Source organism: Elaeis guineensis, chromosome 5 (genome assembly GCF_000442705.2).
Source record: "Elaeis guineensis isolate ETL-2024a chromosome 5, EG11, whole genome shotgun sequence".
NCBI classification, from domain to species: Eukaryota; Viridiplantae; Streptophyta; class Magnoliopsida; order Arecales; family Arecaceae; genus Elaeis; species Elaeis guineensis.
Window position 1 is genome coordinate 116,522,000 of NC_025997.2, and position 144,179 is coordinate 116,666,178.

The 144,179-nt window shown below is 39.0% G+C and overlaps 5 protein-coding genes and 1 long non-coding RNA gene across 16 annotated transcripts; all 6 read right to left on the reverse strand.

Moving 5' to 3' along the window:
• Positions 1–1,226: 1,226 nt before the first annotated feature.
• LOC140850774 (uncharacterized) lies at positions 1,227–1,970 on the reverse strand. Its single transcript, XM_073258280.1, has one exon. It carries the CDS (start codon positions 1,961–1,963, stop codon positions 1,346–1,348), a length of 618 nt encoding a protein of 205 aa, XP_073114381.1. The 5' UTR covers positions 1,964–1,970; the 3' UTR covers positions 1,227–1,345.
• Positions 1,971–2,142: 172 nt separating this feature from the next.
• On the reverse strand, positions 2,143–55,147 carry LOC105033358 (probable auxin efflux carrier component 9). Of its 4 annotated transcripts, XR_012141602.1 has the most exons (7): positions 54,292–55,147; positions 54,086–54,171; positions 18,578–18,735; positions 4,281–4,357; positions 4,083–4,197; positions 2,373–2,494; positions 2,143–2,231 (listed from the first exon to the last, which is right to left on the reverse strand). XR_012141602.1 is itself a non-coding variant. In XM_073258279.1 (5 exons), the coding sequence occupies exons 1-5, from the start codon at positions 55,032–55,034 to the stop codon at positions 4,125–4,127; spliced, it is 1,137 nt and encodes a 378-aa protein (XP_073114380.1). In that variant the 5' UTR covers positions 55,035–55,147; the 3' UTR covers positions 3,913–4,124. The 4 variants fall into 4 exon arrangements, 2 of the variants coding, with proteins under 2 accessions (XP_073114380.1, XP_073114379.1); XR_012141601.1 differs by having other exon boundaries at positions 4,083–4,357; XM_073258279.1 differs by lacking the exons at positions 2,143–2,231; positions 2,373–2,494 and having other exon boundaries at positions 3,913–4,197.
• A 9,815-nt stretch (positions 55,148–64,962) lies between these two features.
• LOC105033356 (probable auxin efflux carrier component 9) lies at positions 64,963–73,218 on the reverse strand. 4 transcript variants are annotated; one of them, XM_073258281.1, is made up of 7 exons: positions 72,110–73,218; positions 71,431–71,516; positions 69,270–69,427; positions 66,927–66,996; positions 66,756–66,838; positions 65,373–65,498; positions 64,963–65,270 (listed from the first exon to the last, which is right to left on the reverse strand). In XM_073258281.1, exons 1-6 carry the CDS (start codon positions 72,757–72,759, stop codon positions 65,388–65,390), a joined length of 1,158 nt encoding a protein of 385 aa, XP_073114382.1. In that variant the 5' UTR covers positions 72,760–73,218; the 3' UTR covers positions 64,963–65,270; positions 65,373–65,387. The 4 variants fall into 4 exon arrangements, with proteins under 4 accessions (XP_073114382.1, XP_010906421.1, XP_073114383.1 ...); XM_073258282.1 differs by having other exon boundaries at positions 65,257–65,270; positions 66,920–66,996; positions 72,110–73,217; XM_010908119.4 differs by having other exon boundaries at positions 65,373–66,838; positions 66,920–66,996; positions 72,110–73,217.
• A 9,517-nt stretch (positions 73,219–82,735) lies between these two features.
• Positions 82,736–111,877, reverse strand: LOC105033355 (uncharacterized). 5 transcript variants are annotated; one of them, XM_073258285.1, is made up of 11 exons: positions 111,680–111,877; positions 111,247–111,301; positions 111,083–111,118; positions 110,959–111,003; positions 90,105–90,188; positions 85,782–85,847; positions 85,484–85,522; positions 84,219–84,318; positions 83,596–83,774; positions 83,344–83,453; positions 82,736–83,273 (listed from the first exon to the last, which is right to left on the reverse strand). In XM_073258285.1, the coding sequence occupies exons 1-9, from the start codon at positions 111,838–111,840 to the stop codon at positions 83,620–83,622; spliced, it is 741 nt and encodes a 246-aa protein (XP_073114386.1). In that variant the 5' UTR covers positions 111,841–111,877; the 3' UTR covers positions 82,736–83,273; positions 83,344–83,453; positions 83,596–83,619. The 5 variants fall into 5 exon arrangements, with proteins under 5 accessions (XP_073114386.1, XP_073114385.1, XP_073114387.1 ...); XM_073258284.1 differs by having other exon boundaries at positions 82,736–83,276; XM_073258286.1 differs by having other exon boundaries at positions 82,736–83,276; positions 83,344–83,457; positions 83,593–83,774.
• Positions 95,193–96,421, reverse strand: LOC140857853 (uncharacterized). Its single transcript, XR_012141252.1, has 3 exons — positions 96,204–96,421; positions 96,068–96,121; positions 95,193–95,957 (listed from the first exon to the last, which is right to left on the reverse strand). It is a non-coding gene; the product is annotated as an uncharacterized lncRNA (long non-coding RNA).
• Positions 111,878–129,968: 18,091 nt separating the features above from the next.
• On the reverse strand, positions 129,969–131,794 carry LOC105033353 (probable sugar phosphate/phosphate translocator At5g25400). Its single transcript, XM_010908113.3, has one exon. The coding sequence runs from the start codon at positions 131,578–131,580 to the stop codon at positions 130,501–130,503; it is 1,080 nt and encodes a 359-aa protein (XP_010906415.1). The 5' UTR covers positions 131,581–131,794; the 3' UTR covers positions 129,969–130,500.
• Between the last annotated feature and the right edge of the window lie 12,385 nt (positions 131,795–144,179).

The window sequence follows — 144,179 nt, forward strand, 5'->3', positions numbered from 1 at the left end:
CACCCACACCATGCAAAAAAGGTCAAAAATAATAAATACCCCCACGTTGGAGCATATGAAGGCTAAAATCTCTCTATACTCTCAGCTCTTGATTGATGGCCCATGCAATTAATAGGTGGGATTCTCATATACCATGAGGTGACACCACTCACCCGATTTAAGAAGACCAACAGGTCAATCACGATCTTCGAAAATATTCAAATTCCTACTCAATATATTGCCAGTAACGTCTTTCTCACTCCATGGGAGCGAATGAGGGCTATAATACTACAATAGGGTGATTAATGGCCTGAGATCTTCGGAGTTGTCCATTTTCTCAGCCTTTTTTTTCTTTAAATACCAAAATCCCGAGGATCCAGATAAGCTAGTCAATCTCTTTCAGAGAATTCGTTGATACTTCTTTGTTTTCTGAATCTGACTTGAGCATCGGAGAATTTTTGTCGGAGCGAAAATCTTTGATTTGGATTTGTTTTACAGGTCACTCCAGTGTCAGCATTCCTATGTGAGGCTCAATTATCCTTTCTCCGACCTCGATCGAATCGAACGATAATAATATCTATAATATTTTTTATAATAAATTATTATAAAAAAATATCGTAGTAAAATTTTTAATTGTGACATCCACAAAAGTGGATCCAAACTTAAGTTGCAACATACCCAGCAACTGGAATATAACCCCATGATGCACAGGCACCGGAACCCTAAAAAACTTATGCACCAGATCACGTACTACTTGCAATTACAAGGTAATCAATTAAACATAGGGTAGCTCAGCATTCCAAAAGAAACCCATATACCGAGAATAATCAATTAAACATAGGGAAGAATCAGAGAAACCACAAGGAAACCATGAGTAGCCCAAGCGAGCACGTACAAACAAAAGCAAAAGGCGTGGATCAACGTAAAAATACCCCTTCTTTCGAAAACGAAAAAAAAAAAAAGAAAACGCATAAAATACCCCAAGCCACTAATAAGTTTCCAGTAGTGCCCGCTGACGCAAGACAAACCAAGTATACGGCAGCGTTCGTCATTCTTCCCACGCCATGGGCATCTGAATGAATAGATTTTCTCCGATACTTGAATCCACCATCATGGACAGGTGCTCAACCACGACTGGTCTCAGGGACACCGAACTGGGACCACTCAGCCATGCTCTTGAGGTGGACCCAGAAACAAACAAAGAAGAACATATAAAAACAAAGGAAAGAAAAAAGAAAATCCGGACGTTGATCCACAAGCGGTCATCATGAATCACTCTTATTTTCTTACATAGGCTTACACTCACCAGAAATTACAAAAGAGGAAACACATAAAAGTGGCCAAGAAGCCTGAAATAAGAAAAATCTCAAATTCCGATTTTGCCCTCGCCGCTGCCTTCCGCCCCACCCTCCCCCGCCTCCGCCTTTCCCGACCCCAGATCCGCCGCTGCGCACCGCAAAGACCCGAACTTGGGGGCCGCCTCGACCGTTCCCACGCTCCTGCCCTCGAAGGAGAACGAGAACCCTCCTCCCGCCGACCCGCCTGATTCCCCGACGTTCTCCTCCTCCGCCTCCGGCCCCGCCGGGGAAGACCGTGTCTCCAGCGCCGGCGGGGACGTTCTCCGTCTCTTCCGCTCTCCCTTCTGGTCCTCCTCTATTTCCTTCTTCTCGATCAGAGCAGACTCCTCCGCCCCCAGATCCAAAGCCGAGCAGTTGAAAGATCCGAACTTGGGGGTCGTCTCGATCGGCGCCACGCTCCTCGCGTCGAAGGAGAAGGAGAACCCCTTTCGCCCCGATTCCCCTAATTCCTCGCCCACCGCGGCTGGAGAAGATAGCGTCTCCAGAGTCGCCGGGAAAGTCCGCCGTCGCTTCGCCAGCCGAGCTCCTTCTCTATTCTCCGCTTCCTCTAGAGGGGGCTCCTGGGAGGAGGCGCCGCCTGCCACGGCGGCGGGGGGTGGCGGGATTTCTTCCGCCTTCGCCGCCATCTCGGGGAATGGGAGCAGGGGAAAGGTGGAGTTGGTGGGGATTAGACAAAGTTCCGCTCGTGGGGGTGCCGAGGTGGGGTTTGATATTAATCTGGGCCGCGTTTACTTCCAGGTCCTTGAGATTTTACCGGTTAACGGTCACGTCCACGAGCTTTATGGGCGAAAAATATATATAACCTCTATTTGTACTTTTGTATGTGAAAAAATTTTGCTCTCACTGTGATCTATGTAACGTCACTTCAACGGTTAAAAAAAGGCTTCTAGTTCCCTGTAATATATGAGAATTGACAGCAGTACAATTATGCATAAGAACACATCGAACAATTATGATGATTATATTACATCGAACAATTATGTAATATATGAGAATTGACATCGAACGGTTAAAAAAGGTGTAATAAATTGACACCTTGACCTTGGTACCGTGGGAATGCATGCCCCGTGGAGAAGGAGAAGGAGAGGAAAAGGAGAAGGATGGTGGTCTACTCTTTGCAAGCTAGACTTTGGATTCTCTATAACCAGACAATCATCCTGAAAATATTTAATTCATATACACAAAGGTTATGATGAGTTTTGAGAAAAAAAAAAAATCTATATGTAATAAATTGCAAAATATCTGGCGGAGATTTTGCTACAATAAAAACATATCAAGATGTCTTATTTATTTATTTATTTAGAATAATATTTTGATTTTGAATCCTAGACATCTAAAGACAAGTGGAGTGAAGTGAGAGGCAGTTGGATTGAAAACTGTTGGCTAGGGTGAATCCGAACATAAGGGACATTAGATTACCCGTTTGATGAAAAACACATAATTCTTGCACTTGTTAACCAGTCCAAGTAAATTTGCAAAGGAAATAATATGAAAATCCAAATAATATGAAAATCCAAATTTATTACCCATGTAAATTCGCAATTATGGAGTTCTTGACACTGGAATAACATAGAAGATTTAATTCAAAGTCCCCTAGAATAATTGTTGCTTTTTGAAATATACGAGTGACATAGATTCATTCAAACCAAAATTCAAAATTGTTCAATCTCCCATGATTTTCCATTCACAACTGTGATCCTTGAATTCATACAACATGTTGAGCTGCCTATGATAATGATCATCAAGAATATAATTGGTGCTTAATCAGCCAACATGTCATTGAGCCACCAAAAATGAAGTAAGAACCTGCATTAAAAGCTATACAAAATCTTTTACCCCATGGATATAAAATAAAAGTAAGATGTTATTTGAGGCTGCCAATTGCAATCTAGATTTGATTTGAGAAACTGATATCTGCAATTGCAAGTGCTTGAACTGATTGAAATTAAAGTTTTAAAAACTCAATTTTTCGCCATTGTATGGACAATTCACAAACTAAAGGAGGTATATAGAATTTTAAGGCGTGACCAAGATCGAGCTCTGGTATGATAAGTAACACATGCAGTAACATTACTGAGTTCTTGAATAAACCACTCATATAAATTCCTAGCCAACATCACAATAACATTACCGTATTTGGTTGTTAATTGATGAGTAAGATGAGAGAAAAAAAACAGAATAACATAAAAGGAGCGTTTGAAATGAGAACTGAACTGATAGATAGCCTGAATACCACACCATCACACTTCCTTCATCCATGAAAGATGGTTGGGGGGGGGGGGGGGGGGGTGGTGGGGGGGTGTGTTGGGGGAGGGGATCTATGCTGTTCTTCATATAAGATATTATCCCGGGGGGTGGGTGGGGGGGGCGATGATTGTGGGGGGAGGGGATCTATGCTGTTCTTCATATAAGATATTATCAGGGAACCATGATTAAGACACTTTGGGACTTCACATACTACTCAAAATTAAATTTAAAAAAAAATACATAAAAAAGTATATATGTGTATGTTGCAATAATACAATAGATTTACAAAATAACAAAAGAAAGATAAAACTAACTATAAGTTCAATGTTCATGTTTATAATTTTCCCTAGACTATCATCTAAACCTTTTATTTTTCTTTATGTATGTTTAACAACCAGTATAACCCTGATAATAATATCTCAAAACGAAATAAGAGTTTTAAATAAGAGAAATGTAATGGATCATTTCTTCTCAACTCTAATAAACACCAAAAATAACCTCAGGATTGCCGCAAGGTGGTGAGTATGATTTTCTCTGTCTTCACTTCCATTGCCCTAATATCATGTAATAGAGGATTGTGATAGGAACAGATGAAAATATCCCAAGAATAACCCTGCATTTAAGAAATAGTTAGAAATTGGAAATATCTGAGAATGATAACAATGAAGCATGAAGCAAAGGGTTTCAAGCTCCAACCCAGTACTCATGATCTCTGGATGCACATTGTACTCCTTTGCATAAACAAATGAAAGAACTGCAAGGGGAAGAGCAGCCTGTAATTTTAAGCACACAAAATCAGAAAAAGACCATATCTTAAGAATGCACAATACACATACAAGTCATGCAAGAACATCAAAACATGCAGTCAATCATTCAGTCATTGAGTTCTTATAACACCAAACTGTGGAATCCGATAGCTTTCCATTAGAAGTTGCCTAAAAATTTTTGATCATGCTTTAGTAGTTTTGGAATACATGATGATAGTCCAGAGGTGGCTGAAGGGCAAGGCCACCAAAGCCCTTGCCTTAGGCCCCCACCCCTAGGCCCCCTGCTCCCCCCTCCCCCCCGGCCTGTTATATGTATGTCATAGAAGCCAATAGTTGGCTGACGTATTTTTTTTTATGACATAAATTTATACTTAAACTATTGATTTAATCAATAAAGGGCAAGTTTACTTTTTTCATTCAAGTGTTATGTGTCTTTGAATCGTTCTTAGAATTGATGTTACGATATATATTCTCAAATGTTGAGAATTAGAGATATGTATGATCGATTCCTAAATTGCTCCTGATTATAGGATAGTCATAGGGACGGTAATCTATCCAGATAGATCAGTGCGTGGTTCACTTTCTTTACGATAGATGAGTCTCTAATCTATAGTGCAGAGATACTGAGCAAAAAGTGTGGATAGTTATTAGAGAACAACTAGTACTGAGCGTGATTATACGAGAGATCATATGAATTTTTATTCGATCGTCAGTGATCATCTCGATGCTGTAGTTGTGTGACTGGTTCTTTGACCTGCAATGTCACAGTTGCTCATAGTAAAACTGCTAAAGTTTGACTACACATAAACATTAACTTGATTATGAGTTTTTGTAGTAGATGTTGGCTTCAGTTGGTTGAGCTGTGCGAGCGACATGTGCATCTAGATGGGATCTATCGACCTTGATAGAGAGCAATAGTCCTATGAGATTTGAGAAGCTGAGTCCACAAGTCTATGGCCATAACAGTATGATTGATGAAACAGAGTTTTCATTTGAAATCACTATGGACTTGAATTGACCGCATCTATCATATGACTGATGATGAGGTTTGATGATTTATCCATAACCTGCCATCTAGTCGAAACTTACGATAGAGGGACTGTATCATACATTAACTACATTTAAAGGTTCTATTTCGGTTATGTTGGATTGCCACTATATATTGCTAGATGTCACTGGTGGATTGTGAGAGCTCAATAGGATCATTTTAGATCAATGATCCTTATCGAATTAGAGTGAAACTGTTTCGATCCACTGAAAGAGATTTCAGTGATACCGATGATAGAGATCATGGTATTTCTCACTATCAGATATAATTGAATCTATAAGGTCATACATAAAGGAAGAAGATTTGAATTAATTATAATTGGGCTTATGAAGCACCAAATTATATGGATTTAGAGAAATCTAATTGGGTTTATGTTAATCTTGCTAGCACTTGGATGAACCCGACTTCTCTTATGGTTGGTTTACTTATACGATGAGTTTTAACCAATTCCTACACTTGATTTGAATCTAGTTGAATTTGATTCAATGAGATCCAATTGTTGGATAATTAATTTATGGCTTGGATTAAATCAAGAAAGAATTTCTTGGTTAAGAATTCTTGAAGAGAATTTATGAAACCATGTAGGCTAATTTGTACATCTAATTGGATCCCATATGATGGGATGCCTAGAGTAAAGTGTGGCTTTAGATGTGTAATGGGTGGTGCTTCGTTTATTTGATCCAACTATATTATGACTAGGAATTCTAATATGATTAAAATGAGAGATCCTAATTTGATTAGGATATCCTTAAGTTGTCTATATTAGGATATCCTCTTTTGGCATCCTCCCTTGGAGTCAAAAAGAGGGTGGGCGGCACATAGGGAGTGGTGTCAATTATTTGGCATCATTTGTTTGATTCTTGTTCCTTTTGCTCTCAAGTTTGTTGAGAGTTAGTTACAACCAGTTCTTGATTGTTATTCTTCTTGATTAGTTGAAGGATAAAAAAAGTTCAAAATTAAAAATCTCTCCAGATTTGGTTCAAGCCTATTTAGGTTTTGGTTCCGACAAGCAGGATCCAAGATAAAATAATTGAGGTCGGTCCTATGGATACCCATAGAGGTAGGATGTTTGTGCTACTGATTCAGAGTCTGTCCAGGTCTAGATCCAGGGATCGAATCGGATTCAACTCCAGTTAAAGATTTGAAGCAAAAGGAAAGCAATTCAGGTATGTGAATTGATTTCAGACTTTTGTTTGTTCTTCCTAAAATCAGTTTATGTTAATTTTAGCATATGAATTAGATCCATAGGTGCTTTCATATGATGAATGCATGCTTAGATTAAAAATATTTTAATCTAATTTTTTTGCTGTGTTTTAGATTTAGAAAAATTTTGAAATCCACATGTACTAGTACCTATAGAAAATCCAACAGTGGTATCAGAGCCACATGTTCATATGCATGAAAGTAGAATAAAAGTTTTAAAAATTATTTTTAAAATTTTAATTTTAGATTATACATGAGATGTATAAGTTTATATTTAGATCTAAAAAGTATTTTAGATATGATTTTTATTCATATATGAGATATATGAAAGCATGCATAGACTAAAAATTAAATTTTTGTGATTTGAATTTTTCATATATGCAATATATGATGGTATGTTTAGATCTGAAATTGATTTTTAAAAATTTTAAAATTTTTTAAGTATATGATATATGATTGCATGTATATTCTGAGAGTATTTCGAGAATAAAAAATTTACTTTTTATGCAAGTAATTTAGATCTGAAATCTATTTCAATGATCTGAAACTAATATATGCATGAATCGTTGGATATGGATAGTTTTGCATTAAGTCAATAAATTACATCTTATGTTATAGTTAGATCATATTGGATTGAAATTGATGTAGTTATTGATCAAATCAAGTCAAATATTGATTTGAATTAGATCAATTAAGCTTATGATTTTACAAGTATTATAGCTTGAGTTGATTAAACCCCATATGTAGAATCATGTCAACCTAAGGATCTAATCTGACTTTATGGCTTGAATCCGATTCACCTAAGCTGATTAATTGAAATCAATAAGTCATTTGGTATCTAAGGCAAGTCTCGATCGGTGATTTTTAATTGGAAGGCTTTTCATTTAGATAATTTTGCCTACGGTAAGTTAATGGCATACTTTCTCACCGATCTCACTTACCTAATCAATTAGATGATTGGGTTCATTAATAGCTACAGAGTTTTGGTTTAGTCCATGTTAATTAGATCGATCATGTGATGACTGATTAGATGAGACATAATCTAAATCTTTCTAATTAATATTAAGCCTTATAGTCTTCTACTGTTGTAGAAGTGCGAGCGTGCTACTGACATCGATTGTTCTCGACTAGTTATAGTGGTTCAGTTACATCGAAAATATGCAACTATTCTACTAGCAAAGAATTGCTCTAGAATAAAGATGGGGTTGGACCCAATATGTGTTATCTGAGGGACTCAATGACAGCTTCACACTTGCTTGTGAATGGTGGATCAGACTTAACTAAGGAGTGGAGCAATATGTGTTATCTGAACTCTCATGACTTAGAGATCAAGTCACTGCAATATGCTTAGAGAAGCATCTGAGCAAAGAGTTGCTTATGCATCGATGTGCGTGTCATTAATAACTGTTAGGTGAGGTGCAGACATCGGTAGAATTGCAGCACCCACTAAAAACCTTACATTGATCGCATCAGATTTTTATTTTTCATTCGGAGAGTATCAAAATTCGAAAAAATAATGAGAATCTATTTGCATCTAAAAGTTCCTAGAGTAAATATAATTTTAAATATAAATATCTAACTAGAATCTTTACTCTCATAGATAAACGATGTCAGCCTCTAACCCCTGCATTCTTGAAACCAATCGACTAATCGGTACAAATTATAAGGACTGACTCAAAAACTTTAGGATAGTTCTGACATCTGAAAAGATTGGGTATGTATTTGACTAGGATGTCCTAGTCTTATCAACCCATCTTACGGTAGAATAAAGAGCTGCTCTGGACAAGTGGATGGATGATGACCTTAGGATGAAGTGCTATGTGCTAGTTTCAATATTAAATGAGTTGCAAAGTCAGCATGAGCACATGCCCACTGCCTGTGCCATGATCACTTACCTGCAAGAGTTATATGATAAGCAAAGTCGGACCGCACACTTTGAATTGTTCAAGCGATTGTTCAATATGAAGATGTGCGAGAGACAGTCAGTCCACAGTCATTGTATGACTATAATCAAAGACCTAGAGGAGTTTGAGAAGCTCGGACTTAATATGCAGAGGAAGTTAAAGGAGATTTAATCCTCCAATCTTTGACCAGTTCATTTGGATAGTCTATTATAAACTACCATATGAACAAATTGGACTGCAACTTATCCAAATTGATCAATATGCTGATCACTACTGAGGGTACTTTGAAAAGTTTAAGGGACTCTATTCTTGCTGTTGAACGGATATCTTCCAAGAGAAAGTTTTTTTTAAAAAAAAAGAGTAAGCCTGCAAAGAAGTAAAAGAAGGAGAGCAAATCCAAGAAGAATACTTCAAAGAAAGATGTGGAGAAAGGAAAGTGTTTCCACTACAACTCCGATCGCTACTGGAAAGAAACTGTCCTGCTTACTTGGAGAGCCCGAAGATAAAAAAGGATGATCAATCTTCTGAAGGTATGCTTATAATAGAATCTAATCTAACGATTTCTTCTACTTCTAGTTAGATATTGGACTCTGATTCTAGTGCTCATATATATATTTCAATGTAGGGTCTAATAGAAAGTAGGAGATTGAGGTAAGGTGACATGATTCTTCAGATCGACAATAGAACAAAAGTTACTGCAAAAGCCGTTGGAACCTACCTTCTTCGATTACTGTCTGGCTTTAGATTAGATTTAAAAGACTATTATTTTATTCCTGTAGCTAGTCAAAATTTGATTTCGATCTCTGTACTAGCACAGGATGGATTTATTTTTTAATTTAATAAAGATCTTTATTTTATTTATTTATAAAATAAATTGATTGCATCTGATCTTTTGATTGACAGTCTTTATCACTTGCATGTTGATGCTAATGTGAACCTAAATGAGCAAGTAGTGAATGCCGTAGATCAAAAGAGATCCAAAAATGAATTTAACCATAAGTACTTGTGGCACCATAGACTTGGCCATATTGGAGAGGACATAATAAACAGATTGAAAAAGGATGGGATCCTTGACTTTGTTAAATCTGAGTCAATTCCTGCTTGTGAATCATGCCTTCGAGGAAAATGGCTAGGTTACTCTTTATGGGATAAGAAAAAAGGGCTATTGAGTTACTAGCCCTGGTACACACTGATGTGTATAGCCCATTTGATGTGCAGGTTAGAGATGGTTATAGCTACTTTATTATCTTTACTGATGATCTGTCATGATACAGATATGTATTTCTCATAAGACACAAGTCTGAAGTCTTTGAAAGATTTAGAGAATTTAAGTATGAGGTAGAAAAGTAAACAGATAAACCCATAAAAGTCCTACGATCCGATCGAGGAGAGAAATATCTGAGTGCTGAATTTTTGAAATATCTTAAAGAGAATGGCATAGTCTCTCAATGGACTCCTCCCGACATGCCTCAATTTAACAGGATATTTGAAAGGAGAAATAGGATCCTATTACATATGGTTCGATCCATGATGCGCTTCACTGATTTATCTTTATTTCTTTGGGGACATGCCTTACTTACCACGATACATATTTTAAATAAGGTTCCTTCTAAGTCTGTTCCTAACACACCATATGAGATATAGCATGATAAGAAGCTGAGTCTGAGTTACCTTAAGACTTGAGGATGTCCAGTCTATGTTAAGAAATAGAAAACTGATAAGTTAGAGGATATTGTAGTTTGATTTATAAGATATCCTAAGGAATCCATTGGGTACTACTTTTACTTTTCATGTGACCATAAGTGATTGTGAGTCGCAATGCTATGTTCCTAAAAAAATAGTTTATCCAGGATGGTGGTAGTAGGAGGTTAATTGAGCTTAATGAGAATGTCTCTTAAGAGCAACGAGCTATGGATTCTCAAGAACCCATCTATGATGAGCCAATAGTTAATATTCCACCTCCACCTCGTAGATCAAGTAGAATCTCCCATCCTCCTGAAAGATATATGGGTATGCTGAAAGAGGATGTAGAAGAAGCATTTCTTGTGGGAGATGGGGGTTATGGTGATAATTCTAGTACTTTTGACGAAGCAATGTCTGACATCGATTTCAAAAAATGGTTAGATGCAATGAAGTCAGAAATTGACTCAATGCATTTGAACCAAGTATGGATCTTAGTGGATCCATTGGAGAGAATTATTTTTATTGGGTGTAAATGGATCTACAAAAGAAAAATAGATACCGATAGTAAGGTAGAGACCTATAAGGCAAGACTGGTGGTGAAGGATTATACTCAATGTGAAGGCATTGACTATTATGATATTTTTTCGTCTGTAGTCATACTGAAATCCATCTGCACATTGCTTGCTATTGCAGCCTACCATAATTTTAAAATCTGACAGATGGATGTGAAAATTACTTTCCTGAATGGATATCTTGAGGAAGATATCTATATAGAGCAGCCTCTGAATTTCACATCCGATGATAGTGATCACCGATTCTGCAAGCTGCAAAGGACTATCTATGGACTAAAGCAGACTTCTCGAAGCTAGAATCTTCATTTCAATGATGCGATCAAATCATTTGATTTCATAAGAAACAAAGAAAAATTTTATTTTTACAAAAAGATCAGTGGGAGTGCACTTATCTTCCTCGTACTGTACATCGATGACATCTTCTTTATTAAAAATGATATTTCCATATTAACTTCGGTTAAAACTTGATTATCTAAGAAATTCTTCATGAAAGATCTAGGAGAAGCGTCCTATATTCTTGAGATAAAAGTTTATAGAGATAGATTTAAAAGGATATTTAGCTTGTCACAGAAACTGTATATAAAAAAAGTGCTGAAGTAGTTCAATATAGAAAATTCCAAAAGGGGTTTGCTACCCCTTAGGTATAGTGTTCGACTCTCCAAGACGATATATCTTAACATTTCTGAGGAGATCGAGTGCATGAGTAAGATTCTTTATGTTTCGATGATTGAGAGCCTCATATACGTCATGCTATGTACTCAACCTGATATTATCCTTGTCGTGGGTGTCACGAGCAGATATCAGTCGAATCCAGATAAAGAGCACTGGATAGCTATGAAGAACATCCTTAAGTACTTGCGAAGAATTAAGAATTTATTCTTAATGTTTGGAGGAGCACCTGAATTACGGATTGAGGGTTATACAGATTCAGACTTTATATCAGATCCAGATGATAGAAAGTCTACATTGGGATATGTGTTCATATGCAATGGTGGTGCAATCAGCTGGAAGTGTTCTAAGCAGAGCATCATCGTAGATTCGACAACAGAGGTTGAGTATGTCGCTACTTCGGATACTGCAAAAGGTGGCTTCTGATTTAAAAAATTTATCGTGAAACTTGATGAAATGATATTGATTGCCATACCACTGTACTGCGATAACAATGGAGTCATAGCACTTGTTAAGGAGCCCCGATCTCATCAAAAATCAAAGCATATTGAACGATGATTCCATATCATACACGACTACCTTAAGAAGCAATATGTCGAGGTGCGAAGAGTAGACTCCATGGATAATGTGGCAGATCCGTTGACAATGCAGTTGAGCCAGCCCAAAATGAAAGCTTATTTTGAGAAGATGAGGCTTAGATTAATGGCCAATTAACTTTATTCCAAGTGGGAGATTGTTAGATGTATGTTCTAAAAATCAATTGTTGGCTGACATATTTTTTTTTTATGACATAAATTTATATTTAAGCTATTAAATTAATCAATAAAGGGAAAGTTTATTTTTTTCATTTAAGTATCATGTGTCCTTGAATCATCTTTAGAATTGATGTTACGATACATATTCTCAAATATTGAGAATTAGAGATATGTATGATCGATTCTTAAATTACTTTCAGTTATAGGATAGTCATGGGGATGGTGATCTATCCAGATAGATTCACGCGCAATTCACTTCCTTCGAGATAGATGAGTCTCTAATCTATGATGTAGAGATACTGAGTGAAAAGTGAGGATAGTTGTTAGAGAATAATTAGGACTGAGCGTGACCATACGAGAGATCACATGAATTTCTATTCGATCATCAGTGATCATCTCGATGTTGTAGTTGTGTGACTAATTTTTTGACTTACGGTGTCACAGTTGCTCATAATAAGACTGCTAAAATTTGACTATACATAAATATTAACTCGATTATGAATTTTTGTAGTGGATGTTGGCTTCAGTTGATTGAGTTGTGCGAGCGATGTGTGCATCTAGATGGGATCTATCGACTTTGATAGAGAGTAATAATCTTATGAGATTTGAAAAGTTGAGTCCATAGGTCTATAGCCATAGCAGTGTGATTGATAGAAAAGAGTTTTCATTTGAAATCATTATTGGACTTGAGCTGACCACATCTATCATATGACTGATGATGAGGTTTGACGATTTATCCATGACCTGTCATCTAGTCGGAACTTATGATAGAGGGACCGTATCATACATTAACTACATCTAGAAGTTCTATTTCGGTTATGCTGGGTTGCCACTACATATTACTAGATATTACTGATAGATTGTGAGAGCTCAATAGGATCGTTTTGGATTAATGATCCTTTTCGAGTTAGAGTGGAACTGTTCCAACTTATTGAAAAGAATTTTAGTAATACCTATGATAGAGATCATGATATTTCTCACTACCAGACAGAATTGAATCTATGGGGTCACACATAGAGGGAGAAGATCTGAATTGATTATAATTGGGCTATGAAGTATCAATTTATATAGATTTAGAGAAATCCAATTGGGTTCGTATTAACCTTGCTAGCACCTGGGTGAACCCAACTTCTCTTGTGGTTGGTTTACTTATATGATGAGTTTTAACCAATTTCTATACTTGATTTGAACCTAATTGAATTTGATTCAATGAGATCCAACTATTGGATAATTAATTTATGACTTGGATTAAATCAAGAAAGAATTTTTCGGTTAAGAATCTTTGAAGAGAATTTATAAAATCATGTGGGCTGATTTGTGCATCTAATTAGGTCCTATTTGATGGGATGCCTAGAGTGGGGTGTGGCTTTGGGTGTATAATAGATGGTGTCCCATTTATTTGGTCTAACATATTATAGCTAAAAATTCTAACATGATTAGAACGAGGGATCCTAATTTGATTAGGACATCCTTAAGTTGTCTATATAAATGATCCTAGCCCTTTAGTTCTCAAATAATCTCTCCTCCTCTCACCTTGCTGCCACCTTTCACTGGGCCCATGCCTCTCCTTCTCTTCCTCTCTCTAGTCCATGCCTCTTCTCTCTCTTGGCGTCCTCCTTAGGAGCCAAAAAGAGGGTGGGTGGCACATAGGGAGTGGTGTCAATTAGTTGGCACTACTTGTTTGGTTCTTGTTCCCTTTGCTCTCAAGTTTGTTGAGAGTTAGTTATAACCACTTTTTGATTGTTGTTCTTCTTGATTAGTTGAAGGATCAAGAAAGAGTTCTTGATTTCTTTAAGAATCAAGAAAAAAAGATTAAAAAGGTTCAAAATTAAAAGCCTCTCCAGATTTGGTTCAAGCCTATTTAGGCTTTGATTCAGACAAGCAGGATCCAAGAGAAAATAATTGAGGTCGATCCTGTAGATATCCATAGAGGCAGGATGCTTGTGCTGCTAATTCAAAATCTGTCCAGACCCAGATCCAGGGATTGAATCGGATTCAACCCCAGTAACAGATTTGAAGCAAAGGAAAAGCAATTCAGGTATATGAATTGATTTTAGACTTTCGTTTGTTCTTTCTAAAATTAGTTTATATTAATTTTAGTATATGAACTACATCTATAGATGCTTTTATATGATGAATGCATGTTTAGATTAAAAATTTTTTAATCTAATTTTTTCACTGCATTTTGAATTTAGAAAAATTTTGAAATCCATATGCACTTGCACCTATAGAAAATCTACACTGCCTCCATCCCGACAAGGTCTCCCTCCACCCCTAGGCCCCTTGCTCAGCCTGCGAGAAGACGAACGATAGGACACCTCCACCCTAGAAAGCCCCCACCCCCAGCCCCCAGGCGGCCCCACTCGGCTCGTGAGAAGATGAACTGTGCCAGGGCAAGGAAGAACGACTGAGTGCGTGGTCAATCAGTCATCGGTGGCAAGGAAGACGGGTCACAGAAGGATCGAAGGTCTCTGTGAGCGGTGCGACTGCTGATGGTCCCTTTTTTTTTTCATTTTTCGGAAAGCCCCTACCCCTAGGCCTCCCATCCTCCGCTCGGCTCGTGAGAAGATGAACGGTGCTCGTGCGTCAAACTCTTTAAGGAAGGACCGAAGGTCTCCACGAGCGATGCGATGACAAATGGCCCCTTTTTTTTTTCATTTTTCGGAAGGCCCCCACCCCCAGGCACCCCCCCTCACCGCTCGGTCTGTGAGAAGATGAACGGCACTGGCGCATCGATGCTGGCTAGGAAGAATGACTGAGGCCTGAGGCCCTGAATGGCTGAGCGATCACCGACGGTCGATCGATCGATCACCAGTGGCAAGGAAGAGTGGAAGACGGTAGGTCTCCACTCCCTGCATGAGTGATCGGATGGTCCATTGATCCTTTTTTTTGTGTTTTCCAAGCGAAAACACGTGGCAGACTGCAGACGGTGACTGTGCATGGCAGCATGGGAGAAAATAAAGGGAGTCGGGTGGTGGGCGGCCTGTTTCATTAATGTTTGCCAATTACCGATCCAATCCACCAATAATTTTTTTTTAATAAAAATAGATTCTTTTCTTATATTTTGACAGAAACACTGTTAATGATCCATATTTTATACCGTACATACAGCTCCACAGAAATATAGAATCTTGTTCAATTTTTGAATTTTTTTTTGTTATCTACTTTTGTACTCCTTCAAAAAGATTTGTAAATTCTCAAAACTATTTGGGATTGGAAAGTGTTTGGTATTTTTTAGTTTGGATTACTCTGTGTTTGTAAATTCAACAGGATTATTCATTTTTTCTCTAGATTAATATAGTTCTCCTTTTCTATAAAAAAAAGGTAAGATTTTTTTTTATTTATAGTATCTATTTCTTAATTCTTCTTTCATTATTCTCTTTACTTTTCTTCTTGATAATAACTCTAACTCATATTTTCTACAGTTTGCACTCTCGTACAACAGTATTCAATAATTAGATACTATAAATTAGTTAATTATTCATCTCATTTACAATCAGAATTCAATAATCAGATACTATTATTCTAATCTTTACATATTTTTTTATTTAATTTAAAATTTATATTATATTATTATATTATCTCTATTTTATTTAATACTTAATTCACTAAATTAAAAATTTTAATTGTTGATCATGTATTAGCCATTTAAAAAATATAAGATAATTATAATAGCTAAATTTTTTTGATAATTCATAATAAGAATTTAAATATGTTAATTTAAAAATATGAATCTGATTATTCAAAGCTTCAAAAAAAATTGAAAGTTTCATACAATCTCAAAAAGGAGCTCTTGATAAATTTTTTACTAGCAATAAAAATAATAAATCAAAAAATATTGATGATAGTTCTTTAAATGAATAAGTTAATAATCTTTTAGAGTTACATGATAATGAAATATTAAAATAAAAAGAAGTCAATGAAGAGATTCAAAATGATCCTCAAAGTCATGATGAAGAAAATTAATATGTTAATTTAAATAATTATATTCCTAAAAATATTTATGATTCAATTTAATGGATAAATATTGATATAAATTTTGAGAAATTTATTAGTAGAAAAATATCCAATTAGAATTGATGATATAGATTTTTCTAAAGATGAATTTTCAAGATATTTTTCTACTATATGCTATATTCAAAAGCTGGCAAATGGAGAGAAGCATAAAAGAAGATATTCAAAAGACTTAGACAGAATATTTTAGTTTTATTATAAATTATTTAATTTTACTTCTAGTATAAGTAAACTAGCTAATATTGGCACTAGAGATTGGAGAAATCTTAGTGGTAAGCTTAAGAGTCATGAGATGAGTAATGAGCATATTATTAATATAAGTTTATGGATTGATTTAGAAATGAGATTATTGAAAAATAAAATAATTGATAAAAGTATTCAAGAATAAATAAATAGAGATAAAGAATATTGAAAAAAGTATTATTAAAAATTTTTGCTGTAATAAAAACTTTTGGTAACAATAATTTAATTTTTCATGAAAAAAATGAAAAGATACATCAAAAAAATAATAAAAATTTTTTAAGTCTAATTGAAATGATTGCAGAATTCGATCCGATGATGCAAGAACATATTCGACATATTAATGATAATAAAATTCATACTCATTACCTCGGATATAATATACAAAATGAATTGATAAATTTGTTAGCAAGTAAAATTAAAAATAAAATTATTAAAAAATTATAGAAGTTAAATATTTTTTAATAATAATTGATTGCATTCTAGATGCAAGTCATAAGAGCAAATATCTTTTATATTATGATGTATAGATATTTTATCAAGTCTAATCAAAATTATAGAATACTTTTTTGAATCCTTTAAAGTAGATTATACAATCAAAAAAGATCTTTTTGATGTCATTATGGATGAAATAAAATATATTGGACTTGATATTAATAATTTAAGAAAATAGAGATATGATAATGGATCTAATATGAAGAACAAATAGCAAAGAGTGCAAAAAAAATTTTAAGATATAAATCCTAGATCCTTTTATACACCATGTGATTGTCACATTCTAAATTTAGTACTTTGTGATATGGCTAGTTCTTATACTAAAGTTATATCATTTTTTAGAGTGGTACCACGTATATATTCACTATTTTTTTTCTACTAAATGATGAAAAATTTTATAAGATAATATTTTCGATCTAAATCTTAAATCATTGTCACAAACATATTGAAAAAGTCATATTGAAAGTGTTAAAGTAATAAGATTTCAAGCTCCATAAATAAGAGATGCTTTATTAAAATTAGCAGAAGTTAGTGAAGATCCTAAAACTAAAAATGAAGCTAATTGCTCAGCAATATATAAGCTTAAAAATTTTGAATTTTTATTCGATATGACTATTTGGTATGATATATTATTTTCTGTTAACTTAATTAGTAAAAATTTATAATCAAAAAATATGCATATTGATGTTGCTATAGAGCAACTAAAAGGTCTTCTTTTTTTTTTTGAAAAATATAAAGAAGATAGATTTACATCCGCTATGATTTCTTCTAAAAAAATTACATCTGAAATAAAAATAGAATCTAAATTTCATGATAAGTGTATCATTTATAGAAAGAAATAATTTGATAAGAATGTTAATAATGAAACAACAAAATCTCTTGAAGAATCATTTAAAATTGATTATTTTTTATATATAGTAGATCAAGCAATTTTTTCACTCCAAATTAGATTTGAATAGTTTAAAATATATGAAAATATTTTTGATTTTCTATTTAGTAGTAAAAAATTGAAGTCATTAGATAATGATAATTTGAAAGAATATTATCTTAATTTTGAATGTTCTTTAAAATATAATAACTACTCTAGTATTGATGGTTTAGATTTATTTTCAGAGCTAAAAATTTTTAAAATTATACAAGTGGAAGATAACAGTCCAATGGACATACTCAATCATACAAGACAATTCAACTCTTTTTCAAATATATATATTGCTTTTAGAATAATGTTAACAATTTCAGTATGTATTGCTTCGACAAAAAGAAATTTTTTAAAATTAAAATTAATAAAATCTTACTTAAGATCAATAATGTCTTAAAAAAGATTAAATAGATTGACTATATTATTAATTGAAAAAAAAATATTTGGAGAACTTGATTATAAAAATTTTACATCTCAAAAAATTAAAAACATAAAATTTTAGTAAAAAAATTATATAAATTTTAATAAAAAAATATATTTTAATTTTTAATTTTAGACCTCTAAATATGTTGAGCGGCCTGTGATAGACTGCTCAAGCCAAAATGGTATGCCTAAAGGATCTTATACCATTAAATTATATAATTTTTGGCCAGAGAAAGCTATCAAAGCAAAAATATTGGGTGTTAAAAGGCAGAGTTGTCAACAAAGTACTTAATCTAATTACCTGGATAATAGCTACTCGTAGAAGCAGATCTTGTAGTCCAAAAGCAAGTGAAGTTACAATCATGATGGAAGGGCCAACAAAGAATTTGATAACCATGGCAAAGGCTGCAACAGAATAGCCACATGATATAAGTCTTGTCTGTTTAGCCATAAATGTACCTGTATGTCCACATGAAAAAAATGTTAAATTTAGAAATGATTCTCATGTAAATGATAATGACCATTGTACTGTAAGCGCATTTAGCCAACCCTATGGAAGAAATTAAAGTTAGTGAGAATCATAACATTCAGTTACAAGGATGGAGCGATCCCCATTCTGTAGTTATCATGCAGCAGCAATTCATGCTGCTAGCTGATTTGAACTTTTCTTTCGTATGAGTGGTAAATTAAATAATTATTAATATGGGACCCATACCATATGTACGGGAGTTGTATAAAATGCAAAAAAATAATATAAATATTATAAAATTTATTTTATCAACTAAAGAACATATGGTACATAATTTTGTTCAAAAAATTTACATAAATATTAATTTTTCTCAAGATTTTTTTCTATTTGTGCTAAAAAAATAGAAAGAAATGTTACATTAGCATGCTATATAATCATTTATATATTATAGTGGGATTTTGTTAAAGTTAAATTATTTGGTATAGAGATTAATTTTTTTGTTGGCTGTATTGGTGGCGATTCTCTGGATAGGAAATGTAAAATTATTTTTTTTATAAAAAATAATAAGTAGATATTAAAATATTTATAATAAAAGTTTAGTACCAAATTATGCTAAATGATATCTTCGTAGGAGAAGTACACTAAGAAGTTCTGAATAAATTTGTTACTTGGGAGTCGCAATCAACTAAAAACTCATGATAAAGAGAATATGGCACCAAAAATTTGATGTAGATTTTTTATTTGAGATTTATCTTTTTGAAAAATATTTGTTACTTCAAAATTATGGTTGTCTGTATTGAATTTTTGTGGACCGAATATAATCTGAAAAATATATGCAATTGAGAATCTTTCCAGTAATATTTAGAAAAATAATCTATCTAATCTTCGATCTGTAGCAAAATTGAATGCTGGTATATCAATTAATTATCGAATTATCTTTTTAAATATAATAAAAATTATAATATCAAAATCATTTTCAATTATTATACTCAATTTATTTTTTTAAAATTTAAAATATGAAATCATATGGAAGCAATGATGCTATAAAATTAAAATTTTAAATCAGGATCATCTAATAGCGCACAAATCTAACCCTATGAAGTATGAATATCATAAAAATTTTTATCTTTATCTTTTTTAAAAACGTTATACTCTGCCAATCTATCTGACACCATATAATTATTTCATCAGAAAAAGTACAATAAAATATTAATCTTTATATGATCATATAATTATTAAAAAAAATAATCATATAATTTATCAAAAAAATGACCACATAAATTTTTTAAAAATTTATTTGAAAACAAAAATAAATATAAAAATAATTGATTAAAAAAATTAATAAATAATTTCATCTCTATTTTTTTTTTTTTGTTAGATTTAACAACGTCATCATGCAAATACTGTCTATTATACACCTCTCACACTCTCTCAAGCCCCCCCCCACAAAATCTTGCATCCTCGTACACTTTATCGTTTGCAGTTTCTCTCTCCATCCTTGCTAACACGTGATATTTGATAATGGCTATCCATTTATGATTTATTACGTTCCATTCTATTCCTTTAGGGATGATCTCCGCATCTTAATGGGATGTGATGCATGATTGTTTTTTGTGTAAAAAGTGATGGAGATGGGACATGACGAGGAATGGAGTGGTTTTTTTTTTCCTGATAAAGGGGAATTCAGACGGAACATGATGAGTAAAAGCGATGGAGACGGGATGTGATGGATGGTGGAGTGTTTTTTTTTTTTTTTTGTACAAGTGGTATTCAGATGGGATGTGATGCCATGTAATGGTGCTTTAAATCTCCCTATTTATCGCAAAAAATAGTCCCATGGATTTCCCAAATCAATTCAATTAAAAGTTTGGAAACATTTATATATTGGTTTTTTATTTTCCCCTCTTTTGTTCTTTGGAAAATGCATCGCTTAGCAACACGTTTCCAGAGAAGAACAAATAAAATGGATATGAAATGCATCTCTAGCTAATTATTCGAAAATTTTTTGCCATACTCTAAAATCTGCATGAATGGTATATTAAAAATTCTTATAAGATGAATTTTTATTAATATTAGATCAATTTTTTATTCTGATTTATAATAAAAATATGGACTAAATGATCACTTGAATGAATGATTAAGGAGGTCATGATTATCTATGATCTTATTATTATTTTACATCCCATTATTTTAGTCACATAATGTAGTAGATATTGGTATAGACATGACTCGGTTAATGAGTTTTATGATGGGTGGATCTATTAATATTATTAACTAGACTAGATTCCCACTCTATTTATATCCATCTATAAAAAAATACTAGGATATCAAGATCTCTATGTTCTTAAGATAGATCTATCTGATTGAGGAGATAGGCATAAAGATGAGATAGCATGAAAGATCTACCTTACTATTGTTGATTTCTTCTTCTGTAGGACATTCCGATAATAATCATCAATGACTGCTCAGAGATTTTAAAATATGATTAATTGATTGGATTTTATTTTGATTTTTTAGATTATTTTTGTATTCTAATCTTCTGCATGAGATTCATGGAAAAATTTTCAACAATTAATATCAGAACCTGAATTTTTTAGAAGGTTAAGATCAAAATAAAAAATTAAAATAAATAAATAAATAAATCAATAAGAAGAGGGATGGATCTCCTGTGGCCGTCCTCTGTTCTAACCTTCTTCTCACCGGTATGAGGGACCATGGTCTAGCGGTGATTGGGTTGAGTCGATAGTGAGGGGCTGGCGATGCCTGTCTAGATCCAAAGATCCAAACAAAAAAAAGGCCAAGCAAAAAAGGAGGGGTGGCGATTTCCGCCACTATGACCTCCTCCTCCTTTGCAGTAACCGCAAGTGGCTGTCTAGGCAAGCGGTGGTGATCCCGACGAACGGTGGTGCCAGGGAACAGTTCTCCTCCTTCCTCCTATCCTCTCTTGAAAGATCAAACAAAAAAATTTGAGAACCATCGGCTCTTATCTCTACCGATGGTGGGTGGTGGAGAGAAGCCGACGATTAGAGGAGCTGGGTGGAGAGAGGTCGGTGGTCTACCTATGGAGGCTTCTCGTCGATCGTTGGATTGGAAGAAGGAGAGGGGCATCGATTTTGGCCCCCTTCTCCACCGCATAACCATGAGGAGGAAGAAGGAGACCACTAACGGGTTTCAAATTCAGGTTTTGTGTTCAATTTTAAATTTGAACCCGATTTGCTTAGGTAGCTATATGGAAATTTTGCATTTTAGTCCCTATTGAAGTACATATCTTGTTATTAATGCTGAGAAGAATTATATTTTGGTCCCTATGATGAAATTTATTATATAAAATCCTCATATTATTGTTAGTCTCTGATTCTGATTACACTTCTTAGAAAATTAACGTTTAGTCCCTAAGATGAATTTGATTATTATTTAGTCCCTATGCTAAAGTTTATTACATATATGGTCTGATAATTATATTATGATCCCTATAATATAGTTTAATTGTATGAAGATTCTTAAATATACTATTACAAATTTTGTGCTACATTTAGTTTGAATAATGATATATTTTTGTATTGATCTCCGATTTAGAGAATTGTGGATTTCAATAAATGGTGACCACCAAAATGGCTAATTCATTAAGATTTACATGATTCCTCTATTTGGTATTTAAGAGAAGTAAACATATTAAATTTTGATAGATTGCTTAATATTGGTGTATTAAGATAAATGAATATATGTATGGATATGGTTCGTTGATCCATGATTTAGAGGATTGTAGACTTCAATGGATGATGACCACCAAGATAGCTCATTTGTTGAGATTTGCATGATCTATCTATCTAATGTTTCATAGAATTAAATATGTTAATTTTTTATTAATTGCTTGCTATTAGCATATTAAGTGGAATAAATGGATTCATCGGTATACTAGTTAATCCCTATTTTGAAGATTTGTAGATTTCATTGGATGGTAACCACCAAAATTGTCCATTCATCGATGTTTACAAGATTCTTCTATATGATATTTTAAAGGAATTTAGAAGTGTTATGAAATTATTGCATATAATCATCTCCCCAAAGGAAGCTTATTGTGTGTTATAATTTTGAAGTAAAATGTTTTGTGCCTGGTGAGTGTGCATGGTCTAAAAATTCATTATACTAAAGTAGTTGAACCTCTGAAAGCTGATGCTATCTTGTTAAGTTGATTTCACTAGATGTTAGAGAGATCTTTATGTGGATCATTTTTTTTTCAAAGAAAGTCTGCGACATTACACCAAGGGCTCTTATTGAAATAACGCTTATAAAGATTTTTAAGCATATGTAATATCCATATTTTTTTATTGATTAACTACATAAAAGTTGTTTAACAGTTAGCACCTTTGCATTGAATAACATTATATATTGCAAAGAGACACATTATGTGGGTTACTTTCTTTTCAAAGAAAGTTTGTGGCATTGCACCAAAATTTTTTATTAAAATAATACTTATAAAAGTTTTTAAGCATATATATATTGCTCATATTTACTTATTGATTAACTACATAAATATTGTTTAACAGTTAGCATTCTACGTTAAGTAACATTAATACTCCTATTAAAATTCTGATTGAAATAAACTATAAAAATATAAAAATATAAAATTGATCTAGTACTATATTTGATGGAATTTGGATATTGCATTGAGTGATGATCCTCCATCTCAAGTCATTAGTGAGAATTGTTGAATTTTGGCACCTTAAATTTAATCCACAACAGAGAAGTCCACGATAGAAAAATCCAAGATGGAGAAGCCCAGTAGACCAAGCCCGCAGATGCAGGCACGCAAGTCTATAGGCGTGGCCCACAGGCTTGGCCTACGGGTATCCAAGCCCACAGCAGGGTGTAGCCCAGCACGTGGGGATGCACAGATCACCATGCACCCACAAGAGAAAATGCGGTCCATGCACGAGGCATGGATCGTCGCGGTCCAGAAGCAATTTTATGCAGCCCACATGTGCGTGAATGAGCGCACGATATGCGGCACGCATGTAGAGGCTCTGATTCACCATGCGGGAGAGTATTGTGCTGTCCACGAGCGGTACAGGAAGGTTTTCATGTGATCTGGAGTTGTTTTGCATGATCCAATAGCCAGAAAGGCATAAGGGCCCGATCCAATGGTCTGGGGTGTTCTAAGTTTTAATAGGAATTGGTTTTAGGATTTTTTAAGGCCTAATGGCTGTGGAACAGTAAAAATGTCGAGAGAATGGTGCTTAGAGCAGTAGGTGGTGGCTAGGGAGTCCTTTTAGGGGTTCTTTGAGAGATTTATTAGGAGGGATCGAATGCTTCTTATTGAGAGAGAGATTGATGTATGCGAATTGAGAGGATGTGATCTCCTCTTGTATTTGTTCTTTCTTTCATAGTGAAGCTTGCATACCTCATGGAGGTAAGCCTTAGACTAATTCATATATTTGATTATATCTTTTTTTATTTTTCTTCTTTCTTTCTATTATGGTATCGACATTATCATCTGGATTAGCGATCTTGGGTGGAGGATCCATATTCTGCACTCATGAGAGATCCTCCCCAACAAATGGTATCAGAGCACGTAGTTGTCTAGGTTATGATGGTGTTGATTGAGATTGAAGAAGATAGAGAAGAATTGAAGGTGGCTCCAGATACAGATGGTGAGTACAATCCGTTTGTACTTGATAGATAATGTGGTGATCCATGTGCTTAGCGAGACTTCTCCGATATTGATATAAACGAAACTCGAAGAGATGTACATGATCAAGTCACTCATCAATGCTCTCTTTTTTTGGAAGTAGTTCTATCAACTTCAGATAAGTGAGGGACAAAGCGTGCAGGAGCATCTCAGCAACTTACAGAAGATCCTCACTGATCTCCTCAGTATTGGTGAGAAAGATGAGGAGAAGACCAGAGCATTGATCTTGCTTTCATCGCTTCTTCCTTCTTTTGAGTCTTTAGTGATTGCCCTTTTTATGGAGAAGAGCACCATCAATATAGATGAGGTCACTTCTGTACTTCTCCAAAATAAGATTCTCAGACAGGAGAATCGAGCTTCGAGTTCAGGTGGTGACTCGGTTATGGCGGCGACTGGAGATAGTGGTGGCAGAGGATGAAGGAACAGATGATTGCAAGGTGGGTGGTCCAAAACTAAGTCAAGGGACTACAACAAGATTAGATATTATAGATATAATGAGTTGGGGCATCAAGTTAGATTATCCACAACTCAAAGATCGGTCGAAAGCTACTGCGGTGGTGGTCGTCCAAGATAGTGATACAAAAGAAAGTGATGATGTTCTTCTAGTGATTGATGAGGTATATACTTCTTTCCCATAATAAATTTTAGATTCTACATCTTCGCATCATATTTGTTGTAAAAAGGAGCTATTTGACTTTTTAGAGTGCAGTGAGGGTACTGTTCATCTGTCAGATGGATCGAGCTGTGCGATCAAGGACATTGAGATTGTAAGCTTACAGACTCTTGATGGAGCAATAAAAAAATTGGACAATGTCTGATACATACCCAATTTCAGGAGAAATTTGATTTCACTGAGCAGACTGGATTCAAGTAGCTACAGATAGAGAGGTAAAGATGGAATCCTGAAGGTTCTGCATGGCAATAGGGTTGTGATGAAGAGAAAGAGGTAAAGAGGATATTACATCATAGTAGAAAGCTCAGCGTGAGATAGAGCTTTAATATTCAGTGGGAGTTCAAAGCATGGTGGAGTTTTAGGTCAGGTGGATTGGGCATGAGATGAAAAACTCAAGAGGATGACAGACGACGTCGTAAGATGAAGTTTCTATTATCGCAAGAGACTATTCTGAGCAAGTCTCAGATCAGACAGATCATAGTAAATAATGGAGATGAGATCGAGCAGCTTGTCTTGACTCCCATATTTATCCATCCATAAGCAACAGGCATATACCTTACGGCATAAGGACGAGATTATCTAAAAGCTCTCAAAGTTAAGTGAAGGTCAAATGTCAAGTCAAGATAGAGATTGTTGAGTTTTGACATCTCAAATTCAACCCGTAGTAGAGAAGCCCACAATAGCAAGGCCCAAGATAGAAGCCCATGGCATGCAGGCTTGGAAACACAGTTTGGAGGTGCAGCCACAGGCTCGCCCAGTGTGCGAGGCACATGGTGCACGTGCGATCCACCATGCGGGAGGCACAGGAGTTGCGGTCCACACACGAGGCATGGACCACCATAGACTAGGGGGTATTTCACATGGTCCACATATGCGATCGCACGATCCGATGATTGAGGGGCATGATCTGAGGCTTTGGATGATCAAAAAGTTAGAATTTGATGTAGGCTTGATCTAATGGCCAGAACGATATTTTGAGCTCAAATAGGAGTCAGATTTTGATTAGGACTCAATTTTATGTCTTTAAAAGAGGCATGATGGCTTGTGGAGTAGTAAGCGAGTCAAAGGATCCGTATAGCGATTGTGAGCGATTTGGAGCAGCAGGAGGCAGCCAGGGAGTCCTTTTAGGGATTCTTTGAAAGCTTTGTAAGGAAGGATTGAGTGCTTCTTATTGAGAAAGAGACTGATGAATGAGAGTTGAGAGGGTGTGATCTTCTCTTATATTTATTCTTTTTTTCATAGTGAAGCTTGCATATCCCGTAGAAATAAGTCTTGAGCTGATCTATGTATTTAATTATGTTATTTTTATTTCTCTTCTTTCTTTCTGTTGCGGTATCGACATCGTCACCTGGATTAGCGATCTTGGACGAGGGATCCATATTCTGCCTCATGAGGGATCCTCCCCAATAAGAATACTATAGAATATAAACTTCCTACGAAAGGTGAAAGAGAGTAAATCATCTTTGCCTAGAGATTATGAAGAAGTCCATTTTTGATACCATTCTAGATGTTATACTAAAGAATGATGATTATAAGTAATTCTTTAACCTCACTAGTAAGAAATATATAGAATGTGATAAAAGAGGCTGGATAGCTAATAGATAAATTAATTAATATTAAGTAGGATAGCATGATGGTGTTAGGGCTTTCATTATGAAACTAGAGAGTATTGTACCTAAGCTTAATATTTTGAGATCCCTATCTTTAATGCTTTTCTTAGTTATTAAGCTCTTAGTTTTCTTTCTATGCAATATAGTCAACTTAAAATCATATATAATGCATAGAGGGATAAATGGAATGTGAATAAATTTATTTCTATTTTTGTTCAAGAGTTTTAATATTTTAGAGAAAAGAATAAGAGTTCTAATATAATATACTGATCACATGCTAAAGATTCCATACATAATAAGAAAATGATAGTGATTTCAAAAGGGATAGTTATACTCACAGTCCTAGGAAAAGAAATCAAAATCCTGGCAAGCCCATAAGTTGCTAATTAAGAAAGTTTTCAAGTGCTTCTTTTCCAAGAGAAAAGTTCATAAGAGATTTCAATATTTCAATGTAAGAGCTAGATACCAAAGAATAAATCCTCGATGTTGTGACATAAGCATTCAGGTCATGTTTCTAAAAAATGGATTTAAAGTTCAGTTGATGATGAAATTCTATCTTCACTTGGTCTTAGTACATTTACCTTATGTTGACTATCTTAAGGGCAAATTAAAAAAAATCCAAAATACTTGAGTACTAAGATTATGACACGACATGGAAAGATGGTTGAGGTGGTAAGATCTAATCGTGATGGTGAATATTATGATCCATATGATGAATCCGCCCAACATATGGGACTATTTACCAAATACTTATACGAGTGCGGGATAGTTGCTTAATACATCATACCTAAAACTTTTGAATAACATGGTGTGGCTAAAAGGCATAATTGTACTACTCATAAGAATATCATTAAAAACATGATGAATGAGTACAATTTATCATGATATCTCTAGGATATCATGATATCTCTAGGATGAGGCCCAAAAGATCACCATCTATATCTTGAATAAAGTTCTTAGTAAGACAGTTCTCAAGACACCTTTTGAGTTATGGGTTAGTAGGAAGTCCAGTACTATTCTTTTCATATTTAGGGCTATCCTACAAAGGTTAAGATACATAATCTGTCAGTAAAAATTAGGACTAGAACTACTTGTTATCATTTAATTGACTATTCAGATAATACAAAAGAATATAGATTCTATTACTCTGACAGAGGTATAAAAATTGTTGAGTTTAATCATGCCAGATCTTTAGAGTCTGATATAGATAATTACAAATACTTTCATATTGGAGATATGATATTAAAAAAAAAATAAATCATTATTCTTATTCCAGTTGTCTATGAGAGGTCAGTAAGAGTGCAACATTGGACATATAAACGGATTATAGTACTTCCATAGCCAGTTAATGAAGCACCAGCAAAAAAATCATATAAAAAAAGAGAAACTTGTCATTCATAATGACTATTTGGTTTATTTAGTTGAGAATAACTATGGCATTGTTCATATGGTTAATGCAATCTCATATGATCAGACTATTGTATCATCGCTAAATAGCTTAAAGCTATATGTGATGCAATGCAGTATATGGTTAAAATAAAGTATCAAGTCTGATAGAATTATTTAAAAGATCTAAGTCTATAAGATATAAGTGGATATTTAAAATTAAAAATAATTTTAAAAATAATATTAAATACTTCAATGTCAGATTGGTTGCATAAGGGTACATATATAGTTAAAAGATAATGAGGTATTTATAGAAAACCAAAACAAAATGTATGATGACTTATTGAAAGTCTAATCGCCTTGAGGTGCTTAGATATTGTGATTCTAAATTTTTGCTAATTGCATGGATGATATGAAATTTGATTTTATTATATTTTAATAATAATCGAAAGAGCTATTTCTTAAAAAGATTCAAAATAGACTCTTTGTGGAATCTTATACTGTGTTGGTAGAGTTTGTGGCATGGTAGAAGCTGCAACTCATGCTGTTTAGTCGAGGGACTTCATACCAGTACTTATAATTATTGATTCTATCTCGAAATCTCTTTAAATTTATTATGATAATAATACAGATATGTTCTTTTCAAAAAATACTAGAAGTTTCTAGCACCTCTATCCATATAGAGATAAAATATTTGATAGTCAGAGATTTGATTAAAAGGAAGTCATTATATATTGAACATATAGAAATTGATGCAATGCTCAGAGACCCATTGAATAGAAGACTTAGATTCATGGTATCTACTAAACATGTAAAAAACATAGGTTTATTGGAATTTTTTGATATGTTTGGTTAGTGAAAGTATTATTTTAAAAAATCTTTTTTACTATTTTCATGTTGGAATATTTTGTATTTATATTTGCGCATATATAATTGATTGTAAACGCTGTTTAAATAAAAGTCTTAAGCATAAAGGTGTTATTTAAGCATAAATGTATTATTTGAATGAAAGTCTTAAGCATAAAAATATAACTTAAGCATAAAGATATTGCTTATATGGTTATGGATATTATTGTGGCTTATTTCTGGTTGATGTCGAAAAATTGAGAAGCACAGCACTGGAGCAACCTGCAAAAAAATCTAGATCGAAGGATTGTGCTCCGATGAGGACCCTTCGACGTTCAAGTCAGAATGCACAAATAGAGAAATGGAGTTTTAGCTCTCTGAGATGGATTACTTATCTGGATGCTTGGGGTTTTAGTATTTATAGAGGAGACGGCTATGTAACCATTTTTGGTATATAGGCTGGCCAAATCTGATGCGGTTATTTGGTTATGATTCTCAAGATCAGACGGTTACATCTGAAAGATTCTCAGGATCAGATGGTTACACCCATATAGCATTTGATAGCTATGGCTAGTTGGCCCCGGCCTTTTGGATTTATGCCCGATCAATCTGCTTTTGAGGAGAGATCAGAGAGTATAGCATACCGACTAGGAGTTGGGACTAATCATTTTTCAATTAAAAATTTGGATAAAGAAATATCGATGAGAGATCGGACAAAATAGTCTCTGACCATAGATCGGGATAGATATTTGCCGACCAGAGGTCAGACAAACTGCAACAATTAGACTGCTTGAAAGATGTTGATATGGATCCGATGGATCATAATGAGCTTGAATCTTCATACATCACTGATCTATTCCAAATTACTCCTAACAGATACCTCCTACTCTCTAGTTCGAGCTCTGATCGGGCTATGGGAGTATTTATCTTAGCATTCTGAATATCCGGAGAGGTGAAGATCTCTTTTTAAACTAAATGTCTGCGCGCGACTGTTCAGACGAAAAAGTTGCCAAACTAATAATGAAATTTTCAAAATATGTACAGACATCACTCTTTTTTATTGAGATGCATTAAATGTGAAGACCATCGGCCAGTTTGAGCTAATGAAGGCTTGATGTGTGGTCCATTTCAAAAATTCATACCGACTTAGCATCCTCTGAGAGACATGCATCCCTCTGTTTAAAGAGGCGGCTTTCTTTGTTTTATTTTTTCTTCTACTGATTTTGATAAAATCTTTTCTCCTTTTGCCATTTTTCTTGCTTCAAAGCTCCTACAGATAGATTTTCTTCTTTCTTCATCTTACGAAGAGCCCTTGGAAGATAGTTACTTCTTTTTGATTTCTTACTCGAAGGTAAGTCCCTCTTACCTTCTTGATTTTTTCTTCCTTTCACTTTCCTTTAGGTTTTTGCTTCCATGATGGGTTCCGCAAACTCTGAGAGTGGGAGCCCCGTGCGAAAGAAAGTAAAGGGTCTGAAAAGTTCTAGGTCTAAAATCAATTCTTTGGTTGGATCTGAAAAGATCCAAACTGAGCTGACCTTGGGTGACTTGAAGTTGATTCGAACCCAATAATACATTCTGGATGAGTTCCATCTTGAACTTTCTGATTTCAATGCTCAAGTCCACAGTCCACCTCCAAGTCAATTAGCGATGTATGAGAAAAATCTTCGGGTAGATCTTAGATTTCTTATTTTTTTCTTCATCTTTGAGCTTTTTAGGTTCTGTGGGATTGCTTTTTGTGCCGTATCCCCAAACTTCTTTAGATACATCATAGGATTTCTTGTATTTTGCTGTCGGATGGGTGTCCAGCCTTCCTCTTTTTTGAACTCTCTTCATATTAAAGAAACACCCATATGCCAACTGACTGTATATTTCCTCCTAGAGGGGTGTCTCTCCTCTAGTCTCTGGTGCTCCTTCATCCATTCATAGATGGAAGAGCCGTTTCTTTTTTATTTATTATGTTTTGATGGATGACTGGGGCTTCCATACTGGGGTCGGATCAAGCTTTATCCTTAAAGCTTGTAGAGTTGAGTGCCGAGAAAAAAAAAGATTTAAGGATCTCCTGGATCACAATACTCTTCATCTGGATGAGCTTTTATCCGAAGAATCCCTTTTTTTAGCAGGGCTCTCCTCTAGCAACCCCAGGAGTGAGTGGGGTCATTCATGCTTTCTTTCTTTTTTTCTCTTTATATATATAGCTCTCTAACCTAACATTTGTTGAATAATTATAGAAATGAAACCCTCAGAAAAGGATATTGCAAATTGAAGGCCTCTCTTCTGCAGAAGAGGAAGACTCAGGCTGTCGGGATTAAGAAAAAGAAAAAGTCAAAATCTGTTGAACTCAGCTAAGAGCCTTCCACTATCAACAAAGCAGTTTCTTTCGAGGTCGGAGTAATTTTGACGACATCTGCACTTACTCTGACCCTGATCGTTAACTCCCGAGAAGAAATCATCGAGCGGCCTTAGCCTTCCAAGACCTCTGCTCGGGTCGAGTCTTCTAAGGAGGTCGATGATGAGGCTCTTTCCAATGATATTTCAGAGGGTCTATTTTTTCAAAACTGAAAGACTGTTTGAAAAACTGTTGAGAACTCTATAATTTCAGTAGAGTTGGAGCAGATGGATAGGATGAGCATTTTCAATTTGAAAAAACTATCTTTGACTATGGATCATCGGGTATAGCATTTATCCAGTCACCTCTCGTCCCTTTTAATCATTATACTTCCTCTAACTCAGTCGATTTGAGATGCAGCTGCTCCATGTTCTCATCAATTTGTCAGACTGCTCGGTCAGAGAGGCACAAATGCAAGAGGCTGAGAAGAAAGTTGAGATGGATGCCCAAAAATCTCCAAGGGACCCTCAGGCAGGTGGAGGCCAATCTCATCCTCGCCTTGGAGAGGGAGAAAGAGGCGGAGAGAAGGACTAAGGAGCGCATTCAAGATGCCAAGCGCTTTTCAGTCAAAGAATTCAAGGCATCTCCTATCTTTGCTGAAGAGATGGCTCAAGCATTAGAGGTATTTAAAGCATCTGAAGAATACCACAACAGTCATGTGACCTTCAGTGAAAAGATTTTTCATTAGGCTCATAAAGAAAGTTGGATCTACTATCGAAAGTCAAAAGCGAAGGAGCATCCGGAGCTTGATCTCACCTTCTTGGACTATAAAAATGAAGATGAAGATGACGAAAAAGTTCACACTGCCTCCGAGCTCTCCATCTCTGAGAAGGAGAACGTTGCTGAGCTGCCCTCCTCTTCAACTGCTGATGCAGGTCTCTCCAAGTCTCTTTTGGATACAACTCCCCAAGAGAAGGTCGGAGATTGAATACTTATACTTTGTTCCCCCTTTTCCTTTTTTATCTCTATAAAAAAAATTTATTCAATGAAATGAAATAACGAGCTTTTTGAATTTACCACTTTCAATTATTTGTATAGTCGGTAGATGATGCTTGCAATATCGGTTCGATAGCTGCTGTTCCTTTACTGACCACTCCTCTTCCTCTGATGACAGCGATTAATATTAAAGCTCATATCAAGAGTTTGGAGGAAAAACTTAAATTCTTCAAAGGAGAGGCCACCGATGAGGAAGAGAGACTTCAAAAGGCTCAAAAGAAACTTGATGAGGTCGAGAAAGAAGTTAATAGACTTCAACAAGAAGTTTAGTGAGGAGTTGTAGCACACAACGTCGAGAAGGCACAATTGAATGAAAAAATATAAAGGATATTCGATGCAACGAAAAAGAAATCCTGGGGCGTGGTGGTGAAATTGACTATATATCGCCGTCAGCTTATCTCTGCCCATGAAGAAATCCGCACCTTGGAGTCCTTGATCAAGTATAGAAAATTTGGATGGATGTGGTCTGTGCAGATATTATAACTTCAAGATGAACTCCACAATGTCAGAGAGAAAATTTCGAAGTTACAAAGGGTGTTGAATGGCAAGAAGACCGTCGTCGCTTCCAAAGATGTACAACAGCGAGGCACCCAAGTGACTGCTCCTATTGCCGACGTTGGCTCGAAAGAGCTTCTTTTGGTCTCCCATGATGGAAGATCTTGTTCAGGAAAGCGAGAATCAGAAGGCCGATCTCTGACAGGAGGAGATGGAGCTTCTTCTTCTCGATCTCATGAGCAGCTGATAGATAGTTCTCGATCAATGATCCACACAACATTTGCTGTCGGGCGTCATTCCAGCTACAGCTTCTGTCGGAATGCACTTCGAATTTTGTACCCACAACTTGATCTGTCCGAGCTATCCAACCCCGAGATGGACATTAAAGATGCTTTGATGCAACTATGAGAAAAGCAAGAGAATATTTATATATTTCTTGAATTCATGATTTTCTGCAGAGCGCGGTCGTCAAAGAGGTGCAGCCAGCTGACGATGCCCCACCAGCTGAATAGCTAATGTTTTCTTTTCTTCATTGTCTTTTTTTCATCTTGTAATGTCAGACAGAGCTGACCAAACATATAAATGCTTCTTGTTGAAATAAAGTAACAACTTTTCTAACCATGTGTTCATGTATATATTTTTTATTATATATATTTTTTATGTCATCATTTTTTGAGTCATTTTTTGAATCATACTGACTCCATATGGTCATCATAAAACGTAAAAGCTTTAACATCTAAAGGCCGAGTTCAAATATAAGCCGGTCAAAAGCTTTTAACATCTCGAGACCGATCAAAGGCCGAGTTCAAATATAAGTTGATAAAAAAATTTTAACATCTCAAGACCGATCAAAGGTTGAGTTCAAATATAAGCCATTCAAAAATTTTTAACATCTCAAGGCTAATCAAAGATCGAGTTCAAATATAAATCGATCAGATTCTTTTAACATCTCAAGGCTGATCAAAGGTCGAGTTCAGATATAAGTCGATCAAAGATTTTTAACATCTCGAGGTCACTTAAAGACTGAATTTAGATATAAATCGATCAAAAATTTTTAACATCTCGAGGTCGATCAAAGATCGAGTTCAAATATAAGCCAATTAGAGGCTTTTAACATCTTGAGGTCGATCAAAAGTTGAATTCAGATATAAGCCGATTAGAGGCTTTTAATATCTCGAGATTGATCAAAGGTCAAGTTCAGATATAAGTCAATCAGAGACTTTTAACATCTCGAGGTCGATCAAAGATCGAGTTCAGATGTAAGTCGATCAAAGATTTTTAATATCTCGAGATCGATCAAAGATCGAGTTCAAATATAAGTCGATCAGAGGCTTATAACATCTCGAGGCTGATCAAAGGTCGAGTTCAAATATAAGCCAATCAAAAATTTTTAACATCTCGAGGTCAATCAAAGATCGAGTTTAAATATAAGTCGATCAGAGACTTTTAATATCTCGAGGCCAATCAAAGGCCGAGTTCAGATATAAGCTGATCAGAGATTTTTAATATCTCGAGGCTGATCAAAGCTTGAGTTTTAGCTGATTAGAGGCTTTTAACATCTCGAGGCCAATCAAAGGTCGAGTTCAAATATAAGCTGATCAGAGGCTTTTAACATCTCAAGACTGATTAAAGGTCGAGTTTAGATATAAGCCAATCAGAAGTTTTTAACATCTCCAGATCAATCAAAAGTCAAGTTCAAATATAAGCCGACTAAAGGCTTTTAATATCTCGAGGCTGATCAAAGGCCGAGTTCAAATATAAGCCGATCGGAGATTTTTAACATCTCAAGGCTGATCAAAGATCGAGTTCAAATATAACTCGCACTTATATATGGAAGGACCGACGTTGACAAATTAGAGTGTTTATTCATATATATACTTCAGTAAAATTACAATATCACTGATAATACATGCGGAGGTTAGTCGAGTTTCATAGTCTTTGGAGTTGAGTTCCATCAAGCTGTTTCAGTTTATAAATTTTGAGACATACTATCTCATCCACCTGATAAGGACTTTTCCAATTAGGTTATAACTTTTCTCACTTCGTAGACTGTGAGACTTCCGCACGTCGTAGCACCAGATCACCAATTCGAAATTCCTTAGACTTGACTTGGGAATTATAGTGCTTGGCCACCTTTTATCGGTAGGATGCCATTCGCACAGCAACTTGTTTCTTACTCTCCTCAATTAGATCAAAGTTGGTTCGTAACCATTCAGAATTGATATCCTCGTTGTACTCCTTGACTCTGAAGGAAGAAAGTCTGATCTCAATTGGTACAACTGCCTCGATTTCGAATGCAAAGTTAAATGAAGTTTCTCCAATCGAAATTTTCTGAGTTGTTCGGTATGCCCACAACACATGATACAGCTCATCTATCCAGAACCCTCCAGCCTGATTAAGTCTAGCCTTCAGGCCTTGCAAAAGAGTCCTGTTCGTTACTTTGGCCTCCCCATTTGCCTGTGGGTGTCCGACTAAGGTGAAGCATTGTTCAATTCCAAGATCTTCATAGAATTTTTGGAGCCAGGAGCCATTGAATTGCCTACCATTGTCAGTTACCAGTGCTCTCGGGAGACCATAGCGACAAATGATGGACTTTCAGATGAAGTCTTTAACACTAGCCTCTGTTATTCAAGCTAGGGGCTCGACCTCCATCCACTTTGTGAAATAATCAATAGCCACTAGGAGAAATTTGCACTGATCTGAGGCTTGAAGAAAGGGACCCAGGATATCCATTCTCCACTGAACGAAAGGCCATGGAGTAATGATAGAAGGGGCACCACTGGTTGATGCTGAATATTGAAAATCTTCTGGCAACGATCACACCTTCTGACAAAGTCGAAGGCATCTTTTTATATCGAAGGCCAATAATAACCTTGTCGGAGGATTTTATAAGAAAGAGTTTTTGCACCCAAATGATTTCCATAAATCTTTTCATGGACCTGTCTTAGTGCATAGTCTGTTTCGGACGATCGTAGACACCTCAGAAGTGGGAGAGAGAAGGATCGCTTAAACAATTTGTCACCATAAAGCACATGGCGGACAGTCTGCTTATGGATTTTTTGAGCTTCTTGACTGTCAGATAGTAATTCGTTCGATCTGAGATACTTCAGTAAGGGGTCAATCCGGCAAAGCTCTTCTTCAATCTGTTGAACAGCAAGAGGTTCTTCCAAGCTTGAGTTTTCCAATACCTCATTATAATTTTTTTTTGAAATTCGAACGGTAGAGAGGCTAATAGCCTTGACAGCACATCCGTCTGTGTATTTTGTATCTGAGGTACCTGTTGGATATCAAAGCTTAAAAAGATGTAATTAGTTCTTTTATGTTTTTGAAGTATCTCTTCGTGTTTTTCTCTCGAGCTTCATATTCGTCCTTGACTTACCCCATCACCAGTTGAGAGTCACTGAAGACCTTCAAGTATTTAGCTCTCACATCCTTTGCAAGTCTAAGTCCGACAATTAAAGTATCATACTCTGCCTCATTATTGATGATTGAAAATTCAAACCACTGAGCATACTCCACCACATCACCTTCCGACCCGATTAAGATGACCCCGGCTTCTGATTTCGATGAATTGAAAGATCCATCCACATGAAGAATCCATTGGTCTTCAGGATCGGATCCATATTTATTTGTTCCTTTAGCACCATTGAACTACTCTCCGTAGTCTCTGAGCCCTCCTCATGGAGGATGGTGCACTCAAGGATGAAGTCCGCCAAGACTTGGGCTTTGATTGAAAGCCTTGGGTGAAACTTAATATCGAACTCAGAGAGTTGTAAGGTCCATTTTGCGATATGTCCCAACATGTCCGGATGGCGGAGGACTGCCTTGATCGGCTGATCCATGAGCAGCACTGTTGTATGAGCTTGAAAGTAGAGCCAAAAATTCTTGCCATGATGATCGGAGCAAATATTAATTTTTTCAACTTTATGTACCTGATTTCAGCATCTTGAAGGACCTTACTTGAGTAATACATTAATTTTTGGATTCATCCTTCTTTTCGAATAAGAATCGGACTAATTACTGATGGAGATACGGCAAGATAGACTAACAATTCTTCTCCAAGTTTGGGCTTTGGAAGCAAGGGTGTCGAGCTAAGGTATTGCTTCAACTTCTGAAATACTTTCTGATACTCAATTGTTCATTGAAAGTCCCTCGACTGCTTGAGAGTTTGAAAAAAAAGCAAACATCTCTCAGTCAATCTGGAGACGAAACGATTGAGTGAGGTGATCCTTTCAGTGAGGCTCTAGACTTTCTTTACATTTCTTGATGGAGACATCTCCAGAATCGCCTTAATCTTCTCTGAATTTGTCTCAATTCCTCATCGAGAGATCATAAATTCGAGGAACTTTCTAGAGATAACTCCGTAGGTATATTTTGTGAGATTCAACCGCATCTGAAATCGGCGTAGGGTGTCGAAGATTTCTTGAAGGTCGGCTATGTGATCTGAGATGACTCAATTTTTTACCAACATGTCATCCACATAGACTTTCAGTTACGATCAATTTGATCTTTGAATATCTTATTCACCAATTGCTGATACGTTGTCCTGACATTTTTTAGCCCAAAGGGCATCACCCTATAACAATAGAGCCTAGAGTCAGTAATAAAGGCTGCTTTCTCCTCATCCTCAGATGCCATCCGAATTTTGTTATAACCGGAGAAGACATCCATGAAGGTGAGGAGCTCGTGCCCAGAAGTAGCATCCACCAATTGATCTATTCGAGAAAGAGGATAGCTGTCTTTGGGGTAGACTTTATTCAGATCAGTAAAGTCAATGCACATGCATCATTTTTCATTTGCCTTCTTGACTAGCACCACGTTAGCAAGCCAGTCAGGATACATTGCTTCTCGGATAATGCCAATCTTGACCAGCTTGTCCACCTCCTTAGCAATTGCTTTCTGACACTCTGGGGCAAAGCTTCTCTTCTTCTATTTTATAGGGTGCAAGATCGGATCCGCTCTCAAGTGATAAGTCATCACCTCTGGATCTATACCAAGCATATCTACTGCCATCCAAGCAAATAAGTCCGTATTTTTCTACAAAAGAGTAGTTAGTTGAGCTTTGGTTACCTGATCTATGGATAACCTGATTTTTATAGTTTGATGGAGATTTTTCTTCCTTAGGGGGATCTCCACTAGATCTTTGGACGGCCGAGCATGCTCCTCGGCCAAATCATCACGAGCATCCAAACCTATTAGGAGTTCAGGTTGGGCCGCTGTCTATTGTTCCTCCATCTGCAACTTAGTACGAAACATTGTCGGGCCATGGCCTGATTGCCTCGGACTTGCCCCACTCCAGTTTTCGTCGAAAACTTCATCATCAAGTGGTAGCTCGATACCACTGCCTTCAGCGCTCCTAGATTTGGTCGGTCAAATATTGCATTGTAGACTGATGGCAGGTTAAGTACAAAGAAATCAATATGAACAGTTGTCTGCCTGGGTTTGGCTCCCAAGATAAGAGGCAATCTGATAGTCTCCTTCAGAATTATCGAACTTTCGAAGAAATCCTGGATCGGAGTACTGAATTTATTCAACTGTTCGAGAACAAACCTCATTCAGTGAAAGCAGCAAAGTACAAAATATCAACAGAACTTTCATTATCGATGAAAATATGATGTATATTGTAGTCAGCTATATCAGCAGTAATAACCACCGCATCATTGTATGGGGTTTGTATACTTTCAGCATCTTGTTATGTGAAGATCATTGGCTCCTTGAGCCGAGGCCTCTTCACCACATGCGGCTCCATCGGCCCAGACGACCCCCTCAGTTATGATATGAATTCATCCTGTAGAGGTCGATCTTCTACTGCTGCCTGCCCCTCCTCCTATGGTTGTGCTGGTGTCAGCTGAGATTGAGGCAGAGGGGGTTGGCGCTGTTGCTGCTGAAACGCAGAATATCTCTGCTACTGCTATCCGACTCTTGGAGGATATCAGCATGGAAGATCTTATCGTTGGATGAATCGATCCAGTCTCCCCTCTCGGATAAAATGCTCAATTTCCTCCTTGAGCTAGTAACAATCTTCAGTATCGTGATCTTGGTCATGATGATAGAGGCAATACTTGTCTGGATCGCGGTGCCCCAGATTTGTCCACATCTTTGAAGGTGGAGGTAGCTCAGCTCGCACCTCCATTAGGATCTTTCTCCTAAAAGTATTTAGAGGAGTGAGATCATCCAATCGCCTCAGAGGTGAATGATTCCTCTTTGATGAAATATGCCTTCTCCTCGATGGGGATCTTGAACAACAGCGATTTTCACCATTTCACTTGGGCGAGCGAGCCTCACTTTGCTCTTGATTCTCCACAATTGGGGTTATTCGAGTGGTTTTTTCTGTCAGAGAGTCTTTTAATCGGACGTATTTCTCTGTCCGAGCCAACATTTTTGAAAAATTTTGAGGAAATATCTTCAACTGTGACTTTTTGAAGTCGTCTATCAACAATCCACCCTTTAGGATGGACATTGCGATCGAGTGATCTAGATCACAAACTTCCAATATAGCCCTATTGAATTGAGCTACATAAGATCGAATAGACTCGCCCTCTTTCTGCTTGATGATCTGGAGGTAATCCGTGTGCTTCTGTTGTCGTCGGCTGGTGATGAAGGGGGCAGTAAAGGCTTGGCTCAGCTACCAAAAAGAGTGAATAGAAGCCGGCTTCAAACTGGAGTACTAATGTCAGGCTGCTCCCTTCAAAGTGAAGGAAAAGGCTCGGCACAGGATAGCATCGGAAGCTTCTTGAAGGAGCATGACTGCTCGAAAGCTATTGACATGATCGATGGATTCTATGGTCCTATCATAGCTCTCCAGCTAAGGAACCTTAAAGTTTGGAGGGATATGTTCCTAGAGGATGCTCGCCACAAAAGGCAATTCAGAATCGAACCTATTCGGATGGGGTTGATGAGTTGTTGCAAATCTGCTGGATCTTCTGATCTATTTTTTGATGTCTTGCTCGACTTTCACATCCCGATTGGTATGCGCTTCAGAGTGTGGAGGAGATCGCCAGTCAAGGGTTGAAACATGCCCTGACCAAAGACTCGAAGACCGCCATCTCCTCGGCTCTTGAGTATGATCCGCTACCAATCGTTGGGTTTGATTCATTGATTGTGGTGCCAATGGAGGCTGGATCGTCGCTTGAACGATAGCTATTAGTTGCTGCACCTGTTGGAAAAGCAGGTTGAATTGCTCTACGGTCACCGTCGCAGGTTGCTGCACCGGTGCAGGAATTTCCACCATTGTCGGAGGTGCAGGAGCAGAGTGATTTATTTCCTTCGACACCTGTCGGGAGGTTGAGGTGTTGGTTCACCGGGAGGAAGTCCTACGTGGAGCCATCTTTGAGAGTTTCTGACTTATCTACTTCTTTCTATAGGACCTGAGATTCAGCCCTTCCTCTATATGTTGCAGCTTATTTTTGATTGACATCAGAAAATTGAGAAGCACAATGTTGAAGCAACCTGCAAAAAAGTTTGGACCGAAGGATTATGCTCTGATGAAGATCTTTCGATACTCAAGTCAAAATGCACAAATAGAGAAGTAAAGTTTTAGTTCTCTGAGATGGATTACTTACTTGAATCCTCGAGGTTGGAGTATTTATAGAGAAGACGGCTGTATAACTATTTTTAATAGACAGGTTGACTAAATCTGGTGTGGTTATTTGGTTGTGATTCTCAGGATCAGATGGTTACACCTGAAAGATTCTCGGATCAAGTGGTTATGCCCATATAGCATTGACAGCTATGGCTAGTTGGCACCTGCCTTTTGGATCTATGCTCGATCAATCTTCTTATGAGGAGAGATCAGAGAGTGTAATATGCTGACAAAGAATTGGGACTGATAGTTTTTCGATCAAGAGTTCAATCAAAAATGAATCGATTGGAGATTGGACAGAATAGCCTCCGATCAGGGGTCGAGACAGATATTTGCCAATCAGAGATCGGGCAAACCATAATAATTTGGCCACTTGTAAGGCGCTGAGATAGATCCAACGGATCATACTGGGCTTGAATCTTCATATATCATCGATCCATTCTAAATTACTCCTAACAGATATTATTGATATCATAATTCATCTTAAGACATAAAAGATTTATCTTAAGATATATGATGAAATAATGACACAAGTTTAAAATCGTTGTAGCTTTCATTAGAAAGCATAAAGAGATTTTATTTTAAACCATAAAGTGGATTGATAACGAGCTTTATATATTTTAATCACAAGATACAAAGTTTACACTGCATACACTACATCACTAGAATCCATATCGATAAGATTACTAATATTTGTAATCATAGAGGAGTCTAATATCAATAAATGATAAGAATACTGCAGTGATTCAATATTTATCATTTTAGCAAACCAAATTTTTTGACTAAAGATGTTATTTATTTAAGCCATTTACATGTTTAGCCATATGAGGTGTACGTAGCCTGAGAGTCATTTTCAAACTATATATATAATAAATCTATTTTTTAAATTAAAAAAAAAAGATCTTAATCAATGTTGTCTAAATGGGAGAATGTTAGAAATTCTCATAAAATGAGCTTCCATTAATTATAGACTATTTTCTTATTTTGATGCATTACAAAAATATTAGCTAAGTTGTCATTTGAATGAATGGTTAAGGAGCCCATGATTACCAATGATCTTATTATTATTTTAGGTCCTATTATCTTAGTCACGTGATGTAGCAGATATCGGTATAGGTTTAACTCGGTTAATAGGCTCTGTGATAGATGGACCCATTGACATTACTAATTGGACTAGATTTCTACTCCACTGATATCTATCCGTAAAAAAATCCTAGGACATCAAGATCTCTACATTCTTAGGACGGACCTATCTCATTGAGGAGACAGATATTGTTGGTGCAAAAATCTGCTTGCGCCGGAGAAGCTGGAGTCGAGGGAGTCACGGTCGCCGTCGGGACCTGCAAAAGAAGTCTAAATCGGAGGTGGGGTTGCTCCGGCAAGACCCTCCGACGCTCAAGTCAGTTCTCTGCCTCAACAAGAATGGAGCGCTCGAACGGAAATTTTAGCAGAGTTTTTAGGTAAAAACAAGAGCTTATGGAATAACGTATCTGAGGTTCTCCTTTTATAGGCGGAGGGGGCAACAAACTGATGCTGACGTCTGTAACTGTCTGGCAGTGGACCGCCCATAGTCAGGAAAAGTTTATTGCGGAGAGTAGTGGGGTGGATCCGTGGCTATTACCGGGGCGTGCCACGTGGAGTTTGCCACGAGAAGCGGAGCGGCGTCCGTTGTCACGACCTGCCAGAGGATAGAAGAATCATGCGGTATCCGTCGCAGGAAGTGGAGCAGGACCGTGGCCATTATTACGGCCTGCCAAGGAGTGATGGAGCCACGTGGAATCCGTCGCAGGAGGTGGAGCAGGGTCGTGGAGTGATGGAGCCGCGTGAAATCTGCCGCAAGGAATGGAGCAGAATCGTGGCTGTTACTGCAGTGCGCCAGGGGGCGAAGGTCTGTCGGCTGAAGTCCGGCTGGAGTGTCTGGCGGAGAGAGGTAGTTAGCCATCTGTCCAAGAGGAGCTCGGAATCTAGCTTTCACAGGAGTTCGGATGGAGTCTTCCTTCAGTCACAGCCGGGGGCGGAGCCCGGCTCCCGTAGGAGCCCGGGCGGAGCTTACCAGCAGTTGAAGTTGGTGACGGAGCCCGACTCCCGTAGGAGTCTGGGCGGAGTCTTTCTGCAGTTAAAGTCAGGTGCGGAGCCCGGCTAACGTAGGAGTCCGGGCGGAGTCCTCCTTGCGGTCGAAGTCATGGACGGAGCCCGGCTCCCGTAGGAGTCCGGGCGGTTGAAGCTGGTGACGGAGCCCGGCTCCCGTGGGAGTCCGGGCGGAGTCCTCCTCACGGTCGAAGTCGTGGACGGAGCCCGGCTCCCGTAGGAGTCCGGGCGGTTGAAGTTGGTGACGGAGCCCGGCTCCCGTGGGAGTCCGGGCGGAGTCCTCCTTGCAGTCGAAGTCGTGGACGGAGTCCAGCTCCCGTAGGAGTCCGGGCGGTTGAAGTTGGTGACAGAGCCCGTCTCCCGTGAGAATCCGGGCGGAGTCCTCCTCGTGGTCGAAGTCATGGACGGAGCCCGGCTCCCGTAGGAGTCCGGGCGGAGTCTTCCTGTAGTTAAAGTCAGGTGCGGAGCCCGGCTCCCGTAGGAGTCCGGACGGAGCTTACCAGCGGTTGAAGTTGGTGACGGAGCCCGGCTCCCGTAGGAGTCCGGGCGGTGTCCTCCTTACGGTCGAAGTCGTGGATGGAGCTCGGCTCCCGTAGGAGTTTGGGCGGTTGAAGTTGGTGACTGAGCCCGGCTCTCGTGGGAGTCCGGGCGGAGTCCTCCTTATGGTCGAAGTCGTGGACGGAGACCGGCTCCCGTAGGAGTCTGGGCGGTTGAAGTTGGTGATGGAGCCCGGCTCCCATGGGAGTCCGGGCGGAATCCTCCTCGCGATCGAAGTCGTGGATGGAGCCCGGCTTCCGTAGGAGTCCGGGCGGAGCCCGGCTCCCGTAGGAGCCTGGGCGGAGCTTACCAGCAGTTGAAGTTGGTGACAGAGCCCAGCTCCCGTAGGAGTCCGGGCGGAGTCTTCCTGCAGTTAATGTCAGGTGCGGAGCCCGGCTCCCGTAGGAGTCCGGACGGAGCTTACCAGCGGTTGAAGTTGGTGATGGAGCCCGGCTCCCGTAGGAGTCCGGGCGGTTGAAGTTGGTGACGGAGCCCGGCTCCCGTGGGAGTCCGGGCGGAGTCCTCCTCGCGGTCGAAGTCATGGATGGAGCCCGGCTCCCGTAGGAGTCCGGGCGGTTGAAGTTGGTGACAGATCCCGGCTCCTGTGGGAGTCTGGGCGGAGTCCTCCTTGCGGTTGAAGTCGTGGACGGAGCCCGGCTCCCGTAGGAGTCCGGGCGGTTGAAGTTGGTGACGGAGCCCGGCTCCCGTGGGAGTCCGAGCGGAGTCCTCCTCGCGATCGAAGTCGTGGACAGAGCCCGGCTCCCGTAGGAGTCTGGGCAGAGCTCGGCTCTCGTAGGAGCCCGGGCGGAGCTTACCAGCAGTTGAAGTTGGTGACGGAACCCGGCTTCCGTAAGAGTCCGGGCGGAGTCTTCCTGCAGTTAAAGTCAGGTGCGGAGCCCGGCTCCCGTAGGAGTCTGGACGGAGCTTACCAGCGGTTGAAGTTGGTGACGGAGCCCGGCTCCCGTAGGAGTCTGGGCGGAGTCCTCCTTGCGGTCGAAGTCATGGACGGAGCCCGGCTCCCGTAGGAGTCCGGGCGGTTGAAGTTGGTGACGGAGCCCAGCTCCCGTAGGAGTCCGGACGGAGCTTACCAGCGGTTGAAGTTGGTGACGGAGCCTGGCTCCCGTAGGAGTCCGGGCGGAGCTTACCAGCGGTTGAAGTGGTGACGGAGCCCGGCTCCCGTAGGAGTCCGGGCGGAGTCTTCCTGTGGTTGAAGTCGGGGACGGAGCCTGCAAGGGTCAATCCCGCAGAAAACTTTGGCTGTGGGTATTTTATACCCAACACCAGTCTCCCTATTTTCGAGTTTGAATTTCGAATGAAGGAAGTACAGAGAGATTGGCATAGCCGAAGTTGTCCCCTCGAATCCTGCGCACGACCGCCCCCAGATATTTTGGCATTAAATGTGCGCGTGCTGGAGTCTTTTCGAATCGAGGCGATACAAAGGGACCCTTCGAAATTTCCGCTGGTACACTGGCCCAGGTACGGTGCAATAATGACCCTGCCAACCATCAGCCGCTTTTAGCCGCCTGCCGCGGTGAGTGAGACACGTGTTGAGCGCGGGCCGGCCTGGGGGGATTCGCGATCATTATGGCGCCGGATCCCAGGGTCTATTTAATCCCGTCCTTCCACCTTTAGGGGCCCTATTCTGCTCTAGAGTTCTACCAGTATCTGTCCTTCCTTCGAGAGCCCTGTTTCTGTTAGCGTCTTCTCGGGCCATAGGCGCCCTTCAAGTCATCCCTGTCCCCACCCCTTTGCATCCCTCTGAGCGATCTAGGTTAGTCCCAGAACCTTCATCTTTCTTCCCGCCACTTAGGGGCCTTTTCTTTGCCGTTTTTTTTTTCTGTTGTATTCCTTTGAGTTAGTCTCCTCCGATCTCCCGTCCTTTGTCCTGTCCGTCTTCTTCGGGATCTTTAGAGTCTTCATTCGAAGTTATTCGAAATGTCTTCCGGCTCTTCCGCTCCCAGCGGTTTCGGGAGTTCTTCCGCCTCAACCCCCCAGGTCCCTCGTTCTGTAGATGAACCCGCATCTGGGCTGGGCTTCGCCCGATTTTTGCGTCGGGCGTCATTCCATGCTCCCTGACTCCGGATGAACTCCTTCTGATAAGGGTTCAGTATGGAGTTCCTCCGGAGTACGACCTGAAGCTGCCTGGCCCCTCCGACCGGGCTAACACTCCCCCACCCGATCGTTTTTGCCTGTATCAGGAGGCATTCCGTGCCGGACTCCGGCTTCCGCTTCCGTCCTTTGTTGTCGCCCTCTTTCGCTTCTTAGACATCTCTTTGGCTTCTGTTGCTCCGAATTCTTTTAGGTTTTTGATAGGGTTTGTCTCCCTTTGCCATGTAGTCGAGGTCCAACCGTCCCTCTCTCTGTTTAGGTACTTCTATACCTTCAAGCGTCATCCTTCGGTGAAGGACTAGTGGTATTTCTCTCCTCAGTTCAGCAAGAAGGGGTTGCTGAAAGGTGCCCCCTCTTCAATCCACAACTGGAAGGAAAAATACCTCTTCGTCCACTGCCCGACCCTGAGGCTGGGCCTGCCCCCTTAGGGCTCTCTGAGGGATTCTGTCTGCCGGGCCCCCAGTCTGGGGGAGGATGACCTCCAGGCTGTCCGGAAGCTTCTCGCCTATTCCGCCCCTTCCCTTTCCAACCTTCTGAGGGAGCAATTTTTGTTCAACATTGGCCTGAGCCCCCAGGATCCTGCGAGTACTTCATCTTTTCCTTTCTCTTCTTTTTCTCCTGTCCTTCTTCTTTCTCTTTTCTTTCTCTCTTTCCCCCTTTTTTTTTGTGCCACCCTTTTTCATTCTATTGCTGATTTCTGATCTCTCTCCTCTTTCTCTTTCTCTCTCTTTTTTTTTTTTTTTAAGGAATGGACGCCGAAGCAGCACGGATGCTTGGTAGGGGCCTCAAGGCCCACAAAAGAAAGGGTGCTGCGGCCTCCGGATCGGCAAAGAGGGCCAGGGCGGAGGAGTCGAGCTTGGCTGCGCCCATCCAGATGGCTCCAGCGATCGACATTCCCTCGGACGCCGAACCTACGGCCCCCCGGGCTTCTTCGAGGAGTCCACCTATTGGGGCTCCCGTTTCGGGGGTCCGCCCCATGGAGGCGCCCGTAGTCGAGAGGGGGAAGAGAAGGAAGTCGGTGGCCCGCAGGGTGAGTAGCCACCGAGCCACCGCGGATGAGTCCCTCTGTTCCGAAGAGGAGCCAGAGAATCTCTTTAACGACAGAGACTTGATCAGGCGGTTGATCGACGGCTGCATCCTGCCCGAAGTCATCGAGAGGATCGACCGCGCCGATCCTGAGCAGCGGGTCTGGGACTCCCTAGGGTCCTTCCTCGAGGTAAACAAATCTTCTCTTAACCGACTATTTGGCCCTTGTTCTGATCCCCTTGTCGCCCTTGTAGATTGGGCACCAGCTCCTCGCCAATATCGAAGCGACGAACCGGACGAGGAGGGACGCCGTCCAGGTGGAGGAGCGCTGTCGGGCTGAGGTCGCTCACCTTAAAGAAAAGACAGCCGAAGTAGTCGCCCTCCAAGAGGCCCTGAAAAGAGAGAAACAAGCACGGGAGGAGGAGAAGCAGACCTTGGAGGAGACGGTGAGAAAGGTGGAGGCCGAGGTCGCCAACTTGGCTGAGCAGATTCCAGTCTTGGTCTCGGAGGCCAGGGTCCTTGCGGTAGAGGAATTCAAGACCTCCGCGGAGATGAGGGACCTGAACGTTCACTTCGGCCAGGAGGCATTCATCAAGAGGTTCGAGCTCTGCCAGGAGAAGGTGGCCAGTAAATTTTTGGAGCTCGACCTCAGCTTCCTGGGTGAGGAGTCTGAAGACGAGGCCGGTCCCTCACCCGCTACTACTGCTGCCGCAGCCTCCCTTCCAGGGATGCCGAGTTCTCCAACCCCTGCCCCTGAGGTCTGAGACCTCCGACCTTGTACTTTTGTTTTACCGCAATTTTTCTTTTTCTTTTTGTCTTCAAGAATCATCCAATCAATAAAGTTGAATTTCTTGTCGTGGGTGGCTTCTCCCTCCTCCCTTTCTTCTCTCTGCTTTTCTTTCTGTGGTGAGTCGTGTCTTGACATTTTTGTCTTCCGATGGCAGTGTCCTGCAGAAGCACTTCCCCTGCCCCTGGGGATTCCGCTGAAGTCGACGATCCAGCGGCTGAAGAAGGAAGTCCTTCACTTGACAAAAAAGTTAAAAAAGATGGAAGGAGAGCTTCGCAGATTGAGGGAGGGTCATTCTGAAGCTACCGCAGAGGCCACCCACTTTCAGAATCTCCACGTGAAGGGGATCATAGAGTATAGCCGGAGGAAGGCGGACTTCGCGAAGGAGCTTGAGGAATGCAAGAAGAGCGCCAGCGGTCGAATTTGGGCCCAAGCTGCCAAGATTAGCGCTCTCAGGGTGGAACTGTCAGCTGCGATGGAGAAGATCGGCCAGTTGGGAGGAAGTTCGTCCTGGCTCTTGGCCCAGGCCGACGGCGATCGGGAGTGGTCGAAGAAGGTCTCCGACCTTCAGCAGCTGCTTCAGGATACCGAGGTGAGCTACGATGTGCATCGGGCCGGTTGGCGCAGGCAGGTAGAGGAATATAAAGGGAGACTCAGGGTGGCGACCGACGAAGTCGCCCGTCTTCAGAGGCAGCTGGCTGACAGGGCTCAGCTGACTTCTGCCCGGGATTCCAGTGAACTCCAGTCCCTGAGAGGAACCGTCGAAGGGCTTTCTGTCGCCTTTGGGGAAAGGACGGCTGAGCTGCAGTAATTGAAGATCCAGCTGGCATACGAGCAGCAGGCCGTCACGGACGCGGAGGCAAAATCTGAGGTCCTGAGAAAGAGGCATCGAGAGGCGGAGATCGAGAGCCAGCGACTTCGTCGGGCGCTCCAAGACGCGCTGCTGAAAAGGAGAGAGCTGGAAGAAGAAATTGAGAATCTAAGGCAGTCCTGGATGAGGGGTGGAGCAGATAATCCTAGGTCGGAAGGAGCAGAGCTTCCCTAGGGCTCTTTTTATCCTTCTGTCTTTTCATGTATACATTTTTCCTTTTGTCGTTTTGCTTTTCTTCCTTTGGCCTTCTAGGCTTTGTGGTGTATATTTCACAAATGGAATGAAAAGAAGATTTTGTGTTACCTCGCCCGCATATTGTATTAAATTATCGTCCGCCGAACTTCCCCTGTCGTTCGACTTGTCCGATGTTGACGTCGTTGGGGGGTACCCAGTCGTCGATGCGCTGGTTTGTTTTCCTCGTCGTTCACGACTGCAGGCTCAAGCTTGGTGGTCCGAACTCCGCATCGCTTTGGAGATGTCGCTGTCTTCTTGACCTGCGTCGAGAGCCTTCTTAGAGGCCGGGGGTGTTTGGTAGGAACTTTCCGTCTTTGTTGGGACCAGGTTCCTTAGGTCTTTGGCGTGGTTTGTCCTTCATCTGTTTTCGACGTTGCTCGTCGCTCTTCCTCTTTAATTTCTCTCCTCTTCTCAGAGTGAGGGCCCCCCCTCACCTTTTGCAGGGTTGCGTAGGAGTGTGAAGGTGCCGCCGAGGGGCCTTTCCCCTTTATCCGATCTTATCGGGCGGTCGGGCTTCGTCACTGTCAGGGCGAGGTTCTCCTCCTGTTTCCAACGGGGCCACAGGGGCACGTGAGGGCCATTGCAAGGGTCTCTCCCCCCATCCGGTCTAAAAGAACTGGGCCTTCGACTTTGCTCATGTCAGGACGAGGTTCTCCTCCTATTCCTGACATGGCTGTGGGGGCACGTTAAGGCGTCGTAAGGCCTCTCCCCCCATCTGGTCTAAAAGAACCGGGCCTTCGACTTTGCTCATGCCAGGACGAGGTTCTCCTCCTGTTCCTGACATGGCTGTGGGGGCACATTAGGGCGTTGTAAGGCCTCTCCCCCCATCCGGTCTAAAAGAATCGGGCCTTTGACTTTGCTCACGTCAGGACGAGGTCCTCCTCCTATTCCTGACATGGCTGTGGGGGCACATTAGGGTGTTGTAAGGCCTCTCCCCCCATCCGATCTAAAAGAACCGGGCCTTTGACTTTGCTCATGTCAGAGCGAGGTTCTCCTCCTGTTCCTGACATGGCTGTGGGGGCACATTAGGGCGTTGTAAGGCCTCTGCCCCCATCCGGTCTAAAAGAATCGGGCCTTTGACTTTGCTCATATCAGGACGAGGTTTTCCTCCTGTTCCTGACATGGCTGTGGGGGTACATTAGGGCGCTGCAAGGCCTCTCCCCCAATCCGATCTCAAGATAATCGGACTTTCATTTTAGTTATGTTAGGATGAGGTTCTCCTCCCGTTCCTAACATAACTTTGTTTTAATTGTATGAAGGGGTTATACCCAGTCGTGACAAATCCATGCCAAACGGGGGGAGCATGCCAAGTCGAAAGGAATTTAGATTCAAGGCGAAATCGTAAGCGATACATTTATAGGTTTCCCGGGTTCCATGGTTGTGGGAGGTCTGTTCCTCTTTGTGGCCCTCCGGCGATGGAGTCGATAGTCCCGATTGGAGGTCGATCTCCGGGCTGCTCCTCCCTCCTTGACGGCTCAGGTTACGGCAAGGCCCTTGGCCGATCTTCTCTACCCTCGGGCCGGCGTCGAATGAACCTGTCGAGTCGACCTCGCCGAATGAGCTCCTCGATCTCGTCTCAGAGCTGGATGTATTCCTCCGTGTCGTGGCCGTGGTCACGGTGGTAGAGACAGAACTTGTTGGGGTTGCGCTTTCTGGGATGTGTGCGCATCCTCTCTGGCCTAGGGAGCTGCTCCTTGACCTCCATCAGTACCTGGGTCTTCGAGGCATTGAGGGGGGCGTAGTTGCAGAACCTCCTCGGTGGAGAGCCCCGCCGAACCCCACGATCCGGACTCCTCTGCCTGCGTACCCTGGGCGGAGTATGGGCACGCTTGTGCTCAGGAGGGGATCGAGAACGCGGCCGAGCTTCCCTCGACCTTTTTTCGACTGCGGTCTTACTCGAGTCTCCCGCCTATCGCTCTCTCGCGGCCTCCTCATCCTTCATTTTGAAGGCTTCTTCCACTCGGGCGTACCCTTCAGCCCGAGCCAATAAATCAGTAAAATTCCTGGGGTACTTCTTCTCCAAGGAGAACAAAAGGTTATTCTTCTGAAGGCCGCCCTTCAGAGCGGCCATTGCGACTGATTGGTCCAAGTTCTGGACCTCCAACACCGCGACGTTGAAACGGTTGATGTAGGCCCGGATGGACTCCCCTTCCCTCTGCTTGATATTGATGAGGGACTCCGAACCCTTCCGGGGGCGCCGGCTGCTGACAAAATGGGCCACGAATTGGTGGCTCATTTGATCGAAAAAAAAGATGGTACCCGGCTTCAGAGCCGAGTACTAGTTTCTCGCCGCTCCCTTCAAGATGGATGGGAAGGCTCGGCATAGAATGGCGTCGGGAGCGCCGTGAAGCAGCATCATCGTCCGGAAGGCTTCCAGATGATCAACCGGGTCCGAAGTCCCATCGTAGCTTTCGAACTGGGGGAGCTTGAAGTTTGGCGGGATCGGTTCCTGCATGATCATTTGAGAAAAGGGAGGGTCAGTGCAAATATCTTCACCATAAGCGGGGGGAGCATGGCGGAGTTCTTCAATCCGCCGGTTCATCTCTTGGAGTCTCCGGTCTAGAAAATCCTCTCGACTTCGAGTCTCGAGGGTCCTCTGGCAGAATGGGGGCGGAGATCTTTCAGGGATAGAGTCGTGATCCGATTGAGGGCTCTCCACCCTCGGGTTCGTTTTCCCAAGAAAGACGGGACGGCTGGCCCAAGTGGCCCGCCCCACCGCCGGATTCTGGTGTTCCGGCGACACCTTTTCCAGGCGCACTGATGCCTGCGGCTGCTGCTGCTGCTACATAGCCTGCACAGCTTCAGTGAGGCCTCTGACCTGCTGTGCTAGCAGATCAAACTGCTCCACACCGACCGCCGTCGTCGTCGGAGGAGGAGGAGGTTGGGAAACAGGGGGTGAGGCCGGAGCCTGAGATCTGGCCGTGGAGGCCATGGATCATCGTGTGGACGCCTTGCGGGGAGGCATCGAGCAAGGACTGAGTGGAGAAAGGAGGAGGGGACGCCGGAAGAAATGCCCGGGGGCGGTCCCGTTGAGCGCTCCTTTAAGAACAAGGATACTGAGAAGACACAGGCCCTTTCTTTAGTGCCAATCCTGTTGGTGCAAAAATTCGCTTGCGCCGGAGAAGCTGGAGTCGAGGGAGTCACGATCGCCGTCGGGACCTGCAAAATAAGTCTAAATCAGAGGTGGGGTTGCTCCGACAAGATCCTCCGACGCTCAAGTCAGTTCTCTGCCTCAATAAGAATGGAGCGCTCGAACAAAAATTTTAGCAGAATTTTTAGGTAAAAATAAGAGCTTATGGAATAACGTATCTGGGGTTCCCCTTTTATAGGCGGAGGGGGTAACAAACTGATGGTGACACCTATAACCGTCTGGCAGTGGGCCACCCATAGTCAGAAAAAGTTTGTTGCGGAGAGTAGTGGGGTGGACCCATGGCTATTACCGGGGCGTGCCACGTGGAGTCTACCACGAGAAGCGGAGCGACGTCCGTTGTCACGACCTGCCAGAGGATAGAAGAATCGCGCGGTATCCATCGCAGGAAGTGGAGCAGGATCGTGGCCATTATTACGGCCTGCCAAGGAGTGATGGAGCCGCGTGGAATCCATCGCAGGAGGTGGAGCAGGGTTGTGGAGTGATGGAGCCGCATGGAATTTGCCGCAGGGAATGGAGCAGAATCGCGGCTGTTACTGCAGCGCGCCAGGGGATGAAGGTCTGTCGGCTGAAGTCCGGCTGGAGTGTCTGGCAGAGAGAGGTAGTTAGCCATCTGTCCAAGAGGAGCTCGGAATCCAGCTTTTGCAGGAGTTCGGATGGAGTCTTCCTTCAGTCACAGCCGGGGGCGGAGCCCGGCTCTCGTAGGAGCCCGGGCGGAGCTTACCAGCAATTGAAGTTGGTGACGGAGCCCGGCTCCCGTAGGAGTCCGGACGGAGTCTTCCTGCAGTTAAAGTCAGGTGCGGAGCCCGGCTCCCGTAAGAGTCCGGACGGAGCTTACCAGCGGTTGAAGTTGGTGACGGAGCCCGGCTCCCGTAGGAGTCTGGGCGGAGTCCTCCTTGCGGTCGAAGTCGTGGACGGAGCCCGGCTCCTGTAGGAGTCCGGGCGGTTGAAGTTGGTGATGGAGTCCGGCTCCCGTGGGAGTCCGGACGGAGTCCTCCTCGCGATCGAAGTCGTGGACGGAGCCCGGCTCCCGTAGGAGTCCGGGCGGTTGAAGTTGGTGACGGAGCCCGGCTCCCGTGGGAGTCCGGGCGGAGTCCTCCTTGCGGTCGAAGTCGTGGACGGAGTCCGGCTCCCGTAGGAGTCCGGACGGTTGAATTTGGTGACGGAGCCCGGCTCCCGTGGGAGTCCGGGCGGAGTCCTCCTCGCGGTCGAAGTCGTGGACGGAGCCCGGCTCCCGTAGGAGTCCGGGCGGAGTCTTCCTGCAGTTAAAGTCAGGTGCGGAACCCGGCTCCCGTAGGAGTCCGGACGGAGCTTACCAGCGGTTGAAGTTGGTGACGGAGCCCGGCTCCCGTAGGAGTCCGGGCGGAGTCCTCCTTACGGTTGAAGTCGTGGACAGAGCCCGGCTCCCGTAGGAGTCCGGGCGGTTGAAGTTGGTGACGGAGCCCGGCTCCCGTGGGAGTCCGGACGAAGTCCTCCTTGCGGTCGAAGTCGTGGACGGAGCCCGGCTCCCGTAGGAGTCCGGGTGGTTGAAGTTGGTGACGGAGCCCGGCTCCCGTGGGAGTCCGAGCGGAGTCCTCCTCGCGGTCGAAGTCGTGGACGGAGCCCGGCTCCCGTAGGAGCCCGGGCGGAGCTTACCAGCAGTTGAAGTTGGTGACGGAGCTCGGCTCCCGTAGGAGTCCGGGCGGAGTCTTCCTGCAGTTAAATTCAGGTGCGGAGCCCGACTCCCGTAGGAGTCCGGACGGAGCTTACCAGCGGTTGAAGTTGGTGACGGAGCCCGACTCCTGTAGGAGTCCCGACGGTTGAAGTTGGTGACGGAGCTTGGCTCCCGTGGGAGTCCGGGCGGAGTCCTCCTCACTGTCGAAGTCGTGGACGGAGCCCGGCTCCCGTAGGAGTCCGGGCGGTTGAAGTTGGTGATGGAACCCGGCTCCCGTGGGAGTCCGGGCGGAGTCCTCCTTGCGGTCGAAGTCGTGGATGGAGCTCGGCTCCCGTAGGAGTCCGGGCGGTTGAAGTTGGTGACGGAGCCCGGCTCCCGTGGGAGTCCGGACGGAGTCCTCCTCGCGGTCGAAGTCGTGGACGAAGCCCGGCTCCTGTAGGAGTCCGGACAGAGTCCGGCTCCCGTAGGAGCCCGGGCGGAGCTTACCAGCAATTGAAGTTGGTGACGGAACCCGGCTCCCGTAGGAGTTCGGGCGGAGTCTTCCTGCAGTTAAAGTCAGGTGCGGAGCCCGGCTCCCGTAGGGGTCCGGACGGAGCTTACCAACGGTTGAAGTTGGTGATGGAGCCCGGCTCCCGTAGGAGTCCGGATGGAGTCCTCCTTGCGGTCGAAGTCGTGGACGGAGCCCGGCTCCCGTAGGAGTTCGGGCGGCTGAAGTTGGTGACGGAGCCCGGCTCCCGTAGGAGTCCGGACGGAGCTTACCAGCGGTTGAAGTTGGTGACGGAGCCCGGCTCCCGTAAGAGTCCGGGCGGAGCTTACCAATGGTTGAAGTTGGTGACGGAGCCCGGCTCCCGTAGGAGTCCGGACGGAGTCTTCCTGTGGTTGAAGTCGGGGACGGAGCCTGCAAGGGTCAATCCCGCTGAGAACTTCGACTGTGGGTATTTTATATCCAACAGATATAAAGTGTAGATGGAAAGGAAGATCTATTCGGCCATTGTTGATTTCTTTTTCTGTAAGACGTTTCGACAACAATCATCAATTATTATTCAGAGATTTCAAGGTATGATTGATTGATTGAATTTTATTTTAATTTTTTAGATTATTTTTATATTCTAATCTTCTGTACGAGATTCATGAAAAAATTTTCAACACGCCAGAATCAAAGTGTTTATCGAAAAAAAAAAAAAAAAGACATTCATGGCAAGAATAGTCACGAGGATACATACCGATGTTGAACATGCTAAGTCCAATGGCTGTGCCAGATATTATGGTTACCGAGTCATCAATAATTTTAGGCATTTTGATTCCAAACCTGTAGCCAAAAAAAAAAAAAAAAATTCATAAACTAGGAGAAAAATGAAATTCAAGATTTTCAGTTCAAAATTTTCAGAATCATTATACCAATCAAAGTTGATGAGCAACATTTACATACCCGAAAGCGATAAAAGACCAGATGAGGCCAAAAAAGCTGGCATGAGTGTTTGGGATCCTGCAAAGCTTCCTCCCAGCCACTGTAAGAATAACCCACATCGACGGCGGCGATGGTGGTAGCTTGATCGCCTCCCCCTCTCCCTCTTCCACCAGGTGCCCATTGAAGGCAGCAACAGCAGCCTCTTTCTCCGACATCGGCCGCAACGTCGGAACCGAACCATCCGGTTGGCATCCTTCCGTCGCAGCGCAGCGGGCAGCCATGTACTCGTACAAGAAGATGACAAGATTATACCATACGGCGGCTTGGAGGACGACGATCTGAACCATTAAAGCATCAGTCTGAGGTCCATACATGCCGCGGAGGAGGGGGATTCCCATGACGACGGTGTTAGGGAGCGTGGCGAGGGAGAAGATGGTGATGACCCAGGGGAGGGAGGAGGAGGAGGCGCCGGTGGCGGAGCGGGGGCGGAGGCGGGCCCAGATGAAGAGGATGGTGAGGAGGAGAAGCTTTTGACAGGAGTCGGCGGCAAGGAAGCGGGGGTTCATGGCGTAGGGGTCGTTGGAGGAGAGGAGGTGGAAGGTGAGGAGGGGGATGGCGAAGACGGAGACGAAGCGGTTGATGCCGGTGCATTGGTCGGGGGTGAGGGCGTGCCACCACCGGACGGCGCCGTAGCCCAGGGTCATGGCGGCGTAGAGTGGGGCCATCGCCTCGACCACGCGGTCGAGGCTCGAGGCGGAGATCATCTCCTCCTCCTCCTCCTGCTCCTCCTCCTTCTGATCACACCGCCGGCCAGTGAGGGTGGTGTCGCCGGAGACGTGGAGGCATGGCTGGTCGTTCTGGAGGTTTTCTTTTGTTTTTTTTTTTTTTTTTGTTTTTCCTTTTTCGTTGTTTCTGTTTTATTTAAACGGATATAACGTTCATGATGGAATCCCTGCCGTTAGGAGGTCTCACGGTTAAACCGTTATTGACCGTTTCATGGTCACAAATGTCATTAGTTGACCAGGTCTGCGCGGACTGGTTAGTGATTAATGAAATAATTATATGAGAATAAATGTAATGACTGTTACCATCATGATTATTACAACAGAATTATTGTCCACCAATTTTTTTTAAAATCTTGTGCACAAAGGTTTGAGTCTGAACATAATATCTTATTTTAGCGCACAACCCTTGCCATGGGAGATCAACCAGATAATGGTTATTATTTGAATTTCCATTATCAACATAATTTTAAGCTATTAATAACAACTTTTAAAACATTACAACAACCTTATTTTTTTTCCGAGCCACATGGTTTAGATTTAGAGATCACCAGCATAGCCACATTTTATACTACTAATATCAGGCACGTACAATGATAGGATACACGGCAGGAGATGATCTTCCAAAGAAGAGTCAGAGCCACAACCAAAGAGACCTTCAATACTGTGATGGCCCGGCCCGAGTAAAGAATCCCAGCCCATCAAAGTCCAAAAAAAAAACAAACAAACAGAGGAGAAGACTCCCGAAGAGAGTCTTCTTCCTCCTCTCGTCGGCTCCCAATCGGAGTTGGAAAAGATCCCTCCTCTCGCTCTATTTAAGGAGGAGATCCCTCCTCTCTCCCTTCCACCGAAGATCCTAAGCCCAGTCGGCGGCAATCACCGGAAAACTACCGCGGAAGACCGACCTGTGCACGTCCAATTTGCTCGTCGGAAAAGCCTCGCCGGCGTTGGAGGTAAGCCTCCTCCCCTTCCTCTCTTCTCTCCTTTCCTTTCCATACTTGTGTGCACGCTCGCCGACGATCGAAGTCGCCGGATTTTGTTACGGAAGAAATCTTTATTTTTGACGTTTTTTTTATTTTCGATGCCGGTGGTCACCGCCGACCACCGATTTGGCCCTCCTCTTGTCGTTGGGTCATCCCCCCTCCTGCCGACGGCCACCCCACGCTGGCTGCACCGTCGATCGAAATTCCAATGAGGGGATTTAAGATCCCCTGTTTCAGTTAAAGCAAGTCCGGGAAGAAGAAAAGAAGAAGAAGAAGGAGGAGGAGGAAAAGAAAAGAAAAAGAAAAAGAAAAAGAAAAAGAAAAGAAAAAGAAAAGAAGAACGAAAAGAAAAGAAAAAGAAAAAAAAAGAGAGAAAAAAAAGAAGAAGAAAAAAAATAAAATAATAATAAAATAATAATAATAAATATGATTTTCTCTCCTCTCTCTTCCGTGAAGAAAAAGAAAAAAAAAGAAAGAAAGAAAAGAAGAAAGAAAAAAATAAAATTAATAAATTAATAAATAATGATATAAATAATAAAATATGAGAAAGAGAGTTTCTTTCTCTTCCCTCTCTCCCTTCAGCCTGAACTAGTATTTTCTCTCTCTAGAATTGGACTTTCTCTCTCTACTTTTTCTCTCTAGAATTCTCTCTCTCGATTATTTCTCTCTCCTAAGATTTCTAAAATTTTGAGAAGAATGATGATGAATTTAAATGATCCTCGTAATGGATTTTTGATCTGTGATCGTCGGACGGTACACCGACATCCATTTTGATCAGATCAGGTATTTTTAGATTTTATTTCTCATGATTTTATTGAATTGTCTACATGATAATTTCAGCATGATTTGATCTGATCGATCGGATTTGTTGAATCATATTGTCTGAAAAATCCAAGATGAATTTTCTCTCTCTAAAATTTTCTCTCTCTAAAATATTCTCTCTTTTGATTTATTTCTCTCTCTAAAAAGGTTAGTCAATGAAGAAATTTCTTTCAATAGTTTTGATCTGATTCTAATGAAGAACCCTGATCCATAGTTGTCGGGCAGTGTGCTGGCACTCACCTTGATCAGATCCGATATTTTTCAATTTGATTATCCATGATCCCGCTTTAATCATGATTTGATCATGTTGATTTCACCACTCGAGATACTGGACCAATCATAATGTTGGATTGTGTCACCTGATCAATTCAAATTATACCTCATAAATTCTCTCTCCTCTAATTGTCTCTCTCTACTTGATTTTATGAAATCGATGAAGAAACCTCGGTCCTATCATTTCAAATTCGATTTGATCTGATAGTCAAACTTTGGATCGTTAAGGTCCTAATTAGATTTTGATTAGATGAAATTAGATGATTGGACCCAATCTAAATCGTTGAAATATGGTATTCGTATTCTTTCTAATTATTGAAATTGATTCTGTATAGGATTGTAGATGTTTGATCATGGGATATCGCAATATGATCTACGAACAGAATTTTTGGAAGAAAATTTATAGAATTATGTGGATTTATTGAAATGCGTTTGAGGTAAGTAATGTTTCACTTTTTTTAAATTTATCGGTAAATTATAATGTATTTTTCTGACATGATTTGTGAAACGATGCATGAATTGGATGAATGGTATTTTGTTATGAAAATATCTTATTTGAAATGTTGTGATGAAGCATGATTGAACATATTGATTTTATGATGCATTATATTGATTGATTTCGATACTACATGATTATATATTTTATTATTGAAATTAGAATATGAAATATGATTTATGAAGAATTCTGATATAAGAACAATATGAATTGATAACCTGACTATGTAAAGGACCCTGCCAATGGAGGCATATACGTTGGCAATTGATTTGTCCTGAGGGTTTACGTCGCCAGAGAGACCAGCAACAAATCGTCAGAGAGACTAGCGGTTTCAAAGGACTTTGCTGCCAGATGATTCGCAGCTCACCGCAAGAAGATACGCGGTGTTATGACCCTGCCACAAGAATAATATGGTCATAGTTCATGGTTGACGGAAAGAATTGAAGAACAAAAAAAATTAAAATCTGGAAAGAAACTTGAATTTTCGAAAAAAAATGAATTTGACATGAATTATGTTGCATAATTGAAATTGATTTCGAATTAATGAACTCTATATGCTTATTTTTTATAAATAATTATTTACTTAAATGCCTGATGAAATCTGTTGAGAAGTGATCATTGCTTATTGGGCTGTCTAGCTCATTACCTCCTATTTTTACTGTTTTTACAGATATTGAGGAATTAAGATGATACAAGATATGAATGGAAGAGTGGTCAGAAGCAGAATCTCTATACTTTTATTTTTGGTTGAAAGTCTTATTGAATTTTAAGTAAGGACTATGAATCATTGTGGAATTTATTGAGACATTAAAGAAAAAAATTAGATCGTTATATTTTGGATTTAAATTATTGACTAATTATTCTGCTGTTGTTTTAGGATAGTATGATAAGATGCCTTGCATGCTTATGGGAAGAATTTTCTATGAGTATGCGGCAGTTGCTATGACCCTCGATTCACAATCTCAGGTCATGGGCGTGACAATTAATATGGTATCAGAGCATAAGTGGATGAATTATGAAACATAGAATCAGATATAGAATGGGTGTAAGTGAATAGACACTAGGGACATTATACTGTAGATCTTTGATGATTATAGTGGAAGAAATCTTTATAATTTTTGATTTAATATTAAGATTATGTATAAAAGGATCGCAAGAGATTATGACATATGAAGTTTGAAATATAATGGATAATCTATAGATCATGATATGATTAGTTAGATCTTGATCGAAAGTAATCACAAAAGAATTGACATAAAAATTTTATTGTGCAACGTGGTTATTAATTTGATCATTGGTTATTCAAATAAATTGTAAGTTCAAATTCGATGTGAGAATAATACTATGATATTACTTCTAGTTGAGAAGTTGACTATTATTGGCAAGATAAAGATTTGATAATAAAATATTATTTCAGAATGAGCTAAGAAAATTTTTTTTTATGATGCTTGATTGGAATATTTATCGAAAGTGAACTTGGTATGTGGATCATATATAAAGTGGCATATTAGGATGAATGCATATTTGGAGATATTGCAAAGAAGCCTATTTCTTATTCATGAAATTGATTTTGAGATTGTAGGATATTCATCATACTGGAATCTTTAATCATCATTCTTAGATCTAGATAATGGATCTTATTATGTCTCTTGGAGACTACATGATGTGTATGAAATTTCAATTTAAAGATTTCGTATCTAAGTTGATCAAGAGATTTTCTGATATTATTGTTGAGGTTGTTAATGAAAAATTGATATCTTCAGATTAAGATAAAAGATCTGATTTATATTTATTTCAGATTAAGGGATCCATGTGAATTTATAATTTAGAAATTTTGGATTTAGAAATTGATATGGAGTTCCTTTGCTTTTGTTAACGAGGTCTCTAATTGAATCTACTATTAAATGGAGATTTGATTTTTTTGAAGCTTGTATGATTGTTATGAAAGGATATTTGATAGATATTGAAGATCATGATGATAGAAATTTTAAAAAAAAATAATGATTTGAAATTCTTATATATTCTGGTTATGTCCAAATTTGGTGGAGCATCGAAGGATTTTTTCTTCATTAATTTGACTTATAAAGATTTTTGGTTTGAAAATTATCGAATTGAATTGATATGAGAATTAAGATTTGATTCATATTGATTATAGTAAATCTGTATGATGGTTTAAATATGATATTGGACTCAAGGGTTGATCAAGATTATTGATACCAGTAGAAGTATGAATGAGAATCAGAAGTTAATCTTTGGCTTCAATTGAAATTTAAAATTTTAATTTTTTTTTTTATTGATAAGGTAAAGAAATAATTTGATCAAATTTTTTTTTGGTAAAGCTAAAAAATTTTGATTGTTAGATCAGAGGGGCGCAACGGAAGCATGGTAATCTGGATTACTTTGAGTAAGTCAGGAATGTTGATTCTTTGAGTCAAAGAATTATGATAGATGATATAGTTTGATACAAGAAAAATATTGATATTAGAAAGAATAATATTTTAAAAATTTTAAATTATTTTAGATATCCTAATGTGATTTTTAAAAGTAGTGCTTTCACCTACTATGCTACAAAAATAATTAGCATCCTAATTTTAGGATGAGTGGACCTTTGATTTTTTATTTTAGATTTAGAATATTTAGAGATAAATTTTCTCTATCCTAGAATTAAATTTTATAATTCTCTATTTATTAAGAAGAATTTGAGATTGTTTATCGAATAATGATTTCGATCTTAGATTATTATACTCAAATATTTATCTCCAGGGTATAATAAAATTTGAAGTTAGAACTCTTTTGATCATTATTATTTCTCTGACTGAATGAAAAAGATTGAGGTTATCTATTGATATTATCGATTGTTCTACAAAAGATGGATTGGAGTTATTTATAATTTAATTTGATAATGAATCGATTAATTAAGAGTTGTTAATGTTTAGATAAAGAAAATTGATATACTTACTTAGAATAGAGACATTAATTTTGCTTATAAGAAAAATATAGTTTTGATTTAGATCAATTTTTGAGTTATTGATTTTTATTATGGAATGACTTAATGATAAAATTTGCTTCAAGAATTAGAATATTTAAGAGTTTGAGGATTTGAGTAAGAAAATTTTGATGACTAGAAATAGTGATATTAATTCTAATCAACATTGGTGATATTGATCTTTATGAAATAACTTAATGATGAAGTTGTATCGAGAATTAAAATATTAAAAGTTCGAGAATGAGATTGAAATGATAAATCTTCAACCTTTGAAAGTACGAATCAAGAGAAAATATTTTTGAATTTTGATTGATTGGGATGTCATCATATGATTCACATAAGTATGTTTTTCCTATCTTATGATGGGTTGAAATTAAGAGTGGATAATATTTAAAAAAAAAAAATGAATGATGATGATGAATGAAGTTCTTATGCAAGAATAGAGACCTTGATTTTCTTTTACCTACAAGAGATGGATTTAATTTTAATTTGAGTCATGAGATATTGAACATGATTTTTATAAGAAATGAGATCATAATTTCAAAATCTTGAAACATTGAAAATCTTTGAAATGTTGATCTTGATAAATAAGAAAATGAATGGTTCCATTTCAGATCAATATTTGATGTATTGATTTTTTCCTTATAAAATAATTTAAAAATAAATTTATATCAAGAATTAGAATATTAAAATATTTATGGATGAGATTCAAGTAAGAAACTATGAAGACTCAAGCAAGAAAAATTTTGAGGATGAAATTTCTTTTAGAGGGGAAGAATGTGATGGCCCGGCCCGAGTAAAGAATCCCAGCCCACCAAAGCCCAAAAAAAAAAAATAGAGGAGAAGACTCCCTTCGGGAGTCTTCTTCCTCCTCTCGTCGGCTCCCAATCGGAGTCGGAAAAGATCCCTCCTCTCGCTCTATTTAAAGAGGAGATCCCTCCTCTCTCCCTTCCACCAAAGATCCTAAGTCCAGTCGGCGGCAATCGCCGGAAAACCACCGCGGAAGACCGACCTGTGCCCGTCCAATTTGCTCGTTGGAAAAGCCTCGCCGGCGTCGGAGGTAAGCCTCCTCCCCTTCCTCTCTTCTCCCCTTTCCTTTCCATGCCTGTGTGCACGCTCGCCGGCGACCGGAGTCGCCGAATTTTGTTGCGGAAGAAACCTTTGTTTTTATCGTTTTTCTTTGATTTCCGACGCCGGTGGTCACCACTGACCATCGGTTTGGCCCTTCTCTTGTCGTTGGGTCGTCCCCCCTCCTGCCGACGGCCACCCCACACCGGCTGTGCCGTCGGTCGGAACTCCAATGAGGGGATTTAAGATCCCCTGTTTCGGTCAAAGCAAGCCTGGGAAGAAGAAAAGAAAAAGAAGAAGAAGGAGGAAAAGAAAAGAAAAAGAAAAGAAAAAGAAAAGAAGAAGGAAAAGAAAAGAAAAAGAAAAAAAAAGAGAGAAAAAGAAGAAGAAGAAGAAAAATAAAATAATAATAATATAATAATAATAAATAGGATTTTCTCTCCTCTCTCTTCCGTGAAGAAAAAGAAAAAAAAAGAAAGAAAGAAAAGAAGAAAGAAAAAAATAAAATAAATTAATTAATAAATAATGATATAAATAATAAAATATGAGAAAGAGAGTTTCTTTCTCTTCCCTCTCTCCCTTCAGTCTGAACTAGTATTTTCTCTCTCTAAAATTGAATTTTCTCTCTCTACTTGCTCTCTCTAGAATTCTCTCTCTAGATTATTTCTCTCTCCTAAAATTTCTAGAATTTTGAGAAGAATGATGATGAATTTAAATGATCCTCGTGATGGATTTTTGATCTGTGATCATCGGACGGTACGCCGACATCCACTTTGATCAGATCAGGTATTTTTAGATTTTATTTCTCATGATTTTATTGAATTGTCTACATGATAATTTCAGCATGATTTGATCCGATCGATCGGATTTATTGAATCATATTGTCTGAAGAATCCAAGATGAGTTTTCTTTCTCTAAAATTCTCTCTCTAAAATATTCTCTCTTGATTGATTTCTCTCTCTAAAAAGGTTAGTCAATGAAAAAAAAATTTTCAATAGTTTTGATCTGATTCTAATGAAGAACCCTGATCCATGGTTGTCGGACAGTGTACTGGCACTCATCTTGATCAGATCCGATATTTCTCAATTTGATTATCCATAATCCCGATTTAATCATGATTTGATCATGTTGATTTCACCACTCGAGATATTGGACCAATCATAATGTTGGATTATGTCACCTGATCAATTCGAATTGTACCTCATGAATTCTCTCTCCTCTAATTGTCTCTCTCTACTTGATTTTATGAAATCGATGAAGAAACCTCGGTCCTATCATTTTGAATCCGATTTGATCTGATAGTCAAACTTTGGATCGTTTAGGTCCTAATTAGATTTTGATTAGATGAAATTAGATGATCGGACCCAATCTAAATCGTTGAAATATGGTATTCGTATTCTTTCTAATTATTGAAATTGATTTTGTATAGGATTGTGGATGTTTGATCATGAGATATCGCAATATGATCTACGAACAGAATTTTTGGAAGAAAATTTATAGAATTATGTGGATTTATTGAAATGCGTTTGAGGTAAGTAATGTTTCACTTTTTCTAGATTTATCGATAAATTATAATGTATTTTTCTGACATGATTTGTGAAACGATGTATGAATTGGATGAATGGTATTTTGTTATGAAAATATCTTATTTGAAATATTATGATGAAGCATGATTGAACATATTGATTTCATGATGCATTATATTGATTGATTTCGATACTACATGATTATATATTTTATTATTGAAATTAGAATATGAAATATGATTTATGAAGAATTCTGATATAAGAACAATATGAATTGACAACCTGACTATGTAAAGGACCCTGCCAATGGGGACATATACGTTGACAATTGATTTGTCCTGAGGGTTTACGTCGCCAGAGAGATTAGCGACAAACCGCCAGAGAGACCAGCGGTTCCGAAGGACTTTGCTGCCAGATGATTTGCAGCTCACCGCAAGAAGATACGCGGTGTTATGACCCTGCCACAAGAAAAATATGGTCATAGCTCATGGTTGATGAAAAGAATTGAAGAACAAAAGAAATTGAAATCGGGAAAGAAACTTGAATTTTCGAAAAAGAAATGAATTTGGCATGAATTATGTTGCATAATTGAAATTGATTTCGAATTAATGAACTCTATATGCTTATTTTCTATAAATGATTATTTACTTAAATGCCTGATGAAATCTGTTGAGAAGTGATCATTGCTTACTGGGCTGTCTAGCTAATTACCTCCTATTTTTACTATTTTTATAGATGTTGAGGAATTAAGATGATACAAGATATGAATGGAAGAGTGATCAGAAGCAGAATCTTTATACTTTTATTTTTGGTTGAAAGTTTTATTGAATTTGATGTAAGGACTATGAATCATTGTTGAATTTATAGAGACATTAAAGAAAAAAATTAGGTCGTTATATTTTGAATTTAAATTATTGACTAATTATTCCGCTGTTGTTTTAGGATAGTATGATAAGATGTCTTGCATGCTTATGGGAAGAGTTTTCTATGAGTATGCGGCGGTTGCCATGATCCTCGATTCACAATCTCGGATCGGAGGCGTGACAAATATATCCAACAACTATATTTTGTTCCCTGCAGTCTGCATCAGGTCTCTGTATATAAGCATCCGTGAACGCCTTGAACCCCAGTTCTCTGACACGACAAACCGTTTCATCCTGGAGAACACCTTGTTTATACTCAATTTCAATCAATCTATTGATTGTTTCTCTTACAACCCTATTGATTGCTTCTCTCACTTGTGAGTTAGTACTTTCCTTCTTGCTTTCATCTGTACATATTTTGCATCATATCCGAAATCATGAAGTCCTCTAATTGAGGTGAAGTTGGATCCTGTCTCCAGATAAGACCGATTGCTCGATCTGGAATGCCAGCAACGCAACTGGCGATAATTTAGTTTCTCAGAAAACATGATAAAAAATTTGGAGTTTTCATTTAATATTAGAACAGATAGATGTTGGAGCTTATTTTCAGATGTGAATGCTCGGTCATTGATTGATGTTTCTTCTGTTATAGTCGTTGAATATTAGTCCCTTTCTTAAATTTCGGCAGAGTTGTGTTGGAAAACCAGGACTGACATTGGGTAAAAGTTATGGAGCCTTTGCTTTCATGTAATGTACATATGTTATAACTGGGGATTAATTGATGTCCATTGCATGTTTAGCCATTATTAAGCATGACCATTAGTGAAGAAAGAGCCTGCATCATTAACTATAGAAAGATAATATAACTCTTTGATGAAAACTGAAGGTCTGTATTAGATATGCAGCACAATTCCTTCAGAGGATCAAACATACATTATCCTTTTGTGTTTTCGAGAAGAATGCACTCTTCTTTGGTTAATACAGGGGTCTGCTTCATTTAGGTCTGGATACAAAAGCATGACTGAGAAACTGGAATCTACAACTATTCTGTTCCGCGTTGAAATGGACTGCTGACAAGCTACATACGTATTGGGGTTTGAACTATAACAATGATCAAATTCTGATCCGATGTCTGTAAACTTGTTCTCTCAAAAAGGTATATCAACATTTAGCTCATACAGAAGGATCACTGAATATTCACCTGAATCAATCACATATATATACATTGAGATTATAAATACATAAAATGTATTTAATCATATGAGAGAGGCTATATAAATAGAAAACTAAATTGATGGTTAACCTGAATGCAACATTGTCACACTTCTCCATGAGCGTCTCTGGATTGCATATACTTATGCTCCAACTTCACGTTAGAGACTGCAGCAGAACAGGACTGAAGCACAAACTTTTCTGGAATAACAAAATTCTTGAAAGAGGAAATATTCATCAGCAAATTTAAGTTTCTAAAGGACAAATGTTTTATAGGAGTGCTGAGAGAGCTTCCATAAGTAACACTCGAACATGTTAAAGTTTGGTTTGGTGTTGAACCGTTTAAAAGTACTTTATATGGAGGATGTCTCCTTTATGAAGTGATTACTATGTACATTATTCTTTGATCTTTGATGAGTTGTTACTCTTTACAATTAGGAAAAACATTGAATCTCCAACTTGAAGTATAGGAAACCAGTTCTGACATCTGAAATAACTTTTTTCTTTTTCTTTTTCTTTTTGATGAAAAGGGTGGGAGAACCCACCCAAGATTTTAGTAAGATAAAAAAAACGTACAAAACAAAAAGAACAAAGTGCAAAAAAGTGAGGAAAAAGAAGTCTCCCTATTTCCAACCAACCAACCAACAGATGTCTGAAATAACAATGGAAGCATATATATGTGCAAGATGATACAACTTCTGTGAGATCAAAGGCAGGTTTTCCATTTGCCAATGTTTATGCTCAAATGGAGCAGCATTAGAAATAAACATGGAAATAGAAACTTATTCACCCATATTCAAGGGATTCACATTCTCAAGAAAAAAAGGTATCACTTAAACTGTTGCTGTGAAAAAACCACAATTAATTAATCTCGTAATGCATGCCTGCAATCAGTTCTCATATGACCTTTTTTCCTTTTCAATCAAATGGAACTGAAATAATAGAAAAGAGAACAAGCTTTAATGTCTAAAATATAAGAACATCCCATGTAATTAATAAATCTGCGGTGTAGAACATATAGTTACATGCTGTGCATGTAAGTTAGGTCTTTTATAACCAAGAAAAATATATTGTTTGACAGAGAATTTCTAATAGTAATTTGCATTGCATCTTGGATGTAGTACAAACAATTACATTCTGAGGATTTGCATGCTTAAAATCAAAAGCTAAAATCTTGGACAAAAGTTTACAGAGCTACATTTTGATGATTTATCCAGTCCAAAAGGACATGGAGCTTATAAGTTCTAGTACGAATGGAAAATGTTCAAGTTCCTGATATCTCCAAACTACTGATGTCTCCCATCTTTGCACTGTGCCTTCCAGTATCCTATTAACTGCTCTTCAAATTTAGAATATTAAACCAAAAGAAAGGGATGAATTATGATTTCTGAATTAAAGAATCAACAATTGCAAACATAGGATTAGGTCCAGTGCCATGGTGGCAAGGTTGGGCGATGAGGAGCTGCTTACATACATCAACTGTCTTCACCTTGTAGTCCCAATAAAATATAGTAGAGGATTGTGATTGGAACAGATATAAAGGTCCCGATGATAACCCTGCAATTATTAGATTGGAAATTAGAAAAATGTAGCTTAATGACATACCTAGCGATAATACGGCAGAGTTAAAGCTCAAACCCAGAACTCATTATGTCTGGATGCACATTGTATTCCTTTGCATAGACAAAAGAAACAGTTGCAAGAGGAAGAGCCGCCTGTGGTTTAAAGACAGGATTAGACCGTCATTTCTGAACCCACAACTACTGATTTCAGTTGATCCAAAATTTCAAGACTAGTAGGAAATTGTGCAATTATTCAGTCACTATATTCTTAAGATGTGGATAGTTCATATGTGGTATTCAGTGGAACTCTTCAAGGAAATTACATCAAAATGTTTCAGATTCAATTCACAGAAGAAAATGGAGTTGAAAGTGCTGAAAATACAACTTATTTATTCAATAAGGAGCTAATTTCTAACTATATTAATCAAAAATATATGACAAAAAGGTCAGGAGGAATCTTTTATAAGACTAAACTTAATGCAACTTGACTTGAAAATTATGCTAGAAATTCAAGATTTTCTCAAGCTGCATCCAAAAGGTAAAATAATGAGAATTCCACTACACTGATGAAGGATGAGAGTGGCAAACTAATGCAAATAAAAATCAAACGAACTTCTTTTCTTTCTTTATGATAAACTCATAATTTTTCTCAATGAATGAATTCTGTAGTTCCAAAGATGGTTTTGTCTTCTGCATATGATGAGTGGTTTGATCAGAAACATGATTTTTGAAGCTCTTTCTGACAAATCTCCAAATTCAGAAGGTACATTTTGTCAAGCTTGCAAGGAAATCTTAAAAGTTACATCTCTATGAAGCCACACATGAGTTCTTCAAAGTTGAAAGCAACATAAAGAAACCAGTCATATTATTCCGGAGGATTACTTACTCATCAGCAAATGTCAATCAACAACCTGAAGGATAGATACTTACTGACAAATTCTATAGGATTATTTCTCCTGCTACAATCAATAGTTGATCTCATGAAATATCTAGTTCCAAAGATTGCTTCGCATGCTGAAACTAATGAGATGGTGACTGAAAATGTGACTGAATTTGAAGATTTTGCTGGCAAGTCTACAATTTAGATGGCTCAAGGCTAGGTTCTATCAGCTTGTTTGAAAATCATAAAGGAAGATCTCTATGAGCCCTCACATGAGTTTTTCCAGAGTGGTGAACTTCTGGAAAAAGAAAACCATTCCCTTTTTTCTGTCTTATTCTCAAAGGCAAAAGATGCAGTCTCAAAAGGAAGAAGCAATTGTCCATCAGCATCCACAAAAGGAAGAAGGAGAATTTCGTAGATACTTGCTAACGGACTCCTAAATATTATTTCTCCTATTATAAGCAATTGCTAGTCATCAATCATTTAAGGAAGAAAGAACTCTCAGAGCATTCTTCTTGCACAGGAATTGTCAAACTTTTTTGTTATCGAAAGGGTACTTCTAAAGCACACCTCAACGTTTATTTTACAAATTCTTATGATACAGTGAACAACAAATTTCTTCTGAAGCTTTTAAAGAATCTAGTTTTCATGAAACATGATCGCTTGGATATAAGAATGTATCAGTACTCCCTTGTTCTCTCATTGTTCAACAGCATTTCATTAAGGCTTTTATTGTCCACAGGTGGCAAGCTACATTGAGCTGTTAGATAATGGAACTTAACCGCAGGTAGCTCAACTATATTTGCTGATGATGTTTTACTCTCCACCAGATAGATAAAATTAAAGACTGTCTGTGTTTGACTAAATATCAGATATGCAAGCTAATACTGTTGAACTTGTGAGGCAGTCTAGATTGAGAATGAATCATGAAGTAGAGCAGGATATACCTGCAGGAAAAGAAAGTAGTTATAGATGATATTACTGGCATCTCCATGCTTGAAGTGGTATATTTGCTGATAAAGCACTTAAGACTATCCCTTATTCCTCAAGTTTAAAGAACAATTTGTCAAACTAACTGACAAAGTCAAGAGAAAGGTAAGCACCTTGCATTTCAACCACCTCCCATTTGTTGCTAGATTTCAACTGACCATCGCAGTCCAATGACTTCTAGCATGTACCGGATGGAGTAACTTTATATTCTAAGAGTAGTCTAAGAAAATTACAAGGATGTTTTTTTTGACCTCCTTTGATTTGGTTCTGGCCATAATAAAAAATATCAGCTAATGTCTTGCAGAGAAAAGGAATAAACCAAAACTTGTGCCTCCTTTTTGCAAAAAGGAGAAGCCACGGAACTGTCATATAAAGTATTGCTTTGCTCTTGTTAATTTGCTGAAGAGCCTGTGCAATTTTAATCTATTGACCAAGCTTGTCTTAGAGTAATCTGAAGTTTTTGAGCAGTAAAATTTTGACCAAGAAGTATGGCCAAGCAACAAATTGGGCTGCTAATAAAGATAAAACAGAAAAGAAGTTATTTAATTATACTTACCTGTACAGCAGCTACATGCAGAAGCAAGCCTTGCAGTCCAACAGCAAGTGAGGATGCGACCATGATTCCAGGGCCTACAATAAATTTGACTATCACGGCAAACGTTGCCATCGAATAGCCACATGAAATAAATTTTGACTGTTGGGCTATGAAGGTACCTGCACCCAGGAAAGATTAGTTTGAAATTTTAGTTTAGTGACAATGACTTCAGCGGTAGTGCATCTGGGCAATTTTAAGGAAAAGAGTTGACGCATTTGTTTATCTAAAACAGACAGAGTAGCCTATATTATACGAAATACAACAGCTACATCTACAATGAAATGCTAAAGTTAGAGGTAAACCTTTCTTTTTTTAATAATTTCTCTATTCGTTTCTTTACATACATCATATACACATCCATGCATGCATCAACGCATGCATATATATATATATATATATATATAGAGAGAGAGAGAGAGAGAGAGAGAGAGATTGCTTGGCTACACTTAAGTGGCTCTCTAGTCATATTCGGTCATATCTAAATTGGTTGATGAAGATTCCATGTGATCTACTACCTCTAAACTACTTACACATCAAAAGTTTCATGATTTGGAAACCACTAGCCTATGTATCAAGTGATCAAAAAATCGGATAGTTTAAATAACATAAAACAATATATGATTTTTGATTACTTGATGAATAGACTATGGATCTTTAAATCATATGATTTTTTTTTTTTAATAAGCAGTTTAAAGGTAGTAGATCGTATTCAATGACTCAGATCATCAATAAAGGAACCCCATCATCCAATCTAGATCTCATCAGATCAGAGCGGAGATCCACTAGAGTGACTAAGCTCTCTCTGTGCATGCATACATATGTACATATATATGTATGTATGCATGTATGTATAGATATAAATATAATACATGTATGCATATATACATTACATACACCGTGCAAACATACACATAAACACACATACATACAAACACATGCAAAAGCACACTCGTGCGTGTGCACACACTCATACATATTACTCATGGATGAATTTGATTGTAACCAAATAGAGTAAATAATATTTGTCTGACCATTTCGGATGTTGAGAGGGGGCAATTGTATAACTTTGCAAAACATTTGGATTTAGTCTAGTCCTAACCACAACTAATCAGCTAGGCTCCAGGTAGGTCTTAAGTTCCTCTAAACTATTAAAATGCCTTGTGCTCTGCATGAGGGTCCGACTTTGTCACCTCTGCAAGGCTAAAATGCTGCTCACCATTTGCAAAGGTATTCCAGTTCACGATTACATCTGAAATTCCCTTTGTGGACATCCTCTGGTCTCCAATGTCACCCACAACCTGCATATTCTTCCACTCGGTAACTCTGAAGACCTGAACCTGATCCTGCAATTAATGCAACCATGTTCTAATTTTGATTGGGATCTGGATTTGATTCCTATCCATCTGATAATGATATGAATATTAATTGTGCCATAATGTTTATTCCATAGGCAACTATGCAGTATCATTCTATATCGGATTATTCCACAGGAAAGAATTATTCTTCAAGGATGCATACACAATATTCCAGTTTCAGTGGCGGCTCTTGTGATAAATTCTCTTCCAGTGATCTTAGAGGTGGACAATGTAAGTGAAAGTATTGCAGACTAATAAGCCTATATTAAAGCACCATCTTTTAAAACGCATGTCTATTAATTTATAATCACTATAAATTAACGACATGCATCGATGGGCTCGTAAAATCATGTGTTCATCAATTCTTCTCTAATTAGTGCTCACCCACTGTCATTCAATTAAATCAGCCTAGTAACTTCTTAATTCCCCTACCATATCAGAATAACAATCAAATGATTTTGCATGATATAAATTAAACTAGGAACACTATATTGAAATACATTAATTACATTTTTGAAGCTCTGAAATCTTTGAATTTTGATATCATGATAGCTGATAACCTGTCTCCAAAAGCTTAAGATATGAAGGAACTAGTCAACATAGTAGTATCAGGCCTAAAACGTCCATTGATCAGTTACTTGGGCCACTATCCTAATGCATTTCTTCAATCTGGTATTCGCATCATACATCAAGGAGCATATAAGCACCTTCATCCATCCATTGAGAATATGGTGATGTCAGTGAAGATGCTTGATAAAGATACATACCTACACAGAACATGCTTAATCCTGTGGCTGTAACTGAGATTATTGAAAGTGAATCATCTATAATTGCCGGCATTTTGATCCCCAACCTGCCAAAAAAAAAAAAAAGAGAAGAAGAAAGAAGAAAGAAAAGCAAAGCATGCATATTTGCAGGCATCATAACAACAATGAAAAGGACTCATTTGGTTCATGGGAAGAGAAGAGGACAAGCATGATCCATAGAAAAAATGGAGAAATGCTTCACATTTGATTGGAGTTTTTGAAGGAAAGAAATGAGAAAGTAGTTTTTTTATGGGAATAAAATTCTCATATTTGATGGGAAAGAAAAACCCACATGCGATATGAGAAGTCACTTTCCGATTTTTTTTGGCTATATATATATATATTTAAATGCTCTTAAGCTTTTAAATAGATAGTATAAGATCTTTTCATTTATTAAGGATATAACAAATATTTTACACAATTTTATCAAGAAAGTAGATAGTCAATCGAATATAAGTCATTCTGCAATATGCCATTTTCCTATGATCCACGAAACATAAACAAATTATTTTTTCAGGTACTATACGTCTATGCATCAACTTCTCAGGAAAAGTATTCCAGCGAGAGGAAATTCTTCTGTGAACCAAATGAGTCCAAAATGAGCAATAAGAAAAAAAAAAAAAAAAAGAAAAAATCGAACCTGAAAGCAATTAAAGACCATAAAAGACCAAGAATCGCAGCATGAGTTCTTGGCATCCTGATTAGTTTCCTTCCGACCGTCACTGGAACGCGCCATACTGACATCAGTGGCGGAAACTCCATTGCATGATTGCTGTTCATCTGCTCCTGCTCCATGATGTCATGGCGAGCTGATATATACTCATACAGAAAGAGGACGAAGTTCCACCAGAAAGCGCTCTGAACCACGACAATTTGAACCATAAGCTGCCCGGCGGCAGGCCCGTACATGCCGCGGAGAAGCGGGATCCCCATGATAACAGTGTTGGGCAGAGTAGCAAGACAAAAGACAGTGATGACCCAAGGAAGGGCGGCGGCGGCGCCGCCACCACGGCGGATATATGACCATGCGAAGAGGGCGGCCAGGAGGAAGAGCTTCTGGAGGGAGTCGGCGGCGAGGAGGCGGGTGTTCATGGTGTAAGGATTGTTAGAGGAGATCAAGCGAAAGGCGAGGATGGGGAGAGGGAAGAGGGCGACGAAGTGGTTGATGCCGTTGCATTGGTCGGGGGAGAGGACGCGCCACCACCGGACGGCGGCGTAGCCGAGGGCCATGGCGGTGTAGAGCGGCGCCATGGCCTCTACCACGTGGTAGAGGTTGGAGGTGGTGATCATTTACTTCTGGCGCGTCTACGTAAGGATACGAAAGCTGGGCTTGGTAGGGGACTTGTAGGTCCATGCATGAGGATTTATAGAAGCTGGTTGTATAAAGAGGATCGATATCTAACTCTTCCGGTACAATTAGTTAGTTGAGAAGCTTTGCTCTTTACGTTAAAGAATCCAGATATGACAAGAACATTGACGGTGAGGAAAAATTGAACAGGAAATTTCTTTACCATTTTTTTCATGGTTATGGTGGAGATGCCATGTTGTAGAATTTGAACCCTGTACCTCTTTCAAGTGGAGAACCATAAATGGTAGCTAAGTTAAAGTTGATGGAGAACTTGTTTGCACAATCTTGGAAGATGCTGAATGAAAAGTTGGATATTTATCAGGAGTTTGGGTTCTCGCAATTTCATGTAGAATTGGAATATAAATTTGAGATGTCTAAATCAAAAATTATCAGTTGTTGTGGTCAATCTTCTATTGCGCCCATTGTCGGTGAAGAGTACCTGCAAAATAAAATCCGTACTGATCAGAATTGTGTCCGACGAAAATCCTTCGATACTTAAGTCAGTGGGGAGTGGGAAACAGCAGATGAATGTTTAGAGAGATAGAGTATCAACTCAAAAGAGTCTTTATCAAATGCTATTTATTTACCTCTTTTTATATAGATGAGTTGTTGGTAACCGTTTGTAACGATTAGACACGTAGATCTCGCTTATTTCGATATTATGTGATCGTGGGATGGACGGTTATATCCATCACTGATCATGTTTTGACCATTATGCACTTTCTGCGCTGACGGTTTCTGATATGCCGACTCTATGTCGGTAATCTAAATATATCGATTATATGTCAGCAGTTGTAAAAATCTGAATGACCATCGATCGGCAATTCTGATATGTCAATGATCATCGGTCTGAAGTCAGTTAAGTCGTCATAGTCGAAGTTTGCTAGGAATGGTTGAAAATAACCGACTGTTGGTCGGCCAACCGATTGATAGTCAACGATTCATGTTTATTGGGCCGATTGAAATTCAGAATCAGAAAAGTCGACTGAATTGCCCCAACACCAACCATACAAAACCTATAAATGACTGGTGATAGAAAGGATTGGATATGCACCATCTTAGCCCGGTCTAGTTGCTCGCCGTTAAGAGAAAAACGACTGAGATGGATTTGGCTTTAGTTATATCACAAATTATAGAGAGAATCTAAAGTCATTTCTGAATCCTCAGGTAACATGATAAAATTTATAAATAACATGTAAATACTTTATGAAAGATTAGAGAGCAAGCGAATAGCTAAAGTATTAGTATATGATTTGTGATGACCCGGCCCGTTGGGCCTAAAACCCATTAAGCTCACCCAGAAAAAAAAAATTTATGAGAGAAAGTTTCTCTCATCTCTCTCTCTCTTAAGTCTAAACCTTTTTTCTCTCTCTCTAGAATTGAACTTTCTCTCTCTACTTTCTCTCTCTAAAAATTCTCTCTCTAAAAATTTTCTCTCTCTAAGAAGCTCTATGGATCTCCTATTAGGCCATCTTCTCCACTCCTAGGGACCTATAATCTTAAATCGATTTAAAGTCGAACGAGAGATTTATTAGACTGATCATCAAGTCGGTCATCTTCTTATATTATATAATTTTATATATGAAATAAAATTTAATGATGATTTAATATTTTAAATAGGACTGTCTGATTCATTTAAGAAAGATTAAAAGATCTAGGACGATCGAGGTATGTAGATCTTACGCTCTTTATTTATTTTTAAATCTCCATAATTTTCATGCATAAGATCTCTTATTGATGAAGTCATATTTTTCATAAAATAAAGATCAGAATATGTGATATGAAAAAGCATGTTTTATTATGAGCATTGATTGCGTGAATATATTTTATAAAAAGTTACATGATTATGAAGCATGAGATTTTATTATTTTCCATCTATGTATATGTATATTTTAAGAAAAAGATACAAAGATTTCAAAGGCTCTCAGATAGTTACGAATGAATCTCTTTGGAAAGGTCGACATCCAGAGCTAGCATCCACACGAAATATGGCCCTGCCAGTGGGTATAAAGTTGGCACATGAATTAAGAACTCTGTCGATTAAAAAATATGACCCTGTCACGGGTATAATAGTGACCTTAGCACGAACATCTGTGAGTAATTTTTTTTTGAAACATGATACGAATACATGACAAAAATGATTTATGATTCATGATTGTGAAATATACATGATTTATGCATGCATGATGAGCTTATAACTTGTTTTATTACATGCTCTATGAAATATTTATTTTCATAATAATTATTATTTGTGAAATAATGCATTATCATAAAAAATTTTATGCTTGATCTAGTAAGGAAGCGGAAGTCTACTTATTGAGCTAGTGAAGCTCATATTTTTTTTGTTTTCTTTTTCATGTACAGAGAAATAAGGCTAGGACCGGTAAAAAGAGAATCCAGGCTTGGGGATCGGCAAAGCAAGCTTGAAAATTTTGTACTAGAAATTCAGTTTATGTTTATATTATAGCTATTATAAATTTTGAGGCTTGGATTATTTTATCTTTGGATTTAGATGCTTTGAACCAGTTTTGGTTTAATTAAATATTTGAATTGAACTTTATTATTACATTTATTTATGATACACCTGTTATTATATTTAAGAAGATGAATTTTGGCTTCGTGTTATCGCGGGCCCATCCCTCGGTAGCATGGCCGTGTTATATCCCAGATTTGGAGCATGACATTTTATGGTATCAGAGCGATAGGTTTAATCATGGGTAGAACTTAAAATCTAACAGTGGGTAGTTAGGTTACGTATAGTTAGACTCTGACTTAAATTATTAACTGTACTACAGCTCTGTTATAAAAAATGTAATAATGTTAGTATTTGACTAGGAAGCGATGAGCGACAGGGAGGGCGAGACCTTGGCAAATATGGCTGCTAGGACAAGAGGAGCAAGAGGAGCAAGAGGAGCAAGATTGACGTCGCGGGGAGCTGCCAATCAACCAGTTGAGCGGGCTCCTGATGCATCAGCCACTCAGGCGGACATTACTGGTGTATGTCAAATGATGGCTCAACTTATCCAGCAGCAGGCATAAACTGCTCCTCGACCTACATTATCTATGGAGTCATACTACGAGAGATTCAGAAGGCTCAATCCACCTCTATTTGAGGGTGGATCTGATCTTATGGCTGCAGAGATATGGATTCGAGAGATGGAGAAGATGTTTGATGCCCTGTAATATCCTGAGAATATGAAGGTCAGATTAGCCGTTCCTATGTTAAAAGGGAATGCTGAGTTTTGATGGACTGCAATAAAAGCTACCTATGGGAATAATGATGATCAGCTCACTTGGAAAAAGTTCAAAGAGATATTTTATGATCAGTATTTTCCTGGGACAATGAGATTGGTAAAAGAAAATGAGTTTCTAGCCTTAAAGCAAAAGGATGATATGACAGTGTTAGATATGCTAACAAATTTAATGAGCTAGGCCGCTTCTACCCCCAGCTTATGGAGTTCGAAAGGAGTAAAGCTAACAGATTCGAACAAGATCTGAGATATAGAATTCGGTCCCGTCTGTCTTCTCATATTTTAAATAACTACAAAGACGTACTGGAGCGAGCTTTGAAAGTGGAGTCTGAATTGAAAAGAGCAGATCTAGAAAGAAGAGATAGGAAGAGACCTAGATCAGCATAAAATCTAAAGGATCAGCAGAAAAATTTTAAAAATAATAACTCTGATAAGAAGAAAGAATCTATATCCTGCTCCTATTGTGGAAAAAATCATAATGAACCTTGTCTCAAGAGGATAGGAGCATGCTTCTTATGTGGCGAGAAAGGACATATGGCTCGTGATTGTCCAAATAAGAAAAAAGATGACGCTAGACCTAACAAATCAGTCGATAAAAAACAGAAAGAGAATGCACGAGTGTTTGTTTTAAACCAACAGGAGGCCAACGCAAGTAATCAAGTGGTGACAGATACTATCCCAGTCAATTCTATTCATGCTCGTGTGCTATTCGATTCTGGCTCTTCTCACTCTTTTATATCTTTCAAGTTTGCTACTTCTTTGAATTGTGTGCCTGAAAAACTAAATGAACCATTATATGTTAGCACACCTTTTAAAAATATTGTTGTTGCTAACATTATTTTTAAGAATTGCATAATCCAAATAGAAGAAAAAGAATTAGCAGCAGATTTGATTCAGTTAAATATGTATGATTTTGATATTATTCTTGGGATGAACTGGTTATCTTCGTACCATACTCATATTGATTGTTTTAGAAAAAAAATGGTATTTCAAATTCTGGATGAACCGCAATTCTTCTTTCAAGGCGAAGTTCATAATATGGAATCCAAATAATCTTTGAGTATTATCTCAATCATGAACGCAAGAAAAGCTTTGAGGAAAGGATGCAAAGTATTTTTGGCCCATGTAGTGGACACCGAGAAGAAAAATATAAAGTTGGATGATATCCCAATTATCAAAAAATTTTTTGATATTTTTTCAGATGAACTACCCGGACTGCCTCCAGATCGTGAGGTTGAATTTAAAATTGATATCACACCAGAGACCAGACCTATATCAAAACCTTTTTATCGGATGGCTCCCGTAGAATTACAAGAATTAAAGGATCAACTGCAAGAACTTTTGAATAAAAGGTTTGTCCGATCAACTACATCACCCTGGGGAGCTCCTGTGTTATTTGTGAAAAAGAAAGATGGGAGCATGCGCTTATGCATTGACTATCGGGAGTTGAACAAAGTAACCATAAAGAATAAATATCCTCTTCCTTGAATAGATGACTTATTTGATCAACTTCAGGATGCACAAGTTGTCTCCAAAATTGACTTACGATTAGGCTATTATCAACTAAGAATTAAAGATGAAGATGTACCTAAGACTGCATTTAGAACCAGGTATGGCCATTATGAATTTTTAGTAATGCCTTTTGGACTAACCAGTGCACCGGCTGCTTTTATGGATATGATGAACAGGATTTTCAAGCCGTATCTGGATCAATTCGTTGTTGTTTTTATTGATGATATCTTAGTTTATTCTAAAAATATAGAGGAACATGAGAGACATTTGAGGATTGTGTTTCAGACCTTGAGAGAAGAGAAGCTCTTCGCCAAGCTTAGCAAGTGTGAGTTCTGGTTGGATAGTGTTGTCTTTCTCGGCCATGTAATATCTAAGGAAGGAATCTCAGTCGATCCAAAGAAGATAGAAGTCGTGGTGAATTGGCCTCGTCCGACTAATATGACGAAAGTTAGAAGCTTTTTAGGCTTGGCTGGTTATTATAGAAGATTCGTCAAGGAATTTTCTCAAATTGTAATTTCTCTAACTCGCTTAACTCAGAAATAAATAAAATTTGAATGGAGCAGTGAATGTGAGCAGAGTTTTCAAGATCTGAAGCAACGATTGATATCTGCCCCAGTTCTTACTTTACCATCTAGTAATGGAGGATTTGTCATTTATAGTGATGCTTCCAAGAAGGGATTAGGTTGTGTATTGATGTAGAACGATAAAGTCATAGCTTATGCTTCTCGACAACTAAAAACCTATGAGCAGAATTATCCGACACATGATTTGGAGTTAGCAGCTATTATTTTTGCTTTAAAAATTTAGCGATATTATTTATATGGAGAATCTTGTGAAATCTTTACTGATCATAAAAGCTTAAAATACTTATTTACTCAAAAAGAACTGAAAATGAGGCAAAGAAGGTAGCTTGAACTATTAAAAGATTATGATCTAAATATTAAATATCATCCTGGAAAAGCCAATGTGGTGGCAGATGCACTTAGTAGGAAGTCTTCAGCAAATGTGATGACTCTACTATCCTTTCAGCAACAAATTCTGAGAGATCTTGAAGATTTACAAATTGAAGTGACTTGTACCGATGTTAAGAATGTGTTAGCCAATTTAATGGTACAACCGCATTGATCGAACAGATAAAAGTGGCCCAATAGAATGATCTTCGTTTGTGTCAGTTTAAGAAGGACATGGAGAAAGGGTTACGAACTGAGCTTAGGCTACATACAGATGGAACTCTTTATTTTGAGAACAGATTATGTATACCAGGAGATCCTGAACTAAAGAAGAAAATTTTGGAAGAAGCCCATAAATCTCGTTTCTCCTTTCATCCCGGTAGTACAAAGATGTATAAAGATTTAAAACAACGTTTCTGATGGAATGGAATGAAGCAAGAGATAGCTCAGTTTATATCTCAATGCTTGGTATGCCAGCAAGTGAAAGTCGAACATCAAAGACCTGCTGGTTTGCTAAAATCATTAGAGATACCAGAATGTAAATGGGAACATATCATGATAGATTTCGTTACAGGACTTCCAAGGACAGCAAGGAAAAATGATGCAGTGTGGGTGATTGTTGATCGGCTTACTAAATCAGCTCACTTTCTACCTTTTCGAGTTAGTACTCCACTTGATAAGTTAGTCTGGATATATATTGATGGAATTGTATGCCTGCATGGTGTTCCAATAAGTATTGTGTCTGATCAGGATCCACGATTCGTATCTAGATTTTGAAAAAAAAATTAAGATGCTTTGGGGACAGAATTGAGGCTTAGTACTGCTTTCCATCCCCAGACCGATGGCCAATCTGAAAGGACAATTCAAACTCTTGAGGATATGTTAAGAGCTTGTGCTTTCGATTTCGGAGGACATTGGGATAATCATGTGACACTAATTGAATTTGCATATAACAACAGTTTTCATTTTAATATCCGGATGGCACCCTATGAAGTCCTATATGGAAGAAAGTGTAGATCTCCTCTGTATTGGGATGAAGTGGGTGAAAAAAAATTAATAGGTCCCAAGTTAGTTCAAGATGCTAGAGATAAAATTTATCGGACAAGAGAAGACTCAAGGCAGCACAGGATAGACAGAAGAGTTGGGCAGATAGAAAAAGAAGAGAATTAGCATTTCAGGTTGGTGAGCATGTTTTTTTAAAAGTATCCCTTACTAAGGGTGTCATGAGGTTTGGGAGACATGGCAAGCTGAGTCCGCGATATATTGAACCTTTTAAAATTTTAAATCGAGTAGGAGATGTTGCTTACGAATTAGCTTTACCACCAGATTTATCCAAAGTGCACAATGTCTTTTATGTTTCACTACTGAGAAAGTTTGTACCTGATCCAAATAATATGATAAAGTATGAGTCATTGCAAGTTCATGAAGACTTAACCTATGAAGAATTTTTCCTCCGAATTATTGATCGAAAAGAGCAAGTTCTAAGACGGCGCATCATTCCATATGTGAAGATTTATTGGAGTAATCATGAAGAGAGAGAGGCTACTTGAGAGCTTGAAGATGATATGAAGACGAGATATCCACACTTATTTGAAAATGAAGGTATGTTAAATTTTGAGGACGAAATTTTTTTTAAGGGGGGTAGAATGTGATAACCCGATCCGTTGGCCTAAAGCCCACTAAGCCCATCCAAAAAAAAAAGGGGGAAGAAGACTCTCGATCAGAGTCTTCTCCTTCCCCGGTTGTGATTGGAATCGGAGTCCCAAGGCCATTGAAGGACCCTAGGATGAGCCCTATAAGAACCCCCCTCCTCTCCTCTAAGAGAGGACATAGCAATCACCGACGATCGCCGATGTTCCTCTACGGTTTTTTCGATTGAAGCTGTGGCCCCTCAACTCATGCTCGCCGCGATTTCTCACCGGTGGGGGTCATCGGAGGCTGAGGTAAGTCCTTCTTCCTCTTCCTCTCTTCTCTCCCTTCTTTTTCATGCCTGTGGGCACGACTGCCGGCGATAGGAGTCGTCGGATTTCGTCGGAGAAGAAAGCTCTGTTCGGCCTCTCCCTTTCCCCTGATTTTTATGGCACCGACGGTCACCGCCGACTGCCGACTTTGACCTCTCCGAGCTCGGGAGGGTCGCCCTTTGCCGCTGGCCACCGTCGGGTGAGGTACGGCCGTGATCGGCCGATCAAAGGCAAGGGGACCTCTAGGTCCCCTGTTTCGGCCAAAGAAGGCCACGGGAAAAAGAAAAGAAAAAGAAAAAAAAATACTTATGAGAGAAAGTTTCTCTCATCTTTCTCTCTTAAGTCTAAACCATTTTTCTCTCTCTAGAATTGAACTTTCTCTCTCTAAAATTTTTCTCTCTAAGAAGCCCTATGGATCTCCTATTAGGCCATCTTCTCCACTCCTAGGGACCTATGATCTTAAATCGATTTAGAGCCGAAAGAAGGAGATTTATTAGACTGATCATCAAGTCGGTCATCTTCTTATATTATGTAATTTTATATATGAAATAAAATTTAATGATGATTTAATATTTTAAATAGGACTGTCTGATTCATTTAAGGAATATTAAAAGATCTAGGACGATCGAGATATGTAGATCTTACGCTCCTTATTTATTTTTAAATCTCCATGATTTTCATGCATAAGATCTCTTATTGATGAAGTCATATTTTTCATAAAATAAGGATCAGCATATGTGATATGAAAAAGCATGTTTTATTATGAGCATTGATTGTATGAATATATTTTATAAAAAGTTGCATGATTATGAAGCATGAGATTTTATTGTTTTCCATCTATGTATATGTATATTTTAAGAAAAAGATACAAAGATTTCAAAAGCTCTCAGATAGCTATGAATGAATCCCTTCGGGAAGGTCGACATCCGGAGCTAGCATCCATACGAAACATGACCCTGCCAGCGGATATAAAGTTGGCATATGAATTAAAAATTCTGTCGATTAAGAAACATGATCCTGTCACGGGTATAATAGTGACCTTAGCACGAACATCTGTGAGTATTTTTTTTTTGAAATATGATACGAATACATGATAAAAATGATTTATGATTCATGATTGTAAAATATACATGATTTATGCATGCATGATGAGCTTATAACTTGTTTTATTACATACTCTATGAAATGTTTATTTTCACAATAATTGTTATTTGCAAAATGATGCATTATCATAAGAAATTTTATGCTTGATCCGGTAAGGAAGCGGAAGTCTACTTATTAAGCTAGTGAAGCTCATATTCTTTTTGTTTTCTTTTTCATGTACAGAGAAATAAGATTAGAACTGATAAAAAGGAAATCCAGACTTGAAGATCGGCAAAGCAAGCTTGAAAATTTTGTACTGAAAATTTAATTTATGTTTATATTGTAACTATTATGAATTTTGAGACTTGGATTATTTTATCTTTGGATTTAAATATTCTGAACCAGTTTTGATTTAATTAAATATTTAAATTAAATTTTATTATTATATTTATTTATGATGCACCTGTTATTATATTTAAGAAGATGAATTTTGGCTTCGTGTTATCACGAACCCATTCCTCGGTAGCATGATCGTGTTATATCTTAGATTTGAGGCGTAACATGATTCCGATGAAATTGTTAGTATAGTGCAATGTTAAAATAATCATTTGTATAACAAGATTTCAAAGCCTCCTGCAAACTCCTCGAAACAGCAACTGTGTCCCCATTGACACAGCAAAGCAGATTCTGAAGGACAGAAATATCAGGGGATGCGTATCCTCTACCAAGTGGAGGCTGGAGCCCCCTGATGATCTGTCACAATTCTTTTCCTGGCAATATTTCAGGTACAAGCACTAAAGTAGCAAACAATCCTCATAATTCCCCTAAAGAAAGCAGGATTGGTGCCCCCCAAAACTCCTTCCCACACAAGCAGGCACTCAGTTTTCATCAACAATAATGTCTGTTTAAACATTTAAACCCCAGTAGAACAAACTTCTCTTCTCTATATTTAAGTGTCTCCAAAAGCATGCACGATATGTTAAAGAAAAATTCAAGTTAATTAAAGATCAAGTTCACAATTTTATGAGCACAAACTTGACTCACATATGAAAATTTTCCTTTACAGTACATGCACGTGCAGTTAACGTGAACCAATAGATCGGGAAAATCAACAGAAATGCAAATATTGGATTTGTAATAAGCTATATTTGCACGGGTATATGAGCAGAAAAATTTACCATGTTTCTTCGACCGTACGATCATACATGTAGCTGTCAGCTATCCTTAAAATCTCCACCCATGTAATTTTACAATTCAGCGTCTAAGATATGGGATAGCAATCTTTTGAAAAAACAATATGGAGCAGAAAGTGTATTTTGTCCGGCATGTGGCATAAACCGGGTTTTGCTACAAGAACATTAATTCATAGAAAGATGAAAAATTGTTCAAAAAAAACTGTTATAGCAGAAATTTAATCAGCACCAAGACCTTTAAAAGAAAGTGTCCAAAAGATTTCCGTTGTCTATCAAGCAGTGTGTCTCTTGATTTTCTCTGAGCATTCAGTAAGGCTCAATTGTTGGCCTGCTGGATCATGCACCGAGGATCCTAGAGGATGCTCAAAGAGTAGATTAACAGTGATGTGCATGCCTATCTAAAAGATAAAATGATGATTTACTGAATCTTGATGTTCCTTGGGGCAGCATGTACTTAAAATTCTCATCAGAGCCACTTGGAGCAGTCAAATACATCATAGAGAGAACTGCTGAATGAATACAATGTAAACATTAACAAATGTATCAAATAAACAATAAAAAAGGACAATGTTTTACCTCAAGCTCTTTGGAGGTTCCTCTATTTTGTGAAGACTTGAAAGATGCCTCAGTGAACTTAAGTTTACACCCTGACCATTTGAAGGTTATGCTCATTTAATGACATCGAGCTATAACCAGTGCAGAAGCAGATCATTAGCATAAAAAGTAAAATCACAATAAGAACTAATGATGGCATTACTCTATGTAGCAACTCCAGAGCATGAATCAACTTTTTCTGGCAGAGTATTGAGATTAAATTGTATACTCAACTATAGTGGAAAAGGAATCTTGTCCTCATGGTCTTCTAGCTCGATCAGCATGCAAAGTGGCAAGATAGGCAAGTCTTTTTATTTCATCAAAATTCCTTTGTCTCATTGCTTCTTTCTCAAATATAGCATCTGATAATACAACTGCTGAAGCCCCTCCTCCAATGTACCTCTCTATTGAATCTGTAAATGAGCAAAGTGCAATTTAGCATATGAAGAAATGGGCTAAATTAGCTCAACACATTCCACATTAAAACTGTAAAGTTTTCTTTTAGATGCATTACATGATAGTAGGAGTTGGCTATATTCCAAATACAATTGAAGAATACCCTAAAAGAGCTAATAATTATGCAAGTGTTCCCTGTGGAAACAATGTCTGCTCATAGATGCATATCATTATGGGAGTTGGATAACCTCACATGAAAGTATATACAGCAAAACAAATGGTAATATAGATTTAAAAATGATTACCATGAGACTATGCAGCCTGCACAGTGCAGGCTTTAGCTTGGTATGCTTCTAGTTTTGTCATTTTTACGCAGTAGTTAACTATGACTACCATATGCATTATATGATTGGATGAAACCAAAAATATGAGCATGTCAGATATCTGGTTTCAAAGACAACCTGTTGCAATGCCTTGGGAAGCAACCATTGGAATATGAGGAAATGGTTTCTTGAGAGCTGATATGTATTTATCTCCACCTAGCATCGAGACTGGATAAACCTACAAAAATAGAACATGAATCAGCTGATATGGACTGCTGAAACTGCATATTTTTTAAACCAGCTTTCAATTCATGTACCCCAATAAAAGCAAAATGTTGTCATACATCACATTAGTTGTACCAATATAGATTATATAGGATCCTTCAATCATTTAGCATGCGATCCAAGAGAAAATGCCAGTCAACATCAGTTGTACACAATAGATTTAGTAGCAAAGGAGATTAGCATGTTTCAACCCAACCATCTCACAAAAAATTGAACCCGAATTGATCCCAGAGACAGGTAAACAATATATTTTTGCCTACACTCCAGATACACTTAAGAAGTATGGATTATAACCTCTGTAAAATCAATGTGCATAATAGATTCAGAGTTTGAATTTGGGAAGCCATCGGAGGATAGGGGATTAGCTTTAGAGGGTTATCCTTGTCTTTCTCTCCCTTTAAGGTGGCCTCCTAAAGTTTAATTAAGAAGGGGAAAAAGTTGATTTCTTCGCATGCAACCCTCATCTATTCATTTGTGCTCCAATAAGAGACTCAGATAAATTTTCCTTCCATTATTTGTAGGAAAATATATATTTTCTGCAACAATTTTATGTAAGAGAAATAAAACTACTGTTTCTATTAATGAAAATAAGAAACTTGGTGCTTCTCACCAATTAGAGATTACTGGAAGCAAGATAGAAGGAGAAACATGAATTGAAACAAACAAATCTTATGGTACCCAAAAATTAATTGCTTACTAACTCATTACTATGAACAGTAACATCAGAGTATCTATAGAAAATTGAAGAAAGAAACAAACAAGTATATTGGAATGAGAAAAGCAACTTTTAGTGGCTCATGTCGTAATGGCTCGTCATTAGTTCAAGGAAATATAAAGATGACAAAGCTATATTTGAATGTAGAATATAGAAACAGTGATGTCGAAAGAATTTTAGAATCTGGTGCAAAATGAAAATCGAAATAAATATAGAATAAGGTGATTAAAATTGATTTTTTTTCTTCTTCTTTTTTTTTTTTCAAATACTGGGGGAGGGTGTTTATTTGTGTGTGTGTGTGTGTGTGTGTCTGTGTAATTACACATGCACATGCATTTTTGTTTGGAGTCTTTGGACATTAGTGTATCCATTTGGCATACTAAAAGTAAGTTATGAGGCTAACCTTGACAATTCTTGCGCCAGCAGTATATGCAAACAACACCTGTAAGGCGTAACAAGATTCATGTAATTCACTGTATAAAATGAAGGATCAGATTCCGAGAGAGAATGAAAATAATATGTCCAAAATCTCGGAGATGTACAGTTTTAAAACAACTGCAATAAACATATGAAAAAAGTTCAGGTTAAATAGACTCAAAAAATTAAAAGCAAATGATAGCGGACGGAACCACCATTGATATCAATAACCACAAATTGTTGGAGAGCATGAATGGTTATATTATCATGGAAATAGTACTTACTTCTGTTGGTGTCATGACTCCTGGAATATAAAGAACTTCATTATCTTGAATATCAACTAATATTTCCTAGAAAACAAGCCGTTACAATTTATCATTATTGAAACAATCTATGAATGATTATTATTTTAAAAAAAAGTAATTAGTACACTTTGTCCGGGCAATGCACTCTAAAACCATTGCTGGTATATGATTAAATAATTAAATATACAGGTTAAATTTCTCTAATTGCTATTGAGATAAAAAAACTAATGTGCTACCACGAATAGTCCATATAAAGAGGGATAAGGCCATAATCACTGAGTTAGGGCCAAAGCCTGTCAGCACATTATAGTCTTAGGAAGTGTTGAAAATGCATTTCCTTTTTATGAAAGAAGAAACTTAACATAATTCTCTTCAGTCAATAGAAAATCAAAATTGATGAAATATTTTCAATCACTAATAATGGAAATGGATGCAGCAGAATGAAAAAGGAAATATGCAAATGAACAGAGGATGGAGTCTTCTTTCGTATCCTCTTCCTGCCTTCTATTACTCCAATCTTATGCTATTCTCTACTTCCTTTCTATCTAGCTTCTCATATATTATTGCATAATACTTCTTTATATGTTTGTTAAATATTTTTCTCTGTTATTGATTACCAGGTTCAAATCTAATCATGTCAAATTTAGATCAACAAGAACTTAAATCCTATATCCAGAGCCAAAGCTAACCCAGTAAGCATGACCAAAGCTGAACTGTTAGTGAAAAATAAAGTCAAGACGGACTACTAGGTATGTTTGCACTTTACACTATATTGGGCTAATTTGGCTTTTATCCATCCAATTTTTTTGATGCAATCTGCAGCATCCTGTTGATGCTAAAAGTTCAAATTTTCTTTTAAACAACTATATATGATAATATCAACTTTATGGCAAAAACAAGTGGAGCATTTTGTGTTTACTTATTTAATGCAGCCCATCCTGAAATGTCATCGTTAGTTGAGCTGTCATTCAATTGGTTAGATATCAAATGCCCACAATCTAATATAGGACACCTTTGAAGAAAGTCAAAATAGAATAGTGAACCCTATGAGACCATGTTAAGTGGCAAGGTAGGATGTCTGCACGGTATTGAGAACATAATCAGAGGAAAAAATGCAGAGAGCAGAAGGTTTGATGAATGCCAACAATTAGTGATCTGTAACCGAGAGTATAAAATGTTCACTGAAAGGAAGGTAACAGAAGCAAGTAGATAGTGAAGGAAAAGAAATTAAGAGGTAATTACAAATGCAGGTGGAAATCCCAAAGCAAAACAAGCTCAAGGAAGTATCTCAGAAGCAGCATACTTGGAAACACTATGTTGGCAGCATATTGGGTGCAAATTTACCTTGCCTTCTATAGACATGAAATAGAATAAAGCTTCCCAAGTACTCAACAGAGTCTGTAGCATAAGAATGATTCTCAAGCTCAAGTGAAATTTGAGAGACAACATCATTTAGGTTTCCCTATCAAAACTGTCAAACAGGTCCACAATTTTCAAATATACTAGAAAAGATAATAAATAAATTAAATAACAATGCACAATAGGCACTCTCAACCCATGAAAATGTGACCAGTCTGGTCTGAATTGGGCTCAAATATTAGCAAGTAGTTCTCCTATACACTGCAAATTTGACAAAGCTTTGAACACAATTTTCAATTTGTTTGCAAAAATCCAAGCAACTGAGAGACAGATGGCATAATTGGCTGATATCTGGTTCCAAGGCAGGCATCCATTGTATCATTAAGATCCTAAAGTTGTGTTCTGCTGCACTGATATCTGCCCAGTGAAGCCAGATATCTGCCAGAAAATCTTCCATGTTTGGTATTCAGACTATAGCAGACTAAGTGCTGACAAAATTCAGTGCTGACGCATCTACTTGTCCAGCATTTAACTATATTCTTACTCATTGCAGGGCCATGCTCAGCCATTGCTTAGTCACAAATTCACAAGGTCCTATTCAGATATTCTGAAGCGAGAGATAGCTGATTTGTTTGCTAATCTGAAACAGTTAGCTCCTCTATTTACCCAACAAAAAATAAATGAATAAATAAATAAGAAAAGAAAAAAGAAAAATAAGGAGCTCCTTCTAGTGCTAGCAAGCACCAGATCATTAGGTCAATGCTGACTTATGCTACAGGTCATATATTTGCTAGTACCATTTTCACAAAACAAAAAAAAAGAAAAAAAGAAAGGGTTAAACTTCAGGGCTCAGGCTAGGTTGCTTAATCCTTCACATTGTAAGATGAGGATGGAAAAAAGAACATGCTATGAAGTTCCTGAAACTAAATCTGAGAAACTTGGCTGTTCTTTGTGATGCAACATGCTTCAGTTTAGGTTTGTGTATAAGAAATGGTAGGCCAAAGGAAGGAGGATTTGATAGGGTTGATTAAAATTAGGTGTTTGCTGTCCTGAACAGGAAAGATGACAGGAAAAGATGAGGAGGATTAGCTATCCAAAGTTTTAATGGTTGAAATATAATGTAACTGCTGTTAAAGTTTTAATGGTTTCTGCACAGATTTATCAGACTGAAGATCATTAATGAATCTATCATAAATTAAGGGTGTAATGCAATAATTCCAGCAGTTATAGAGAAATGTAGCAGTAAATAACATAGAAAAGGAGATAAATGGGGAAAGAAGAGAGAGGGAGGGGGAAAGAGAGGGAGAGAGAGAGGGAAAGGAGAAGAAGAAATAACACAGAAATGAGGAAAACAGCTGTACCAGGCCTCAGCTTTACTCTCTACTGAAAAACAACATAAAGAACCTCACAGCAATAGCCCACTTATATAGATTAATAATCAGCCATAAGGTCAACGATATGAATCCAATGAGGACTTCACAAAACAAGAAGAATAAGCACACTCTGGTCACTGTTACTGTAGTGTGAACAGTGAACTACCAAAAAAGGCTTCCCTATTTGGAGCTTTGCTGCACCCTGGTTTGTGTCAAAGGCTGGGGATGGACCCAATGTCCCTTTTTAGTCAGTGGTCACTAAATGAGGTTCTTCTTCTGTGCAAAACAAAGGACCTAAAGACATTTATTTGAGCCCCTCTCATTGCTGGAGGCAATCACGGACACCGTTGAAGTACTTGCACTGCTTGTTATGTTCGCTGCCTCAACCTTTAAATTTAAAGTTTATAAGTGTTTGCTCTATTATAGTTGCATCAACTCCCCCCCTCTCCCACCCCACCCAACACAAAAAGGGCAAAAAAAAACCCTTGTGGTTGACTTAGGAAAGGGGCCTAGGATACCATCTTCCAATGAAGCCACCCCAAGAGGTCTACATGCTGAAAAGAACAGTTGGTGGTGTAGCCATCATGGTGTACTTGACTATCATAAAGCCATGGTCTATCCAACAAAATTTGGCAAACTTTACATGTAGCATATCTGTTTGCACCATATCAATGAGCTCACAACTGAATAAGCGAACAAACATGTCTCATTTAATTTGAGAGCAGTATTGTGCACCTGAGATACTTTGTAAGGGTGGGGATGCAATGGTGGAGCTTTTTGACTGCTTCTTTTAACGCCATGTTTGTGCATTTTCTCAAGTCAATAACTATGTAGTTGCTTAGGGTGGGATATGTCTAGTATCCCATGTGAACAAGCATGTGTAGCTCCTTACTAGATGCTCCACATCCAATGTCCTAACTGGACTTCAGCCACCAAAGAACAAATGGCCATAAGTTCAGATTTGCGAGAAAGAATTGACTCGCAAATTTTATGAGATAAGACCACATCAATGATACATTTGTGAAAGTGGAGGAAAAGACCCAGCTGGTATCAAAATGAATTGATCATGGAGAGGTTTGATATTTGAAAATTCCATGCTGACGAAATGATTTCTTGCTACACTATTAACTATTTACAGGGTTTTGCCAATATGTACCTCAAAATGGTTAGAAGTCTTATTGATTGTTCAGATTAGGTCTAAGTCAAGTCCAACTTAGGTATGGCTTTGTAGGACTTAGTAACAGCCTAATTTCTTTTATTGAATTTAGTCAATTAAGGAGGCGTGATTCTCCAGTTTACTGGAAAACGATTACTCATGACACTAAGCAAAACAGTGACTGCATCACTTCTACAAGGGGTGCAGAAGATTCATATGAATATATAAAAGGACTTTTTTTATAGTGAAAGGATATAGAAGTAAATTCAATTAAATGGCTTTGTAATGGAAAAAAATAATAAAATCTAAAGCACTTTGAACTCACTATGACTGTACAAGGACTCATGAGAAACTGAGCATTAAATGGTTTTCTAAAGGAGAAAAACCATAAAATCTAAAGCAGTTTGAACTCACCATGACTGTACAAGGACTCATGAGAAACTGGGCCCCGGCTTTTATTGCTTTTCTAGCATCCTCAGCATTTAAGACAGTCCCAACCTACATACTCATTTGCGAAGTTGGATGAACATTTAAAAACATTAAAAAAAGATGCTACATAATAACCTTAAAATCTGATCTACCATATGCATACGTTACATACATACATACATTCATATAGAGATATATATATGTACACACATATATATTGGTAATAAAAATATCTGACTCCATTATGTTTCCAAAATGAGTTGGCTATATGGAAGGCAAACTAATAATCAAGGCAATCTATTCACAGATATCAAGGAGAAATAATAAGCAATATCAGATCTGCTAAGAAAAATAATATTTATCAAAGAACTGATATTTGATCCTACCAATAATAAATCCTCTTAAGGTCTCGTGGGTTTTGAGACTTTGAGTTTCACATCATTCAAAGAATTCCTGGAAAGTTTCAATAAAATGTTGGTGTGGGCTTCTTATGAGCTTTGTGGCTTTTCATTTATTGTAATGCTTAACCGTCAATTTTGCTTGGAACACTTGTACTCTTCTCAGGACTCTGTAGGTGCTGTAGTGCTAATATGTTTGTGGATATATATTTTTGGGTCCATGTCCCCTTATTTTATTTTTCTTCTTAAAAAGGAAAATTCTTCAAATTGCTCATTTTGATCATTGCTACCCTCGTGATCACCATGAGCTCAAAGGGTACCATTTTTCATGATTACCGTTCACACATATTCTTCGTGAGTTTGCTTTGCTTTCTTTTGGCTTCCAGTCCACTCTAAAACAATAAATATACCAACAGGCTATCAATATTCCATAGCTGAGGCATTACTGTTCTTTAGGTAAGATTTGGGATATTCTCAGTCCCAATTTGCAGGTTATATGTCTCACAAATGGATGGTGTTATAGGATTGCTAGGATATTCATCAAGCTTGGTTATTGGGTCATAGGTTAACTCAGGTCTGTTCTATAAATTATGTGGACACATGCTCAGGTTGTCAACTTCAACCTTTGTGGTTGTAATAGGTGGCTCATTTACAAGCATGCTGTAATCAGTGCATTATTCTTGTACTGGCCTCTCCTATCAACCCCGTGTCATGCATTAAATCAGATCTGGACTAGGAAGCACGGATACGGCAAAATGGCTGCCATACCAGTGTCGGATATGTATCCATATCATACTGTACCCAGTATCCGTATAGCAAAATGGCTGCTATATTTTTAAGAATTTATCGTATCTCTGTATCCATATCATATCGCACCCGTGTCCTGTATCGTATCCATGCTTCCTAGGATCTAGACACTCCCTAAGGCTCATCACTCCTAGAAGGTTGGTTAATATCATGTTGATGAATATCTCCACACATACTGTGCTTTTGTTTTGAAAATCTTCTGCATATGGTCCAAGCTTGTGTCAGATTTCCAACAGAGTCTTGCACCCACAATCACGATCACAACAGAATCTTGCTTCAGATTTCCAACATTCAAAATCTTCTGCATATGGAGGGAGCTCTGCTTCCCCATTCCACCACCTACCCCTAAACTAGGTAAATAAGATAGTATCCTTGCAAGCTTTATAGAGATAGACCAAAATGACAGTTTCAAAGATTCTTCAGACATATATCAACAAGCTCCGATGTCCTAGAAAAAGCTTCGAAAGTAACAAAGGAATTGAAGATAAATATAGAACCATGTAACATGGCTTGGAGTAGCACTTAAAAATGATCAAAAAGAATCTCAAGACAAGGCTTATAAAATTGATGAAAAAGATAAAAGAAAACCATTCCAAATGAATTATTAAAGAACAAATAAAAAATTCAAAAAGAGAGTGATAAGGTGAAAAGAACCTTTAGGAATGGTTTCATAACCAATTGGGTTTTCACGAATATAGTCTACAAGTGATTCAAGGATTTTCTGGAATGCTGGAAAATCTTTGACATCAGTGATGCTTATGCCAATAAACTCTAGCTGTGGTTTGGTGAGAGCATCTAAAAAAATATGTGATGAATAGCTAAGAAAATATTTAAAATTTTGTTATTTGTCTTGCGACAAGCTCTAGTACTGTGCTTTCCTGAGAGTAATAGTTTGGAAGAAGAATCCTATAGCATGTTATGTGTTGGGATTTGAGTACTGAAAGATAATAGATAAAACGAAAGCAAAAATTATGCTAACGATAATACCAAAGGCATAAAGAAATCACAGCAATCGCAAGAATACCATAATTTTTTATGGTTCGGCCGAAGCCTACGTCCACACAAGAACCAGAGTAAGAAAGAGCTTCCATTATAATAATAGTTTAAAGCAAAGTTTTAAATCCCGTGGGATAGAGACGTCCCGATTTTTGCCTGGAACAGGATGCCCCGTGTCCCGCCCGTCTCGATTGGGCATCCCAATACATGCTTGGGATGCCCTTTTATATATATAATTATTATTATTTTGAATTTATCTTAAAATTTTACTGATTTATTTATTGTTTAAATATATTTGAACTTCAAAAGTAATATATTTATAATAGATCGGTTCTATTTAATACTAACACTGATGCATCATGATCTTCTAGGTTATTGAAGATCCTTTCTTGATTACGAAGCAATGATCTTCTAAGTCTTGATTTGATGCTAATGCTATTTAATACCAATGCTATGAGTCCCAACAGTTTCACTGGGAATAATGCCTGGAGACTGGAGTCTTGATTTGAGAGATCTAAGTCTTCTTTCTTCCTTCCACTTCTAAGGTAAGGCACTTGCAGGTGAAATTGCTTGCCCAATTTAAAGAGAAACCCCGACCTAAATAGCTCATGCATGAATAGACATATTATTATTTGAATTATATCGAGCATCGGACTATCGGCCATGCGAGAGTTCCATCACATTTTTTAACTCATCTTTGTATGTCGGTCGAATTCACATGACTGACAAAATTAGTCATGTGACATCACGGGCATGGACGTGACAAAATTCCTAAACAACTCATTTGTGAATAGATAAATTATTATTTTAATTATATCGTGCTATTGGTCATGCGAGAGTTCCATTATTTTTTTAACTTTTGTTCATTTATCGGTCGAATTCATATGCTGATAAAAATGTCACAATCGAGTGCAAGGCATGAAGATCAAGTAAAGTCACGGGCGTGATAAAATTAGTCTAGTGTGTTGGTGCAAAATAGAGTCACGGGCGCGAGGACGAGCCTTTTTTTTGTAAGATGAACGCGAGGTCTTTGGCGCGGCCTCCCTATTGCATGCATTTGGTGCAATTGGACCGCATCAAATCTCACGCCCGTTAACACAGCATGCTACCCCATGATTTTCATCGATTTTCAATTGCACACTATCCACCGTGCATATGCTCCGAGATTTGTCTTGAATCCTGAACGGCCTCGTGAGAGCCCGAAGGCTCCAAGCCCTATTTTCTTCTCCTCCACTGCAGCCTCCGGTCCTCTCTCCTCCCTTTTCATCCTCTCGGTTGGTTTGACTCTTCATCAGAAAATCTGATGGCCTCCCTCCTCTCTCCTCTCTCTCCTCCCTTCCCCTTTCCGAGTTGTCCTCCCTCCTGGCGTGCTCTCCTCTCGAAAAAACAGAATCAAAGGGAGAAACTATACTCCCTTTGACAATTATGCCGACGCCGACTCGCCAGTGGAAAAAAGAAGAGGTTAGTACCCCTTCTCCTTCATTCTTCTCTCTCCAGCGATGAATGGCCTGTTCGAAGCATCATCAGGCATCGAATTCGGTCAAAAAAAAGGACACAATCAGGACGGCCATGTCGATGCCTGATCCGATCGGGATGAAGACGGGACAGTCAAAACCGAGGTCAGAAGTGAGTTTTGAGATCCCGCATCTGTCCCTGATGTTGGAATCCCAAATGAACGGGATGGGATGGCCGAGATGACCCCCATCCCATCGGAACTTAAATCATTGGTTTAGAGTACAAAAAATCTTCCTTGACACCATGCCAAGAACACTATTTCTAATATAAGAAAGAAAAAATCCAAGATTAAACAAACCTCCAGTAGAACCCTCGATGGAATAACTCTAATCCAAGGTTGAGCAAACTCCTTCAATCGACGTTCTCCAATCTTCTTTACTTGAACGAAGTACCCTCCAAACCTCTCTTCTTCTCTCTCTTCCTATCTCCTTTTGTGACTCACGGCCTCCTCTCTTTTTGTGTTCACGTTCTCACATCCACGAACTCTCCTTTTATAGAGCCAAAAATTAGTCTTTTACGAACTCATCTTCCATGTCACAGAAGGCTTCCTGCACACAAGAGGCTTCCACACATACGTTTCACGCCGCGCCTCTTATTTCCACATTGGCCCAAAAGGTTACTTGAACTTTTTCTTTTGCCTTCATGTTTTCCATGACACACGTACCAACAAAAGATCACGTTGGGTTTTCCACACAAAGAATGTTAGAGTCCTTTATGGACTCTTCCACTCTCCTTTTTATATACATTTTTTATTTTAAGGGGTGGGTCCCATATAAGGAAGGACCACACCAACATTATGGTACCAACATTAGCCAAATACATGTATGCATACTGTAGTGGTGCACTTAAGAAGTACAATACTTCAAATTGCATGTTGTATCGACGATTCAAAAAAAAATAAAAAAAAATGTGTGGTGCTACCAGTAGTTGTGTACATTAACGATTCAAATCCCAACAGGACGGGGGCTATCCTGACTGTCCCATCCTGTTCCTTTGAGATTTCGGCATCAGGGACAGGTGTGGAAACCCGAAACCCACTTTCGGACTCGGTCCCAGCCATCCCATCTTCATCCCGACCAGATCAAGTGCCGGCACAGCTGTCCCAATCGTGCCCTTTTTTTTGGCCGAATGCCGATGCCCGATGATGCTTCAAATGGGCCATTCATTGCTGGGGGGAGAAGAACGAAGGAGAAGGGTTACCGACCTCTTCCTTTTTCTGCTAGCGAGTCAGCATCGTCGCCAAAGGGAGCACAGTCTTCTCCCTTTGATTCCACTTTTCTGAGAGGAGAGCACGTCGGGAGGGAGGACAACTTGAAAAGGAGAAAAAAGTAGAGAGGGGAGAGAGGAGGGAGGCCATCGGATTTTTTGATGAAGAGCCAAGCCAACCAAGAGGCCGGAGAGGGAAGGAGGAGAGAGGATCGAAGGCAGCGGTGGAGGAGAAGGAAATAGGGCTTAGAGCCTTCGGACTCTCGTGAGGCTATTAAGGATTCAGGGCAAATCTTGGAGCATATGCACGATGGATAGCGTGCAATCGGGAATCGGTGAAAATAGTAGGGTAGCATGGCATGTTAATAGGCATGGGTGGGGGTGTTATCAAGCCGAGCCGAGCCAAGCCTGAGCCAGTCAACGCACAGCTCGGCTCGATTCTCTTTTAAGCCGGCTCGAAGCTCGACTCGAGCTCGGCAAGCCTGTAAAAATCTGGCTTGAGCTCGACTCAAGAGTGTAATAGGGTGGCTCGAGCTTGTCTTAGGCTCGACTCGGTTCAAGAAATCGAGCCAAGCCGAGCTGAATCTTTACTGAGCCAAGCCGAGTCGAGCTTGTTTAGAATAATTAATATTTAAAAAATCAAAAAATAAAAAACAACATAGGAAAGAACAACAACATTACAAATTATAGTCAAAAATCAAGAATCCTAAACAACTTATATTGAAAAGTATCTCAAATCCGGAATACATCAACATTTGACAGGAAAGTGTTCGTTGCACATCAATGTTTGATAGAAAACAAAAAAAAGCAAGATACATATCGTTTCATCAAATTGATAGAAAACAAAAAAAAAAGCAAGATGCACATCATTTCATCAGCCTCCATGAAAGATTAATTCCTTCGATTCCTTATCAATCTACAAAATAAAAAAAAAGAAAAAAATCTATTCAATTCAACAATATACCGCCACAACTCTAGTTAGAATTTAATATCAAAGTAAAAAATCACATATACTAATAATATTACATCACAAGGATGCAGTCTTCATGGAAGATTAACCACAATAGGTTCCTTTTCAATCTGTAAAAGGAGAAAAAAAAAGATTAGATCAAATTTTTTAAAACCCAAATTTAAATTTTATTTATTCAAAATCAAAACTAACCTTTGTTTTCTTCTTTAAGCCAAGAGCACATCTAAGCCAATCTCCCCCACAAATCAATGCTTCTACCATTGATGGTGCTACCATGGAGGATGGGTTAAGGAGCTGCGAGGGGAAGGAGTGGGACGGCGGCGGGGTAGGATGGCGGCGGTGTAGTTGGGGGAAGCCGGAAGCAGATCGTGGGCAAGGGGAGGGAGTGGGACGGCAATGGTACGGCTGGGATGAGCAATGACGCAGCTGGGATGAGTGACGGTGCGGTGGAGGGTGGGTTGAGGAGCTACAGGCTGAGGTCTTGTCGTCCTGAGGATGAGGAGGGGAGGCAGGGGGAAGAGAAGAGGGAGGCTGCTGCTGCGGATTGAAATGAGAAAGGGAGAAACGATGCTGAAGATTTTAAGGTTGCAATCGAGCCACCGAGCCGAGCCGAGCCTTCCGAGCCTCAATCTTATTGGCTTGGGTTCGGCTCGTTAAACCCAAATAAGCCTATATTTTGGCTCGAGCTCAGGTTTGGATTTGGTTTAATCGAGTCCGAGCTGAGCTTTTAACGAGCTAAGCCCGAGTCGAGCTCGAGCCGGTTCGTTCATTAACCACCCCTAGACATGGGATTTGACACGGTCCAATTGCACCAAATGCGTGCAACAGAGAGGCCGTGCCAAAGGCCTTATGCTCGTCTTACAAACAAGAAAAATAGGCTCGTCCTCACACTTGTGACTCTATTTCGCACCAACACACTGGACTAATTTTATCACGCCCATGACTTTATTTGATCTTCATGCCCATGCACTCGATTATGACATTTTTATCAGCATAGGAATTCGGCCGACATACGAACAAAAGTTAAAAAAATAATGAAACCCTCGCATGACCAACTGCCCGATATTCGATATAATTAAAATAATAATTTATCTATTCACGTACGAGCTGTTTAGGAATTTTGTCACGTCCACGCCCGCGATATCACATGATTAATTATGTCGGTCATGTGAATTCAACCGACATACAAAGATGAGTTAAAAAAAGATGATGGAACTCTCGCATGGCCGACAGCCTGATGCTCGATATAATTCAAATAATAATCTATCTATTCATGCATGAGCTAGTTAGGTCAGGGTTGCTCTTCAAATTGGGCAAACAATTTCACCTGCAAGTGCCTTACCTTAGAAGTGAGAGGAAGAAAAAAGACTTAAAGGATCGCTCAAATCAAGATTCCAGTCTCCAATCATTATTCCCAACGAAATCGTTGGAACTCATAGCGTTAGTATTAAATAGCATTAGTATCAAATCAAGACTTAAAAGATCGTTGCTTCGTAATCAAGAAAGGATCTTCAATAACCTGGAAGATCATGATGCATCATAGCATTAATATTAAATAGAACTGATCTGTTATAAATATATTACTTTTAAAGTTCAAATATATTTAAATAATAAACAAATCAGTAAAATTTCAAAATAAATTCAAAAAAATAATAATTATATATATAAAAGGACGTCCCAAGCATGCACCAAGATGCTCGATCGGGACAGCCTCAGGGGTGGGAGTGGGGCATCCCGTTCCAGGCAAAAATTGGAACGCCCCCATCCCATGGGATTTAAAACCTTGATGTATATGCATTAAAAATACCACTATTAGCTTCAATAAACTATTTGACCTAGTACCTCACAAGATAGTAACTGAGATAGATTTTTGAAGCGAACCTCCAAGAAAAGGTTTATTGGAGTGGCAAAAGTTATAGCAGGTTATGGCGTTACATTTGGGTGCGAAACCAAGATTTTAAAAGCTAGAGCTGAATCTACACCAGTCACCAATCAATACATGCTATCGCACATGCAAATGTTGCTGTAAGGGCACCAACATGCAGCTGGCACAATTGGTACAGTCAACATGAATTGGCATGTGCTGCATGCTGCAGCACATGCCCATCTGTGCTAGCAGGCATCTTAATTCTTGGTAAAAGAGTGCACATGTTACAATAAAAGGCTCCTTTGCATGAAAAAATGATGACCCAACATGCAGCACATGCCCATCTGTGCTAGCAGGCATCTTAATTCTTGGTAAAAGAGTGCACATGTTACAATAAAAGGCTCCTTTGCATGAAAAAATGATGACCCAACACACAAGGCTCCTGCAACCAGTCTAGGGAGGTCAATATATGCGCCCTTACCCCATCATGCAGAAATACTGCTTCCATATTTCGAACACGTGAAGCCAAGGTTACAATGGAGCAACCTCGCTGTTGAACCAAACCCCACCCTCAAAAGGCTCCTTTGTATAGAAATCATATATGTCTTGTCTCACCATTAAAGAAACTAAACAACTTACTAATCTCACCCTCTAGTAACTGATGTATTGCATTTTTATAGTAATTATTATTATTAGTTTTTAATGATTTTGATGAAATTGGTATAATAATTAACTAAATAAATGTAAGAACCTGATATGTTTTATGTCAATTGCAGGTAATTGAGCCAGATCACACCTAATTGGGCTTAACCATGTTTTAAAAGTCAAATTAAGTGAAATTGGTTAAGTCCGATTCAGCAGGGTTTGTCATCCGGAGTCATCAGGTCTTGCATCAAAATCAGAGTCCATCTCAAAGCAGAATAACCAAATCAAGATATCAATGGACCCCACACCTTATCCTTTTTGGCATCATCAGCCAGAAAAGAAACTACAGGTGCAGAAAATAAATCAAGCAGTTAATCTCTCCCATCTAGTCAACCAATCTAAATTCTGGATATTTTGGTGTGAGGACCCCTAAAAGGCAAGCTATAGGACTCCAAATTGAGCAAGATTAGATCCTACAGAATTTTGAGAGAAGCAAGAAAGAAACATAATTTACAGAATTGAATTTGGATTCCAAATGAGGTGGCTACAGTAGGTTGAAGTTGGTAACAATGTTGGATACAACAAAAAACACCCGATACACCCAGATTCTTCTTAGTGTTTCTTGGCACAAAGATCTGATATGGCAACCAATTTTGGGTGGCAAAGAGCTATCTTGGAAAGAATTAAATGGAAGAAAATCAGAGTCCAAACTAATTTTGCATGAGGAGCAAACTTAGAAAGAATTGGAACCAATTCTTGAAAAACTCGATTTGGGCAGCCGAAACCTTACTTTGTTTTGCAGATTTTGTGGACCCACGAAGGTTGAAGAAGGAAGAAATTCTTCTCCTCTAATTAACCATGCCTCCTTTCCTTCTTTTACTATGGAAATCAGAATAAAATCAGAAAATTTGGGCAGCATAAGGAGTAGATGGCTGGTGGTTGCTTAAAGCCTATCCAAAGGAGGAGAGATTCTATACCAAATAGAAAAAATGATATATAGAATAAAATCATGGAAAAAATACCACCTTAACCCTAGCCCTAGCCCTATTTAAGGATCGAAAAACACCAGCAAAAGAAGGGAGGAGAATCATCTTTGAAAGCTAGAAATCAAGCAAGGAGAGTTTGAAGTATCTGGAAGATTTGAAGAGAGGATTCATTCGGCTCTGCAATTCCTTCAGAGTTTTTAATTCTTTCTCTAGTTTACTTTGAATTTATTTTCTAGAACTCATTGTTAGGATGATTTTGGAGTTTTATTCAAGTAAACTTGAGTTTGATTTTGATATGATGAAAAGCTAAATTTCTAACTAGGGTACCTGATGTAGCTTGGATTTAATTTCAATTCCAGAATCTTGTATTAATTTTCTTTGTTAATGCAATTGTTTGTTATTTGCACTTAATACTTTTAAGTATTATTATCTTTGGTACTTGATTGATTTTGATTTATAATTGATACTGGGAAGGAAGATTATAAATTGGAGTTAATAACAAACATCATAGAAATAATAATTGGAGCGGAAGCAGAAGATTTGACCTGTGGGATCTTGGAAATAATCACTGTGCTTATTGAACTAATTGAAATCTATTTTACTATTGGAAGATAGATTATAGATTTTAATTAATATATTTAATAAGACTCGGAAGAGATTATTAAATAATTTAGGATTATTTATCCTTGCATTAATAATTAAATTTGGATTATTAATCGGAATAGCTGGAATTGATAATTGATCCAAGTGAAATCAGATATACCCTAGTGCTTTATCAATCAAATTTTGATTCAGCTTTCATTGAGTTCTTTAGAGTTAATTTTATTTTCCACTGTCATTCAGTTTCGATCGTTTAGATATTAGTAAAATTAGCGTTCATTTTTGATAATTAAACTCAGTCCTCGTGGGAACGATCTCTTATTTATCATTATATTACTTGAGCGATTTCGTGCACTTGCAAAACAGGCTATCAAGTTTTTGGCACCGTTGCCGGGGACTGGTGCTTTAATATCAAGAATAGTTGATTTTACTAGTAATCTAGATATTTTATTTCTTGGATATTTAAAAAAAAAAATTCAAACTTGATTGGACATCTTGTTTCTTTGCATTGCATCTCCATAATTAACTTTAAGGGCACTTAACCCATTAATCGGATAAGGTGGGGATTTGATCACCCTTCCTTAGCCCAAAAACCACATCCTTCATCCTGCATAACCTAGACCTTAATCTAAAATCAATTAAACGTTGGCCCTAGGATATTCGAGCTCAATAGGACAAGAAAGCCCTAAAGTTAGATCCGATTCGAATTGATTAATTGCTCGGTGTCTAAGGCAAGTGGTTTAAGAAGGTGGTTTTCAATTGGTTCCGTTGTCTGACCTGACCAACTCAGTTGGTGTCTAAGGAAAGCAACAAGCAGGGGACCTCCTACATCTTACACTTATCTGGTCGAGATAATTAGTCAGTTTTGGGCTTGGAGTGCTTGAAGGCGATCTTGGAACAGTTAGGAGCTGTCTAGATCTAGGTTAACTCTAGGATAGAAAGTCTATTTTGTGTTAACTTGTTTGCCATTAAAATTTAAACCTAATTAAAACACTCTTCTCTTTCATCTCTAGATTTAGAACTCCTTAGGACTCATCTCTAGAACTCTTTTCTCTCTCCTTCCTCTTCTCTCTTCTCTTAAAAAATAAAAATAAAAAAAAAGGATAATAATCTTTCAAAATTACAACTTAAAAAAGAGAATCGGGTCAACTTGTGAGAATTGAATCAAACCCCATTTCAAGTCAAGAAATTGAATGCACTTGTAAACAAAACATTAAAGCCGTCAGAGAAGGGAAGAAATCTGAGGCAAAAGTAGATCCAGAAATGGCTAAAGATCCAAGGAGAGAAGTAATCCTAGTAGGGAATAATGAGGTTGCTAGAAAGGCAAACCCCAGGGCACTGTGGGATTATGCCATGCCTATTGTGAATGGAGCTTCATCTAGCATCACAAGACCACCTGTGCAAGTAAACAACTTTGAGATCAAGCCTGCTTTGATCCAAATGATCCAGACAGCAGTTCAGTTTGGAGGATTGCCCAATGATGACCCTAATGCGCACATTGCAAACTTCTTGGAGATATGTGATACCCTTAAGCATAATGGAGTGTCAGATGATGCAATTCGGCTAAGATTGTTCCCGTTTTCACTTAGAGACAAGGCTAAAGCATGGTTACAGTCTCTTCCTGCTGGCTCGATCACCACTTGGAATGACTTAGCACAAAAATTTTTGGCAAAATTCTTTCCACTTGCTAAGACTGCCAAGTTGAGGACTGACATCCAAACCTTCATGCAATTCGACATGGAGACCTTATATGAAGCCTGGGAAAGGTTCAAGGATCTGCTTAGGAGGTGTCCACACCACGGGCTGCCTAAATGGTTGGTTGTGCAAACCTTCTACAATGGGCTGAACAACCATACCAGAATTAATATTGATGCTGCTGCTGGAGGTTCATTGATGGAGAAGTCGCTTGATGAGGCCTATGATCTTTTGGAGAAAATGGCCAACAACAATTACCAATGGCCCAATGAGAGAAACATGGCGAGGAAACCTGCTGGGGTTCATGAGATAGACGCTATTACTGCACTCAATGCAAAGGTAGACACTCTTTTCAAAAAAATTAGATCATTTGTCTATTAATGCTGTCAATACTCGTGTGCAGACCTGTGAGATGTGTACTGAGCAACATGCTACTCAAGATTGCCCAATTGACAGCTCATTCATGCCTCCAGTACAAGAACAAGTGCAATATGTGGCAAACCAAGGAAGGCAACAGAACAATCCATACTCAAACACCTACACGCCTGTCTGGAAGAACCATCCAAATTTTTCATGAGGAAATCAACAGCAACAACAGAATTATCAGAATAGAGGACACCTGATTTTCCACAGCAAGAAAAGAAGTCTAACCTGGAAGAATTGGTTGCAACTCTCACCAAGGCCACTACTGATTTCATGGGTGAAATTAAGGCAAACTTTCAAAACCAGCAAGCTGCCATTAAAAACTTGGAAATACAAATGGGACAATTGGCCAACATGGTAGCTAACAGAACTCAAGGGTCATTGCCTAGCAATACTGAAACGAACCCGAAGGAGCATGTAAAGACAATTACCTTGAGGAGTGGAAAACAACTAGGGGAACAACAAGGGAAAGAGCATGTTAAAGAACAAGTAAAGGAACAAACTCAAGAAGAGACTGTGGTCAAAGAGAAGCTAAAAGAGAAAAAGGAAGAGCCAGTAAAGCCCTACAATCCACCAGTTTCTTTTCCTCAAAGGCTCAAGCAAAGTAAGGATGACAAGAACTTTCTGAAGTTTTTGGAGGTCTTCAAGAAACTACACATAAATATTCCATTTGCGGAGGCATTAGCTCAGATGCCTAGCTATGTCAAATTCTTGAAGGACATCCTTTCCAAAAAGAGAAGGCTAGAGGACCATGAGACAGTCATGCTCACCGAAGAGTGCAGTGCAATCATTCAGAACAAGTTGCCATCAAAATTAAAGGATCCAGGGAGTTTTACAATTCCATGCAATATTGGCAATATCGAATTCACTAAAGCATTGTGCGATTTAGGTGCTAGCATTAACTTAATGCCTTTATCTGTTTTCAGGAAGCTTGGACTAGGGGATATGAAACCGACCAGTATTTCATTACAACTAGCTGATCGATCGGTGATATATCCTAAAGGCATAGTGGAGGATGTATTAGTCAAGGTGGACAAATTTATCTTCCCAGTGGATTTCATTGTCTTGGATATGGAGGAAGATAGAGAGGTTCCTTTGATATTGGGGCATCCATTCCTTGCAACTAGCAAGGCACTTATAGATGTCCATAAGGGTAAGCTTACTTTAAGAGTGGGACAAGAAGAGGTAATTTTTAACGTGCTTAATTCTTCTAAATATCCTCTTGAGAATGATGAATGTTTTAAATTAGATGTGATTAATAAATTTGTTAATGAAATAATTGATAATTCTGAATATGACTTGAGTGATGGTGTTAAAAATAAATTTGAATAGTTAATTGAGCATGTTGATGTATTAAATGATGTTGAGAAAATACAGGATTCAGTAGAGGCTAAGCCAAACCCCAAGCTTGAGCTTAAGCAGCTCCCTTCTCACTTAAGATATGCATTCTTGGGAGACTCATCTATTTTTCCTATCATTATATCTGCTCATTTGTCTGCTGAACAAGAGAAAAAATTGTTGCATGTGTTGAAAAAGTATAAGAAAGCACTAGGCTGATCTATTGATGATATTAAGGGAATTAGTCCCAATATATGCATGCATAAAATTTTAATGGAAGAAAACTACAAACCTTCAATTGAGCATCAACGTAGGTTAAATCCTAATATGAAGGAAGTAGTTAGAGCTGAAGTAATGAAATTACTTGATGCAGGAATTATCTATCCTATTTCTGATAGTAGTTGGGTGAGTCCTGTTCAAGTAGTTCCTAAGAAAGGGGGGATGACTGTTATTACAAATAATAAAAATGAGCTGATACCCACTAGAACAGTCACTGGTTGGCGTGTGTGTATTGATTATAGGAAGTTAAACAAAGCCACACGAAAGGACCATTTTTCTTTGCCTTTTATTGACCAGATGCTTGAGAGATTGTCTGGATATCCCTTCTACTATTTTTTAGATGGTTATTCAGGATATTTTCAAATTTCTATTGTACCTGAGGATCAAGAAAAAACTACATTTACTTGTCCATATGGAACATTTGCATATAGGAGAATGCCATTTGGGTTATGTAATGCACCTGCAACTTTTCAAAGATGTATGATGTCTATATTCTCTGATATAGTTGAAAAATTCATTGAAATCTTTATGGATGATTTTTCAATTTTTGGTCCTTCTTTTGATATGTGTTTGACTAACCTCTCCCAAGTTCTACAGCGTTGTGAAGAAACTAATCTTGTATTGAACTGGGAGAAATGTCATTTTATGGTGCAGGAAGGAGTAGTTTTAGGCCATAAGATTTCATCTAGAGGGATAGAAGTAGCCAAATCAAAGGTGGAGGTCATTGAGAAATTACCACCACCAACATCTGTTAAAGGAGTGAGGAGTTTCTTAGGGCATGCTGGCTTCTATAGAAGATTTATAAAAGACTTCTCTAAAATTACCAAACCTCTTTGTAATTTATTGATCAAGGATGCGTCTTTTAAATTTACTGATGAGTGTTTGGTTGCTTTTAACAGGTTAAAGAGAGAATTAATCTCAGCTCCTATCATCACTGCACCTGACTGGAATCTACCATTTGAACTCATGTGTGATGCAAGCGACTATGCTATAGGAGCAGTCTTGGGACAAAGAAAGGAGAATAGACTTCATGTGGTGTACTATGCGAGTCGAACACTGAATAATGCACAGTTGAACTATGCCACCACAGAGAAAGAGTTGCTCGCCATTGTTTTTGCTTTTGATAAATTTAGGCCATATCTTATAGGAGCAAAAACAATAGTTTATACTGATCACTCAGCAATTAAATATTTACTTGAAAAGAAGGATGTGAAATCGAGACTAATTCGTTGGGTGCTCTTATTGCAGGAATTTGACTTGGAGATTAGGGACAAGAAAGGAGCAGAAAATCTTGTAGCAGATCACTTGTCTCGATTAGAGTTAAGTAAAGAAATTGAGAACACTGAGGTACCCATTAATGAGTCATTCCCTGATGAGCAATTATTTGCATTACTCACATCTAGTACACCTTGGTATGCTTATATTGTTAATTTTAAGGCATGTGATATTATTCCTCCTGAATTTAATTACCAGCAAAAAAAAAATTTACATGATGCAAAATATTATTTTTGGGAGGATCCATATTTATATAAGTATTGTCCAGATCAGCTTATTAGGAAATATGTGCCTGAAGATGAAATTAAAAATATTTTAAAACACTGCCATTCATTAGAGTGTGGAGGCCATTTTGGACCCAACAAAACAGCTGCTAAAGTATTACAGTGTGGTTTTTATTGGCCTAACCTGTTTAAAGATGCTATTGCTTTTGTTTCTTCTTGTGACCGATGTCAAAGAACTGAAAATATTTTTTTTAGACAGGAAATGCCACTAACCAATATCTTTGAAGTAGAACTGTTCGATGTGTGGGGATTAGATTTTATGGGGCTTTTCCCACCTTCTCATTCAAATCAATACATCCTGATGACGGTGGATTATGTATCCAAATGGATTGAGGCAGTAGCACTTCCCTCTAATGATGTCAAGAGTGTGCTCAAGTTCTTAAAGAAATACATATTCACACACTTTGGTATTCCAAGGGCTATCATCACAGATGGAGGTAAGTATTTTTGTAATCGTTATTTGGATTCTCTATTGATAAAATACGGTGTTACTCATCGTGTAGGAACACCATATCATCCTCAAACAAGTGGACAAGTAGAGATCTCCAACCATAAAATTAAAAGAATATTGGAGACTACTGTCAACTCATCAAGAAAGGACTGGTCCCTAAAATTAGATGATGCGTTATGGGCATATAGAACAGCATTCAAAACGCCAATTGGGATGTCCCCGTATCGTCTAGTTTATAGAAAAGCATGTCATTTACCTGTGGAGCTAGAGCATCGAGCTTACTAGGCAACTAGGTTGCTAAATTTCAATATGGAAGCTGCTGGGAAGAAAAAGTCATTACAGCTTAATGAACTTGATGAGTTCCGCCTCCATGCATATGAAAATGCAAGAATTTACAAGGAGAGAACGAAAAGATGGCATGACAAGCATATTGTGAGGCGTGAATTCCAAGCAGGACAAAAGGTGTTGCTGTATAACTCCCGCCTAAAGCTATTTCCAGGCAAGCTTCGGTCTAGGTGGTCAGGTCCATTTGAGATTATACAAGTTTTTCCACATGAAGCTGTTGAGCTGAAGAGTGGTGATAGGACCTTCAAGGTCAATAGGCAAAGGTTAAAGAAATACATAGATGGAGGATTTGAGCAACTAAAAACCTCCATATCACTGACATAATGCATTGGGATAGTCAAGCTAACGACTATAAACTAGCGCTTCTTGGGAGGCAACCCAAACAAAATTCTTTTTATTTTTTTTATTTTTTGAGTTAATTTTAATCCTCACTATATTTTCAAGGTTTGAATGGACGTTGTTCACTTTTTGTAGGCACATTGAAGAAGACAAGAGAGATGAAATGACTGAGGACGAGTTGCAAACTCGCACAAGCGCACAGGCATGCTACAAAGGGGAGTACCCCTAACCTTTAAGAATGCCTTGCTATAATATGTATTGTGATGATGATCTTGTCATTGAGCACAATGTCCAATTCAGGTTTGGGGGTACATTTGCATGAGCATTTCGTGTTAATAATATAAGATTGCCATTATGTTTGCATCTTTGTCTTTATTTTTTAATAAAAAAATAAATAAAAAAATAAAAATAAAAATAAATGGAATGTTGATTCATTGATCACTTGTAAGGATATAGAGGGGGGACAATTTTGCCTTTGTGTTATTGTTTGGCTATCTTAGCTTTAAATTTGGAAGTCAAATTCAGGGATTGACTGTTTTAAACTTGTAAATACTTAAATAAAATCTCGTATAGGAGATAGTTACTTTGCTTCACCAATCCTATTTGTGAGCTTTGTTGCATTTGTTAAAATATAATGTAGACAATTTACTTGAGAGAAATGATATAGGCATTCCTTTGGCATACCCTTTTTGATCCCTTGTATTTTCTTTTCATCCTATCTCATATCTAATGTTCATATTTTTTGAGAATAAATTGATTATAATGGTTAGAGCATATTAAATTTTTAGTTTTCCTTCCATTTAAAAAAAAAAAAGTACAATCTACTCCGCTGTTTCAAGTTGCCTAGTAACTAGGAGCATTCATGAGCCCCATGTTTGCTTTTACGTCAAACAGTGACTTGAATTATAAGTATGCAAAGCACTTTGAGTATATGACTTGCTGAGTAATCGGGTGCCTTCATCGCCAATGTCGGTATTCGCGTAAAAAGGCAAATAATGACTTAAGGAAGAGTGCCAAAGTGTATAGGCTATTGTAAAAGTATAAAATAAAACAAATAAAGGAAGAGATGTAAAGTATAAGTAATTAAGTATGCTCTGATTTATTATGGTTAATTTATTTTCACTTATGTGACCATAACCATCATTCTTGTTGCTTGCTTTCAATTTTTTTTAACCCGAAAAAGTCCTATTGATCTCTTGAGTACGTTGTTTGCACTAGTGGAGATGGACTGATAGGATTTTGCATTCAGGATTGGATGTTTGAACCGAATTATTTTATTAAAACCTAAAGGAAGCAGGGTAGCTATTGATTGTGCGTAATTTTGTTTGAGTATGAATAAGTTTAGAATAGTTAGCTTGTGGATTTGCCTTTCGATTTTGGGTTGAGGTGGTTAAGCCATGGCATTTGGGTATTACTCCTTTGTGTCTAGATGGATTTTGAGTATATTAATGTTAAATAAAGTTTTTAGCATTAATTTTTGTTTTAGATTCTCCATTTTTTATTTGGACTTTTCTTTTGCTTGGGGACAACCAAAAACTTAGGTTTGGGGGTATTTGATGTATTGCATTTTTATAGTAATTATTATTATTAGTTTTCAATGATTTTGATGAAATTGGTATAATAATTAACTAAATAAATGTAAGAACCTGATATGTTTTATGTCAATTGCAGGTAATTGAGCCAGGTCACACCTAATTAGGCTTAACCATGTTTTAAAAGTCAAATTAAGTGAAATTGGTTGAGTCCGATTCAGCAGGGTTTGTCATCTGGAGTCATCAGGTCTTGCATCAAAATCAGAGTCCATCTCAAAGCAGAATAACCAAATCAAGATATCAATGGACCCCACACCTTATCCTTTTTGGCATCATCAGCCAGAAAAGAAACTAAAGGTGCAGAAAATAAATCAAGCAGTTAATCTCTCCCATCTAGTCAACCAATCTAAATTCTTGATATTTTGGTGTGAGGACCCCTAAAAGGCAAGCTACAGGACTCCAAATTGAGCAAGATTAGATCCTACAAAATTTTGAAAGAAGCAAGAAAGGAACATAATTTACAGAATTGAATTTGGATTCTAGATGAGGTGGTTACAGTAGGTTGAAGTTGGTAACAATGTTGGACACAACAAGAAACCCCGATACACCCAGATTCTTCTTAGTGTTTCTTGGCACAAAGATCTAATATGGCAACCAAGTTTGGATGGCAAAGAGCTATCTTGAAAAGAATTAAATGGAAGAAAATCAGAGTCCAAACTAATTCTGCATGAGGAGTAAACTTAGAAAGAATTGGAACCAATTCTTGGAAAACTCGATTTGGGCAGCCGAAACCTTACTTTGTTTTGCAGATTTTGTGGACCCAGGAAGGTTGAAGAAGGAAGAAATTGTTCTCCTCTAATTAACCATGCCTCCTTTCCTTCTTTTACTATGAAAATCAGAATAAAATCAGAAAATTTGGGCAGCATAAGGAGTAGATGGCTAGTGGTTGCTTAAAGCCTATCCAAAGGAGGAGAGATTCTATACCAAATAGAAAGAATGATATATAGAATAAAATCATGAGAAAAATACCACCTTAACCCTAGCCCTAGTCCTATTTAAGGATCGAAAAACACCAGCAAAAAAAGGGAAGAGAATCATCTTTGAAAGCTAGAAATCAAGCAAGGAGAGTTTGAAGTATCTGGAAGATTTGAAGAGAGGATTCATTCGGCTCTGCAATTCCTTCAGAGTTTTTAATTCTTTCTCTAGTTTACTTTGAATTTATTTTTTAGAACTTATTGTTAGGATGATTTTGGAGTTTTATTCAAGTAAACTTGAGTTTGATTTTGATATGATGAAAAGCTAAATTTCTAGCTAGGGTACCTGATGTAGCTTGGATTTAATTTTAATTTCAGAATCTTGTATTAATTTTCTTTGTTAATGCAATTGTTTGTTATTTGCACTTAATGCTTTTAAGTATTATTATCTTTGGTACTTGATTGATTTCGATTTATAATTGGTACTGGGAAGGAAGATTATAAATTGGAGTTAATAACAAACATCATAGGAATAATAATTGGAGCGGGAGCAGAAGATTTGACCTGTGGGATCTTGAAAATAATCACTGTGCTTATTGAACTAATTGAAATCTATTTTACTATTGGAAGATAGATTATAGATTTTAATTAGTATATTTAATAAGACTCGAGAGAGATTATTAAATAATTTAGGATTATTTATCCTTGTATTAATAATTAAATTTGGATTATTAATCGGAATAGCTGGAATTGATAATTGGTCCAAGTGAAATCAGATATACCCTAGTGCTTTATCAATCGAATTTTGATTCAGCTTTCATTGAGTTCTTTAGAGTTAATTTTATTTTCCACTGTCATTCAGTTTCGATCGTTTAGATATTAGTAAAATTAGCGTTCATTTTTTATAATTAAACTTAGTCCTCGTGGGAACGATCTCTTATTTATCATTATATTACTTGAGCGATTTCGTGCACTTGCGAAACAGGCTATCAGTAACCTTTGCTTCAATGCATGGATAAAACAGATTTTCAATTATTATTTATTTACTTATGACTAGAAAGTCGAAATTGTTCTAGCCAAAGTGGCAAAGTTAGATCATATATTGAACAAGCAAAAGTCATCCATCATAAATCCTTCCAACAATTGATACTAGTCCCTTTGGCAATTTAAATCTAACACCCTTCAGGAACCAACTTCTAAGGAGCAGCATATTAAGAACAATAAGGCAACTACAATAGAACAAATTTCTTAGCTAAGAAAATGAATCATTTTATGAGTGATTGTATTTCATGGAAGCATAACAAAGCACCAGTTGTTTTCCAATCCTTTGGTAATTGAACCAAAAGCATGTGTAGGAGTGGAAGGTATCGACGCATGCAGGTGGATCTCTCAAAAAATGTTATATGAAGGAAGTTCTTAGGAAGCAAGTGTCAAAGCTAGTTTCAGGAGAGATTCCAGAGTAGGTGTGGCACCCTAAGTAAGAGTTTCTAGCTACTAAGTTCCAGCATTTTAAAAAAAAATAAACATAGAATGGTATAAAGCTAGCTATCCTTTTTTGGAAGATCTACCATTACCCAATAGATGCCGAAGAATATCAAACTTAATTAGGTCAACAAGGCCATCAAATGGATACCATGAGGTGCATTAACCGATGGAATGCAAAAATAACATGTAGAAAAGAGTTTCATCTTTTAAAAAAAAATACACATTGAGCAAAGAATTCACTTTCTTCTAGTATACGCCCCTGCAAACTAGAACTTTGCCAGTAAGGACTGACATATCATAGACATATATTTGCCCTCATCATGTATGGTAACAAGAACAATCAACTTATAAACAAGATGACATAAAACATAAGATGGACAAATTCTGTGATGACGACACTTGAAGCATTTCAATAATTGAGGTACCTACCCCTATAACTGATGACGGATGGTCTTTCTGAAGCCCCTTTATCACCTGCAAGAAGAAGACCCATGAGTTCGTGGACTGGTTGCCAAGCAGAAGCACAGCAGACACATGAAGTGCATGGAACAACCTCCAACACACCTGGAGTGCTCATCACAATCTCCAGCTACACATTTAAAAATGACAGGCATATTAGTAATCCCAGAGAACTCTGACCAAAAAAAAAAAAAAAACAAAAGAAAAAAGGAAACTTCTTTGTTTAGAGAAATAAACAAATTGTGTAATGAGACTCACAACAGAGATGCCACCGCTGAGTGCAGCACAAGCAGCTTCCATTGCCAACTTGCCACTACAAAATAATTCAACAAGCATAAATTTTGTATTCACGACGTACGACAAAGGTCGCACATAAAATTAGCTTTCTCAAAGCTTAATTGTAAAAGAAATTTTTAACAATAATCACCAAGTAATTTAATTTCCCACATCAAGTCACAAAAACGAGAAAAGGACATCAAAATTCGATGAGAATGAATCAAAACTCAATCTTGGATAGCAAAACTAATAGCTTTCATCGGAGGGGGGGGGATCAGATTTTGTAACAGTAATTTTAACGTGACTCAGTTTAACACGTCAAATTAAGTGCAGAGAACTCAACCTTGGATTCCTCCTCTCAAAACCGGGAAAAGAAAAGAAAAAGAATAGGGGGGGCTGGGAGAATTGTCGTTACTCTGGGGCGCGGAGGCACGCGATGACCTGGGATTTCTCAATCTCGATTAGGGCTCTTGGAAGGGGAGATACAGAGGGAGCGGAAGCGCGAGCGGAGGCCGAAGGACGCCGGAGATGGAGAGGAGGAGGAGGATGGAAGCGGGAGAAGCTCGCCAGAGCCATTTGAAGAACGCTAAGCCCTTGGGACCGTTTCTTCTCGCGGATAGCTTTTATTTGGCCCACGCTGACAGAACCGTCCGATCAGCGTTATGTAACTAATCCTGACCGTCGATATGGTTGCACTGCTGCTGTATTGGAAACTGAATTCCCACTTTTTTTTCTATTTGAAATGGATGATGGACTGCACGATTGGTGCACACCAAAACCTTGTGTATTTGTATATTTTGCGGCTTCTGAGGATGGCAAGGTCCATCATGTGTCATAGGCAAGATCAGATTGGAAATAAAATTTTCATCAATGCCAGGGCAGGAATTAATTTTTTATTTTGCTATAGATCTTGTTGCGGCCAATCCCCTCATCGCCTGATCATCGAGAACGAGCGCCTGCAAAAGAAAGTCCGCACTGACGGGAGGTGGCTCCGACGGGGACCCTCCGACGGTCAAGTCAGAGAGGTGACTGGGCAACAGTGAAAAGAAAACAAGGAGCTCAACGAGAGAGGGAAAGAGAGAGAGAGGGAGCAAGCCCAAGAGTTTCGAAGAGACCTCTAGCACTGTTGCCTTCCCCAATATATAGTGGAGCATGGTATGGCGCCGTCATTAATGGCGCGGACAATTGAAGAATTGTCAACTCACTGAGGATTGTCAGAGTCACCGTAAGGGTGTCAAATCGCCGTGGGGCTGTCAAATCGCTAGGGTTGCCCCATGCCTTAGGTGGGATAATGCCCCTAGGCGGCAGTGCCGCATGCCGTTGTCAGGACTGACAGTTTCTGGCAGTCGTACAGTGTTTGGGAGGGCTGGCCGATCATACGTCGGTACTCGGCTGCCGGGACGTCGGGTGATGATCCGGCGGCACCGTCGGCTGGTTTGGTGTCTTGCTTAAGTCGGACGTCGGCTGCCACCCCCGACAGTGAGTCGGTAATATGGGTTCGACCGCTCGGTTGGTCGGGAACAGCATGGGTCGGTTCGACCGACACACCTTCGGTTTATCCGAGACACCTTCGGTCGGATATTGTCGGTAGCCGTCTGTCGAGGTCGTCGGTCGGGGTCATCCGTCGGGGTCGTCCGTCGGTCGGGGTCGTCCGTTGGAGTCGTCCGTTGGAGTCATCCATCGATCGTCGGTCGGTATATCCCAACAGTTGCCCCCCCCACTCCTGAGCCCGATGTCGTGTTGGCTCGCGTGAACACGTGGGCGACGGCTTCGGACGAAAGGAGTGGTTTTCCGTCTTTTCTTACCCCGACTCTGGCGATCACATCAACGAACGATCCAATATCGGTCGTCCCGACTGTAGGTCGAGCATGCACGTCGGGTCGGAGGTCGGCCAACCTCCGAACATTGCTCGTCGACATGATCATTCCGCAGAATCTGATAGTCGAGTAGCGTCCGACGTATTCGGATAGGATAACGATGGCAAGTCGAATATCCATTGTCCAGCCCTTGGTCGGACGTATGCGTCGGGATGTATGATAAACGGTGGCAAGCCGAATATCCTTCGATCGGTCGTGACCAGATCGGTATGTCGCGAATGCGACTGCGGTCGTCTTGGCGTTTTGCCCTTCTTAGTAGAAGCTAAGTCGGCAAGTTAGCCAGCCGCATTAGTCGAAGCCCTTTGCGTTCAGAGGTGGGGGCCATCGTAGATATTCTGCCCCTTCGATCTCCGTAGTAGAATTCGATGTGTCCTCGAAGATCGAGACGTAGATTGAGCCGTTGGTTCGGCGATTCGACGATCAGGCCGACGATGGAGTCGTAGATTCGGCGATCGGCAATCGAGCCATGTTGGTCGGGGCCTTTTGCCTTCAAAGGCTAAGGCCGTCGATTTCGGCGATCGGTGATCGAGCCGTTGATTCGGCGATCGACGATCGGCCATGTTGGTCGGGGCCTTTTGCCTTCAGAGGCCGAGGCCGTCGGTTCGACGATCGGTGATCGAGCCGTTGATTCGGCGATCGGTGATCGAGCCGTTGATTCGACGATCGGCAATCGAGCCATGTTGTCGGGGCCTTTTGCCTTCAGAGGCCGAGGCCGTCGGTTCCGCGATCGGTGATCGAGCCGTTGATTCGGCGATCGGTGATCGAGTCGTTGATTCGGCGATCGACGATCGAGCCGTTGATTCGGCGATCGACGATCGGCCGTGTTGGTCGGAGCCTTTTGCCTTCAGAGGCCGAGGCCGTCGGTTCGGCGATCGACGATCGGCCATGTTGATCGGGGCCTTTTGCCTTCAGAGGCCGAGGCCGTCGGTTCGGCGATCGATGATTGAGCCATGTTGGTCAGGGCCTTTTGCCTTCAGAGGCCAAGGCCGTCGGTTTCGACGATCGATAATCGAGCCGTTGATTCGGCGATCGACGATCGGCCATGTTGGTTGGGGCCTTTTGCCTTCAGAGGCCGAGGCCGTCATAAATTCTCCGCTCCTTCGATCTCCATCAGGATCTGCGCACGAGGAGCGGGGAGAGGGGTGTAGGAGTCATACCTGCGATGCGTTGGTCTCGGACTCCGTCGTCGGGGCAAGACCCGTCTATCGATGGAGGGCCTGCTGGGTTCAGCATGGGCCCGACCTTTCTTCCATTTTTCTTTTCGGCCCGTGCCTTAAGTCAGGCGCCGGTCGGAAGCTCCTTCGTCCGTGCGCATGTACTTGTACGTGCGCTCCAACAGTTCGGCGTATGTCCGGGGGAGGGTCTTGTCCAAGGAGTATGTGAAACGAGACCCCCTTAGCCCCCTCTTCATGGCCGAGATAGCCATGTCTTCGTTGAGGTCCCGAACCTCAAGCGTGGCCGCGTTGAATCGCATCACAAAGTGTCGTAGAGTCTCATTTTCTCTCTGCTTGAGGGAGAAAAGACTATCCGAGGTTCGTGGCGGCTTCCGACTGGTGCTGAAATGGACCACGAAGGAATGTTCGAGCTGCTCGAAGGAGTGGATACTTTTCGAATGGAGGTCGGAGTACCAAACCCTGACAGCTTTGCGGAGTGTGGCGAGGAAGTCGATGCAAAGAAGAGCGTCGGTTGCCCCCTGAATTGTCATGAGAGCCTTGTAGCTCTCCAGGTGGTCGATTGGGTCGGTGGAGCCGTCGTTGGGCTCCACGTGCGGCATCTTGAACCGACTGGAGATCGGTTCGTCGAGAATGAGTCGAGAGAGAGGTTGGGCGGTCTGGAAGTCGACGTCATTTGAAAACTTCTGTCCGTCCACCTGCAACTGTGCAAGCCGACGGTCGATTTTCTCGAACCTACGTTCGTAGTCGTCCGTCCGTCGGTGCTGGGAGACCCCAGGAGTGGAGTCTCCGAAAGATTCTGAGAGTGAGGCGGACGGCGTTCGCGGTCGCTTCTCCTTCCTCGCTCGTTCCAGCGGGGAGGGAGAAGGCTACTGGGACCGGCGGGCATCGCACCGCAGCCGCCCCTCCTCCTCTCCATGGGAGTGCTGTGGCAGGCGCTCGCGCGGAGGCGACGGAGATCGACGCGGGCATCGGTGGCTGCTCCTGGAGGGCATCGGACGTGCCGCCGGTTGCCCGGCCGGTGATGGCGGCGGCCGTGCCGGTTGTTGTTGGAGGCTTTTGACCGCGTCCGTCAGCACGGTCATCTGCCGTACGATCGTCGCGATCTGCGCCTCCGTGGTCACCGCGGGGTGCGGAGAGCTGGATTCCGCCACGGAGGGTGGAGGGGAGGCCTCTTCCCGACGGGAAGAGCGCCTCGTCGATCCGGTGACTCTCGATCGTTGAGCTCTTGTCTTTGTCATTAGTATCTGCTGCTTGCGTCCCCCCTACCTGGCGCGCCAATCTGTTGCGGCCAATCCCCTCGTCGCTTGGTCGTCGGGAACGAGCGCCTGCAAAAGAAAGTCCGCACTGACCGGAGGTGGCTCCGGCGGGGACCCTCCGACGGTCAAGTCAGAGAGGTGACTGGGCAATAGTGAAAAGAAAACAAGGAGCTCAACGAGAGAGGGAAAGAGAGAGAGAGGGAGCAAGCCCAAGAGTTTCGAAGAGACCTCTAGCACTGTTGCCTTTCCCAATATATAGTGGAGCATGGTATGGCGTCGTCATTAATGGCGCGGACAATTGAAGAATTGTCAACTCACTGAGGACTGTCAGAGTCACCGTAAGGGTGTCAAATCGCCGTGGGGCTGTCAAATCGCTAGGGTTGCCCCATGCCTTAGGTGGAATAATGCCCCTAGGCGGCAGTGCCGCATGCTGTTGTCAGGACTGACAGTTTCTGGCAGTCGTACGGTGTTTGGGAGGGCTGGCCGATCATACGTCGGTACTCGACTACCGGGACGTCGGGTGATGATCCGGCGGCACCGTCGGCTGGTCTGGTGTCTTGCTTAAGTCGGACGTCGGCTGCCACCCCCGACAGTGAGTCGGTAATATGGGTTCGACCGCTCGGTCGGTCGGAAACAGCATGGGTCGGTTCGACCGACACACCTTCGGTTTATCCGACACACCTTCGGTCGGATATTGTCGGCAGCCGTCTGTCGAGGTCGTCGGTCGGAGTCATCCGTCGGGGTCGTCTGTCGGTCGTCGGTCGGGGTCGTCCGTTGGAGTCGTCCGTCGGAGTCATCCGTCGATCGTCGGTCGGTATATCCCAACAGATCTAAATTACACCTTGAGTTGCTTTATGATCCCTTTCGACTGTTAGGACATGTGTGGCGCCAGCATAAAAAAATATATTTTATTTATGAAAAAAAATACTTTCTAAATAAAAATAGATATTTTGTAATAGTGTCCATAAAGTGTCTTTATAAGAAAAAAATATAGAGAGTGCCAACATTGTAATTGATGAAGTTATCAAGAGTTGTTATCCATAACCTGCATTGTAATTGATGAAGTTATCAAGAGTTGTCATCCATAATCTCAATTTGTTCTACACATAAATCTGGAGAAGCTAGAAAACCTGATTCATTACTTTCTATTATGTGACAAAATATTTAATTTTAAGAGCAAAAGCAAAACAAAGCATATTTTTAGGCTGTGTTTATATGTTGTTGAATAGATATTCACTCCTCAACCAAGCAGGAAACAAAGTTTTTAGCTATTTAGTAGGTGCTCGCTTAACCCGCCATCAATGCCACTGTGCAGAAATTAAGGCATTTGATTAAAAAGATAACGTTTAGCTGATTAAGACCACCTTTTCTTTCCTGGACAGGAATTCCCTTGTGTAATGTAGAGAAAATGGTTAAATACTGCTCCCTATATACAAGTATCAATACTTGTTCTTGCAACTGCTTGGGCAACCTCCTCCTTTTTTTTTTTTTTTCTTTTTTTAATAATATGTGGGATTGAATTCTAATCTAAACCTGAGAAAGCATGTACAATGCAATACATAATATTGTTCTTTGACAGGTAGCATAGAAATTTTACCTCCGGATGCCATCTCTTTTTTATAGTTTGATGTAATAGATAGGAAAAATGATGACAAGCTTGTGAATTTGAAGGCAATTTAGGCCCGAAAAATTAGATCATCATTGGCATATAATGACGGTGCCTATTAGTTGACCTTAGGGCCATACAATGCATACTCCCCTTTTAACCTTGTGATCATTATTCCCATATAAATAGGAGAGCTCATAAACAAATTGTAATATAATGTAAATGAGTAGAATAGAATAAAAATATATTGGAACATAAGCATAGCCATGACATAATTTAATTGGCCTCACCAAGGGCCTAGAGCAGTGGTCCTGGTTGGGATGATGGTGATACACATGTAGTACACAATAACAAATAGTCATGTCCCATCCTCAGCATGGGCAAGTCAGGTGAGTTATACGAGAACAGGATGTACTTGGATTTGGATCTGAAGGCGGTGAGGTCCAGCAACATGAATATGCCAAGTTGGTACTGCCCATGAGAACACGTCTTCTTCCGAGAAGACCCCTACAAACACTGATCATTTCAAGAGAGACAGCATCGGCTTCTATTTTAGGATCACTGGGGGTTGACACTGGGGGTGATAATTGGGCTGGATCAATATGCGTGGGATTAAAAAATTATTAATTAAAATTTGATATATTTATTAAATAAATTAAAAATTTAAATATAAATTTAATAAATTTATTAAATAAATATTTAATTTATTTATTAAACAGTTCAAAGTAGGTTATATTGATTTTTAATGGATTAAATGGATGAAATAGATTAAACAGATCAGATTAAATCGATCAGAAATAGATTAAACAGATTTTAAATCGATTAAATAATTTTAAAATAAATTAAATAAGTAAAACTAATCTGTTAGGTGGATGTCTGGCCAGGACACCAACTCTCAAGATCCTTTCAGTACCACACGATGCAGCAAGAAGAAAGAAGAAACAAAACAAAAGGAAAAACAATCAAAATATGTGGATCAGCCACAAAAGGGCCCGCCTCCACGGGGTATGCAAACTTCACTATGAAAAAAAAATTTTACAAGAGGAGACCTCACCCTCAACCCTTGTACATCCAATTCTCTCTCACTAGAAATTTCCCTCACAAAAGCTCTCTCTCTCTTGAAGACCCCCTGAACCCCTGAAGTGCCTGGCGACCGCTGTCCAGAAGCCTCCTGCTCCTTCTCTCTCAGCGCTTCCGCCTCTCTCTCTTCAATCGGGTTCGTACGGGCTTCGTACGACGCAAGAAACCGATCCCCCACCTCTCTGTTTCACGCACAGGCTTTTAAAGGGTTAAAACTAGGTTTAAACTTGATTAGAGAGGGATTAGGAGTCCTAAACAAAGCCAAAAAATCCCCTGGACCGTCGGATCAAGATCGGGAGCCACCCATGCCGTCGGATCGCGCTCCGATCCATGGAATAGTACCGTGGACCATGAGAAATGCATGGGAAACGCCCACGCGATCCACAGGCCCAGCCGTGGACCGCCCGGTCCACGGTAGATCGGAAAACAAGGCCAGCAGGCCGCCTGGGCCGGCCCACTCCCGCGCGCGGGCCTGTGTGCGCCTGGGCCGCGCTCCCGCCTGGGCCGCGCGCCCGCATGGGTCGTGCGTCCCGTGCGGGCCTGGGTCGCGCGTCCCGCGCGCTGCCGCCCGCCGCCGGTCGCCGGCGGTCCTCCGCCGCCTCGAATCTTGTGCCGACTTTAAAAGCTCGTATCTCCTTCATCCGAGCTCCGTTTCAGGTGATCTTAGTCTCGTTGGACTCCATTTTTTACCGCGAACCTCGCTGTGGGCTCAATGTGGGCTGAATCTCGAGGCATCAAATCCTAACAATCTCCACTTCGACTCGATATTCGGCCTCCTCCAAACTCTGAGAGCTTCTGGATCTCCTCGTCCCCATGCCCTGGGGCAATCGCCTGCTGATCATGGATGGGCAAACATGGGAGTCGAGCCAGGCTGCTCGATCCCATCTCCATCGTATGCTGTGCTCCTCCTGACCTGAGACCTGCTCGGGGCATCATCCTGCGGCAATTAGAATCTCACATTGCGACGTCGCCTTTTGTCCTCCCGAGTCTCCTGTCTCGTGCCCGATCTGCCTCCTGGAGCTCCACCTCGCTCTGGGCTCCACCTGGCTCCCGAAGCTCCACCTCGCACTAGACTCCCTGTCAGGTAATAATGTCCTCTACTCCCCTTCTTCCCCTCCAGCACAATCCTATCGCCGCATAGCACCCTCAGGATTCCTCCACCAGCTACCGTCCTGTAGCCTCTCAAATCCAGTTTGCTAAGTGAGATAAGATTTCGTCTGAAATCGGGTATGTATTGGACCTCCCCCAATCTCCTCACTGCATCGTCATGTGTCCTCCAGCTGACCATCCCAATGCCTCTGATCGCACAGCTCGATCCATCCGGCAGATATACAGTGCCCTCACTGTTCTCTAGGGAGTCAAACTGCTCCTCTCTGCAACATACATGATAGGGGCATGCAAAATCTAATATCCACTGCTGGGAAGAAGTAGATACCTCGTCAGATATCTCCAAAACATCTCCATATAAATCGCTGCCGGCCGTCGCTACAACAGCCACCATCCGATTTTTGAGTTGAGGGCAATCTCTGGCTAGATGCCCCAACTTCTCACATCGGTAACACCTGGTTTTGCTTAAGTCCCTCCTGGACTTAGACCACCCTCATTGCGATCTCCTGTCGCTCCGTCTACCGCCTCTTGCTCCTCCAGAAGCCTCCAAAGCTGAGCTACCGCCATCTGAGCTCGAAGCTGGGTTCTCCCTCCTGAGAACCTCGTTCTGGAGTATCGCCGCGGTGACCTCATCCATCTTGATAGTGCACTTTCCCACTAGAAGAGCAGTCACCAAGGACTCGTACGAAGGGGGAAGCGACGCCAGCAAAACCAACGCCCTGGTCTTCTCCTCAACGTTCTCGCCAATGCTGAGGAGGTCGGTGAGGATCTTCTGGAAGTGGCTGAGATGCTCCGATCCATGGAATAGTGCCATGGACCGTGAGAAACATGTGGGAAATGCCCACGCGGTCCACAGGCCCAGCCGTGGACCGCCCAGTCCATGGTAGACCAGAGAACAAGGCCAGCAGGCCGCCTGGGCCGGCCCACTCCCGCGCGCGGGCCTGCGCACGCCTGGGCCGCGTGCCCGGCTGGGCCGCCCGCCCGCATGGGTCGCGCGTCCCGCGTGGGCCTGGGTTGCGCGTCCTGCGCGCCGCCGCCTGCGGCCGCGCCGCCGCCGCCCACCGCCGGTCGCCGACGGTCCTCCGCTGTCTCGAATCTTGTGCCGAGTATCTCCTCCATCCGAGCTCCGTTTCAGGTGATCTTGATCTCGTTGGACTTCGTTTTTCGCCGCGAACCTCACTGTGGGTTCAATGTGGGCTGAATCTCGAGGTGTCAAATCCTAACAATCTCCACCTCGACTCGATATTCGGCCTCCTCCAAACTCCAAGAGCTTCTGGATCTCCTCGCCCCTATGCCCTAGGGCAATCGCCTGCTGATCATGGATGGGCAAACATGGGAGTCGAGCCAGGCTGCTCGATCCCATCTCCGTCGTATGCTGTGCTCCTCCTGACCTGAGACCTGCTCGAGGCATCATCCTGCAGCAATAGGAATCTCACCTTGCGACGTCGCCTCTTATCCTCCCGAGTCTCCTATCTCGTGCCCGATCTGCCTCCTGGAGCTCCACTTCGCTCTGGGCTCCACCTGGCTCCCGAAGCTCCACCTCGCACTGGGCTCCCTGTCAGGTAATAATGTCCTCTGCTCCCCTTCTTCCCCTCCAGCACAATCCTATCACCGCGTAGCACCCTTAGGATTCCTCCACCAGCTACCGTCATATAGCCTCTAGAATCCAGTTTGCTAAATGAGATAAGATTCTGCCTGAAATCAGGTATGTATTGGACCTCCCCCAATCTCCTCACTGCACCGTCATGTGTCCTCCAGCTGATCATCCCAATGCCTCTGATCGCATAGCTCGATCTATCCGGCAGATATACAGTGCCCTCACTGTTCTTCAAGGAGTCAAACTGTTCCTCTCTGCAACATACATGATAAGGGCATGCAGAATCTAATATCCACTGCTAGGAAGAAGTAGATACAGGCCGTCGCTACAGCAGCCACCATCCGATTTTTGAATTGAGGGCAATCTCTGGCTAGATGCCCCAACTCCTCACATCGGTAACACCTGGTTTTGCTTAAGTCCCTCCTGGACTTAGACCGCTCTCGTTGCGATCTCCTGTCGCTCCGTCTACCGCCTCCTGCTCCTCCAGAAGCCACCAAAGCTGAGCTACCGCCACCTGAGCTCGAAGCTGGGTTCTCCCTCCTGAGAACCTCGTTCTGGAGTATCGCCGCGGTGACCTCGTCCATCTTGATAGTGCTCTTCCCCACTAGAAGAGCAGTCACCAAAGGACTCATACGAAGGGGGAAGCGACGCTAGCAAAACCAGCACCCTGGTCTTCTCCTCAACGTTCTCGCCAACGCTGAGGAGGTCGGTGAGGATCTTCTGGAAGTGGCTGAGATGCTCCTGCACGCTCTGTCCCTCAGTCATCCGCAGTTGGTAAAACTGCCTCCAGAGGAAAAGTGTGTTGGTGAGAGACTTCGCCATGTACAACTCCTCGAGCTTTGACCACAGCACCGTCAGGGAAATCTCGCTCAGCACATGGATCACCACCTCATCCGCCAGGTACATGCGGATGGTACTCACCGTCTGCATCTGTAGCCGTTTCCAATCCCGCTCCTCCATGGTGGTCGGCTTCTCATCGCACAAGAGAGCATCGATCAACCCCTGTTGGATGAGCACGTCCTTCACCCTTGCTTGCCACAAGGAGAAATTGCTCTTACCATCAAACTTGTTGATTTCCATCTTGAGTGTTCCTGTCTTCTCCATCTTCAGTCTTGCTCACTACCACTGCAATCTGCGTCCTTGTACCATCTTACTCTGATACCACTTGTTGGGTGGATGTCTGGCCAGGACACCACCTCCCAAGATCCTTTCAGTACCACGCGATGCAGCAGGAAGAAAGAAGAAACAAAATAAAAGGAAAAACAATCAAAATACGTGGATCAGCCACAAAAGGGCTCGCCTCCACGGGGCATGTAAACTTCACTATGAAAAAAAAATTTTACAAGAGGAGACCTCACCCTCAACCCTTGTATACCCAATTCTCTCTCACTAGAAGTTTCCCTCACAAAAGCTCTCTCTCTCTTGAAGACCCCCCTGAACCCTTGAAGTGCCTGGCGACCACTGTCTAGGAGCCTCCTGCTTCTTCTCTCTCTTCAATCGGGTTCGTACGGGCTTTATACGGCGCAAGAAATCGATCCCCCACCTCTTTGTTTCACGCACAGGCTTTTAAAGGGTTAAAACTAGGTTTAAACTTGATTACAGAGGGATTAGGAGTCCTAAACAAAGCCAAAAAACTCCTTGGACCGTCGGATCAAGATCGGGAGCCACCCATGCCGTCGGATCGCGCTTCGGTCCATCGAATAGTACCGTGGACTGCGAGAAACACGTGAGAAACGCCCACGCAGTCCACAGGCCCAGCCGTGGACCGCCCGGTCCACGATAGACCGGAGAACAAGGCTAGCAGGCCGCCTGGGCCGGCCCGCTCTCGCGCGCAGGCCTGCGCGCGCCTGGGCTGCGCGCTAGGCTGGGCCGCGCGCCCGCCTGGGCCGCGCACCCGGCTGGGCCGCCCGCCCGCGTGGGTCGCGCGTCCCGCGCAAGCCTGGGTCGCGGCGGCGGCGCCGTTGCCGCCCGTCGCCGGTAGCCGGCGGTCCTCCGCCGCCTCGAATCTTGTGCCGACTTCAAAAGCTCGTATCTCCTCCATCCGAGCTCCGTTTCAGGTGATCTTGGTCTCGTTGGACTCCGTTTTTCGTCGCGAACCTCGCTGTGGGCTCACTGTGGGCTGAATCTCGAGGCGTCAAATCCTAACATAATCATTTAACTAAATTCGATTTAAATATTAAATAAATTAAATAGATCAAATATCTAAAATTCAAATACAACTCAAATATGCAATAGATTAAATGGATTCATCTGTTTATAATCCAAATTTATTTAGTCTAAATTCAAATCTATTTATATTAAATCAAACATAAATCAGATTGATGGATCGGATCGTAATTTATCGATCTTAGTTGATACTGGCTGATCGCATAAATTTATATGACCATCAATAAAGAGTATGAATCCAAAAACTAGACCGTATCCATCAGCATCAAAGACTGCGTATAATTGGCCCAATCAACATGCGTCATAGTTGATCTAAATCACTTTCATCAGATATTAGCACATGATTTCTTAGATCACTTTGGCTATTCAATGCTGATGACATGTCACCTCCCTACTTTATTCATCTTATCACTAGATTTCTGACGAGTAATTTTCCACTATGTTGTGGAAGAAAATATAAGTGATGGGAATGGTTGAACGAGGAGTCCTTTCAAATGGATCCAGAATATGGGGGCATCAACTTCTGTCACTGATCCATGTGCATTGACGTCAGAATACTGGATCATTAATGCAACAAGTGGTGAAGACCCACACCAATATCTACATTTTGCTGACCTGTGACGTGCTGACCTTTATTATTCAAAAACTACAAAGGCAATCTTAAGATCTAGTGCTTGCTGTGGGGTAGCTCTCTGCTACCTCCCATTTCCCTTCAAAAAGAAAAAAAATCTAGTGCTTACTTGGCATGCATCCATAAGAGTAAATTTACTTTACCATCATTTGGAACAAGCCTCCCCATAGAGCAATCATGGTTTAAAACTGCATGCACTTGGAACCACAACATGCATTTACTTGGCATGCATCAAATGCATCAATAGAGTCAAGATACTTCACTCTTCCACCATTTGAATCCCAAAGAGCAATCATGGTTTAAAACTGCATGCATTTACTTAGAACCACAGCACCACACCAAGCCCCTGTACATCTTGTTGTATCCTTTCTTTGCAATCCCTTAGACTATCTAAGCATGATCAATCCCAATCAAGAAAGAGAGAAAAATCATTCAAAGGAGACAAAACGAGATGTCTCAATCCTGTGTCAGGCAATGTAACATTGGTCCACATTGTTTGCCTCCCATGTCAGACCACAATCATTCACCTAGATCACTCTCAATTTAGACTACAGGTGTCGCTCGACAATTTTTTTTTTTTTAGTTCACATTATATTATATTTACCAACTCAATTCTCTCAATTTACCCAAAAAAAAGAAAAAACTCAATTCTCTCCATAGACCAATTTTCTTGAGGTCTGCGACGCAACTCATGAGGACCTTTACCCTGTCTATGGCTGTCACATGCATATCAACTGTACATGTGCCACTCAAAATCGACATCCATGTTTGCCACAGTCAGGCCTACACAGGACCAGAGTTGCACCTTTCAGGATTTTTTAAATTATTTTTTAATTATTTATTTTTAAAAATATCTCCTCCTCCAATTTATTTTTAAAACTACCATCTACGAATGAAATTGCCACTTCAAGTGATGATTTTAAGACCACCTAAGCCCACCTTTAGTCCACCTGATGAGATGAGGTGTATAAAATTGAAATCGCCGTTTGAAATAGCGATTTCATGAAAATTTCGGATAAAGTAATGAATTCTTGAATTCAAATTTTTTTTTTTTTGGCAAAATGATTTCATGAAAATTTCGAATGAAGTAATGAATTCTTGAATTCAAATTTTTTTTTTTTTTGGCAAAATGATTTTGGGGGGGGGATGGAGAATGCACCGTGGGGGGAGAGGGTGGGGTGTGTGTGGGCGACCGACGGATGGCCAGGCGGCAGCATGGGGGGCCGTGGGGGATCGGTGGGGGGGGGTGGGTAAGGGCGGCGGCATGGGCAGATGGAGGCGGCTGCGGAGGGGTTAGGGTGCGCGTGGGTGGCTGGCGGGTGGCCAAAGGGTAGCATAGGGGACTGCGGGGGATCGAGGGGGTGGGTAAGGGCGGCGGCTGTGGGGGGCACAAGGTGCAAATTCGTCAGGGGATCAGGGCCCAGTGCAGGGGGTGGTGCGGACGGTCGAGGGGCCGGAGACGGTGCCAGAGATGCGATGGCTAGCGGGCCGGAGGCAGACGGTCGAGGGGCTGGGGGTGGAGCGACCAGGGGTTGGGGGGTTGTGGCGTGCGAGGGAAGGAGGAGGAAGGAGAAAAAAATAAAAAAATTATTTTTTAAAAATTAATAATTTAATAATAATAATAATAATAATAAGTATTAAAAAATAATAATGATAAATAAAATAAAATAAAATATTTAAAAATATTTAAAAATAAAATATTTTTTGTAATAAAAATAATTAGATTTTTAAAATAATGATAAAATATTATTTTTAAAAAATAATTTTAAAAAAATATGGGGGAGGCACTAAGGAGCGCCCCTTTATCCCAACCTTATTAATATTTTTAATAATAAAATATTATTATTTGAAGTCAACCTATTATTTTTAATAATAAAATATTATTATTTTAAAAAATCTCTTTGTCCAAGGTAAAGCCAATCTACTATAGGGCGACTCATATGGTCGTCTTACTATAGGATGATTCTCTTTTCTCTACTTGATAAATATTTTAAAAATCACTATCAAGATTCAATACTAACGTCACTAGAGTTTGCTGGTTTGATACTGCTTTCATTTTCAAGCTCCTTCATGGCAATCTTAAGTTTTTTTCATCCTCATCCTCATTAAGCATCGCTCAGCCCATTGCACTTTGGAGACATCAAAATGACAGGCTACTTGCTGAATAAATTATTTATAATGAGTCACTCTTTGAAAGCAAAACTTCTTAAATAAATAATTATTTCTAAAAATAATTTTTAAAAATAATTTTTCAAAATAATTCTTTCTAAAATAATTTTAGAAAATAATTTTTAAAAATAATTTTTTTAAAAAATAATTTTTAAAATATTTTTTTAAAATTATTTTTTAAAATAATATTTTATATTAAAAATAGTATTTATTTTTAAAATAATATTTTAAAAAATTTCTAAGTGATGGGTGGTGTTTGTATTTTTTTTCTAAGTAATAGAGAGAGGAGGGAGTCCTAAGTCGCCCTACGATTATAATGATTATAATAAAATATTTTAATTATAATAATTATTATTTTTATTTATATGATAATAATTATAATAAAATATAAAAATATAAATTAAAAATATAAATTAATTAGATAAATAAATAATCACTCTATCATAGGGCAACTTATAGAGTTGCGCTATGATAGGATGGCTTATAGCATTTTTTTCAATATTATATAAATTTTTTGGACCTTAAGCATTTTTTAATATTATTTTTTAAAAATAATATTTTATCATTATTTTAAAAATCTATTTTTTATTATAAAAAATTTTCTAATTTTAAATATATATTTTTTTAAATTTACTATTATTTTTATTATTTTTTGATACTTATTATTATTATTATTTATTTTTAAAATAATAATATATTATTAATTTAAAAAATAATTTTCTTTAAAAAATAATTTTTAAATAATATTTAAACAATAAAAATAATCTATATTTTTTAAATAATATTTTATTATTATTTTTTAATATTTATGATTATAATTTATTTTTTATTTTTATTTTTTTCTTCTTTCTCTTTTTCTCGGATGCCACAACTCCCCCTCCCTCAAAAGTCACCGACCGCTCCGCCCCCGACTCCCTAACCCACCGATTGTCACGTCTCCGACACCGTTCCTCCCTTCAACCGTCCACACCATCTTCTGCACCGGCCCCGATCCCCTAGCGAACCCGCATTCACACCTTCGTAATTACCTCCATCCGCCTGTGCTGCCGCCCTTACCTACCTCCCAGTCCCCCGTGGCCTCCCCCCCACCCCCCCCTCCCTGCTTTTTGACCGCTCACACCGCCCACCGGCTGCCCACACGCACCCCATCCACTTCGCCCTACAATGCATTCTCTGCCACATTTTTATGGAATCATCATTTCAAATGACGATTTCAATTTTATTCATCTCATCTTGGTAGGTGGATTAGAGATGAGCTTAGGTGGCCATGATATCATCAAGCGGCAATTTCATGCGTAGACAGTAATTTTGAAAATAAGTTTGAAGTGGCGATTTCATATATGAATGGTAGTTTTGAAAATAAGTTGGCTGAGAAGGTATTTTAGGAGGAGGAGGAGGAAAAAAAAAGAAAATACACCATTGGATGGCGCAATAGTTGCTTCGAGAACTGTGCAAGTAGATGTATAAAGATATTTCGAGTACTCTGACGTCAATGCAGGAAGCAATCTAACAGTCAACGGAAAAAAAGGATCAATCATCCCAAAGATACAACCCGAACCTTGGACTATCTTCTAATATGCTGGAGCTCATGCAGAATCTTACAAACATCATGCACATATTTTACACCATACACATCACTTTCACCTTCAACAGCAAATATCCAAAATTGTCCATGACATGTCTCAGAATCTTTGCCGAAATATATATGAAACTACTAAATTTTTTGCACCAATGAGACATTCAGATCCATCACATGAAACTGCTACAACTTCCCATTACTTGCCGGCATATATTACAAACTGATGGACACCAACATCCATGAAGTAAAATAAAATCTTAAGTTGGATAACAGACTGGCAGAAGTCGTGTTTGGTACCACATTTTTTTTTTGGTACATCCTTGTTGGTACCAGCTGAATACTTATTTATGATATTAGAATAGGCACTTCAGATTCTTAAAAGAAAAACTCAAGCTGAATTCTGTGGGAAAAAGAAGATTTTTATTTTTTTTAAACAATAGAAATTTTAGAACTGTTCAGCCTGAAAACAACATCAATAGGTCATAAGTTATCCATGAACATTGATAGATGTAGCTTACCTATTTAAGAAAATGCAGACTGTATGCCTTGATTGATGGATGAGGTTGTTAAAAGATTGGAGGAAGTGTGCACACCACTGAAAAAAATGGTGCAACAGTGTGGGTGAGTGAAGATTGATAGAGCAGCATAGTCAACAAAGCTTTAGTGACTTATGCTGCAAATTGTGTCTTACAATATGAAGACCATTTGCAGTATGCGGAAATTTGTCCAGATGGTACCTGAGACTATCCATTACTAGTGGTGCCTATTGCCACTAGGATACACTCTCCAAAAGCAGGTAGGTTCGGAGGTGTGGCTACTCACTCATACATGTCATTACAAATATTTTGGTACGCCTAAATGAACTCTAATACTCTATTACATATAAATCAATATAAATCATTTGCAATTTTGCCTCTTCACTATAAATTGTTCGGTTCACTGGTTGGACAAGAAAACTGCCTCGGCGTTTCATCTTTTTGGCATGAGAGGCAATTGGCATTCTAATCTCGGCATTGCTTATCATAAGCGTTACCCAATTCACCTGAGAGTTTTACTGTATATAATTAAATTAAAAAGATTTCAAACTTATTATATAAAGTACCTTTTTACAAACCGTTCTTCCTACAAGTCATCTACCGTTCTCCAGTCTTTAAGATTTCATTATTAACCAAAGAAGATTAGCTTACTCACACTAACCTTTTCGTTTCATTATTTTACATACTTCCAAGTTGAGCCTACCTATCATTGTCCTCTTCCTACCCTCTCCCCCACTGGCCAATCAAATTTTGCAGATTTCCTCTGTATGGATCTTCCTTTAATCCAACATACATACCTCATGTAATCTTCATTTTGTAAGTAGCTTAGAATCTTTCTCCATTTCATATTTCTTATTGAGCATATGATGTGCGTGCACATATGGTGTGTTAAACATATTTTTGATGTCTTGCATAAATTGTAAACAGCAGTTTCTAAAGCTAATCAGCTTGTCATGAAATATTCAACTTTGCCTACCTGTCACTTCCCTCTGGTATGATTCTCAGATTTATATTCTTGTGAATAAGGATTCATTTTTACATTATTTTGCTGGTTTTTATCATATTGCAATGAAACTTCTTGGACCTTTCCATCTCACTACCAATTTTTTTGTGTGCATCTTTGGATGTAGCCCATCCATACACCTCTCCAACAACCAACAATTAGTGCACATTATACATCAAGCATGCCATCACTTTCAGGTCCCAGTAAGCAACATTAGCAGTTTCACCCGTATGCATCCACCTTAGGCATAATTAGCAAGCCTTGTTCCAGTTTCTTAGGCTTGCCATCATTCTGCCCCTAAAAGATGTTATTCTACTCTCTATAGAATAATAGATGCAAGCTCAAGTGCCTAGATTGGCACCAAGGCAGGTCCTGGCCACCTAAGTCTCCACATCTTTATTAAATAAACTGATATTATTCTGGCTTGTGACATCTAATATGGTTTAAACGATGAAATACTTGACCTTTTATGCAAGAAAGACAATATAAAGAAGAAAAGCAAATGAGAGAAAGAGAAAAACAGAGAGTAGAGTAAACAAACTGAATGTCATTGATCAGCCAGCTGCAAGAGGCAAAACATATCATAGGGAACAAATTTTAAATTCCTCATATATTCTTTTCTTAGGAGAGAACAGAATGTTTCAAATTCTGCGAGAAGAAAATGATTCCTTCACATCTGTAGCCAGTGGAAGCAATACTATGCATCCTTTGTCACATAATCATTCAAACATGATCAATTTGAAACACAAAAACATAGCATAGTATAAAGTGCAGCTGTGACAAAGTATGCTACATATCAAATGTGAAGTCAACGGAGCATTAGCATTCACATGTACCACAGAATGATAGATCCCCACTTAAATTCAAATATGACCAACATCAATCAGACAAAAGAATAGCATCAGACACAAACACAGCTAGATAAGAATCTGAACTAAATGTTATAGTTATACCACTAATTAAAACATTAATTTTTAATTTCCTCTAAAAGGAAGAGGAAAGCTCCCATCGCAGTCCAACAAATAAATTGCCACAAAAAAGGGGGGAAAAGACAGATAATAACATTGCAACTAAAGAACAGAGCTCAATGATAGTCCACCATCTCCCCTTCTAACAGCTAAGGCAGCATCTAAACCATATATCCCAGCTCCGCATCGAATCCATATGATCAAGATGATAGATCTAGACAATAGACAGATCAGCAATCCTCCATCTGCATCAATCTCCAATAGATCAAACAGATTCGATGCTCCAATCCAATTCAACCCGCATATAAATAAGAAAAATAAGAAAAAACGAAAGCAAAAAAATAGGTCCTTTTTTTATTTCTTTTTTTCAAGAAATAAATCTCCCTCTCTCTGTAATCTAAATAGATGGATAAGCAAGCAATGGAAGAAATAAGATGAGATAAGATCGATGCAGATTGAGAGCAACCGAGGACGAAAGCAGAGAGATCAAGCCTGGGAGTCGTTCTTCCGGTCGCCATCCCTCTCCACGAGGAGCTGGGCGTTCTCTTCGTCGTCCTGCGCGGTCTTCTTCTGGGCCTCCTTGGCCTTGAGCGCCTGCAGCTTGACGTGGTTGTAGTACGCGACTCCAAGGAAGGCAATGCCGTAGCCGATGAGGTTGACGGTGGTGACGGTGTCTCGAATGACCGACCACGAGAAAGCGATGAGGAGCCAGTCCTTGACGACGCCGGCGACGTTCATGGTGAGGGCGGAGGTCTTGCCGACGAGGAGGAAGACGGCGAGGTTGAGAGCGAAGGCGCACAAGGAGTTGGTTCCGAAGATGAGGAGGTCGGGGCGGAAGGAGGAGGTGGCGCGGAGGACGGGGAACTCGACGACGAACCAGGGGATGAGGAGGAAACCGAGGCAGCAGGGGGCGACGTAGTAGAGGGAGGTGATGGGGTTCAAGGAGATGCCTTTTGAGGTGAGGAGGATCTGGATGAGGACGAGGCGGGTGGCTTCGAAAGCCACGGCAGCGAGTTGAAGCATGACGCCCCAGGCGTTGAAGCGGGCCTCGCCGTAGGCGGCGATGGCGACGCCGAAGGAGATGGAGAGCATGTTGAGCAGGGTATCGCTCTTAAATGTCTCTTTTTTGAAGAGGACTCCGAGCGAATAGACGGCGACGGGCATGAGGGCTTTGAGCATCTGGATGAAGGAGACGGAAAGGTAGATGTAGGCGGAGTTGGAGAACCAGAGGGAGAAGGCGTAGAGGGCACCGATTGGGACGACGGAGGCGACGTAGAGGTCGCGGGTCATTGGAGGGGAGGTGGGTGGCTCCACGACGCGGAGGCCGCGGACGAGGAGGAACGCGAGGGTGGAGCAGAAGGCCATGTGAACCATGGTAAGGGAGATCGGGAAGGGCCAGTTATACATCTTGGGATCGAGGACATACTTGTTGAAGACGATCACGGTGAAGCTGAGGGAGATCCAGATCGCGACGTAGAAGTAGGAGAGGAGGACCTTCCTCACCACCCCATCGCCCATCCCTCCTCCTCCTCCTCCTCCGCCACCGCCGCCACCCTCTCGTCCCATCTCCTCCGCCGCCGACTCGCTTCTCCGGCCGCCGCCGCTTCTCTCACGATCGATCTAGGGGATCGTTTCGGCTCCTTGGATCAGATATGAAACCCCGATTGGGTCGGAAGCGGAACGGGTGGGGTATAAGAAGAGGCGGGGAAGGAGCAAGCGGGGTGGATCACTAGATCTAGGAGTTTGAGGTAGGGAAGACCACCGAGTTGGAGCCTTGGTGGGGTGGGATTGCAGGAGTCCTGGGATTCGCTGCAAGGCGGTATTTAAATCTTATGCTGTACTTCTACTTTAATGTCCGACGCGTACGCCAGTTTTGCCGGAATGAGCTGGGTCCCCTTCGAAGACGCGGCCTTTCTTTTGGCGATCGAGTACGACGCTCAACGGAGCGTTTGATGGTTCGGTGCGATGTCCGTCGTATATCATTCACGGACCAACAACGGATGGCATGATGGACGGTTAGTGATATGTTGGAAACCTGATGGTCCGGTAGGAACCGGACGTGATCAGGGATTGCCCAAGTCCGTAATTCCCGTGCCTAAGATTAAGGTACGCAGCAATCCGAGCGCCTAATTCGGAACTCGGACTTCGCGTGGGACCCACCTTATATTGATAGACGACACTGGTTAAAATAAATAAGGGACACGTGGTGTCTTCAAACGTGATGACCGTTGCTCTTTTAAAATATATATATATCCTGCCAACCAGAGGATCGGATGAGCTCGAAAAGTAGATCCTATCGGTTATTTCTCGACGATGGATTCCATCAGATGGACGGTAGTGATACAACGTTAGGTTTGTCTTTTTAATCTAGGACGTCCATTTGTTAGGCCCCGAGGTAATGGAAAGAGTCCAGATAGTGATGGAGTTTAGAGAGAGGCAAAGGCGAGGTTTGTTCCACACGGGTTGGTGTTTGACGAGGACCAATTCGCTTGACGTTTGTTAGATTTTTTTTTTTTTAATTGACTTTAAGCATGGAATTAACACTTTTTTAACTTAGATTGGATAAAAAAAAGGTAAATTAGGGGTATATTTAGATAGTGTATTGTTGAATATTGTGCAAGTAGTTACCTTTTAAGTTACGTTTGGAAGAATTTTTTAATGTTGGAGAAACGGAGGACTCCATTTTAATTTTCATGGACCTCTTCAAAAGTTGTTTGACGGTTGTTTTGGAGTCAAGTAGTATGAAATAGTTTTTTTATTCCTATGGTTTGAAATAATTTTTTTTATTTCTAAAGATAAATTAAGAGAACGCAATAACCAATTGATACGGTCGCAATCACATTTAGTAGCACACAAATGACTTCTTCGTGGCCGACATCTTTTTAATAACCTGAAAAACTGTAAACACATGCATACTATATATATATATATATATATATATATATATATATATATATATATATATATATATATATAAATAAATAAGAGATAGTATCTTTCATGAAACTTTCCTTTATAACCATATTGATAAATTTTATTCTATTTTGATTGAAGCATTTCTTTTCCTTATTCTATAGAAAAGAATATTTAATATGATTGGTACAAGAGTACACCTATCATCTCTATCTATTTCAAAATATGATAATCTGAAATATATTGAAGTATACTTGACTTAAATCCATCTGCTTAGCAAACTTGTTTCCTCTTAGACCATTTCTTTTGTTTTTATCTGTTCATTCAATTAAAAAATTGATTTTGGATAGTTTATTTTACTTGTTTGAAAAAATATTTTTCTTTCTTAGAAAAAATTATTATTATTTTTTTTTTTTTTTGCCTAAGACTTTCTTTTTTTTACCAAGAAAAATGATTGTGCTTCTTTTGATATAAGGATTGCTTGTATTTATAGAATTACCATGGGCAATGATATGACAAGGCAGTGGCTCATTTTGGATGTTTTCTTTATAGTAGAGACATAGAATCATTATACTTAAAAACAATTAACAAATAATATAATGAAGTGGAAAGCATGCTAAGAAGATAATATAATATGCTGAAATTGGATGAAAGAGATGGAAAATGTAGTCCTACTGCTAAATAGCAATTTACAAACCTAAGTAAAGGGCAATAAATCACCCTATTGGAAGCACCCTGTGCTTCTTCCGTACTATTTGGCAAAAAGAGCCATAGTTGTAATCCAATGCTTTTGAGGCAACTTTCTCCTCCTAAGGACAAATATATAACTCTCCTAAAGACCTACGCCTAACTACTAAAAAAGCTATAATTTTTATGATTTTTAACTTAATTCCTCTTTCATAGGTCATCCATTTCAAGGACACCTAATGGAACACCTGCAAATAAGAAAATAGTGCTAAAACTAAATACAAATTCCAATCATGCATAGCATTCTGTTTATATGGATAATATGTACCAGCAACAACAGCTAGTGATGTCTTTTGTATGCATCATCCTAGCTAGAAGGTCAAGTTTCTTCACAAAACCATTTCTTAGTGGACCCACTAGCAATTAGGTATGAACATATCCTTGATGATGTCAAATTTTGTTCCATGCCATGGACATCCAAGAGTTTGGTAAGAGCTCAAGATGTAGCCCTACATTGGTCAAGTTCCGGCTGCCATGAAATCAAATCAACATTTAATTACATATTTTTAAGAATAGGTACATGATTTATATTCTCTAAAACAAATTTTATATCAAGGGAGACATATCCAAGGCATTAAAGCATTTCCAAATTCATGGCTCAATCCCCATGAAATTTCTTGGCTCAGACTTCAAACCAAAGTTGAAGCTTAGTTTGGCTCCAGTCAAAAGAATCGTTCAAATTTGACAAAGTAATTAAGTGGTGACCACACATCCCATTCTTATCCCATTGAAGCTTGTTTTCTCGTATAAGCTTACTAGAGACAAAACCCTTGTGGAACTCAAGACAGGGCTACCACAACTTGTGGGCCAATTGCCACATGTAAATCTTTAAATAAAATAAATGGTGTCTTACTTCCATGGTACGTTTTAGAATCTAACAATATTGGGCTTCAAAGCCATGGGATATTACTCTCTCCCAGTAGGGGCTGACAAGAAACCAGAATAAAAATAACTAAGGCCCTAGATTATCATTTTGAAAATAAATAAGTATATAGGGTAAGCAACATTGCTGAATCATTTTCCAAAATAAAAAATAAGTTACATTTTTACTTAGTTGCTCCACCCAAAGATGATCATTTTTTACAACCCTCTAAACCATAAGGAATGCAAATATCAATATGAGAGGACTTCGTGCGGTAACTACTTTTCTTTCAAGGTATGTTTGGGGGATTTTGTAAAGTTGGGGAAACTTACGCCTCCATTTTAATTTTAGTGGACCTTTTCAAAAGTTGTATGACTCGTTGATTTGAAGTCAATTAATGTGAAATACCTTTCTTATTCCTATAAGACTAATGGCAAAGTAGGAGAATGCGACAACCAATTTATGTGGTAGCAATTACGTTTAGTAGCATATAAGTGACTTGTTCTTGGTTAACATCTTTTTAGTAATCGGAAAATTAAACTGTAAAACATATAATATATGTGGCTAATCGTCAGACAAATAAGATGTATACAACTGGTTCGACGAGAAGGAAGAGTATCTTTCATGAAATTTTTCTTTATAATTATGTTGATAAATTTTATTCTATTTTTATGGGAAGCATGTCCTTGATTTATTTTACGGAAAAAAAAAATTGAGATGATTGGTACAGGAGTGCACATTTCACGTCTATTCATTTCAAATCATGATAACTTCAAATGTACAGAAGTATACTTGGGTTACGATTATATTAAGAATCCACCTGCTTGGAAAACTTGTTTCCTCTTAGAGTTTTTTTTTTAAAATTTATTCATTCAATAAAAAAATTATTTTCAAAAGTTTATTTTACTTTTTTGAAAAATTATTTTTTTTCAAAAAAAAAATTTTTCTTTCTTTTTTCAAGATTTTCTTCGGACCAAACAAACAATTATGCTTTTTTTATTATAAATATAGCTTGTATATATAGAATTATGTACTATGGGCAGTGACATGACAAGGTAGTGGCGTATTTTGAAAACGTTCCTTTATAATTTCCTTTATAGTATAGAAATGGAATCACTAGACTAAAAAACAGATAATACAATGAAGTGTAAAGTATGCTAAGAAAATAATTTAATAGGGTGAGATTGTATGAAAGAGATAGCAAAATGTAGTCTTTGTACTTGGAGATAGCTGTATACAAAATATATAAAAAAGAGATAATAAATCATCTTATTGGAAACATCCAATGCTTGTTTCAAACCATTTATAAGAAATGAGTCATAATTTTAATGTACCATTTTTCTCATGGTTTTAAATCACTTGATGTTTGTTATATTTTTTTTTAAAAAAAAATTGACTTTAACAAGTGACTTAACATCTTTTTTTTTTGTTTGTGTGGGCGACGGGGGGATGTAATTTTGAGGTATATTTGGATAGTGTATTACTTGAACATTATGCATCAACTATTTATCTCTCAAGTTACGTTTGGGAGATTTTTTAATGTCAGGAGAACTTAGGACTTTATTTTAGTTTTAATGAATCTTATCAAACGTTGTATGACCGGTTGGTTTGAAGCCAAGTAATGTGAAATAATTTTCTTATTTCTATAAAATTAAAGGCAAAGTAAGAGAATGTAATAACCAATTTATATAGTAGCGATGACTTCTTTCATATTTAGTATCATGTAAATAATTTGTTCTTGATCAATATCTTTTAATAATTTGAAAAATTCTTAATTCACATAATATATATGTGACTAAGTGTCAGGCAATTGAGATGTATATAACTAGCTCAACAAGATAAGAGAGTCTATCATTTGATGTAATTCTATCATGTGCCAAAAAGTTAAAACTATTTATTTGTCATGAATTTTTTTCATCAACTATATTGATAAATTTTATTCTATTTTTATTGAAAATATTTTTTTTGTTTATTCTACGGAAAGGAGTATTTGAGATGATTGATATAAGAGTGCATTTTTCATATCTATATATTTTAAAACTTTGATAACTTCAAATATATGGATGTACGTTCGATTTGGGATTGTAGTAAAAATCTATTCGTTTGAAAATTTTAATTTTTTTCTAAGAATTTATCTATTTTTTATTTATTCATTCAATAAAAAAATTATTTTAAAAAATTATTTTATTTTTTAAAAAAAATATTTTTTAAAAAAATATATATTTTTTAAAATATTTTTTTTGATCAAATAAATTATTTTACTTCTTTTGATGTAAAGATAGCTAGTATACATAGAATTAATATGGGCAACCGTATGACAAGATAGGGGTATATTTTGAAAATTTTTTTTTATAGTGTGGAAATAGAATCATCATACTAAAAAAATAAATAATACAATTGTGCAATGAAGTGGAAAGTATGCTAAGGAGATCATTTACTATGGTGGGATTGGATGAGTACTTGGGGATAGCTATGTACAAAACTTTAAAAAGAAAAAAAAAAGGAAGAAATCATTTTATTAGAAACGTACCACGCTGGTCTCGAACTATTTATAAGAAAGCAGCCATAATTGTAACGTACTATTTATCTCTAATGGTTTTAAGGCAACTTTTCTCCTAACCCGGCCAAATATATCATGACTCTCGTACAGACTTCCACCCATCTGCTAAAAAAGTCATAATTTTTACTTTTTCAAGTTTCAACTCTAGTCCTTTTTCATAGGTTATCTATTTCAAGTACTGAAACCAGAAAAGCTGTAATTAAAAAAAAATAATGCTAATGAATAGCTATAAATTACATTCATGCACAGCATTCTATATGCATCAGCATGCACAAGAAATAATGGATTTGTAGACATCATTATAGCAAGAAGGTTGAGTGTCTTTTTTTTCGGGAAAGGATTACTTAACGGAGGCACAAGCAATTAAGTATGAACATGTGCTTGGTGATGTCAAACTTTGTTCCGCGGACATCCAAGGTTTCGTAACGGGTAGGATTTAGTTCTATTGATTAAATTCGTACTACTATAAAATTAAATTAATATTTATTTTTTAAAATAAATATATAATTTATATATTTTATAATAAATTTTATATTAAAAATTATTTTTTTATAAATAAATATCATAAAAAAATTGATCAATTTTTTCATTGATCAATTTATTTATGTTCTTGTACTTTTCAGAATGGATAAGTTATTTTATCATGAACAATATTTACTCATAAAATTAAAAAAAAATTTATTCATCGAGAAGATGACTAAATTATTTTTCCATCAACCAGTAAAATAGATATTTAATACTATATTTAAAATGCTCATCCTCATTTTCAACGTCTCCATCATTCAATACTTAATAACTTAGTCAAATCTAAAAAACATAAAGGATATCATAAAAAATATAGATAAATTTTATCAATTTATCCAGAAAAGTAGTAATATAAAAGAATATGGATAACAAATTTTGAAGCCACTTTTCTACGTGTAAAAGAATATAGATAAATTATTTTTCTATCTAAATATTGTTTGAAAAATATTTATCTAAGAAAATATGAATTCTCAGATAAATTTTTTATCTACAAAATAACGGACCCTTGAGGGAGAGATCTAAGGAATCAAAGCATCTGCACGACTTGATCATATTTACAAGGAAAAACTTGTGAGTATCTAGTATTTGAAGCTGATTTTTTTGTTATATATAGGTTTATTAGAGATAAACCCTTGTCGGACTCAACACATGGCTGCTACAACTTGTCAACAGGTTGCTACTTGTAAATTTTTAAATAATATAAATTTTTTTTTTACATGTATATCCTTTCAAACATTCAAAATTATATAAATATTCTTTCAAAATTAATATCTATATGTATATCCTCATAAAATATCTTTTTTTACATATGTATCCATATCATCTAACATCATTAAAAATTAATGGTTTAAAATTAAAATAACTAAAATATCCTTATGGATAGATGTGCAAAACGAAAAATTTATAAAGATATATATACAAATAGTAATTTTATGAGGATATTCACGTATATTTAAATATTTGGAAGGGTATACACACAAAAATTTTTTGACATAAATACGCATCTCTTGGTTCGTTAATTCTTTTTTTATTCTAATAAAAAAATTAACATATAATAATAAATTTATTTAATTTATTAATTTATATAGATAAAATAATTTTTTTATCAAATGATAGATCAAAATTATTTTATCTAAAAAATAAATAGATTGTAACCATCCATGTTTCCTCTAATGTATAATAACATGCTTCTAAGAAAATATCTAAATCTGATATCAGATAAATAGTTTGTACATTTTTCATAGAATGGATATAGCTGTAGATTTAGACATTACGTAACAATAAGAATTTATAATTTTATTATATTTTATTTTAAAAATTTTTATTAAAAATATCTTTGTGAAATGTATAAGGTATATCATGTTGTTATAAGTTGGACATAATCATCCCATCTTACATAAAAATAAAATATAATATAATATTTTAATATATAAAATATTATATAATACCATCATCATGTTGTTATATTATATAATATGTTACTACATTGTCGAATAAGAAGGTCTGAATCCATCTAGATGAAATAGATAAAAATTAAATTAAAATTTTCTGTATATATATCCTTTTAAACATTCAAATTTGCATGAATATCCTCATAAATTACTATTTGTATATATACCCTTATAAATTATTCTTTTGCACATCTACCAATAAGGATATTTTAGTCATTTAAATTTTAAATCAATAATTTTTTAACGATATGAAATGATGTAGGTACATATACAAAAAAAATAAGAAAAAAGAAGGATATACATATAAAATAAATATTTTATTAGGGTATATATATAAATATCAATTTTTAAAGAATATTTACGTAAATTTGAATATTTAGAAGGATATACATATAAAAAATCTTAAAATAAAAATATCTCACTTTTATGGTGTAGTTTTAAACTGTTATAATGCTGGCCCTAAAAATCATTGGATATTACTCTCTCTCGGTGGAAGTTGACAAGAAAGTAGAATGGAAATAAATAAGGTCCTAAAACTAACCACCCCTTTCCCAAAAAAAATATATATAAAAATAAAAAAAGAACAAAAGAAAAGTGGAAAAAAGGGTCCTAGATAATCAATATGAAAATAAATAAGTATATAAGGTAATCAGTATATTTATATCCATGTTTGTTTTGTTTGAGGAATATAATTATGGATATGGATCTTAATCAGATAAAAAAAATTATATCTATATTTATTTTAAATGGATACAAATATAAATCAAAATTAAAAATATGTATATAAATACGAATATAAGTCAGATAATTAAACTTTATGACTATAGAATCAAAAATACTATAAGTTGATAATAAATCAATTTAGTAGCATATTAGTATAGTTATATGTTTTTTTTAAAAGTTAATAAATATTATAAAAAATTAAATAGAATTATAAATAAAATTGAATATTCGGATACGGATTGGATAGTTGTTTATCTATATCCATATCTATTTTTCTTTGATGAATATAAATATAGATATGGATATGGATATTAGTAGGATGCTCAAATTTTTATTCATATCCAAATAGATTCGAATATGAAAATAGATCTAAATAAATATTATTCAATCTACTTTTATCTTTAGTAGATTGGTTAAAATTTTCACCATAATTATTATTTTTTGCATAAAAAAAATAATTTTTATATCAATAGAGACATGTCCGATAGCCGAGGCTTGTTTTTCATGAAGACTGAAGGCACCAAAAGCATCCATTTTAATTGATCATGCATAGGGGAAAACTTGTAAGTACCTATTTGACCTCTATAGGTTTATAATTATTTTTATCCAACTTGGAAATATAACAATTCATGGCTGAAACGTGAAACCAAACTAATAGATATACTCCATTTTTACAATTAGATGTCACATCATGTCTAATGTAAAGATGGTTTACTTATATAATATTATTAAATATTAATCTTTGCATGGCTACTATAATTTGGTGACTAATTGCTACATGCATATTTTTAATTAAATAAAAATGTATCATTTTTAAGATGTTGTATTAAAAATGTTACAACGTTGGCCTCACAATTTTTACTTCTCTCTCCTTCGAGAGTCGATGAGAGGCTGTACTGAAATAAAAATAATTAAAATATTATATTATTATTTTAAAAATATAGAAATAAAAGATGTCCGTATCATATTATATTTTTGAAGCTTTTTCTTGAAAATATAATCTTACAAATATAACTAATTACATATTTATCCTCCAAAATTACTATACACACATATATATCTTAAATTCATCCTATTTTGCACAAATGCTTCTTCTATTAGTTTTTTTGGCTGGCAGTGCCATTGTGTTAAATGTATATATACAAGAATAATATTTAAAATGGTAATTTATTAAGACCATCAGTTAAAATATAATGAAAGAAATTTCCATGCAAGAATAAAATGATTTGATATATGCAAATAGTATCATTTTCAAAGAATTAATAAGCAATAAACTATATTTATCGGTTCTCTTCATAGATAATTTTCTAGACGGCCATTTAGTTGCAACCATTAGTATCCAGAAAGTGTTTCGTTACGCCACGGTATTCTCGCTTTGGTGGTGTTGCCCCCTGCCGGAAGAAACGCTCCTCGTTAGGGAAGAATATTTTAACGTTAAACGTGAAAGGTGTGACGCACAAGCCGACGGATATTGGGTCACGAGTGCCAATAATTACTCACAAGTAGTGCGGGTACGAATACGATAGCTGCACTGGGGGACCCCACTGGTATTTATTGTTTTTTCTTAACAGTTTCCATTATTCATTTTGCCGAGAGCGAAGGCCCCCGATAATTGCCTATAATAGTACAACTATGTGACCACACAAACGTTTTTACTTACGTATTTCACACTTCCTTCCTCATTTCTATAGACGTACGTATAAAAGATTTTAGAAGGTTTGGTTGAATCAAAATTTAAATAGAAACCAAAATGATCATATTTATAATTAAAATTTAAAAATAATTAAAATAAGATTTATATGTTAAGATAAAATAGAAATTAAATTTTAAAAAATTAAAATATTTTTATTTTTTATGATAAAAATAAAAATATAATTTTTTTTAATTAAATTGTTGAAGTGAGAGTCATCGATTTCTATTTTTATTCTATGATCCAGCTTGTATGGATCAAACATGCTCTTGATTTGTTTGTATCAGTTAATGGGTTGGTGGGCTTATTTTGATTCCAAGATTGTTAGGCGTGGAAAGAGCCGGAGAATGTGAAGGGAGGCAGCCGGCATCGTGTTAGACGTGTGGAAAAAAGAAAGGAAAAGAAAGGTAGGAGTTTGGTGTTGTGGGGCGGCCAAGTTGGTCACCGATTTCCAGCTTGCATTGAAGGGGCCTTGCGGAAATTGAGCTAAAGACAAGTGTTGGGTTTGACAGACTAGAAATTGTCAAGTAGGGGTGGTGCCAGATCTATATGCCAATTCCAATGTGAATCAGAGAAAAGATGCCAGCAATATATTTTGGCATCTCTTCCCCACTAATCTTGAATGAAGATATAAACGCACAATTTGAAAAATTTCCCCACCAATTGATGCCACACTTGCAATCTATGTTTATATGATGATCAATGGATCAATATTAAAGTGATGAAAAGATCATTGTTGAGTATGTTTCTAGTTGTGTTTTGCCATTCCATTTTTAGATTGGAGGCAAATTATTTGCTGCTTTTCAAGTCAATAGATGAATAATAAGCCTGCATTCATGTAAGACCATAATAATACTATTGTAGGGGAAAGACGTTGTTAGTCCCACATCGATTATGATCAAAAAAGAATATGATTTATATGGATTAAAACATTCTCTCACGCGTAAGGTATTTTTTAAAAGATAAAATTATGAGATTCTAAAGGACCAATGTCCATTACGTATGCGGGTGCAGAGTTTCTGGCTCGCCTTGACTACAATAAATAAATTAAAACTTAGATCAAGATGAAAATGTTCAATTAGATTCTCTTTGGCTCAGATGTGACTAAAGATCTGAACATTTTTTTTGGCTAAGTTGGTTTCTTTTTTAATATGCCTTTAGAGGTTATGCATGAAAATTTTTGATATTTTTATTGGGTTTAGCTGAGTCCATTTAGATTTATTCAAATTGAAAAGTAACGACTACAAGATCGTGCCTGCCATATTCTAAATTTTTGTCACATTTGGACCCCTGCTGGTAGTTTTAACTTGAAGTGCAGTTGGCTCCAGATGAGGATTAGTTTGTCTGCTTGACTCTGTTTCATATCAATAAGTTTATTAATTTGAATTTAATTTATGCGATGATACTGTACTTAAAGTTAGAAGATGGATTTTTCATGAACTTCTAAGTTTCCAATGCTAATAAAAATAGGATGTAGATTCTCTGCTATGCAGTGTATTAGGTACACTATCTATTGCATGATGGACGGTGTGTCCGGCTGTGCAGGGTGCGCATCACACAGCTCGTTGTGTGAGCAGGCATGCTATGCATTACACAATATGGTGCATGGCAGATGATCCGCACATATAAACATATGGAAATATGGTATTTGCAACTTCAAATGTGTTTTACTCTTTTTTGCGGGAGTTGTATATTTTTTTATTTTCTTTTTTCTTTGTGGCGCCACCACATTAAAAAAGCCGTAGTCACCCATTTTCTTGTTCCGATTGTGGAGCCACCTATACATCTTGCATTCAAGATTTGCATCATGTTCAAAACCTGGACAAATTTTCACATAAAACTACTTGATATGCAATCTAATTTCTCACAATGTTTGAACTTGGTTTTCAAAATATGTACAATCTCTGCTATAAAATTAAAATTAAATGCTCTGCTAAAAGAAGTTGCATATGGCAGGAGTTAAGTGTGGATGCCAATATTGCAGCGCCAGGTACAATATTTGGTCATGTAAAAAGCCAAATAACATGTACCAAAGAAAAAAAAAGCTCTAACAACAAAAGAAAAATCACATTCTAGAGTTGCAAATACTAAGACATATTATACTTTTTTTTGCGCAACACACCCAACAATTACTAAAGCTTTGGATGTTATTTGAATTCTCTCTTAAGCATTGTCACTTGGCATGATGCAGCATTTTTGATGGCATGCTATCAAGTCTGTGATCATGAAAATGGTATGCCGTCAATATTTACGTTGCAGAAAGAATGCGATACTTCTTGGTTTATCCTAATCACTGCTATTCATTACTTTATTTTATTTTTTTAGAAGCAGAAGCAAAGCTCCACCTCTCTTCATCAAGGAAATGAACTAGTTTCAATTGTTGCTTCTGGCTCCTGGTCTCTAGTTTTGTATTTGGGTAATTGATCTTGCTTCCTGAATTCATTTAGCCGGGGTACGTGCACATCAGCATTCCATCCAAACATCTGACCCATGTTGGCCTCCATCAGTTACGGCCAGATTATCGTTTGGATCTGTTCACTGCTTGCTAAATTTTATGATCCAACTGCTATAAAAATTGGCTTCTCTTAGCATTCAGTTAGTATATCAAGATGCACCCATATGGATGATCGACCCCTTGAGTTTTAGGAGTACAAATTTATTACAATGGTGATATCATGTCAAACTTATAACAAA

What these genes read in the sequence shown, in the direction of transcription:
- LOC140850774 (XM_073258280.1), bottom strand. Translation starts at nt 1,963, where the DNA reads ATGGCGGCGAAGGCGGAAGAAATCCCGCCACCCCCCGCCGCCGTGGCA.
- LOC105033358 (XM_073258278.1), bottom strand. Translation starts at nt 55,034, where the DNA reads ATGATCTCCGCCTCGAGCCTCGACCGCGTGGTCGAGGCGATGGCCCCA. An exon ending in TGGTCTTTTATCGCTTTCGG is followed by an intron (nt 54,172 to 54,291) that starts GTATGTAAATGT and finishes TTTTGGCTACAG; the next exon opens with GTTTGGAATCAAAATGCCTA. An exon ending in ACTTAGCATGTTCAACATCG is followed by an intron (nt 18,736 to 54,085) that starts GTATGTATCCTC and finishes GTGGACATACAG; the next exon opens with GTACATTTATGGCTAAACAG.
- LOC105033356 (XM_073258281.1), bottom strand. Translation starts at nt 72,759, where the DNA reads ATGATCACCACCTCCAACCTCTACCACGTGGTAGAGGCCATGGCGCCG. An exon ending in TGTGCATCCAGACATAATGA is followed by an intron (nt 66,839 to 66,926) that starts GTTCTGGGTTTG and finishes TAATAATTGCAG; the next exon opens with GGTTATCATCGGGACCTTTA. An exon ending in ACAAGGTGAAGACAGTTGAT is followed by an intron (nt 65,499 to 66,755) that starts GTATGTAAGCAG and finishes TCCTCTTTCAAG; the next exon opens with AATTTTGTTATTCCAGAAAA.
- LOC105033355 (XM_073258285.1), bottom strand. Translation starts at nt 111,840, where the DNA reads ATGGCTCTGGCGAGCTTCTCCCGCTTCCATCCTCCTCCTCCTCTCCAT. An exon ending in GCGTGCCTCCGCGCCCCAGA is followed by an intron (nt 111,302 to 111,679) that starts GTAACGACAATT and finishes ATTATTTTGTAG; the next exon opens with TGGCAAGTTGGCAATGGAAG. An exon ending in CTGGCGCAAGAATTGTCAAG is followed by an intron (nt 84,319 to 85,483) that starts GTTAGCCTCATA and finishes CTATTTTTGTAG; the next exon opens with GTTTATCCAGTCTCGATGCT.
- LOC105033353 (XM_010908113.3), bottom strand. Translation starts at nt 131,580, where the DNA reads ATGGGACGAGAGGGTGGCGGCGGTGGCGGAGGAGGAGGAGGAGGAGGG.